This window comes from Spea bombifrons, chromosome 6 (genome assembly GCF_027358695.1).
Source record: "Spea bombifrons isolate aSpeBom1 chromosome 6, aSpeBom1.2.pri, whole genome shotgun sequence".
In the NCBI taxonomy this organism is placed as follows: Eukaryota; Metazoa; Chordata; class Amphibia; order Anura; family Pelobatidae; genus Spea; species Spea bombifrons.
Window position 1 is genome coordinate 386,158 of NC_071092.1, and position 144,179 is coordinate 530,336.

The 144,179-nt window shown below is 46.5% G+C and overlaps 6 protein-coding genes across 7 annotated transcripts; 3 read left to right on the forward strand and 3 right to left on the reverse strand.

The window, feature by feature from the left end:
* Positions 1–6,222: 6,222 nt before the first annotated feature.
* Positions 6,223–40,834, reverse strand: SYN2 (synapsin II). Its single transcript, XM_053468612.1, has 11 exons — positions 40,502–40,834; positions 27,166–27,223; positions 26,799–26,890; positions 26,423–26,579; positions 25,943–26,032; positions 15,556–15,618; positions 14,847–14,989; positions 14,339–14,413; positions 9,993–10,095; positions 8,376–8,525; positions 6,223–6,598 (listed from the first exon to the last, which is right to left on the reverse strand). Exons 1-11 carry the CDS (start codon positions 40,744–40,746, stop codon positions 6,470–6,472), a joined length of 1,305 nt encoding a protein of 434 aa, XP_053324587.1. The 5' UTR covers positions 40,747–40,834; the 3' UTR covers positions 6,223–6,469.
* Positions 16,334–24,121, forward strand: TIMP4 (TIMP metallopeptidase inhibitor 4). The gene is made up of 5 exons (XM_053468619.1): positions 16,334–16,602; positions 20,812–20,912; positions 21,792–21,906; positions 22,100–22,221; positions 23,602–24,121. The coding sequence occupies exons 1-5, from the start codon at positions 16,473–16,475 to the stop codon at positions 23,797–23,799; spliced, it is 666 nt and encodes a 221-aa protein (XP_053324594.1). The 5' UTR covers positions 16,334–16,472; the 3' UTR covers positions 23,800–24,121.
* A 10,143-nt stretch (positions 40,835–50,977) lies between the features above and the next one.
* Positions 50,978–55,618, forward strand: TAMM41 (TAM41 mitochondrial translocator assembly and maintenance homolog). The gene is made up of 9 exons (XM_053468614.1): positions 50,978–51,016; positions 51,764–51,914; positions 52,038–52,220; positions 52,627–52,719; positions 54,205–54,355; positions 54,485–54,630; positions 54,723–54,888; positions 55,004–55,066; positions 55,455–55,618. Exons 2-9 carry the CDS (start codon positions 51,777–51,779, stop codon positions 55,529–55,531), a joined length of 1,017 nt encoding a protein of 338 aa, XP_053324589.1. The 5' UTR covers positions 50,978–51,016; positions 51,764–51,776; the 3' UTR covers positions 55,532–55,618.
* Positions 55,619–59,666: 4,048 nt separating this feature from the next.
* VGLL4 (vestigial like family member 4) lies at positions 59,667–74,162 on the forward strand. 2 transcript variants are annotated; one of them, XM_053468616.1, is made up of 5 exons: positions 59,667–59,887; positions 69,903–70,092; positions 73,253–73,475; positions 73,618–73,741; positions 73,894–74,162. In XM_053468616.1, the coding sequence occupies exons 1-5, from the start codon at positions 59,824–59,826 to the stop codon at positions 74,160–74,162; spliced, it is 870 nt and encodes a 289-aa protein (XP_053324591.1). In that variant the 5' UTR covers positions 59,667–59,823. The 2 variants fall into 2 exon arrangements, with proteins under 2 accessions (XP_053324591.1, XP_053324590.1); XM_053468615.1 differs by lacking the exon at positions 59,667–59,887 and adding an exon at positions 66,752–67,233.
* Positions 74,163–77,635: 3,473 nt separating this feature from the next.
* On the reverse strand, positions 77,636–102,108 carry ATG7 (autophagy related 7). Its single transcript, XM_053468602.1, has 19 exons — positions 102,037–102,108; positions 100,474–100,669; positions 99,673–99,727; positions 99,181–99,298; positions 98,763–98,840; positions 97,371–97,487; positions 96,488–96,634; positions 96,090–96,178; positions 94,932–95,053; positions 94,569–94,659; positions 94,328–94,472; positions 94,078–94,236; positions 93,423–93,617; positions 92,248–92,442; positions 91,955–92,070; positions 91,191–91,266; positions 90,694–90,774; positions 87,009–87,131; positions 77,636–77,982 (listed from the first exon to the last, which is right to left on the reverse strand). Exons 2-19 carry the CDS (start codon positions 100,649–100,651, stop codon positions 77,950–77,952), a joined length of 2,118 nt encoding a protein of 705 aa, XP_053324577.1. The 5' UTR covers positions 100,652–100,669; positions 102,037–102,108; the 3' UTR covers positions 77,636–77,949.
* Positions 102,109–113,650: 11,542 nt separating this feature from the next.
* HRH1 (histamine receptor H1) lies at positions 113,651–115,247 on the reverse strand. Its single transcript, XM_053469580.1, has one exon. It carries the CDS (start codon positions 115,148–115,150, stop codon positions 113,651–113,653), a length of 1,500 nt encoding a protein of 499 aa, XP_053325555.1. The 5' UTR covers positions 115,151–115,247.
* Positions 115,248–144,179: the final 28,932 nt, after the last annotated feature.

Here is a 144,179-nt window from a genome sequence, read left to right on the forward strand (position 1 = left end):
CTCGCCCCTCCCCCTTATCAGCGAGAAGCTTACACTTTGCACCGGCCCGTGAGCCGAAATCTGACAGAGAAAGTGCTTCACACGGAGTGTCCCCCCCCAAACACGGACTTTACACGGAACACAAATCATCTCTTCATACAGTGATTCTGGATTATTACATTACACACCATTACACGCGTGTTACAACACATTACACACATGTTACAATACATTACACCACATTACATGTGTGTTACAATAAATTACACCCCATTACACGCATGTTACAATACTTTACACAACATCTCATGCGTGTTACACTAAATTGTGAATTGTGGAAGAAGCTGTATATAGCCCCGGGGTGGCTGTCATGGCGTTGTGGCGTGGCTGTCATGGCGTGGCCGGGGTGGCGTGGCTGTCATGGCGTGGCCGGGGCGGTACCGTTGCAATGTTCGTTATGTGATTAACTTTCAGGATCTAACGCCGCCCAGCCGAGATGGTAAGTGCTCATAACAAGGAAACCGGAATAAAATCTACGGAAGCCAATGAGTGATCGGCAGCACGAAGCACGTCTCCTGCGCGTCACGCCGGAGCTCCGTGGCCCTCGTGGCCGCTTTGCTTTGTCTTCCGCGGCTGAAAGTCGATATTTTTTTGTAATAAATAACAGTTTTGTCTTTTCTTCTGCCGCGGATTTAACCCCCGCGGTTCCGGGGGATGAGGCGGCCCTTTGCCCTGGGGCTGGTTTTGGCGCTCGCGGGGTTAAGTGCGGCGCGCTCTGATGTGACGCCCAATCGCATTGTTTGTTAAATAATAAGCGCTATCGGGGTGACCTTCCACGCCAAGGACACGGATCGGAACCCAAAACACGCAGCGGGAATCAAGGCCAGGATGCGAAATGTCAACGCGATTACCACGGTTACTGCAATTACCACGGTTACTGCGATGGCCACGGTTACTGTGATTACCACGGTTACTGCGATGGTCACGATTATCGCGATTGCCGTGGTTACTGCGATTACCATGGATACCACGGTTACCGCGATGGCGCCCTTTACCGGTTTCTTCCTGTTGGAGGAATCGCGACGCTTATTTCATGAATTGGCTCGTCCAGTAATAAAGGGGCCTCCGTTACAGGAATCACCGGTCAGTCCCTCATACGGAGCCCCTGCTATCCACGGATCAGTCAGACCCCCATTCACAGTAAAACAAGAACTTTATTTACAAACACACAGAACTTTATATATAACCTCAATTCAATGAGCGCCGAACCCAACTCCCATCACCCCCATCCCACCACAAATCCCATCAGTATACAGGGGATGCATCAGGTGAGGGGATTAAGGGATACGATGGGTTCCCCACCTGTGTTATCCCCCCTGTAGTGCGGGGGCCGGCGGGGCCGACAGGGCTGTGCTGGCTGATTAAGAGCCCCAGCCGGGTTACCTGGTCGTCTCTCTGAAGGCCGGAGCTGCAGCCACATTCAGTCTCTGGGCCGGTTACACAATAAACACACAATATAATATATTACCGGGTCACGGGATACGGAACCGGACACAGACGCTGCGTGACCCGGCTAAACGTCACACGGACATATGAGCCGGCTAGTCTGGTCCTGTCACAGCCCCGTGGCGGGGGTTCAGTGTGACGGCGTTCACGCTACACGCCGTCACTACACGCTGTGACATCACGCTACACGCTGTGACATCACGCTACACGATGTCACATCACACTACACGCCGTCACTACACGCAGTCACATCACGCTACACGCTGTCACATCACGCTACACGGCGTCACATCACGCTACACGCTGTCACATCACACTACATGCCATCACATCTACACACCGTCACATCACGCTGCATACCGTCACATCATACTACACGGCATCACATCTTCACGCTGTCACATCACGCTACACGGCATCACATATGTGGAATTTGGAGACTGCTGGTTTCCGATCAGTTGATTCTGTTCTGTCTTTAAATGGTTAATACGAGGCATTATCCGCTCTATCCGCGGCGCTCGTCTCTCATCTCCTTCCCCCGGGGGTCTCTGCGCAGTCACCCCGGGGGGCTCTCATCTCTTTTTCCCCAGAGGTCTCTGCACAGTCACCCCGGGGGGCTCTCATCTCTTTTGCCCCGGAGGTCTAGGCACCTCTCTGTGGCTGAGATTTATGAGAGGGGTGGTTGGGGGCAATAACCCCTTCAATTGATTGAAATGATATAACCCCAAAACGGTGGCCGTTTAAACATATTGACCAAATGTCCACAAACCAGCAGAGATGGTATTTGTTGTAAATATTATGAATCAGCAGAGTGTGAGCTCCACGGCGAGCGGCAGAACCGGTTCCTTCTCATTATTCTCTCTTATCACTTTTCCTTGCTGTTAACCCTTTCATGGCGAGCAGGGCCATAAAGCACGTGGCCCGGGGCAGCCCTGCGACCGTGGAAGGGGTTAAAGGGGCGGCTGGCGGCAGCACGTGAAGGCTGCGCAGGTTTCGTTACTCATTAGCGAGCACTCGGGAGCCGGAGCATTCCTGGGGAATCGCTGAATCACGCTGACGGCGGCAAACGGGCTCAGGCGTCGGAGCGAGCGGCTAACAAGGAGTTAAACTCCCTTTAAATTCCCGCGTGTCCCCGTTCCACATCCGATGCCACGAGACGCATTCGCTGCCAGAGCAGGACCTTCTCTCCAGGCCGTTGCCATACACTAATACTCACACTAACACCATACACTCACGCTAACACCACACACTAACACCATACACTCACGCTAACACCATACACTCACGCTAACCCCACACCCTAACACCATACACTCACACTAACACCATACACTCACACTAACACCACACACTAACACCATACACTCACACTAACACCATACACTCACACTAACACCACACCCTAACACCATACACTCACACTAACACCATACACTCACACTAACACCATACACTGACACACACTCACACTAACACCATACACTCACACTAACACCATACACTCACGCTAACACCATACACTCACGCTAACCCCACACCCTAACACCATACACTCACACTAACACCATACACTCACACTAACACCATACACTCACGCTAACACCATACACTCACGCTAACACCACACCCTAACACCATACACTCACACTAACACCATACACTCACACTAACACCATACACTAACACCATACACTCACGCTAACACCATACACTCACACTAACACCATACACTCACGCTAACACCATACACTAACACTAATACCATACACTGACACACACTCACACTAACACCATACACTGACACGCACTCACACTAACACCATACACTAACACCATACACTAACTAACGTGGCGGATGGAGCGTGGCACGCGGCTCGTGGCGTGTTTTTCCTTTTGGATCCATGTTTTGTGCTGCGACTTCCTGGATCAGGCGGAAGGGAATCTCGTTTCGGGGGATTTCTGCTCCTTCTCACACCTGCATTTTTCACGCTCCCTCTTTTGGCCGAATTCCCGTTTATTTTGCTTTTTTTTTTAATTAAATTGAATTGAAGTTTTTTCCTCCCCAGTCTCGTGTTTTCTGGATGGCGTTTCCTGTTTGATCCGCGTCTGAGACGAGCGGCCGAAGGAAATCAAGGGCTTTTGCCAGTTTCCTCCCTTTTGCTTAAAATGAAACTATCAGTTTTTATTCCCCGCAGTTTCCTTCGCATTATTTTTCTGTTAATGAATAAATTAAATGTCCCACGGATCCCATCTGTGGCGGGGTGAGGGGTGCCGCGCACGCTCGCGGGGTATTTACACCAAGTCCGGGAAGCCTCAGCGGCGTGGCGGGGGTTAATCACTAGTGACACTCGGGCACAGATATTTGGGGACAATTTGGTCTTTTTGATGAATTTTGGGTAGACATTCCCCAGAAACGTGAAAACAGCACTTTTAGCACCAAAACGGCCGCAAAAAACCATCCTTTCCAGGACGTGGATCCGAGGAGTCCGGTCGGGGGCCGCCGTGTCTGTCGGGGGCCGCGATTTGCTGTCCTTCAGAAGCATGAACGCAGGCTGCGGACCCCCAACACACAAAACCAGTAAAACGTCCCCAACCCCACTGCGTCTAAACACCGATCATCATGCGTGTATCATACGTGTGCCTCGGGGGGGGGTCGGTGCAGCCCCTTATATCTAAGGATCTTCAGTATAATACAGGGGGCACGTGGGGCGGCTTTTTGTGTGAGTAATAAGTACTTCCTTGTTTCGGGGTCACGAGTCCTGTCTCCATAGTAACGAGCGCTGGAACCGCCAGCTCAGGAACCGCCGCCGTCAGCAGTACGTCGGGAACGGCTTGTTCTCTGGGCGATGCTGACGGGATGCTTTGCCTGCTGGGGGGGGGGGATGTTCTGAGATACCCGCGGGGGGGACTATGATATCCGCGGGGGGGGGAGTGCGGATGGAGGATCCCGTGGAACCGCATGCGCCGGTGGGTCTTGCGGATCAGTCTGCAGCAGCGGATCCTGCGGATCTTTTCTCATTGGAGGATCTTTTTGCGCCCCCCGAGATATTTTCCTTTGTCTTCCTAGCAGCTCCGGGTCCCAAAGTGGCCCCTAAAAGAAACTTCATAACGGCACAGGACCCCCGAAATGCAGCATGCGCTTGATTTACCGCCATATTGTAACCAACATTTATATCACACAGGTAAATGGCCAGGAGGGGGGTCAGAGACGGGGGTCGGGGGTAAGGGCCGAGAGGGGGGTCAGAGACAGGGGGTAAGGGCCGAAAGGGGGGTCAGAGACGGGGGGGGCGGGGGTAAGTGCAGAGAGGGGGATAAGGGCTGAGAGGGGGGGTCAGAGCCGGGGGTAAGGACTGAGAGGGGGGTCAGAGACGGGGGCTGGGGGTCAGGCGAGAGAGGGGGGGGTCAGGGCCGGGGGTCAGTTAATTTATTCAGGAAAGACTCGGATAAGTCGCAGGCTGCAGGAGTGCGGATTTTGAACCGATCGTCACGGCGACGTCTCGTTAAAGGAAACGCGATGAGATTTCCCTGACTTAGCCGGTTCCTCTATAATTAGCAGATGATTGCGAAACGCGGCGTGACGCCTGGGGGCGGACAGTCGCCACGACGTCAAAAACCGACAAAACCCCCGCTGCGACCGCCATCAGGTGCCTGAATTGGGGGTTTTGAGTGTAAATTTTTGATGTAAATCCACTCTGTGTTTCGTGTAACTCATCAAATCGCTCGAAATTCAACAATTGTGTTAAAAGTTTGTGAAGCCGACCCCCCCGGATCTTCAGGCTCCGCAGCCCCCCGGACCCCCAGTAAGAGCACACCACAGGCCGAGCGCAGGCTTTTATTACACATTTAGCTTCACATAAAGGAAAGCGGCTCGATATCCATCGGATTTTCTTTGTTTCTCTGTTTATAGAAAATAAAAACCAACAAAGAAGCCGAAAGGTTACAAAAAATACAGGAAATCTACACCCCGAGCCCACGAGACGCACGTGAACATGCGCGCATGCCACAAACACGGAACATACATAGAAGCTTCTCCTCCTCTCTCGGACACACATCGTCACGCCTTTGGCTTAAATCTCACCGTTACACGTTACACGCATGAAACACGTCACGTGGCGCGTCCACGAGACTGCATGCAGAAATGCCGGCTTCCCGGTACCATCTGTGGCTTTCTGGTGCGTTTCGGTGTCGCCCGCAGCGCCACGAAGCGTAAAGAACACGGGAGGCACCGCAATCACCCCCGACAGTGAAAATGGCCCCCTGACCGCCGTATTCCTGGGACCCCGCGGAGCCCGTTACGCGTGACACGCGTGGGGCGTAAGTCCGATCAGGTTTGGGTTTAACTCCAGCGAGCAGCGGGATCTCACGGAGGGTGCCGGGGGCCGCCGGCCGGACGAACATCACAGGTTATGGCTATCGAGAAATACAGTAACTGCGACCGCTGAGACCCGCTAACTATTTACATTCACGCGGCGGGTACACAGACTGCGCCCCGCGGACTCCCCGCCGTGGAAGGCATGGGGGGGTTTGGGGGTCACAACGATATCTCACTTATAAATCCCGCACGGGACACGCGTGGAGCTGGACACGCCTTTCACAGACAGTATGACATCACACGACACGCGGCGTACAGACTCCATGCGCACAGAAACCGTAACAGAACCAGGAAAGGAAAAAACAAACCCGACGAGTGAGAGGAACGCACTGAGCGCCACGCGTGTACGCTAAACATGCGCAGGAGGCCCAATCACGCGTTTCTGCGCGCTGGAGAGAAGCCATCGTGTCGCGGGGACGGTTCTGTGTGCCGGCAGCGAGGGGGGGGTCACGTGTTAAACGGGGGACATTGGAAGCGTTACACACACGGACGAGGGACACCCGGACACGGAGGGGCAGACGCTGCATAGATACACAGAGTTCCACGAGGTGAAAACTGCACAAAACCACCAGGTTTCCCTTCATTTCTGGTCTTCGCTTCTTCGGCCCCCATTCAAACGGCCTGGACCGGCTTCGGCCCCACAGCGACCCCGTTACAGTCGAGGATGTACTGCAGGCAGCCCTGTGGCGGGGGCCGCTGCGCCGGGGTCTTGCTGGGGTCCGATTCCTGCAGCGTTCCGCTCTGCAAAAGAGAGAGAGAGCTCAGCGCGAGACACCAGTGACATCATCGTGGATTTACCCGACGCGCTCTATCAGGTGATATCTGGGGCAGAACAATCTGCGGGCTCCACCCGTGGGGGCAACGGGGTGAAACAACTAGTGTCACATCCCTTAATATGAATCTAAATGCCCCAGGGGGAGGGGGTTCCCAATCTGAGTTATGGGGGCCGCTCTAAGGGGAGGTACTGATCGCTAATAATTTGAAAGAAATTTGGAAAGTCGTTATGTTTTTGTCAGCTGACGGGGCGGAACGCGTCGCCGTCAATCAGTGATTTCAAAAGATATATTAATTGGTAACCGCACCAAAAACGCTTGAAGCCTGTGAGGAGCCCGCATCGCGCACGCTGACCTTCGCTCCCTGATGCAACACATTGCGACAGTAAATACTCAGAACGCGCGGGGCACAGGAGGCAGGGGGGCAAATATTTGGGAATAAAACAGCAAAAACATATTAAATAACCTCATCAGAACACGATTCAGGGGCAGAAAGCCAAATGCGGCTAGTGGGGGGGGGCTGGCGGGGTTATTTAAATCAATTAATGCAATTATACCCCTGTTTGCCTCATCATTCAGTTTGCTGGGTGCTTCTTCCTGCCCCTAACCAGCCCCCCCCCCCGGTGGATGCAGCACGCTGGACAGGAACGGGTTAATACGCACAGTTCATTAAACAGGTATGGGGCGCCACCTGCTGGGCACAGCCTGCGCTCCGGCCCGTCCGCACGCTCTCGTGCAGTCATGTAATATGTGTTACACCCCAATGTATTGTACAGTCATGTAATATGCGTTATACACCAATGTATTGTACAGTCATGTAATATGTGTTACACGCCAATGTATTGTACAGTCATGTAATATGTGTTACACGCCAATGTATTGTACAGTCATGTAATATGCGTTATACACCAATGTATTGTACAGTCATGTAATATGTGTTACACGCCAATGTATTGTACAGTCACGTAATATGTGTTACACGCCAATGTATTGTACAGTCATGTAATATGTGTTACACGCCAATGTATTGTACAGTCATGTAATATGCGTTACACGCCAATGTATTGTACAGTCATGTAATATGCGTTACACACCAATGTATTGTACAGTCATGTAATATGTGTTACACGCCAATGTATTGTACAGTCATGTAATATGTGTTACACGCCAATGTATTGTACAGTCGTGTAATAAGTGTCCACATGGCTCAGCAACTCAACTCACAGTAAAGTGCATCACCTTATCTATAACATTTATATTTTTGCTGCTGAAAGTTAAGGGAGGTGGGGGTTAATTTTGGGGCAGTTACGGTTAATGGGGTCTTTAGGGTTAATTTAATAGTGAGGACTGAGGAATTAAATTAATTAAGGGGGCAAACTAAGGGGATTCTAAATCCTGGGGGGGTGGGCAGTGAAGATTAATCCTGTATTTAGTTATAAAAGTATCATTGTGTCAGTGAGCTGCTCAGAACGGTTCTTTGAGTGAGTGAACTGGTGACTCAGAGCAGCTCAGAACGGTTCTTTGAGTCAGTGAACTGATGAGTCTGTGTGCTGTGCAGATGACTCACTCTAGGATCGTATTACCAACGCAGTTAATGATTCACAAACTGAACTGTTACAAATGAGTCGTTTAGTCTACTGAACTGATTCATCTGGTTCATTGAAAAGAATCGGTTCAGAAGAATGATTCGTTCATGACCTGGACATCACCAACCACGCGCGTTCTGCGGTGAAACCAACACCTGCCTGGGGCTGCTGGGTCTCCGTTGGTCTGACGGGCGATGGTCCCGGAGTCTTACTCAGAATCTGGTTCATCTTCTCCACCACCAAGTCGGCGATCAGCTGCCGGTCCTCAAACTGATGGTCCCCAATTAGGGGCATCGTGCAGTCCATGACCTGCCGGAAGAGGAACATTGTTACCGTCTCCACAACATCAGACAATGTATCTACTACTAAACGTGACAAGCATGGTGACCGGGAGCAGCCGCTGTGGAATCTCTCTATATCTATGGAATTATATATTGCGGGACTAACGTTAATGGGCTCGACCGACTAATCGGCTTCTTGGTGAACGGAACCAGATGTCAGACTCAATGCAACAAAGTGTCGCAGGCTGAGGAACGCGCAGAACCCACTCCCACGGGAGACCTCAGCCCACTGGTGGGGCCGCCTGGTGCAGGGTAACCATTCCTGGATTCAATTTGCACAAACAAACCCCAAAATAGCAGCCCAGCCCCCGAATTAACAGCCCCCTCACCCCCGCTTTGTTGGAGGGATATTACTAGCCGTCTGCGGTGGGCATCAGGTACGGCGGGGGGCAGACAGGCTGCTTCTATGTAACTTTAGAACCAGATGCTAAAAATAATATTTATGGCATCAAATGAGAAACAAGTCAAATAACGCCGTTTCTAACAGAAACAATCCGCCTCCGAGCCAAAAATACCCCCCGAGGGCCACAAAGTCTCTCTATCAGTCGGGGGAAAGGAGCCGGTGGCCTGACACGCTACACAGAACTGGGAAAGGAGCCGGCGGCCTGACACGCTACACAGAACTGGGAAAGGAGCCGGCGGCCTGACACGCTACACAGAACTGGGAAAGGAGCCGGTGGCCTGACACGCTACACAGAACTGGGAAAGGAGCCGGTGGCCTGACACGCTACACAGAACTGGGGCTCATGTCGGCTGCGTGATTCTGTGACGGCAGATGATTGAGGTTCGTCTGAAGGACTCGCGGGGCCGGAGAATGCGGTTATCATGTTTCGTTACATGCGATGCGTGTTATTTCATCTCAGACGTCTTCATCAAGAGATGGCGGAAATGAGAATGAGGGGATGAAGCTGCACGTTGGGAGCGTACCCGCTAAATGGCACGTCCCAGCTCAGCCTAAACAATAAAATGGAGTCAGAAGGCGCACCGCGGCCGCGCAGTCATTGGCACCGCGTGAGCGCCGGCCCTCAACTAATCAATGACGCAATATGATAATTATGCTAATGGCGGCTTCATTCCCTGATGGACGGTTTGTAATCTCTGGTGAGAACATCACGTTGCAGAGAGGTCACCGAGCCAGCTTCCGTCTGCCGTGTTTATTACACGTTAATTCCGTGAGACTATCTGCATGTGGACATTCACGGCTGTGCAGGAGGAACGTCTGATAGGTTGATGGACAGCGCCGCGCAGGAGGAAGGTCTGATTGGGTGATGGACAGCGCCGCGCAGGAGGAAGGTCTGATTGGGTGATGGACAGCGCCGCGCAGGAGGATGGTCTGATTGGGTGATGGACAGCGCCGCGCAGGAGGAAGGTCAGATTGGGTGATGGACAGCGCCGCGCAGGAGGTTCAGACGGGATCTCGTCGCTCACATCTCACCTCGATAATATAATCCTTTCCATCTTTCCCGTGAACAACTTTTACGCCACAAATATCCAGCCCGCCGAAGACTTCTGAACACGTATCAGCCCAGAATTTATACCTGCAGAGAAACAGAGGAAACACGTAACATGCAAGCCTCATACAGAGATACATGCCAACATATGTGTTAACATTGTACAGAATATTATTTATAACATTAGAACATAGATAATCCTATAGCGATTTCCCCCGATATACTGATATCTATAATGAAATACCTCGATATACTGATATCTATAATGAAATACCTCGATATACTGATATCTATAATTAAATACCCCGATATACTGATATCTATTATTATATACCCCGATATACTGATATCTATAATTACATACCCCGATATACTGATATCTATAATTATATACCCCGATATACTGATATCTATAATTATATATACCCCGATATACTGATATCTATAATTATATACCCACGATATACTGATATCTATTATTATATAACCCGATATACTGATATCTATTATTATATACCCCAATATACTGATATCTATAATTAAATACCCCGATATACTGATATCTATTATTAAAAACCTCGATATACTGATATCTATTATTATATACCCCGATATACTGATATCTATTATTATATACCCCGATATACTGATATGTATGAAGGCCGATTTATTGGCCTGTATTTGTGGGAGGGGCCTCAGCAGCACTTATATACCAGGCAGTGGCCTCCTTTGGGTGTGACGACGGTGCTGTGTACCTGGAATATCCCGAGTCAGCTGACACGTCACGAGAGTTCCGGGACAGCAGGTTCCCTTTCGAGTTGGCGGTTAGGAACTGACACTAAGGTCGTTCCGGTCCCGGGTCAGTGTACGCAGCACGCTCGAGCAGCACCGTCTATTTTGCTGCCCGGTCGGCGGTGTGTCAGTTTCCTTAGGTGAGGGGAAGCTGGGCACCGCACCGGAACGTTCTGCCTGGCAGCCCACATCGTGGCTCCCGCGTGGCATTACGGCTAGGGCGCAGGAGTCAGCGAGACTCTGTCTCGGTTTGTCACGCAGGTTTTCCCCCTTGCACGGGCAGTCGTGCTTTACGGGGGGGGGGTAGGTAGCGCACTGGCCACGTCACTGTTTTCACTTCACGCAAACAGATTTCTCAGCCTGTCATTACAGCCAATGCCGGCTGCTTCACGTTTGCACCAATTGTTTCAGAGCTCATCCTAAATTAGCGTGTCCATTAAAATGAGATGTCTCTCGCATTTGAGATATTGGTCATGTAAGTGTTGTTTGTAATAACTGTTATGTATCATTTAGCTGTGTTGTTTTGCCCTCTTTAGGCATTCCTCCTACGCAGCGGTTATGGCAGAATGCAAGCCGCTTAGTTTAGTTAGTTAGGCAGGTAGATGGTAGTATGTCATGTAGTTATACACGTCACAGGTAAGCCCTGACCACAACTATAATTATATACCCCGATATACTGATATCTATAATTATATACCCCGATATACTGATATCTTTAATTATATACCCCGATATACTGATATCTATAATTATATACCCCGATATACTGATATCTATTATTATATACCCCGATATACTGATATCTATTATTATATACCCCGATATACTGATATCTATAATGAAATACCTCGATATACTGATATCTATAATTATATACCCCGATATACTGATATCTATTATTATATACCCCGATATACTGATATCTATTATAATATACCCCGATATACTGATATCTATTATTATATACCCCGATATACTGATATCTATTATTATATACCCCGATATACTGATATCTATAATGAAATACCTCGATATACTGATATCTATAATTATATACCCCGATATACTGATATCTATAATTATATACCCCGATATACTGATATCTATTATTATATACCCTGATATACTGATATCTATTATAATATACCCCGATATACTGATATCTATTATTATATACCCCGATATACTGATATCTATTATTATATACCCCGATATACTGATATCTATAATTATATACCCCGATATACTGATATCTATTATTATATACCCCGATATACTGATATCTATAATTAAATACCCCGATATACTGATATCTGTTATTAAAAACCTCGATATACTGATATCTATTATTATATACCCCGATATACTGATATCTATTATAATTTTCCCCCGATATACTGATATCTATAATTAAATACCTCTATATACTGATATCTGTAAATATATACCCCGATATACCGATATCTATAATTATATATACCCCGATATACTGATATCTGTAAATATATACCCCGATATACCGATATCTATAATTATATATACCCCGATATACTGATATCTTTAATTATATACCCCGATATACTGATATCTATTATTATATACCCCGATATATTGATATCTATAATTAAATACCCCAATATACTGATATCTATAATTAAATACTCCGATATACTGATATCTATAATTAAATACCCCAATATACTGATATCTATAATTAAATACCCTGATATACTGATATCTATAATTATATACCCCGATATACTGATATCTATTATTATATACCCCGATATACTGATATCTATAATTATATACCCCGATATACTGATATCTATAATTAAATACCCCGATATACTGATATCTATAATTAAATACCCCAATATACTGATATCTATAATTAAATACCCCAATATACTGATATCTATAATTAAATACCCTGATATACTGATATCTATAATTATATACCCCGATATACTGATATCTATTATTATATACCCCGATATACTGATATCTATAATTATATACCCCGATATACTGATATCTATAATTATATACCCCGATATACTGATATCTATTATTAAATACCCCGATATACTGATGGAGGCCGATGAATGCTGATGGGTGGATGGAGGCCGATGGGTCGGTGGGTTGATGGGCGGATAGGCGCTGGCACAGTGGGTGTAAAAGGAATGCGCCGCCCGGTGCTCGGATTCATTCACTCGCATTGTAATGATTTCCTTATCGCCAGATAGAGCGCCGGCTGCGGCCGAGTTACGGTTTTATAGATAAGGGATCGTAACTCAAACAAAACATAAGGAGCGGCCGCTGTTTTATGGCCATAAAGGTTACATTTTAATCCGCGGTCTCCCTATAAGGAAAATGGCCAAATAACCCCAAACTGCGGGGGCAGGAAGCTGAGCCTGAGGGTCCGGCTGGGGCTGTTATTGTTGGACCATTTCGGCACGCAGGAGGAATTATCTACGAGGAAGATCTGCAGACAGATGGACAGACGCATTTCACGCGACTGCAAACCTGCGACAATCGGGCAGCAGCATGGCGACCACGTCGGATACCCAACACCCCCGAGTCACGCGGTGAGACCGCACCGGATCGCTCATTCTACCAAAACCCAGCAAAAGACAGCTGACCGGTGACTCCCGATACCGGCCCTGAATGAATGTTCCCTTTGTACAGCGCTGCCGCGGGGCATCACAGGTCCTGCCAGCGGGTCCTACGCGGCACAAGGATGTTTATCCGGGCGAAACCACTTATTCCGATCGTAAACAGCGACGTTTCCGGGACATGCCGGCCTCGTGTGAAGTGCGCACGTTGTCTATTTGTACAAGGAGATAGCACTCGCCGGGTGTCAGATGGCGTCTGAACCTCACGGAATGGTTCTTTTACTGTTCGTCGTGCGGGTAATTCCCACGCGTGTTACACGGCACTGACACTACAGGGTGCAGTCACTAAATGTGTAAAAGCCGCCGCGGTTCGCCGGTTACATGGCCTCCGCGCAGTGATATTCCCCGTGTAATATCTGTAGCGATGGACGCCGGGCACCTGCTCTCTGTACCCGACCTGTAAAAACAGCCTCCAAGCGGAAAAGGTTATTTTTAAAGCTCATTTTTTGGGACAGAAATGAGGTTTCTCGGCGGCTCCTTTGGTCAAACATTTTGTGGTTACAATAAACCAGGGAGGCGAGCGGAACGACGCGTGAATTACCTTCTGAAAGGTTTCATTCTTTTATTATCCGAGTAACGCTAGGCGAGGCCTCCTTCATTCTCTTTCTTTTTGGGGCTTGTTCTCTTTTATTCTCTATTTATTTTTAGAAATATTCTGGAAGAACCCATCTAACTCTAAAACAGACACGGAAGTTACGGGACGTGACGGACTGAGCATGTAGCGGGAGGACTCGACAAGCTGCTACCACGTATCATGCCGACCCTGCGGGGCGAGGTCATTCTTACACCGCTGATACACATAATACAGCGCTACGGAATATGATGGCGCTATATAGAACAATAAATAATAATAATAATACCTTTCAGACATGGCCACCTCCTCCAGCATCGCAGAACCCGCGTTCGTCTTCCAGTTCCCGGATATCGAGGTTTTCCTGGACAGTAAGGAGGGATAGTAGCTATTAACCCATTCAGGGGTAAACGTTAAAGGTGGCCGTGAGGGCCAAGTCACCCTTAACCCCAAAGTAATAGTGCGCTGTATGACTACCTGATGAAACACCTTCAGAACGGGGACACTGGGAGATTTACCCCCAATCACAAAACCCATAGATGGTGCAGGAAGCGGGGAAACGCCCCCCCAATCCGCAGCTTATTGCACCGGACGGGAATGGAGCGTCTCAGCCCTGCAGCTTCCTTCTCCGGACTCTCATGATTGCCCCGTCTCTGACCCCAGGCGTGTCAGGGACCCCAAATACCAGATTAGGGCCCCTCAGCCCATACTGCCTCGGGGTCTCTGTAATGACCATGTTCCACCACAACCTCCTCCCACAATGATGTCATAACGATGTCATATCAGGGATTCCTTACATATACGCCTTGTAGCTGCTTCCGATCTTCTGCACCCGGATGTCGTATTTGGAGTCTATGAAGGGCTCGGTGGTCGCGTAGGTCTGTGTCAAGGCGACGACGCTGGCGATGTCCTGGAAATCGTAATGGTTTTCTACTTTAACCTGCAGATGAATCAAGACATCCGACTGTTACTGTTTATTGTTCTATGTAGCGCCACCATATTCCGCAGCGCTGTACAACGGGTGGGGCATCTCGTAGCAGCAACGGGCGGTCAGGTAAGCGGTTCAGATGGGAATGCGGAGACATCGCTGAGCGACCGGCCAGGAGACCCTCAGGAGCTTCCCACCGGCCCACTGGGGCCAAACTTAGGCAATGTCATCAGGGCGATTCCCGTGGAACCTGTCTGTGGGAATTCGGGTAACGAGGTTATCTTATTGTTAATTAGGGCGGTTTAATTACTGCCCTTCAGGCTTCAACTCAACTTCCTCGTTCCTCACAAATTGCCTCCTAATTGCCCTCAGCCGCGAGGCGCTCGCCCTATGCTTTTTATTAAGGACAGGTTTGGAGAGCTGAGAAGGGCAAATAATACTGGTGTAGGGGGGCATTATGCTGGGGGGGAGTTGGGTATCAGCTGCCTATTAAACCCAATTCATACATCCCTGGCAGTGCCGCCCTGCAGGGATGGTGCAGAAACGTGTTTATTAAGTCAATCTGTTACTGGAGGTACCTTTCCCACTCCGGAGTGCGCATGTCCGATCTTCACCACCACAGGGAACGTCGGCATCGCCAGCTGGAACAGAGCAAAGAACGCGGTGTCAATACATGGAGCGACCGACATACCCCCGGCAACCAGACAGCAACGGGCAGAGACACCTATCACACGTCACCGATGGCAACCAACAGAGACACCTATCACACGTCACCGCATCGCCATCTATGGCAACCGACAGAGACACCTATCACACGTCACCGCATCATCACCGATGGCAACCGACAGAGACACCTATAATATGTCACCGCATCGCCATCTATGGCAACCGACAGAGACACCTATCACACGTCACCGCATCATCACCGATGGCAACCGTCAGAGACACCTATCATACGTCACCGCATCGCCACCTATGGCAACCGACAGAGACACCTATCACACGTCACCGCATCATCACCGATGGCAACCGTCAGAGACACCTATCATACGTCACCGCATCGCCACCTATGGCAACCGACAGAGACACCTATCACACGTCACCGCATCGCCATTTTATCTGTTTCTCTTATTATCGGTTGTTGTAAGAAAGTGGAATAAATGCAGAAATAAGTTTCCTAAAAATATTAAAAATCACTGAAAATCATGTAAAACTTTATCGTCAGAAAGCGGTGTTTGTGCCGTAAAGGCAGCTCCGTGGGTCTCCAGCCTGTCCCGAAACACACCAATAAATCTCACGCACGGAGCTGCGAGAGATCCTGTTGGACCGCAGCCAGCGATTGGTGCGGCTTCTCAGAGGGTGGGGCCCCCGGGGTCCGGGGCAATAAATAAGAGGGTTTTTATGCCGCTGGAATTAGGAGTCCGATGGCATAAGGCGCAGTCCAGGCTCCGGGTTCCAGACGTTACAGAGGAAAGCCGCAGGTTCCGACTCCAGGATGACTCCGGCTCCCCGCATTCTGTGCTTTGCACTCCTTTTGGTTTTAACCCTTTACGTGACGGCCCCGGCTGAGGCTTGCAGCTGCCTTTTCACTCACCCTCAGCAGCAGATCTGCGACGCTCAGATCGGTGAGTCGCGAACTTCACTTATTGTTTGGGAAGGACGGGGTGGGGGGCCGAAGACGTGCGCGGTGATGGCAGGCGGTAATCAGGTTGTTGGAGGTGAGCGCAGGGGTGGAAGCCGACGGCTCATCTGGTATTAAAGATGTTAAAGATGCTGCGGAGGAGTCAGCAGGAACTGTCTAATGGTTGCTATGGTGATTGCACCACATCCTGCATCTCATCTGCTTTTAATATAATCCGCTTTGTAGGCTTAAATACAACCCCACGGGGGGTCTGTACAAAAACACAAGCAAGTCGTAAGTATAACATAACATAAGCCCCGTATAAAGTATATAATATAATGTAAACCCCGTTTAAAGTATATAATATAATGTAAACCCTGTATAATAACGTAACATAAAGCACATATCAGGTATAGTATAAAGTAATATAAACCCCGTATAAAGTATAATGTGATGTAAAGCTTGTAAAGTATAATATGATGTAAAGTCTGTACGAAGGAAAGTATATCATGTAATATATGTAATATAATGTATAAGACCGTATGAAGTATAATATGATATAATGTAATATAATGTAAAGCCTGTATGAAGTATAATACGATATAATGTAATATAATGTAAAGCAAGTATAAAGTATAATATAATATGATATAATGTAATATAATGTAAAGCAAGTATGAAGTATAATATAATATGATATAATGTAATATAATGTAAAGCAAGTATGAAGTATAATACGATATAATGTAATATAATGTAAAGCCTGTATGAAATATAATATAATGTACTATAATGTAATATAATACGATATATTATGATATAATGTAAAGCCTGTATAAAGTCTAATACAATATGATATAATGTAATATGACATAAAGCCTGTATGAAGTATAATATATGATATAATGTAAAGCCTGTATAAAGTCTAATACAATATGATATAATGTAATATGATATAATATGATATAATGTAAAGCTGTATGAAGTATAATATAATATGATATAATGTAATATAATGTAAAACAAGTATGAAATATAATATAATGTACTATAATGTAATATAATATGATATAATGTAAAGCTTGTATAAAGTATAATATAATATGATATAATTAATAAAATGTAAAGCCTGTATGAAGTATAATATATGATATAATGTAAAGCTTGTATAAAGTATAATATAATATGATATAATGTAACGTAAAGCCGAATGAAGTATAATATAATATGATATAATGTAATATGATATAATATAATGTAAAGCCGTATGAAGTATAATATAATGTACTATAATATAATATGATATAATATGATATAATGTAACGTAAAGCCGAATGAAGTATAATATAATATGATATAATGTAATATGATATAATATAATGTAAAGCCGTATGAAGTATAATATAATGTACTATAATATAATATGATATAATATGATATAAAGCTTGTATGAAGTATAATAAATGATATAATGTAAAGCTTGTATAAAGTATAATATAATATGATATAATTAATAAAATGTAAAGCCTGTATGAAGTATAATATAATATGATATAATGTAATATGATATAATATAATGTAAAGCCGTATGAAGTATAATATAATGTACTATAATATAATATGATATAATATGATATAAAGCTTGTATGAAGTATAATAAATGATATAATGTAAAGCTTGTATAAAGTATAATATAATATGATATAATTAATAAAATGTAAAGCCTGTATGAAGTATAATATAATATGATATAATGTAATATGATATAATAAAATGTAAAGCCTGTATGAAGTATAGTTTGCTATAAAGCCTGTTTTCAGAGCCACCCGACCAGCAAACAGAACGTGTTCCGTGCGTCTCGGAGCCTCACGCTGCTGGACACACAACCAGAAAAATGTAAAAAGCGTATAATTTGGCGTCCATTGCCGGGGTACTTAGCTCTCACCCGGTGTGCTCAGTAAATGTAGAACATGACTCTCCGGATTAGCATGTGAATGGAGCGGAGAGCTCCTCGCGCATACTGATTCACCGCTTTAATCGCCCTGACACAATCGCTTTGTGGTCTGGCCTCCTAACAAGTCGAGTTTTGTCAAAATTGTGAGCGCGGAACATTCCAATTTCCGTCTCTGAGCTCTCGGGGAACCGTTCAGGGGCCGACCCTGTGAGGCGCTTTCATAGGCTTTGGCTTCTTTGAAAAGTTTGTTTTTGTAAGTTTTGTGAGTCTAGAACCCCGTGAGTCTGTCCTCTCGATGACGGGGTTCCCCCGGATTCTAGCCGATCGATCAGCGAGTTCTGGTCGCTGCTGTAAAGAATCATTTGAATACTCGAGCAGTCGGTGCTTCGCCGAGAAGGTCTCGCTTGGAATGTTTTCTCAGATGTTGCTTGGCCGATGAGCACGGGGTCGGTCGGGTCGCGCATGCTGAGTCCAGAATGTCACCCTTGTGTGCGGCTGAGGCGAGGTACAGCAAACCACGGGTGCCAAGTGCCACGAGAAATGAAAATGCATAAACGTGATTACCCCTCAGGTCTCCACCGAGCGCCGGGGACACGTAAACACAAAGCGCATTGTGTTTAACCCTTTATTTAAAGGTCAACTCGCTCCAATCACGAGGAGATCAACTAAACGTGTAAAAGAGGTCTAAAAAGCCTCCAAATTCATGGAGGAACTGAATGAAGTCTGCGCCAAGCAGCCTTCAGGGTGACTTTTGTCTCTGTGATTAGTGATGAGACACTTTGTCTTTTTGTGTCAGGGGGTTTTGTCTTTTCTGGCTCATTCTCTCACAACAAACAGTGCAACAAAACACAGAGACCAGTCAGTAAACCCTGAGCAGACGAGGGGGCCGCGGTGGGGAGGCGCAGGCAGAAGGATGGAGCAGGACACAGAAATTCCATATACCTTATTGCTTTAAAAAATAAAGCTAAACGATGATAGTCTGGGGACTGCAGATCCGCAAGTCTGACCTCACCAGAAAGAGATCAGAAGAGACCAGAAAGAGATCAGAAGAGACCAGAAAGAGATCAGAAGAGAATCAGCGCAAAATCGCTTGCCTTCTAAGAAAAGGTTAAAAGAACATCAGCGCTGCGGAATCTGCGGGCGCTTTATAAATAAATGTTATGTAACATGAAACGGTGTAAAAACTTGTTGATATTTTTGTATCATGAGATGGAAAAGGTCACTGGGCTCCGAGAAAACATCGCCAGCGGGACACGTGAGCGGCTCAGATACAGAAGAGACATAACACCAGGCAATACGTCTCTATAATGTATAGCGTGGGGTCACGTGATCATCCTCAACATACAGAATACTCTACACCCAAAACATGTTCCTTAACAGACACGCAGCCACGGGATCTCCTGAAATTCTCTGCCCATCTGCGTTTAACGCGTAATTACACCCACGGAGTTAATTAGCCAAACGGGACGGGCATCTCCCCTGTTTACTGTCCCTGAAGGACACGCGTGTGACGTGTAACAAAGAGGGGGACATTAAACAGCACACAACTAAACGGTGTAACAACCCAGGAGATTGATTCCTGCCTGTCTGTCCGTCCCTCTCTCCGTCTATCTGTCCCTCTGTCTGTCTATCTATCCCTCTGTCTGTCCCTCGGCCCGTCTGTCTATCAGGACCAAGTCAGAAGCCTCTCCCTCCGATCCCCTGAGCAGCTCAGGATGGGCAGACACCGTTAAGCACACATATGTAACGCTACCATGTGACGAGCCTCACATCACCAAACACCTTCTTAATGATTCTTAAACCATGAGGGGCCGGCATCAAAGCAGCCAAAACCTCAGCCCAGGATCTATTCCGGGAACATTGAGGGTTCATTCACCCTTATTCCTCCCCAAAAACATCTAAATTATCTTAAAATAGACATTGACGTATTTCTCATCTGAGAGGCCGGAGCTGTGAAAGCTGTCGGTATCGGACGCCGGCGCGGCATGAAAGTTCAGACACGGCCCCCTATGAAACGGAGTGGGCAGTAAATGTATCCCAAACAGCTAAACGTATGGAAAAGAGGCGCAAATCCACGTTTTATCACCCAGATTAGACAGCAGACCGTGCCCTGCCCTGGTGGGGTATATTCGGTGTATCATGCCCCATACGACGGCACGGCTGTCGGAGCCGGTGGTCTGGGTGAGTGGTGCGTGCGCAGCGCTCCCGTCTCTGTTGGCGCTTCTGTTCCTTCAGATGCTTTTCTTTCTCTTTTTTCAGTGATTTCTGCAAAAATTATTTGCAAGAAAGTGATTTCCATGCGGGAGAAAGGGCCCGACCCCTTCAACAAATATATCCAGTACGAGATCAAGATGATTAAGGTACAAACCAGATCCCGGCCTCAGGGGGAACTCACACCCACCCAGGCACTCACACTAACACACACACACCCAGACACTCACACTAACACCTGGGCACTCACACTAACACACACCCAGACACACACTCACACTAACACCTGGGCACTCACACTAACGCCCAGGCACTAACACCCACCCACCCAGACACTCACTGTTACAGGGTCACCGTACCCAAGGCTGGGACCCCTGTTTGAGGGCTGAGGAATCACCGGTCAGTCCCTCATACGGAGGTCCTGCTATCCACGGATCAGTCAGACCCCCATTCACAGTAAAACAAGAACTTTATTTACAGACACACAGAACTTTATATATAATCTCAATTCAATGAGCGCCGAACCCAACCCCCAATCCCATCACCCCCAATCCCATCAGTATACAGGGGATGTATCGGGTGAGGGGATTAAGGGATACGATGGGTTCCCCCACCTGTGTTATCATGGTGGGGGTCATGTGATCAGAACCAGGACACAGATCTGCCCACCAGACAAACACTTTTTCTTCCTTATTTTAAAGGCAGCCTCCCCTTTTTTCTAATACATTTACTTATTGATATAGTGGCAGCATAATCCGTGGTGCTGCATTAAATCCACGCCTTAAATACACAGAATCTGCCCCGTGGCCTAAGAGACAAACAATCTGTTACTTCAGGTCGGTCAGATTAAAGATTGACGTGGCTTGGGTGAAAAACCCCATGGTGTGGCAGTTACCGGTGACTCTTTGCCGTATCACCCGCTCGGGGTGTAATAAGCACACATTATTACGCAGTACAGCAGAGCATGGAGATTAGTGGCAGACGGTGGACATTCCCTCGCTTTCTCACTCTCACTTCTAATGTTACAGATGTTCAAAGGATTTGGGCAAATAAAAGATATCCAGTACGCGTACACGCCGGCCGAGTCCTCTCTCTGTGGGGTCTCGTTAGATACCACCAACAAGCGCCAGTACCTCCTCACAGGTAGGAACCTGAATATTAGAAAGTGCGTGGGGAGTAACGAGTTTCGCAAGGTTTCCCCGTGGCGCATGGGCCGGGTCGGCCGCACTGTATGCCTCGCGTGTGATTCGTGGCGGGTGGGTTTAGGCTGCGTGGCGAGGGGTTCGACGCGCGTCGGGTTCTACTCTGTGACGCTGAACTTTCTTCTATTTCTAAGGTCATATTTCTGAAGGTAAACTTTACATCATGCTTTGCAATCTGATTAAGCCGTGGGAGGACGTGTCCTTCTCTCTGATGAAGATCTTGAATCAGAAGTTCCAGATGGGCTGTGACTGCAAAGTAAGTAACTGACCGTCCCGTGTCTCCTTCCCCACAATACCAATAACACGTGGCCCCCCATGTCTCCTTCCCAACAATACCAATAATACGAGGTCCCCCCGTGTCTCCTTCCCAACAATACCAATAATACGAGGTCTCCCCGTGTCTCCTTCACCACAATACCAATAATACGAGGTCCCCCCGTGTCTCCTTCCCAACAATACCAATAATACGAGGTCCCCCCGTGTCTCCTTCCCCACAATACCAATAATACGAGGTCCCCCCGTGTCTCCTTCCCAACAATACCAATAATACGAGGTCCTCCCGTGTCTCCTTCCCAACAATACCAATAATACGAGGTCCCCCCGTGTCTCCTTCCCAACAATACCAATAATGCGAGGTCCCCCCCGTGTCTCCTTCCCAACAATACCAATAATACGAGGTCCCCCCGTGTCTCCTTCCCAACAATACCAATAATACGAGGTCCCCCCGTGTCTCCTTCCCAACAATACCAATAATACGAGGTCCTCCCGTGTCTCCTTCCCAACAATACCAATAATACGAGGTCCCCCCGTGTCTCCTTCCCAACAATACCAATAATACAAGGTCCCCCCCGTGTTTCCTTCCCAACAATACCAATAATACGAGGTCCCCCCGTGTCTCCTTCCCAACAATACCAATAATACGAGGTCCCCCCGTGTCTCCTTCCCAACAATACCAATAATACGAGGTCCCCCCGTGTCTCCTTCCCAACAATACCAATAATACGAGGTCCCCGCCGTGTCTCCTTCCCAACAATACCAATAATACGAGGTCCCCCCGTGTCTCCTTCCCCACAATACCAATAATACGAGGTCCCCCCGTGTCTCCTTCCCAACAATACCAATAATACGAGGTCCCCGCCGTGTCTCCTTCCCAACAATACCAATAATACGAGGTCCCCGCCGTGTCTCCTTCCCAACAATACCAATAATACGAGGTCCCCCCGTGTCTCCTTCCCCACAATACCAATAATACGAGGTCCCCCCGTGTCTCCTTCCCAACAATACCAATAATACGAGGTCCCCCCGTGTCTCCTTCCCAACAATACCAATAATACGAGGCCCCCCCGTGTCTCCTTCCCAACAATACCAATAATACGAGGTCCCCCCGTGTCTCCTTCCCAACAATACCAATAATACGAGGTCCCCCCGTGTCTCCTTCCCAACAATACCAATAATACGAGGTCCCCGCCGTGTCTCCTTCCCAACAATACCAATAATACGAGGTCCCCCCCGTGTCTCCTTCCCAAGAGAGAGACAAGAAAATGAGGCGGCCACAAGGCCACGAGACTGTCTCAAATCCGGAGCTGTTTAATGTACTTTCAATGCGCTAACGAGCTCCTTAACTCTTTGCACACAGATTGTCACGTGTTACACGTCGGAGTGCGCACTCGAGGCGCCCAACCAGTGTCTCTGGACGGACTGGCTGATGGAGAGGCAGCTGCAGGGCCCACAGGCCAACAATTACGCCTGCATCAAGAGGAGTAACGGCTCCTGCAGCTGGTACCGCATCGCCCCCTACACCATCAAGGACTACTTTCTCAGCAGTGAACCCTAAGGGCCATGTGCTGCGTTCCACCAATCACCGCCAGCTTACAGGCCACATGTTATATGAATCTGTTAGATGAATTCTGCACGCACTTTCTTGATTTGAAGGAATCGGTGGCTGGGTAGAGCCTATGGGTGATTTCCACGACACAGGAGCCGGCGTGTCGCTGACGTTCTCCTGGTGGCCTCTGTGGGCCATTTCACAAAAGTAGAAGCCCTCATTTCTTTGTCTTCCAATAATTTTACTAATACCCTTGTTGTTCCTCGTACATTGTGTCACGCTTCCTACAAGAAGCCGGGAAAGGGTCTGCGGTTGTGGTCAGCGTGTATCAGAATCATGACACCGGTGTAACCGTCTGATTAGTGAAGCCCGCGCCGCACGGTTTGGGAAACGTTCCGCCAGAACCTTCCGTTATTTCAGATTTTGGTGAAAGGTTCTGCGGTGTTTTTAACAATGAAACGATGCGCGCGGCGGGGGAGGCGGCTTTCCTCAGATCCGCTTTTCCAATTGGCCGACATCATGTCACAAAAGTGCGTTCGCTGCCAGCAAATGTTTAATTCACAGACATTCTGTACACGGGCCACTCGCCCCCCAAACTCTGTCAACGTGACAAAGGAAAAGGGTCCCCCAAACCTCCTGCTACCCGAGATCTGTATTTATTATTCCAGCAGAGATCCTGCCCATCGAGCAATAAACCCTGACTCATTAGAACCCCGACATATTATTCTGGAGACACGGTGCTATAACGGTCCCCGTGCCCCGGAATGACCCCCCCGGCCCAGGGAGTCACGGCTGCTGCTTGAGAAACGTGGCGTTGCCCAGCGGCTCATTCTGATTTCTCCTTTCTATAATGACTCAAACGACAAGCGCTTTCTGTAAATCATTTTGTTACTAAAACAGATGAATAATAAGTCAAATAAACGCTATCCTTAAGTTATTTAGGACAAAAACTGTGTTCACTGCTGTGTGGGTCCTCAGCAAATATCCAGGCCGTGGGTTATATACCGATCCCCCGAGCCGTGGGTAATACACCGATCCCCCGAGCCGTGGGTAATACACCGATCCCCCGAGCCGTGGGTTATACACCGATCCCCCGAGCCGTAGGTTATATACCGATCCCCCGAGCCGTGGGTTATACACCGATCCCCCGAGCCGTGGGTTATATACCGATCCCCCGAGCCGTGGGTAATACACCGATCCCCCGAGCCGTGGGTTATATACCGATCCCCCGAGCCGTGGGTTATATACCGATCCCCCGAGCCGTGGGTAATACACCGATCCCCCGAGCCGTGGGTAATACACCGATCCCCCGAGCCGTGGGTTATACACCGATCCCCCGAGCCGTAGGTTATATACCGATCCCCCGAGCCGTGGGTTATACACCGATCCCCCGAGCCGTGGGTTATATACCGATCCCCCGAGCCGTGGGTAATACACCGATCCCCCGAGCCGTGGGTTATATACCGATCCCCCGAGCCGTGGGTTATATACCGATCCCCCGAGCCGTGGGTAATACACCGATCCCCCGAGCCGTGGGTAATACACCGATCCCCCGAGCCGTGGGTAATACACCGATCCCCCGAGCCGTGGGTAATACACCGATCCCCCGAGCCGTGGGTAATACACCGATCCCCCGAGCCGTGGGTTATATACCGATCCCCCGAGCCGTGGGTAATACACCGATCCCCCGAGCCGTGGGTAATACACCGATCCCCCGAGCCGTGGGTTATATACCGATCCCCCGAGCCGTGGGTTATACACCGATCCCCCGAGCCGTGGGTTATACACCGATCCTCCGAGCCGTGGGTTATACACCGATCCCCCGAGCCGTGGGTGATATACCGATCCCCCGAGCCGTGGGTGATATACCGATTCCCCGAGCCGTGGGTGATATACCGATCCCCCGAGCCGTGGGTAATACACCGATCCCCCAAGCCGTGGGTAATACACCGATCCCCCGAGCCGTGGGTGATATACCGATCCCCCGAGCCGTGGGTAATACACCGATCCCCCGAGCCGTGGGTAATACACCGATCCCCCGAGCCGTGGGTTATATACCGATCCCCCGAGCCGTGGGTTATATACCGATCCCCTGAGGCAGAGAACATGGCGGCCGGTGGCGGCCGGTGATATAACAGAAATGCCTCCTTACCATCTCCTTGTGGTTCGGGTAAAACGTCTGCTCGATTAATGGAAATCTTTCTGGTCCCAGCATCTTATAGGCTGATATAAGTTGGGCAAACTGGAAAATATAAAAATAATAACAAAAGGAAATTTACTGCATTTTCCACAATAAATTATCAAAAGTCTTACCATAGAGAGGCACTCGACTGGCTACCGTCAGGCATGATAGATCTCTATGGTACCACGTCTCTAGCTCCACCCACAGCCCAGCCCAGATGCCTCGTGGGTCTGTGCACTGAGGTAAGAGACGCCGCCGAGGAGATCCACCGAGCGGTTCCATATCACACGAGGTATAGAGGCCTTAGAAGAGGGCAGGGGAGATCTGGCCTTCGCATTAATGATGAATAAACCTCTCCGAATGATTAGAATCCGGTTTATTCAGTGAGTTCATGAAGTTATTGCTACGTGTCCGGGAGGGGAAGGTTATGACGCGTGGACAATCACTTACCACCCATGGCTTGTCACTAAAGTTATAAATGGACTCCAAGGAGTTTATGCTGGGGATTCCGGCGTACTGCAGGCCGATGATCAGGTTCCGGAAATCTTCATTCTCTGTCATGCTGAAGGAATGTTGTCGAATGAGGACAAAATCTGGTCGGAACGACCTAAAAGTAGAACAATTACAGTTTCTCAGAGAAGGAGGGAAGCATAAAAAACCACAGCTTACATAAATCACTTCCTTCCTTTCTCTCTCCCAGCTGCCAGTGACCCTTCTCTCTCCCAGCAACCCTTCTCTCTCCCAGCGACCCTTCTCTCTCCCAACCGCTGACTACCCTTCTCTCTCCCAGCTGTATTAACAATAACAAATTTTTTACTTTGCTTACCTGACAATTTTATTCCCATTCCGAACCATCTGCAAGTCTACGGTGTAAGCGCCATCAGAATGCGCGGAGAGACTGATTTCTGAAAACTCAGCCTTAAAAGAAAAAGCAAAAGTGACGTTTTGTAAATGAAGAACATGTCAGAGGGTAGAAACACGTGTGGTAACCCTCAGCCGGATATAATCCCCTGGGATGACCTGGGCTGTGGTGGCACAAACTGCTAACCCCTGGGGCGGCTAATGGAGAAAACAGACCCCCCCAAAATACCACGCGAAGCATCTGAACCCTGCGCAGGTCCCCGGGATTATTACCCTTAGCTTGTCTGTAAGCGTCAGTAGCGCAGTAATGTTAATAAAGCCCAACGTCTCACCTGCTCCACTCTTATCTCGTAGTTGCCGTGGACCCTCTTTCCTCGGAAACATTTCGTCCTACAATTAAAAAATATAAACCGTGAGCGAATCCAGTAGAAACCGGGGTGTCCATAAAGCTCACAATCTACAGGAATGACTCCCCCAGATCCCCTTTTTATTCCCCACGTGAAATGAGATTACCGCTAACACGATATATCGCCAGAAACCAGATAACGAGCCGAAGGAAGGCAGCCGCCGTAATTAGGCGCTAATGAAATCAGCCCCATCAGAGACAGCATTACCGCGCTGGAGGCGGCCACGTCACCCGCCGAGCGATGCGCTCACCGGAACCAATATGATCAGATTATTGGTTTCTCAGCCGCCTCCAGCGCATCACCAGGAAATTCAATCAGACGCAATAATGGCCGGCGCGGCTCATATCACGCGGAGGCGGCCCGCGGCTGATACCGGATTACGGTGCTGCGGGGTTAGAAGGATCGTAACGGCAGAATTTAATACACGCATTTATATCGAGAAAAACGAGAACTAAACGAAGGGACGAGGAACGCGTTTCACAAACACGTGAAGCACCAGCTGCCCCTCCCCCCAGAATGTTAATTTAATCAATGAAAACATCACATCATCGTACAACGTCCCATAAATGAAACCCCCGACACTCGGGATGTACCCGCCGCGGCACACCAACAAATAAACTACCACTTCATCCACAGATCTGATCCCTACGACACTACGGAACATGGTGGCGCTATATAAATCAATAAATGATAAAGATAAATAATATCCAGCTCCACACCCCACGGAACCGGCAGCCTCTCCTGGCCCCTCGCTGCCGTCTCCAGAGACCCCCACTCTGTATAACTGCATGTCATGGAGCCCCTAGTTTTATGACCCTGTATGGGTTGAACCGCAGGCTATTGCCCTGTAACCTGCTGGGGAAAAGCTCTGCGTCTAAATGATTGATGACATCATAAGCTCCAGATCACTTATCTATCACTCTCTGCGACCAGCAATCACATCGTGACCTTTCTGTGACCAGAAAAAAATCGATAAAATCTACACAGTTTATCTGGTGAAACCATTTAGTGAGATTAACCAGGTGAGCGGCAGCGGCAGGAGAGCAATTAAATATATTATCTCAGAGTTTGGGTATAAGAATAATTCATTCTAATTCATTATCCTGGAATAAAATATATCATCGCCGGTCCGGGTATCAGAATAATATCATTATAATTCATTATCCTGGAATAAAATATATCATCGCCCGGTCCGGGTATAAGAATAATATCATTATAATTCATTATCCTGGAATAAAATATATTATCGCCGGTCCGGGTATAAGAATAATATCATTCTAATTCATTATCCTGGAATAAAATATATCATCGCCGGTCCGGGTATAAGAATAATATCATTATAATTCATTATCCTGGAATAAAATATATCATCGCCCGGTCCGGGTATAAGAATAATATCATTATAATTCATTATCCTGGAATAAAATATATCATCGCCCGGTCCGGGTATAAGAATAATATCATTCTAATTCATTATCCTGGAATAAAATATATTATCGCCGGTCCGGGTATAACAATAATCTAATTATAATTCATTATCCTGGAATAAAATATATCATCGCCGGTCCGGGTATAAGAATAATATCATTATAATTCATTATCCTGGAATAAAATATATTATCGCCGGTCCGGGTATAAGAATAATATCATTATAATTCATTATCCTGGAATAAAATATATTATCGCCGGTCCGGGTATAACAATAATCTAATTATAATTCATTATCCCGGAATAAAATATATTATCGCCCGGTTCGGGTATAAGAATAATTCATTTTAATTCATTATCCTGGAATAAAATATATTATCGCCGGTCCGGGTATAAGAATAATTCATTTTAATTAATTACCCCAAACCTTGGCGTGTGCTGCCCTCTACTGTCTGCTTGGGGTATAAACACCGGGAAGGAGAAATATATAGTCATAAAAGAAGAGAGCCGCACATTTGTTCATTTTAGAGAGAGCTAAGAGAATGTTAATTAACTAGACATTAGATATGGGAACCGGAGATTTCGGCTGAGAGTAATAGTATTTGTTTTCTGTTGTTATAATGAAGCTGAGCCATTTCCGCAGTGATGTCATCTCTTCTGGGCTCTTAATTCACTCCGATGTAAATCTCACGGCTATTGGCAGGAATGCAATCCATACATTAGTGTCAGGCTCTGAAATCGGCCATCGCCACAGGGAGCCGTCCACAAGAGCTCAGAACATGGGGAACCGTCCACAAAAACCCAGAACATGAGGAGCCGTCCACAACAACCCAAAACATGTGGCACCGTCCACAACAGGCCAAAACATGTGGCACCATCCACAAGAACCCAGAACATGAGGAACCATCCACAACAACCCAAAACATGAGGAACCGTCCACAAGAGCTCAGAACATGGGGAACCGTCCACAACAACCCAAAACATGTGGAACCGTCCACAACAACCCAAAACATGTGGAACCGTCCACAAGAGCTCAGAACATGAGGAGCCGTCCACAAGAATCCAGAACATGGGGAACCGTCCACAACAACTCAAAACATGAGGAACCGTCCACAAGAGCTCAGAACATGGGGAACCGTCCACAACAACCCAAAACATGTGGCACCGTCCACAAGAACCCAGAACATGAGGAGCCGTCCACAAGAATCCAGAACATGGGAAACCGTCCACAACAACCCAGAACATGAGGAGCTGACCACAAGAATCTAGAACATGAGGAGCTGACCACAAGAATCCAGAACATGAGGAGCCGTCCACAAGAATCCAGAACATGAGGAACCGTCCACAACAACCCAAAACATGAGGAACCGTCCACAAGAGCTCAGAACATGGGGAACCGTCCACAACAACCCAAAACATGTGGCACCGTTCACAAGAACCCAGAACATGAGGAGCCGTCCACAAGAATCCAGAACATGAGGAGCTGTCCACAAGAATCCAGAACATGGGGAACCGTCCACAAAAACCCAGAACATGGGGAACTGTCCACAAGAATCCAGAACATGGGGAACCCTCCAGAAAAACCTAGAACATGGGGAACCCTCCAGAAGAACCTAGAACATGGGGAACCGTCCACAAAAACCCGGAACATGGGGAACCGTCCACAAGAATTCAGCACATTCGGAACCGTCCACAAGAGCCTGGAACGCAGGACCTGTCCACAGTGCTGACAAAACGTATCTCCTAGTACATGAACAATAAATGCCCCTTCTCATCAGCAAAAACCCGGCTGGAATTACAGACAATCTATGGATATACGTCATTCTTAAGCTCTGCTGACAGGGATCCAGCCCACGGACGGGTTCCGGGTTTGTTCTGGATGACAGCGGCATTATTGTCTGTGCTGATGGCAGATCGCCTGCTGCGTCCATCTTATTTCTGGGCGTCCGTCCAAAGACCAAGCAGCAGCAGAGCGGGGAACGAGCAGCAGGTCCTGAGTCCAAACACCAGAATCTGTACCGATCAGCACCGGCGGTCCCTCTCTACACACAGAGCGTAAATCCCAAAACAGAGCCCGTCCGGTCTGTGAGTTTATAGGAGGCGGTGGTTCCACTGCTAACCGACGCACACGTAGCGCGCCCAGGGGCCTCGGCAGACACAGAAGCTGCCGACTCTCGAGCTCCGTCTTTAGGTCAGTGAATGCTGTGGATACGTTGTGTGGGAACGCTCGCGGTATCTTTGTATGTTATTTTTGTGTTGCACGTTTCGTTTATTCACTTATTATTTGGGATCGCGGACACACGTTTGGCTTTGATCCGGTTAAGTCACCGCCACTGATGGATTGAGAGACGGATTTCAGAAAAATTGAGCCATTTTTGTTAGCAATGAATGAGGTCACAAAGTTATTAGAAGTAGGACACGTATGTACCCCAAGCCCCCAATACCCCGTTCCTGTGTATCACGGCGGTCCGGGATCTGCTCTTCTAGCAATCGATGGACCGTTTGACACAACGATGCTGCTTCTGAATAGGAGAACACACGCGTGTGAGGCTGAGATATGCGACGTGTTGCTGAGATGTGTGATGTATGGCGTGTGTGTTGCTGAGTGTTATGTGTGTGGCTGACATGTGTGATGTATGGCGTGTGTAAGGCTAAGATATGTGACGTGTGGCTGACGTGTCATGGATGGCGCGTGTTGCTGAGATGTGTGATGTATAGCGTGTGTGTTGCTGACATGTGTGATGTATGGCGTGTGTGTTGCTGAGTGTGATGTGTGTTGCTGAGATGTGTGATGTATAGTGTGTGTGTTGCTGAGTGTGATGTGTGTTGCTGACATGTGTGATGTATGGCGTGTGTGTTGCTGAGATGTGTGATGTATGGCCTGTGTGTTGCTGAGTGTGATGTGTGTTGCTGAGGTGTGTGATGTATAGCGTGTGTGTTGCTGAGGTGTGTGATGTATAGCGTGTGTGTTGCTGAGTGTGATGTGTGTTGCTGAGGTGTGTGATGTATAGCGTGTGTGTTGCTGAGTGTGATGTGTGTTGCTGAGGTGTGTGATGTATAGTGTGTGTGTTGCTGAGATGTGTGATGTATGGCCTGTGTGTTGCTGAGTGTGATGTGTGTTGCTGAGTGTGATGTGTGTTGCTGAGATGTGTGATGTATGGCGTGTGTGTTGCTGAGTGTGATGTGTGTTGCTGAGATGTATGATGTATGGCGTGTGTGTTGCTGAGTGTGATGTGTGTTGCTGAGGTGTGTGATGTATAGCGTGTGTGTTGCTGAGTGTGATGTGTGTTGCTGAGATGTGTGATGTATGGCGTGTGTGTTGCTGAGTGTGATGTGTGTTGCTGAGGTGTGTGATGTATAGCGTGTGTGTTGCTGAGATGTGTGATGTATGGCGTGTGTGTTGCTGAGTGTGATGTGTGTTGCTGAGATGTGTGATGTATGGCGTGTGTGTTGCTGAGATGTGTGATGTATGGCGTGTGTGTTGCTGAGTGTGATGTGTGTTGCTGAGTGTGATGTGTGTTGCTGAGATGTGTGATGTATAGCATGTGTGTTGCTGAGGTGTGTGATGTATAGCGTGTGTGTTGCTGAGATGTGTGATGTATGGCGTGTGTGTTGCTGAGTGTGATGTGTGTTGCTGAGGTGTGTGATGTATAGCGTGTGTGTTGCTGAGATGTGTGATGTATGGCGTGTGTGTTGCTGAGTGTGATGTGTGTTGCTGAGGTGTGTGATGTATAGCGTGTGTGTTGCTGAGGTGTGTGATGTATGGCGTGTGTGTTGCTGAGATGTGTGATGTATGGCGTGTGTGTTGCTGAGGTGTGTGATGTATAGCGTGTGTGTTGCTGAGATGTGTGATGTATGGCGTGTGTGTTGCTGAGGTGTGTGATGTATAGCGTGTGTGTTGCTGAGATGTGTGATGTATGGCGTGTGTGTTGCTGAGTGTGATGTGTGTTGCTGAGATGTGTGATGTATGGCGTGTGTGTTGCTGAGTGTGATGTGTGTTGCTGAGATGTGTGATGTATGGCGTGTGTGTTGCTGAGTGTGATGTGTGTTGCTGAGGTGTGTGATGTATAGCGTGTGTGTTGCTGAGATGTGTGATGTATGGCGTGTGTGTTGCTGAGTGTGATGTGTGTTGCTGAGGTGTGTGATGTATGGCGTGTGTGTTGCTGAGATGTGTGATGTATGGCGTGTGTGTTGCTGAGGTGTGTGATGTATGGCGTATGTGTGGCTGAGGTGTGTGATGTATAGCGTGTGTGTTGCTGAGTGTGATGTGTGTTGCTGAGATGTGTGATGTATGGCGTGTGTGTGGCTGAGTGTGATGTGTGTTGCTGAGATGTGTGATGTATGGCGTGTGTGTTGCTGAGTGTGATGTGTGTTGCTGAGATGTGTGATGTATGGCGTGTGTGTTGCTGAGGTGTGTGATGTATGGCGTGTGTGTTGCTGAGTGTGATGTGTGTTGCTGAGGTGTGTGATGTATAGCGTGTGTGTTGCTGAGGTGTGTGATGTATGGCGTGTGTGTTGCTGAGATGTGTGATGTATGGCGTGTGTGTTGCTGAGATGTGTGATGTATGGCGTGTGTGTTGCTGAGGTGTGTGATGTATAGCGTGTGTGTTGCTGAGATGTGTGATGTATGGCGTGTGTGTTGCTGAGTGTGATGTGTGTTGCTGAGATGTGTGATGTATGGCGTGTGTGTTGCTGAGATGTGTGATGTATGGCGTGTGTGTTGCTGAGTGTGATGTGTGTTGCTGAGATGTGTGATGTATGGCGTGTGTGTTGCTGAGTGTGATGTGTGTTGCTGAGATGTGTGATGTATGGCGTGTGTGTTGCTGAGTGTGATGTGTGTTGCTGAGATGTGTGATGTATAGCGTGTGTGTTGCTGAGATGTGTGATGTATGGCGTGTGTGTTGCTGAGTGTGATGTGTGTTGCTGAGATGTGTGATGTATGGCGTGTGTGTTGCTGAGTGTGATGTGTGTTGCTGAGATGTGTGATGTATAGCGTGTGTGTTGCTGAGATGTGTGATGTATAGCGTGTGTGTTGCTGAGTGTGATGTGTGTTGCTGAGATGTGTGATGTATGGCGTGTGTGTTGCTGAGTGTGATGTGTGTTGCTGAGATGTGTGATGTATAGCGTGTGTGTTGCTGAGATGTGTGATGTATGGCGTGTGTGTTGCTGAGTGTGATGTGTGTTGCTGAGATGTGTGATGTATGGCGTGTGTGTTGCTGAGATGTGTGATGTATGGCGTGTGTGTTGCTGAGATGTGTGATGTATGGCGTGTGTGTTGCTGAGTGTGATGTGTGTGGCTGAGGTGTGTGATGTATGGCGTGTGTGTTGCTGAGTGTGATGTGTGTTGCTGAGGTGTGTGATGTATGGCGTGTGTGTTGCTGAGATGTGTGATGTATGGCGTGTGTGTTGCTGAGATGTGTGATGTATGGCGTGTGTGTGGCTGAGAGATCTTGTAAGCGAACCCCCCGTAATTTTATCACATTACAGCGTTATCATATATATATATGATATAGTATAGCGCTGACAGATTCCGTGGCGATGTTTCACCGGGGGAGAGCAAGAAATTACAATAACATTAAACCTGACAATTAGAGTAAGACAGACTGGTAACGGAAGAGAAATGGGCCCTGATCCTAGGAGCTTACACTCTATGACACTGCTTACATTCAGTATTTTAATAAGGAAAATCACCTTAAACAGGCGGATCTGGAAGCAGCTGCTGTTTATTTTTTGCAGAACAAGCTGTCCTGTTTCTCTGTCCAGGATCGCTCTGCGCGGGGGGGGGGGCCCACGAAGCATTAATGCCCACGCAGCGCATTCTCCGGAGACACGGCAGTCTCCCAATAAGCAAAGCGCAATGCCTCAGACATCGGCCTCCTCCAGCAACAGGTGAAGGACATAACGGCCTTTCGCCCAACCTCAGTGACATCACTCACAGCCTTATCCCCAACCTCAGTGACATCACACACACAGTCTGTGCATGAGGCATCAGTGACATCACACACACCCTGCGCACAGGACATGTGACATCACACACCCTGCGCCTAAGACATGAGTGACATCACACACACACCCTAGGCATAGGACATCAGTGGCATCACACACAGTCTGTGCAAGAGGCACCAGTGACATCATACACTCTGTGCATGAGGCACCAGTGACATCATACACCCTGTGCATGAGGCACCAGTGACATCACACACATCATACACTGCATCAGCGTGATGCCCCAGCAGTCAGATGCACTCTCCTGTTTGGCCCGTGGATGTGCTTTATAAAAGATGATAAATGTCCGTTGTGCCGGGTGATTAATGCATATTTTGGTGGGTTAAAAGGGGTGACTGTTACCGGGGGCCGGATACCGGTGGGTATCAGCAGCGCCACGAGAGACAGACTTCCAGATGGCAAAAGGTGACCCTGAAAAGGGAAACAATCAGGTAAAAAGGAAGACAAAAACAGGAGCATCTGTTCCACGAAAACACCAGATCTCAGATGGTTCTAATTACTGCTTCTCGGAGCTCGTAAACACCGAACGCGCAAACAATTACAGGGGCCAAGGACCGGCCCCCGGGGGAAAAGACAAGAGGAGGAGGAAGCCCGAGGACAATCACTGCGGCCCCCCGCAAGAGTTACTCGGGGGGTATAACAGGGGTGCAGCGGCGTTTACAGCGTCCCGGTACATCCAGTATATCGATCTATACACACGCTTTATATCACCTTCTAGCCCCCCCAATAAAGCCCCTGTGCCTCGGTGACAGGCTTGGTCCGTGGCCGGTTGGTGTGTCTTTGGTTGCCCCGATTGTTGGTGGCCGCCCTGCAGTGCCTTTCCTTGGCTTTGTGGCTGCCATCTGAGCTGGAGTCTGCCGAGTCCTCTCTGTCACTTTGCCTTCAGACTTTGGTGTTGATTCGATCTCCTCCTAAACCCTCCGCCAGGACCCTCCTGCCCCTGAGCAGTTACTTCTCACTCAGTTTCACCATCTTCCCCAATGGAAGCCACTGGGTCGCCCATAAAACCCGGGTCACGGGGGACTAAACGCGCCGGGTCACGGGGACTAAACGCGCCAGGTCACGGGGGACTAAACGCGCCGGGTCACGGGGGACTAAACGTGCCGGGTCACGGGGGACTAAACGGGCCGGATCACGGGGGGACTAAACGGGCCGGGTCACGGGGGACTAAACGCGCCGGGTCACGGGGGACTAAACGCGCCGGGTCACGGGGGACTAAACGCGCCGGGTCACGGGGGACTAAACGGGCCGGGTCACGGGGGACTAAAGCGCCGGGTCACGGGGGACTAAACGGGCCGGGTCACGGGGGACTAAACGCGCCGGGTCACGGGGGACTAAACGGGCCGGGTCACGGGGGACTAAACGGGCCGGGTCACAACGTATCTGCCGTCAGAAACAAAAGTCTGATCTGGAGGGGAAAATATTAGGAAGATTTACTTTAAACCAATGGATTATAAATAAAATAACGTCTTAAGCTTCGCTCCACGTGAGGGCGCGGCGTTTAACTGCGTTTCAGTCAGCATTCAGTGAGCGATACGGGGCCGACGCGAAGGAGACAACCTACATTTTACCAAATAAAAGCAGATTTTCTTGAAAAGCCAGTAAGTCCTCATTAGTTTATTACCGCGCCGTTCCCACCTGACCACATACAGGGTTAAATTATTACATATTAACGACAGCCGCTGCGCCAACGGATCGGCCGCCAGTCACGTCTCTGACTCATTTCCAGCGTTTCTGGGATTTCCAAAGCCGTTAACGAAAGAAATAATTCCCAGGAAGAGGAAAATGCAGAAAATGTACAGAATAAGAAGTATTTCGGCCCGGAGTGCCCCCTATGGGTGCAAATCATTCATCATCTTCCGATACATCGTGTCCACGATCTTATTTCAGATCGATAATTATTTACATTGGGTTTTTTATATATAACTACAACAAAAACGGGGGAAGGGAAGGAAACGGAGGCTGTATGTAAAATATTATTCATGTGGACGTAGGATCGAGGGCAGCCTGTCCAAGGGGCTAAACCGGGGAGCTGCTTGGGGGCCGCGTTACAGGGGGCATGATCCCTGGCCTAGTCATATCAAATAATGGAATGGGGGTCTGGAGCTCCATGGGACCTCCACAAGAGCGCAGGCTTTAATGCAGTGATGGAGGTCAGACCCCCTCTTCCTCCAGAAGACCACCTCAGAGTGCTGCGACGAGGCAGTTCCAGCCCCGATGACCCCATTTCTAGAAAGTGTCTGATGGGCAGTTACACGAAGATTATTTTAGATAAAGGATCCTTTTCACTTATTCTGTAGAAACGTTGGCGGCGGCGCGAGAAATCGCAGGACGCTCCCGGCGCTCGGAGCTGAGACCCTCGGAAACGACTCCTTTAATCCGCTTCCTCTGGAAGAAACGGAGGGATGATGCGCTTCCTAACCGGGTTCCTCGGGTTCTATTCATCCATCTGATGAGGGAATAAAGAATACTTTGTATCTCGCCGGAACGTTCCGCCTGTGAGGATTACATTTACCGGCCGCGGCTCCTGCGTCTTATTCCTGATCCTCGTTGTAAGAAGGGGGCATCCCAAGACATTTTGGACGATGCCCATCTTCCAGCTTTGTGGGGACAGTTTGGGGGGAAACTCTTTTCTATCCCAGCGTGACGGGGCCCGCGCACAAAGTGAGCTCCATAAAGACACGGCTGGAAGAGTCTGGGATGGAAGAACCTGGCCGGCTTCACGGAGCCCCAACCTCAACTCCATCGAGATGAACTGGAATGGAGATTGCGAGACGGACGTCTCTTCCAACATCAGCGCCTGACCTGACAAACAAACCTTCCCAGAAGAGCGGAAGCCATTATGACTTCATATTAATGTCTCTGTATTTAGAATGTGATGTCATCAAAGTCCTTGTTGTTGGAATGGTCAGGCGTCCCAATACTTTTGGCCATATAGTGTATCTCTGATCATAAAGCTAAAGGAAGCCTGTTAACCCTTCACGTGGCGCTCGCTGTATCCGGACTCGGTAATCGTTAATAAGCGGGGGAAACACTCGGATAATAGAGGACAATCTGCGGCGTCCTCCTCCTAATACCACGGGTTAAATTATTCAGCGCGGAGATGCCCCACGGAGCCGAAACCTGGATGCAGACAGACATCTTGAAAGCTGCGTATAAATATTTGACGGCATCTCCCTGAAACCCGCTGATCCACGCGCCGGAGACACGCGCCAAACCAGAACCCCCGGCACCTCTCACACGGCAAATATTACCAACGGGGCGACGAGCTCCAGAACCCCGGATATATTTACCCCCGCGGGCATAATAATAATAATAATAATAATAATATATAATAATAATAATAATATATAATAATAATAATAATGTATAATAATATATATAATAATAATAATATATAATAATAATAATATATAATAATAATAATAATAATAAACAATACCAGAAACAAAGAAACAGACTGGGAGAATAACCCCCGAGAGCAACCAGCGGGTCCCATATACCCCAAATAACAAAGGAGATCATCCGATCACCACGCTGCCATAAAGCACGGCACACGACTCGTACACGTGACACGACTCGTACACGTGACACGACTCGTACATGTGACACGGTACCAGAACCTCACATGAGGAATTCTCTGCCGTATCTGCAAGGAACTTACTGAGGTTCACTGAGACTTTTCTAGAGGTTCTAGACCTTTGATTTCTAGATTCCCGGGAATTCCGATACATTTAGATCCCGATTGGTTGGTAAATCACAGGGGAGACAAAAACTCTTCGGCCCCCGGGGGGGTTAATTAGCATCGATTGGTGGAACGCCAGGCGTGGCAGATTCTGTGGCCGATGCCCCATCACCACCGGGGCTCTGTATATAGAGTATACAGGTTAACGTGACACGTGGCGCTCTGTATATAGAGTATACAGGTTAACGTGACACACCGCACTCTGTATATAGAGTGTACAGGTTAATGTGACACGCCGCGCTCTGTATATAGAGTGTACAGGTTAACGTGACACGTGGCGCTCTGTATATAGAGTATACAGGTTAACGTGACACGCCGCGCTCTGTATATAGAGTGTACAGGTTAATGTGACACGCCGCGCTCTGTATATAGAGTGTACAGGTTAACGTGACACACCGCACTCTGTATATAGAGTGTACAGGTTAACGTGACACACCGCACTCTGTATATAGAGTGTACAGGTTAACGTGACACGCTGCGCTCTGTATATAGAGTATACAGGTTAACGTGACACGCTGCGCTCTGTATATAGAATGTACAGGTTAACGTGACACGCGGCGCTCTGTATATAGAGTGTACAGGTTAACGTGACACGCGGCGCTCTGTACATAGAGTGTACAGGTTAACGTGACACGCGGCGCTCTGTACATAGAGTGTACAGGTTAACGTGACACGCCGCGCTCTGTATATAGAGTGTACAGGTTAACGACACACACTGCGCTCTGTATATAGAGTGTACAGGTTAACGTGACACGCCACGCTCTGTATATAGAGTGTACAGGTTAACGTGACACGCCGTGCTCTGTATATAGAGTGTACAGGTTAACGTGACACGCCGCGCTCTGTATATAGAGTGTACAGGTTAACGACACACACTGCGCTCTGTATATAGAGTGTACAGGTTAACGTGACACGCCGCGCTCTGTATATAGAGTGTACAGGTGACATGCCGTGCTCTGTATATAGAGTGTACAGGTTAACGACACACACTGCGCTCTGTATATAGAGTGTAAAGGTTAACGTGACACGCGGGGCTCTGTATATAGAGTGTACAGGTTAACGTGACACGCCGTGCTCTGTATATAGAGTGTACAGGTTAACGTGACACGCCGCACTCTGTATATAGAGTGTACAGGTTAACGTGACACGCCGCGCTCTGTATATAGAGTGTACAGGTGACACGTGACACGCCGCGCTCTGTATATAGAGTGTACAGGTTAACGTGACACGCCGCACTCTGTATATAGAGTGTACAGGTTAACGTGACACGCGGCGCTCTGTATATAGAGTGTACAGGTTAACGTGACACGCGGCGCTCTGTATATAGAGTGTACAGGTGACACGCGGCGCTCTGTATATAGAGTGTACAGGTTAACGTGACACGCGGCGCTCTGTATATAGAGTGTACAGGTTAACGTGACACGCGGCGCTCTGTATATAGAGTGTACAGGTGACACGCGGCGCTCTGTATATAGAGTGTACAGGTTAACGTGACACGTGGCGCTCTGTATATAGAGTGTACAGGTTAACGTGACACGCCGCGCTCTGTATATAGAGTGTACAGGTTAACGTGACACGCCGCGCTCTGTATATAGAGTGTACAGGTTAACGTGACACGCCGCGCTCTGTATATAGAGTGTACAGGTTAACGTGACACGCGGGGCTCTGTATATAGAGTGTACAGGTTAACGTGACACGCGGCGCTCTGTATATAGAGTGTACAGGTTAACGTGACACGCCGCGCTCTGTATATAGAGTGTACAGGTTAACGTGACACGCAGGGCTCTGTATATAGAGTGTACAGGTTAACGTGACACGCAGGGCTCTGTATATAGAGTGTACAGGTTAACGTGACACGTGGCGCTCTGTATATAGAGTGTACAGGTTAACGTGACACGCGGCGCTCTGTATATAGAGTGTACAGGTTAACGTGACACGCGGCGCTCTGTATATAGAGTGTACAGGTGACACGCGGCGCCCTGTATATCCCACCCAACATCCCCAGAACCCCCTGCAGCATTCCCAGTACATCCCGACCAGTAATGGATCCCACCCAGTAGACCTGCAGTTGCCCCCCCTTACCAGTCGTTGTGGGGCAGATCTATGACCAGCAGGCGGCGCTCTCCGCTCTCCCCAGCCGGTGCGGTCGGTGCCGTTAGCCCCGCGGATGCTGCCGTCTGTTTCACCGCGTTACTGAAGGAGCTGAAGAACCCCCCGGGGCCGGAGCTCTGCGGGGTCGGGTCGGGTCTCTGTAGGTCGCTCATGTACCCCGGGGGCAGATTGGAGATAAAACTGCTGTCCGACAGGCGGCGCCGAAGGTAATTCATCCTGGGGCAGATGCGGGCGCTGCAGCACGGGGGGTGCGGGGGTTACGGCGGATGAGATGGATGCAGAAGATGGGGCAGATGCTCGGGGCGGGGGGGGGGCAGATACTGGATGGGGGGGGTACCGGGGATGGGGAAGAAGCAGGCGATGATGCAGAAGATGAGGACGGGGCAGATACTGGGGATGAGGCGGATGCTGAGGACGGGGCGGATACTGGGGATGAGGTGGATGCTGGGGCGGGGGATACGGGGTGTGGGGCAGATTGTGAGGGTCAGAGGGCTCCTGGGTGCAGGTTCTCGGGGCCCCGCCGCTCGATCCCGGTTCCTGCTCTCCCTGTCACAGACTGAGGGGACCCTGCGGCTGCTCGGGGGGCGGGGCCGGGGAGGAGGAGCTGCTGCCGCAATCGGGACACGCCCTTTCCCCGCCTCGGCCCTAGAATCTACCCGGGGGACGTATGGAAAGGATTGCTGTACCTGTATAGGGGTACTCGCTCTGTATATGGGTGCATAAGGGGTGTTCTGTATGTATAGGGGGTGTCCTGTGTATATATAGGGGTGATCTGTGTGTATAGGGGTGATCTGTGTGTATAGGGGTGTTCTGTGTGTATAGGGGTGTTCTGTGTGTATAGGGGTGCCCTGTATATATAGGGGTGATCTGTGTGTATAGGGGGTGTTCTGTGTGTATAGGGAGTGTTCTGTGTGTATAGGGGTGTTCTGTGTGTATAGGGGTGTTCTGTATGTATAGGGGGTGTTCTGTGTGTATAGGGGGTGTTCTTTGTGTATAGGGGTGTTCTGTGTGTATAGGGGTGCCCTGTATATATATAGGGGTGATCTGTGTGTATAGGGGGTGTTCTGTGTGTATAGGGGTGTTCTGTATGTATATGGGTGTCCTGTGTATATATAGGGGTGTTCTGTGTGTATAGGGGGTGTTCTGTGTGTATAGGGGGTGTTCTGTGTATATATAGGGGTGTTCTGTATGTATAGGGGGTGTCCTGTGTATATAGGGGTGCCCTGTATATATAGGGGTGATCTGTGTGTATAGGGGGTGTTCTGTGTGTATAGGGGGTGTTCTGTGTGTATAGGGGTGTTCTGTGTGTATAGGGGTGTTCTGTGTGTATAGGGGGTGTTCTGTGTGTATAGGGGGTGTTCTGTGTGTATAGGGGTGTTCTGTATGTATAGGGGGTGTCCTGTGTATATATAGGGGTGTTCTGTGTGTATAGGGGTTGCTCTGTGTGTATAGGGGTGTTCTGTATGTATAGGGGGTGTCCTGTGTATATATAGGGGTGTTCTGTGTGTATAGGGGTTGCTCTGTGTGTATAGGGGGTGTTCTGTATATATAGGGGATATTGTTTCTGTATAATTCTATAATCTGTGATTGTGAATGCTGCTAATTTCCCTCCTATCTGCCTCTTTAAATAATCCGTGTGACGCCGGCCGCGGCGTGTAATATTTACATATAGCGTATACGTGGCGGCAGAGGTTTTTTGTGCGTGGGTGAGGTGTTCGGAGGGTTATATTTACCCCGTGACTTTTCTGTACATTACTGCTAATCGGCTGATGCTCCTGTGGCGCTCATTATCTACATAAAAGCTAAAAAGAACGGCGGGATTTGGGGTCCGGTGATAAATCCGCCGATCCCCCCGCGGGCCGTGCCGCCAAAACTTTACGTTTCATGCAGGTTTCCGGTTTGGCCACAAATTACTCGTCCGGAGTCTCGCATGAATTAACCGCCAGCAGTCAGCGCTGACCTTGCGAGGGCAGAGACTTCATTAATTAAAACGGATGTTTACCAACACGTGGTGGCTTCAGTGGCTTCTGTGTGACAGACGGGGCAGGATGTGCCGGGCCCCGTGAGAGCCGCTAATGGGCCCCACGCAGATACCGTGGGAATGGGGGGGTAACGAGTAACAGCGTTACTTCCAAAAGCCATCTCGCCAACAACAACTCTCACTTCGCCCAGCCAGACAAACATCGCCCTCCTTTCATACCTGAATATCTGATTGGTGGTACCGGATGTTTTCCGTGGTACCAGATGTTTTCCGTGGTACCGAGGGCTCTGATTAGGGATACCGGATGTTTTCCGTGGTACCGGCGGCTCTGATTAGGGATACCGGATGTTTTCCGTGGTACCGGGGGCTCTGATTAGCGGTACCGGATGTTTTCCGTGGTACCGGGGGTCTCTGATTAGTGGTATGGGATGTTTTCCGTGGTACCGGGGGCTCTGATTAACGGTACGGGATGTTTTCCATGGTACCGGGGGTCTCTGATTAGTGGTACGGGATGTTTTCCGTGGTACCGGGGTCTCTGATTAGTGGTACGGGATGTTTTCCGTGGTACCGGGGTCTCTGATTAGTGGTACGGGATGTTTTCCGTGGTACCGGGGTCTCTGATTAACGGTACGGGATGTTTTCCATGGTACCGGGGGTCTCTGATTAGTGGTACGGGATGTTTTCCGTGGTACCGGGGTCTCTGATTAGTGGTACGGGATGTTTTCCGTGGTACCGGGGGGCTCTGATTAGTGGTACCCCTCCCGTAGATCTTATTAACGCTCCTTGCAGGGATCTGGAGTGTGTCTCCTCCCCGTCATCAGATCCCACGGTGGCCCCGGACTCTGCCATTGACCCTTCTGGCTTTTGAAGGGTTAAATATGTGAATGAATGTGAATGAATGAAGGATCTACCGGTCGGCGATCTCTGACACTTCGCACCGAGTGGCTCTGCGATCAACCATTGGCTGGCACGGACTGGGCTCTGACCATAGGAGCTTGCAATCCATCGATGATAAAGGATCTGATATAAAGGTGTCTGAAAGTGGTCTCATCACCATAGCAACCAACAGGATTCTGCAATCAGCAGTAAGATTCCATTGGCTGCTATGGCAACAAGACTTAAATATTCAGAGAGCAGATTGAGAGCCCCAACAGTGACGGGGGTGCAGGGAGCTGGGGGCCGCGCAGGAGAGGATACCCCACAATCTCTGATTTATATGCAGGCTCCGGGGCTTCCCACTGGCCCCAGGTACCTCCATTCATACAGATTACTCTCTTTGGTCATTTCACCTGTGTGCAAGCAGGTTATGAGTATTCCAGATAATATGGAATAAGTTATCATTCCCATTAGTGGAACGGCAGAAAACGGTTAGGATCCGGAGCGCCATCAAAGTCATTATTATTATTTATTAATTATTATTATTTATTATTATTATTATTTATTTATTATTATTAATTATTATTATTATTTATTAATTATTATTATTTATTATTATTATTTATTTATTATTATTAATTATTATTATTATTTATTTATTATTATTATGTGAGAGGGCAGCGTGCGCCAGGAACCGGGGTAATCACAGCAGGACCGAGCTAATGATCTGACATCCACGGGAACCGAAGAGACTGCACGGAGCTGAACCAAGAGCGTCCGGGGTGATGGGGAGCAGGGTACCCCAATACGATGGGAAGCGGGTACCCCAATACGAGAGGAGCCAGCGGGTACCCCAATACGAGAGGATCCAGCAAGTACCCCAATACGAGAGGAGCCAGCAGGTACCCCAATACGATGGGAAGCGGGTACCCCAATACGAGAGGAGCCAGCAGGTACCCCAATACGAGAGGAGCCAGCAGGTACCCCAATACGAGAGGAGCCAGCAGGTACCCCAATACGAGAGGATCCAGCAAGTACCCCAATACGAGAGGAGCCAGCAGGTACCCCAATACGATGGGAAGCGGATACCCCAATACGAGAGGAGCCAGCAGGTACCCCAATACGAGAGGATCCAGCAAGTACCCCAATACGAGAGGAGCCAGCAGGTACCCCAATACGATGGGAAGCGGATACCCCAATACGAGAGGAGCCAGCAGGTACCCCAATACGAGAGGAGCCAGCAGGTACCCCAATACGAGAGGAGCCAGCGGTTACCACATTAATAATTGAAGATGAGTGAAGCGCTTGATGCGGCCTAATAAACAGAGCGTCCGCGTGGCAGTTTGGTTTGGTTTGGTGGTTTTGATATTTTTAATAAAATATGTAATTAAATTCCCGCGGCTCCGATCTCCGGCGGGACCAGAACATTCTCATTCGGAGCAGCTACCAGGATTCCAATTCAATGATCTCTCTGCTAATAGCCCCGATACCCGCGTCTGGTTCACTCTAATGAGATTTTGTGCCTGTGATGTTCGGCTGCTTCTGTCCGCCGCCCGTCGCGTCTCGCGGGTGCAGGATGTTCAGCTGAAGCTTCTGTGTAGTTTCTGTGAAAACCTGAAAGTGGGGTCGCTGGGGCGAGAGGGATCATTCAGCGAGACGGACGGCGGCCAAACGACGCCAAACTTCAAAAACGCCAGCCGGAGAAAGGAAAATTCTAGAACCTGAGCCTGTGATCTCCGTAGAGCATGAAAGCCGCTGGAAATCTGGGTAACGCAACAGGCGAGGTGCTGTAAACCTATATATATATATCTCACATCTCATATATATATATATATATCTCACGTCTCATATATATATATCACATCTTATATATATATATCTCACATCTCATATATATATCACATCTCATATATATATATATATCTCACATCTCATATATATATCACATCTCATATATATATATATATCTCACATCTCATATATATCTCACATCTCATATATATATATATCTCACATCTCATATATATATCACATCTCATATATATATATATATATCTCACATCTCATATATATATCACATCTCATATATATATATCTCACATCTCATATATATATCACATCTCATATATATATATATATATCTCACATCTCATATATATATCACATCTCATATATATATATATATATCTCACATCTCATATATATATCACATCTCATATATATATCTCACATCATCTCATATATATATATCTCACATCTCATATATATATATATCTCACATCTCATATATATATCACATCTCATATATATATCTCACATCATCTCATATATATATATATCACATCTCATATATATATATATATTTCACATCTCATATATATATATCTCATATACCGTATATATATATATATATATATATATATATATATATATATATATACATTTCAAATCTCATGACGGGGGGGCAGTTTGGTTCTGAATTAGTAGTAGGAGCAGTGCGGATCGCCCCGATGAGTCAGACGTAATGGAGTGGGGGGTTTCAGATATTGGGCAAGTTGGACAGGCTGGTGAATGCCCAGGGCCGACTACTGCACTATATGCCCCCAAATAACTTTATCCCTGAATAGCTGGAGGTGTTTCACCTTCCTTCATGCACCGGCTGCCTCTGACGCGTTTCGCTGAATCCCGCAATATGTACAAATGTATTAGTAATAAGAATTATCAGCGCCATCTGCCCCGGGGACAGCGGGGCAAAACAAACATTGGCAGATGAGTGCTTACATACGGCGTCTGTGCCAGCTCTGCCCGGCACGGCTCTGATACAGGCCAAGCTGCAAATTAGCTAACTGCCCCCAGGAGAGTCCTCCGTGCATGCGCTGCGGAGCCGGCTGAAAGAATTTCTGTAATAAATGGCTTTCACCCCCAGAGTTCCTGCACCGAGTCCTGAGGTGATTGAAGGCTGGGGAGGAAGAGGAGTCCATCGTCAGTACGCTACTATTTACGTACGGAGATGGGTGACGCCGCTGCGATTGTTATTACTGTTTGCGTCCTTTCAATGTCTGTACTACTCCTTTAACCCAGTGCGGTCTCTGGCGGACGGCTGCTGGAGGCTCGCTCCCTGGGCTGGCAGCCGCTTAGCAGGTATTGATCGGTAAACGGCCGCAGTGTATTTCTCTAACACCAGCTGCATACACTCAAGCACATGCGCTAACACCATATACTAACACACGCACACTCTAATGTCATACAGTAACACACGCTAATTCTAACACCGTATGCTCACACGCTCTCTCTACTGCCAGACACTCACTCACTCTCTCTACTGCCAGACACTCACTCACTCTCTCTACTGCCAGACACTCACTCTCTCTCTCTACTGCCAGACACTCACTCACTCTCTCTACTGCCAGACACTCACTCTCTCTCTCTACTGCCAGACACTCACTCACTCTCTCTACTGCCAGACACTCACTCTCTCTCTCTACTGCCAGACACTCACTCACTCTCTCTACTGCCAGACACTCACTCACTCTCTCTACTGCCAGACACTCACTCACTCTCTCTACTGCCAGACACTCACTCTCTCTCTCTACTGCCAGACACTCACTCTCTCTACTGCCAGACACTCACTCACTCTCTCGCAGATTTCTGTCATAATGTCTGTCCCGGCTCAGCGAATCCCACGAATTTCATAAATAAAAGTGCGATTCTCGGAAACAGACTAAACCTTTATCATTATCGCCTTCATTACTCCACGGATGGATCCTCAGTCCTGCTATAAGACAGCACAATAGGAAAAACAGGCTCATGATTTACCCACCAGGGACGTTGACTGTCAGATTTGTAAGTTTCCATGGTAACCGCACTACCCACCCTCGTACTCGGAAGCCGCTGGTTACATAATATCCCCGGTCGGCTTCATTACACAGCCTCTGCCGCTAAACGCCAACAGCCTCCGGTTGGGGTATTCCCGTTCCCATTTAATTTAAGTTAATGAGCCAAGAGGCGTTAATGGCGTCAAGAAGCTGCCGGCGGGCGATGCCTCCCTGTCCATGGAAAACCCGCAAAAAGGGCACAACTTCCACGCCAGCGCGGAGTGCGGCCGCCAATCCCTTTACTGCTCTGCCGAGACGACACATAAAGTGACCCAACGGCCCGTAAACGCTGCCGGGCGGGTAACGGAGGCGGCAGCAGCCCAGGGGGCTTTTAGAGGCTTTACCCCGCAATACATCATCGTCTGCCTTCGATACAAAGCCGCCGGGGCAGATAACTCAAACAACTGGGGCAGATAACTCAGAGTTCAAATTGTTTTCTGTAGAACAGGGGTGTGCGTAGGGCTACTGGCACCTGGGTGCAAAGTTTCTTTGGAACACACTAATACAATACACTGACACACACTCACACTAACACAATATACTGACACACACTCACACTAACACAATACACTGACACACACACTAACACCATACACTGACACACACTCACACTATACTCACACTATACACTGACACACACACTAACACAATACACTGACACACACTCACACTAACACAATACACTGACACACACTCACACTAACACAATATACTGACACACACTCACACTAACACAATACACTGACACACACACTAACACCATACACTGACACACACTCACACTATACTCACACTATACACTGACACACACACTAACACAATACACTGACACACACTCACACTAACACAATATACTGACACACACTCACACTAACACAATACACTGACACACACACTAACACCATACACTGACACACACTCACACTATACTCACACTATACACTGACACACACACTAACACAATACACTGACACACACTCACACTAACACAATACACTGACACACACTCACACTAACACCATACACTGACACACACACTAACACCATACACTGACACACACTCACACTATACTCACACTATACACTGACACACACACTAACACAATACACTGACACACACTAACACAATACACTGACACACACTCACACTAACACCATACACTGACACACACACTAACACCATACACTGACACACACTCACACTATACTCACACTATACACTGACACACACACTAACACAATACACTGACACACACTCACACTAACACAATACACTGACACACACTCACACTAACACAATATACTGACACACACTCACACTAACACAATACACTGACACACACACTAACACCATACACTGACACACACTCACACTATACTCACACTATACACTGACACACACTAACACAATACACTGACACACACTCACACTAACACAATACACTGACACACACTCACACTAACACCATACACTGACACACACACTAACACCATACACTGACACACACTCACACTATACACTGACACACACACTAACACAATACACTGACACACACTCACACTATACTCACACTATACACTGACACACACACTAACACAATACACTGACACACACTCACACTAACACAATACACTGACACACACTCACACTAACACAATACACTGACACACACTAACACAATACACTGACACACACTCACACTAACACAATACACTGACACACACACTAACACCATACACTGACACACACTCACACTATACTCACACTATACACTGACACACACACTAACACCATACACTGCCACAGACTTTTACTAACATGCACACAGGAACACGCACACAACATATTGAAATGTCCTTCAGCCGGGTCTAGTGTTGCCCTGTGTAGTTAAGCCAGCCGGCCCCTTCCACCTCCGCCGCTGGCCGCGGTTATCTATAAAACCTGTCTGTCTGTACAGTCTGTCTGTCTGTGCAATGTGTCTATCTGCACTGTATGTACATTGTGTCAGTGTGTCTGTCTATCTGTGCAGTATGTCTGTGTGTGCAGTATGTCTGTCTGTCTGCGCAGTCTGTCTATCTGCGCTATATGTGCATTGTGTCTGTGCAGTATGTCTGTGTGTGCAGTATGTCTGTCTGTCTGTCTATCTGCGCTATATGTGCATTGTGTCTGTGCAGTATGTCTGTGTGTGCAGTATGTCTGTCTGTCTGTCTATCTGCGCTGTATGTGCATTGTGTCTGTGCAGTATGTCTGTCTGTCTGTGTGTGCAGTATGTCTGTCTATCTATCTGCGCTGTATGTACATTGTGTCTGTGCAGTATGTCTGTCTGTCTGTCTGCGCAGTCTGTCTATCTGCGCTGTATGTACATTGTGTCTGTGCAGTATGTCTGTGTGTGCAGTATGTCTGTCTGTCTGTCTATCTGCGCTGTATGTGCATTGTGTCTGTGCAGTATGTCTGTCTGTCTGTGTGTGCAGTATGTCTGTCTATCTATCTGCGCTGTATGTACATTGTGTCTGTGCAGTATGTCTGTCTGTATGTACATTGTGTCAGTGTGTCTATCTATCTGTGCAGTATGTCTGTGTGTGCAGTATGTCTGTCTGTCTATCTGCGCTGTATGTGCATTGTGTCTGTGCAGTATGTCTGTGTGTGCAGTATGTCTGTCTGTCTGTCTATCTGCGCTGTATGTGCATTGTGTCTGTGCAGTATGTCTGTGTGTGCAGTATGTCTGTCTGTCTATCTGCGCTGTATGTGCATTGTGTCTGTGCAGTATGTCTGTCTGTGTGTGCAGTATGTCTGTCTATCTATCTGCGCTGTATGTACATTGTGTCTGTGCAGTATGTCTGTCTGTATGTACATTGTGTCAGTGTGTCTATCTATCTGTGCAGTATGTCTGTGTGTGCAGTATGTCTGTCTGTCTATCTGCGCTGTATGTACATTGTGTCTGTGCAGTATGTCTGTCTGTATGTACATTGTGTCAGTGTGTCTGTCGATCTGTGCAGTCTGTCTATCTGCGCTGTATGTGCATTGTGTCTGTGCAGTATGTCTGTCTGTGTGTCTGTGCAGTATGTCTGTGTGTCTGTCTATCTGCGCTGTATGTACATTGTGTCTGTGCAGTATGTCTGTCTGTATGTACATTGTGTCAGTGTGTCTGTCTATCTGCGCTGTATGTACATTGTGTCTGTGCAGTATGTCTGTCTGTCTGTGTGTGCAGTATGTCTGTCTGTGTGTGTGTGCAGTATGTCTGTCTGTCTGTGTGTGCAGTATGTCTGTGTGTCTGTCTATCTGCGCTGTATGTATGTCTGTGTGTCTGTGTGTGCAGTATGTCTGTGTGTCTGTCTATCTGCGCTGTATGTATGTCTGTCTGTCCCGTGGCTGCGCTGTATCTCCCCCTGCTGGCAGGTCTCGGCATCATCTCTTTTAATGGAATCGCCACAATATTCTGCAACGCAGCCTTAATAACCGGAGCGAGTGTCTCAGGAGGAGCAGCTGGCCTGTTAATTATTTGGCACAGAATGGTGGGAGTTGCAGTGGTTGTAATATATTTAACCGATCAATCATCACCCAGCAATAATAACAGGGCGGGCTGGTCAATAACACAACACCCCGCCCTGTAACTGCGAGCCCATCAAACAGGGGCTACTGACAGCCAATCAGAAGAGTCCTTAGAACTCGCCAATTACAGATCCCAGAGCAATCCGGATTCCGGAAGTGATGTGCACGTGTGCAGCAGCGAATTGGCTGTCACAGGGAATACTGTGCGTATATCCTGTGCTGTGTGTAAAACCCTATAGAATACTGTGCGTATATCCTGTGCTGTGTGTATAACCCTATAGAATACTGTGTGTATGACCCTATAGAATACTGTGTGTATATCCTGGGCTGTGTGTCACCCTATAGAATACTGTGTGTGTATGACCCTATAGAATACTGTGCGTATATCCTGTGCTGTGTGTATAACCCTATAGAATACTGTGTGTGTATAACCCTATAGAATACTGTGCGTATATCCTGGGCTGTGTGTATAACCCTATAGAATACTGTGTGTATATCCTGGGCTGTGTGTCACCCTATAGAATACTGTGTGTGTATGACCCTATAGAATACTGTGTGTGTATGACCCTATAGAATACTGTGTGTATATCCTGGGCTGTGTGTATAACCCTATAGAATACTGTGCGTATATCCTGGGCTGTGTGTCACCCTATAGAATACTGTGTGTATATCCTGGGCTGTGTGTATAACCCTATAGAATACTGTGCGTATATCCTGGGCTGTGTGTCACCCTATAGAATACTGTGTGTGTATAACCCTATAGAATACTGTGTGTATATCCTGGGCTGTGTGTCGTATATATACATTACACACGCATTACAGTACATTGAGAGGATGACTTGTGTTTTGTAGCAGTTACTGTGGGTCTGTGTGTAGCTCTTGTCCGGAAATGCCCGTGCCGCGCATGTTGTAGGGCTAGTATTGTGCATGCCGTTCTTGCCCCTTCGCAGGGTATGAGCAGCCATGGCTATACAGGCAATCCAGAGCACCGGCTACCAGTTCAGGAGAATCCTCACCTACTTCCCCCAGGACATCAGCCTGGCCTTCGCCTACGGGTCGGGGGTGTTCAGGCAGTCGGGCACGGCTCACGGCAGCGTTGGGGTAAGACGGGTTAATGGCGGTTGGGCTCAAGCTCCGCGGGTCAGGGGGGGTGGCTTCATTTCAGGTGAGGGGTGGCCGGCTCCTGCTCCACGCATCCATCATCCGGGTTTTATTCCTCTCTAGAACAATATGCTGGACTTTGTGTTTGCCGTCGATGACCCCGTTATGTGGCACTCGATGAACGTAAAGCAGAACCCGGCACATTACTCGTTCCTGAGGTTTCTGGGACCCAAAAACATCACGAGTGTACAGAACGACTATGGAGCCGGGGTGTATTATAACACCATGGTGCCGTGCGACGGGAAGGTGAGCGCCTGGCTGAAGGAATGGTTTGCTCAACCTGCCTGGTCAGTGTCTTATGTTCAGAACAGTCATATCTCCAAACAGTCCCGATTTTCAGACGCTGTCCCAGGTAGAGGCCCCGCTGACCCCACCCACTCTTGGACTGACAACACTCCTTGCCACACCCCCACACAGGACATGTGAAATGTTGGGGTAGAGGGAATGCCTGATGCCCATCTATTCAGACAAATGCCATTCTCTGCTGCATCAATACCCACGTCCACCAGGCCAAGCCGTGCCCTCTCCTCCGTGTTATCGCTCCACACCTTCCAGTGTTACTCTGGGTATCCCTGTTGCCGCGTTCCCCGGATACTTAGTGCCCTGCGGTCGTTTCTCTGAGGACTTTTGCCTTATGATTTTATCTTTCCAGGTGATAAAGTACGGCGTCGTCAGCACAGATACGTTGGTTGAAGATTTGCTCCATTGGAAGACATTGTACATCGCGGGGCGTTTACATAAACCGGTAAATATAAAAGATGAATCTGACTTCCCGTACGGGGAGCCTGTCCCGTTTAATAATCTTTCATAAACCTCCGGGCTCTGCCCCGCGCTGACCTCGTAGGAAGGTTTTCCAGCCGTAGGAACCTATTACCCGTAGTTCCCGTCCATAGAAATGCTGTGATGTCATGAAGACATTGTCCATAATCTGCCACGGACCGGTGACACGACTGCCTCGTATAAAAGATCGGGGCGGCGGCGCAGGCGCAGCCGGTCTTTCATCTCTCTGACAGCGTCCATCGCAGCTGCCGATGCTTTCTCGAGTCCCCTCTCTGACCGGTACCGTGATAGAGATTTTTGTCTCTGACGCCTCTGTTGATCCCGTTAGATTTTTGGTATAATGTCAGGTTTAAAGGTGCCGTTCCACTTAGACAAATCTTTACTCGCACTCTCTATTCTGGCAAATCTCAGCCGACATGTCATTCCCATTCTCTGCCACTAGAGAGCATCAACCCCCTAAATAACCATTCCGGATTTATTACACGGAGCTTATTCAATAATTATCACCGATTTGCCCTGCGTGGTGTACAAGAGCCCTAAAAAAAACTGCAACTTAACTCCCCTCCATGGATGCAGCATGAGGAGCGGCGCAGCATGCGCTCCGGCCGCCATGTTTGCCAGTGTGGCTGGTTTATTGAGAGTCTGCCCACCACCTCCTGAGGAGTAAGGTTGATTGAATTGGGGGCTTTTTTCGTAGAAGTTGCTCTGTTTATGTCGGGTCCCCCGGAGCGATTCACTCGGCTGCCTGGTTCAGAGAAGCGTGCGTTGTTTTGGTGCGGAGGGCAGGTCTCCCTCAGGGTGTCTCTGACCTAAATCTTTTCTACCATTATCTTACGCAAACTGTATAGAAATCCTTCTTCTCGGTAAACAGGGTGGGGACGGTCCACGGGGGCCGTGACACATGTTGCTTCCTGTGTACACGGATAGACGTGACGATAACATTAGATCGTACTGGATCCTGTACAACCAGATTAACCGCGGGATGGCCGGGTAACGCGCAGATCTGACCCGTCTCTCTATGTCTATATATACTATATATATATATATATATATATAGTGATGGCCCCCCGGGCCGTGGTGGTTTATGTCTGCACTGTGCAATCGATAATACCAGCTTGACTGATCCGCCGCTCCCATCATAGACTGTTCTGGGTCCCGCTCGTGAAGTGGAACTCCGACTCAAGCCGTCCTCCTGCCGAAGCCTTTGCCGCGTTCTGAATCCCGAGCTCTGGCGGCTGCTTCTAAATCTAACTTTAAACAAGAAGCTTCCGAACGTTCTTCCTCCCGGCCGCTTCCCGTCGCCGCTTTGGGTGGATCTGGGTATGAGGGTAAAATTCCCGTCCGTTTCCATGGCATCTGTAGGAATGTCTGGGTGCCGATCGCCAACCCGCGGGGCCTTCCTTTTCCTGCCGCTTTTCTTATTTTTTTTTTTGTATTTTGTTTGTCTCAGGTAAAAATCCTGATGCAGAAGGAGAACGGGCCGCTGCGCGCGGCGCTCAACGCCAACCTGAAGAGCGCGCTAACCGCTGCCTTCCTGATGCTGCCGGAGAGCTTCACCGAGGAGGAGCTGTACCTGCAGATAGCTGGCCTCTCGTACTCCGGTCCGTGCGCGTCGCACGCATGTCGCACCTCCCATGCTCGCACACTTCCCATTTTTAATAGTAAGCAGAACCCCCCGATTGATGTCACAAGCAGCCCCTGATGTCATCGCCCTTCGCGTTTCTCTTTAGGTGATTTCCGGATGATAATCGGTGAAGATAAAGCGAAGGTGATGAACATCGTCGGGCCGAACGTCCCCCATTTCCAGAAGCTGTACGGTAACATGCTGACGGAGTGTCCGCAGGCCGTGTACAAAGCACCGCAGGGCCGCGTGGAGGTGAGTGCTCGCTCACGTGGCCTCTCCAGCGCAGCGCTGGGTACCGTGCGGTGATTCCTTCACCCCGGCGGCGGTTCTTGTCTTTGCGTCAGGTGGATAAGAGTCCGGAGGGCCAGTTCCTGCAGTTGATGGCTTTGCCGAAGACTTTACAGCAGAGGATAACGAATCTTGTGGACATTCCCGGGAAAAACCGCGACGTGGAGGAGATGCTGCTGCAGGTTGCGCATGATCCGGACTGCGGGAGTGTCGTGCAGCTGGGTGAGCGGGGGGGGGGGGTCCCTATGGCGCTGGGTGAGCGGGGGGGCCCATGCGGCTGTCTTTGATTATACCGCGTGGTCTCGCCGGTTACATCTTGCTTTCTGCTTCTTCGCAGGCGTTCAGAGCATTGTAAAGACATCCAGCCTGTCTCAGAGCGCTAAAGGGATTCTGACTGCCGGTAAGCTGCTAGTGGGAGGGGCTGAGCTGGCGCTGTGGGCGTGTCTGTGCGTTGCAGTCACATATATAAGTAGAGAGTACAGATACTCTCCCGCCGCATGACGTGTGATCCACGCTCTGTCCTGCCAGAATCACCGGCAGCACCAGTCCTCTGGCTCCATATTATTACGATAAGAATCCCCGCAGCGCTTCCTGCAGTCCCCACGTAGAAAGGGTCTGACAGACAGACACATTAGGTAAACTGGCCTCGGCTCCACAGCTTACAGTCCTTATGCAAATAAGCAATATGGGATATTTAATTTAGAATAAAGTTAAATGCCCCGGCGTCTGTTCTCTTGTTACCTGCGCAGGGCGTCCGCTCACCCTCTGGCCTATATTTTATCTTTTAGGCTTTAAGAAAACCATTTCCTACACCTCTAAGAAAATGTACAAGATGGCGAGGAGTCTGCGCAGGAAGAAGCCGTAGAATCCCCGCGGATCGCAGCTCGTTTTTTATTCTATTTATGGAAAACTTTTTTCCTTTTATGATGTGAATTATAAATGAATGAAATGTGGCGTTTCCCCCGAGCCTTTCTTTTAACCGGCCGGACCCCCGGACCACGAATCTCCCCCCAGCCTTTCCGCTAACCGGCCGGATGCCCCCTCCCCCGAATCTCCCTCCAGCCTTTCCTCTAACCGTCCAGACCCCCGGACCATGAATGAGAGATGAGGTTGCGTTCTCTTTACGGTTTACGGCGGGCGCGGGGTTGCTCGGGTGAAGCGCGTTGGGGTACTTCGTATTCGCTGCTCGTACTCCTGCGGAGTTTAGAGGAAGGGAACCGGACTGCGTGAGGAGCTTCGGACAGTCTGGGGTTAATCTGCAGGAATTTCTTACAGGCTGCGAGGATTTTTAATTGCCCCGCTAGCTGCCCGGTCCGTACCCATCGCGGGGTGCGCTGTATGCGGGGTGCGCTGTATGCGGGGTGCGCTGTATGCGGGGTGCGCTGTATGCGGAGCGCGTTGGGGCTCGGATCTTGCAGGGACACATTCTCCTCGGCGCTCTGCGCAAACTTGCCTGCTTAGCGAGTAATTGGGGCAATTTCATAGAAAAATGTAATTACTGCGTACAGAATCCAGAGAGAAATCACCCAAAAAGATCAAAAGAATTTCCCTTCCACGGGAGATTTGCAGTCGTGATGGCGACGGTGCGAGGCTGGGGGTCGGGGGTCTGCGGTGCTGGGGGGGTTGAGTGAGGCTGGGGGGATCAGGCCGGGTTTCGGGGTTAGAAGGCGAGATCGATGGCGTTTGATGCCGATAGGTGGAGAGAGGCGGCGAGATCTCGAGGCGTTTTCAAATTAGACCGTAATATTTTATCGCCGAGACGCTTATTGAAGTTCAAATATGGGCGAGCAAGCGGCGGAGTGTCCTGAGTTACGGGGGGCAGTCCCGCTGTGAGCAGATTGTGGCCCCGATCTGAATAATTAACTCCCCCTCCACCGTCCCAGCATGCTCTGCTCTGGCGCCCACAGGGTTAAGTAAATCCTTTGTAAGTGGAGGCTGATTATCCCGTTTGCAGATAATCCCCCGTAAAGCTGGCGCTGCGCCCCCGACGTGGGGGTCCCGGGCGTTATACCCCCAGCCCCCCTCTGAGTAACGGCCGCTGGTCCTGTTATTAGGTGTTTGTCTCCTTGGTGCCGCGGATCAGATTATTTATAGAGAGCCCAACCTTCTCCCCTGGGGCGCCGGGCCCTGCGTTTGTTCCTCTGGGATGATTGTGACGTGACTCACAGACCACGCGCTGCACAGATTCTCCCGCGTGGAGCGCTTCCCGGGGGGGGTCGCAGGGAAGTTGGGGTAACAGCCGGTCGGAGGGGGTATTTGGTGACATTGTGACCGGCTGCGTGTCCTTTCCTCGCGTGGCCCGGGTTTATCGTTTCTGGGGTTTTTAAGGTTAATTTGCAGGCGGAGCAGAGAGACGCGTTTAGTGTTTTTGGAATAATTTCTGTAGTTTTTTTTTTTAAATATTTTTATTCCGCCCCCACCTCCCACGAATGGTTAATATCCGTCACTGTCCAAAGCCCGCCGTCTTCTAACGTTCCTTCATTCGCCGCGAATAACCGTCTCGGACCCGGATCGCCCCGAACGCGACTCGCCGGTAACTTAGAACCCTAACCGGTGCCCATGTGGCTGGCAGAGGCCATCAGGGGGTAACCGGGGCAGGTGTGTCTGGGGGTCCGTGTTCTGGACCAGAGCTCCGTAGGGGGCGCGTTCCACGTCTCATCCGTCCCCCAAACCTGACTTAATATTCGGAAAGAATTTTTTTTGGAAAAACAAGTAATTCTTGATGATGTCATAATAATATCGTTACCATTTTTGTAATTTTTACTAAACTTTCTTAATAAATGAATTTTCCGAAGGATTTCTTTCTGGCGGATGACGTCGCTCACAGGTTTTGTCGTTTTGGCCGCCGGATGTTTCTGGTTTGGTGCAAAATAATTTCTTGCGGTTTATGACGTTTTATAACTGAAAATAAGCAATACTGACCCCTCTCACCCCCACTACCCCCTCTCACCCCCAATACCCTCTCCTCCTACCCCCTCTCACCCCCAATGCCCTCTACTTCTACCCCTCCCAGTGCCCCTCGGCCGTCCAGCCATTCCTCTCTAATACACCTTTGCCCCTTTACCCCCCCCTCTCTGCCCCTTTACACCCCCCTCTCTCTGCCCCTTTACACCCCCCCCCCGTACCTGCAGCTCATGCTCTGACATCATCCCACTATTATACTCGCTGACCCCGCCCTCTTATCGGCCTCCACCAATAGGAGGATAGGGATCTCCCCACCTGCCAGGAAGAGAATCGTATCATTCCGAGCATTCCTGCAGTTAGAGTGAACTGCCCCGGCCACCGGAACTGCCCCGCCGCTCGCAGTGTCTATTGCCCCGGCCGCCGGAACTGCCCCGCCGGTCACCGGCTGCTCCCCCATCTTCCACCTGCTTCTCCTGGTCTGGATTTTGATAGAAAGTTACTGCACCGGAGACCGAGGGGTAAAGTGCCCTGACCGGGGGTAAGTGTATCTAGTTGGGTCGCTTTCCTGTGGGGTACTTCTGCTAAGGCGTCTGCACGGGGGGGGGGGGCTGGGGGGGTATTTGAGGCACATTGTAATGAAGTTAAAAAGACAGGGGTTACAGGGGCAGGTAAGGTGACCCCACACGGCAGCCTTAGGGGTGCCCCGTGTGCCCCCGCATACCCCAGGATACCCCACTGCCCCCGCGCCAATCGGCTCCCAAAGGCACTGTCAATTTATTTTCACTGAATAGATTGTGAGCTCCTGGGGGCCCCCGTCTCACGCGTGTTCATGGTGCCCGCTGCAGCAGCACTACGGTCTGTGCTGGCGCTATAATAAATAATAGATTTGCGTGTTCCGTGTCCTGGGTGTTCCGTGTCCTCCCCGTGTGTTGTTTGCCCCCGTTATTCTCCTGACGGTTTTCGGTCGCAGATTGTTTCTTGCGCTGCTGTCCCCGCACGGTGCGCACGGAACCTGCCGGCAGATCGGCCGTCGAGTCGGTTAACCTTAATCAGTCGTTGGTCTCGTCTTAGATACAGGAGCCGTATGTCTATCCCGTACATGTTTAATACCCTCACTGTATTACTCTCTACCACCTCTGCTGGGAGGCTGTTCCACTTATCTACCACCCTCTCCGGTGTGAGGTTCTGGCCTCTGGCTGTAACGTTTCTCCTGCGTGTTGAGACGCAGATAGATCATGCGTGGAGCGCTGTCGGAGGGCAATAACCCCCCCCTTCGGAGTGCTGTCGGAGGGCAATAACCCCCCCCTTCGGAGTGCTGTCGGAGGGCAATAACCCCCCCCTTTTGGAGCGCTGTCGGAGGGCAATAACCCCCCCTGCGGAGCGCTGTCGGAGGGCAATAACCCCCCCCTGCGGAGCGCTGTCGGAGGGCAATAACCCCCCTGCGGAGCGCTGTCGGAGGGCAATAACCCCCCCTGTGGAGCGCTGTCGGAGGGCAATAACCCCCCCTGCGGAGCGCTGTCGGAGGGCAATAACCCCCCCTGCGGAGCGCTGTCGGAGGGCAATACCCCCTCCCCCCGCGCGGAGCGCTGTCGGAGGGCAATACCCCCTCCCCCCGCGCGGAGCGCTGTCGAAGGGCAATACCCCCTCCCCCCGCGCGGAGCGCTGTCGGAGGGCAATACCCCCCCCCCCGCGCGGAGCGCTGTCGGAGGGCAATACCCCCTCCCCCCGCACGGAGCGCTGTCAGAGGGCAATACCCCCCCCCGCGCGGAGCGCTGTCGGAGGGCAATACCCCCTTTGGTGACGTGGTCATGCGCGGTATCGCTCTGCAGGCGACTCTATGCACTGGGGTGATCTCTTCGCGTGGCCCCGTGGCTGTTTGTGTCTCCTGGATATGGGCACGGAAGGGTTAATGAGCGTTTGCGTTGGTTAATCCTGTAAAAATACCTGTTCTGGAGGATCTGCCCTCCGACAATTACCCCCCCCCCCGCTCCTCACCGCCTCATCCGGTTCATGCAGCCTCGCAGGTGCCTTCCATGCGGCAAACGCAGAGCCCCCCATGCGCAGGTGCGGCGGGACGTGCGGGGGCTGTAGGAGGATTTTGTCCTTTTTTGTTATATTTTGCCCCAGCGTGGTGCAGACTCGCCGCTTGTACCCTCCCTATCTCCAGACGTGGTACCTTGGCCTGGGTCTTTACGATGTCACGTCTGCCCCCCCGCTGACACGTTACTCGCTCGTATTTTTCAGGGTCCGGACATGGAGACCCCGCTGGACGTCCTGTCGAGGGCCGCGTCGCTGGTCCACGCAGACGACGAGAAACGTGAGTCGCTGGGAGTTTTGTGGTTGAATCATAACAGGGGGGGGGGATACCCCAGTTACCCCCACCTACCCCACACCAGTTACCCCCACCCCAGGGGACCCCAGTTACCCCCTGGCAGTAAGTGGAAAGCCGCATGGCTGATTTACCGCTCAGGTTCTGGCTTTATAGTCACACATGTTGGGCAGGAAAGGGTGTTTCCCGGGGCAGTTCCTCGCGTTGGTAAATAAACCCCCGGGGCAGTTCCTCGCGTTGGTAAATAAACCCCCGGGGCAGTTCCTCGCGTTGGTAAATAAACCCCCCGGGGCAGTTCCTCGCTGGCCGTTGCGCTTTTGTCAATAACACCTGAGACGTCTGGTGAGCTCCATTGTTTGCAGATCTTTGGCAAATGACATCATTCCTCCCGCAGACGAGACGCCCCTCCCCCACCTGCTGATGTCAGAGGGGTAAAAGGGGCATTAAACGTCTCCATGCTTTAGGAATAAAAGTCTCCCTGGCCGGCGGGGGGCCCATGGCCGGCGGGGGGTCCGTGGCCGGCGTCCGCTGCGGGTCCCTGGAGACCCCCTCACGTTACTGGCCGGCCCGCGCGGTGGAAAGGATGCGGCCTGCGCATGCGCGGGGCAGCTGCAGACCGCTGTTCAGGGCGCAGTTCTTCGTGGCATTGTATGTTCGCCCGTTTCAGGGCACTTTGGCCCCCGGGGCCGGTCGCTCGCGCAGGAGCTCTGTTTGATGAGGTGTGTTTGTTAGCGTAGCTGCGGCTGAACCGGCTCTGCGTGTTACCGGCTCCCGTGCAGCTCTATTTACCCGTCTGTCGCCAGTAACTGCCCCAGCGTCGGGCTCCTCGCAGCTCTCTGGGGGTCTGCATGCGCAGAGCTCATTCACCACGCGTAAAGTCCACGTGCCCCAGGGTGGGGTATTCCTGCGCGGACACACACGGCGCTGGTGAGTGATGCGTCTGAATTACCCCCGACGTTCTCCCCGGGGCCGGAGCTGGGGGGGGGTGAGAAGTGGGACGTGTGGCTCCTGGGTTTTCGGATCGCTTTACGTTGATCTCTGGGGGTGTCGGATCTCTGGGGGTCTCGTCCGTCTCCTGCCGCCCCCCCCCCCGCTGTTTGTCTCTCGTGGGCCGGTCCGTGTAACGTTACTGATTGCAGGGGGTCCCGGGGCATTTCCCTTGCAGGCTGATGTCTCGTTATGATGTAGAGAGACCGGATCTTCCCTACGGGGGGCCGGGGGCATTAGAGGCAGAATCTGCCGGCAGATGAGAATCGTTGGGTTCTTGTCTGCCCCTTTCCTGCCCCCGGGGCCGGCTTAATGCCTCCGGTATGAGGAACGTAATTACCAGTATTACCCTCGCCCCGGGGGGGGGGGTATGGGGGGTTGAGCTGTGTTATTATTATTTATATATCGCCGTCATACTCCGCAGCGCTGTACAATGTGTGTTATTATTATTTATATATCGCCATCATACTCCGCAGCGCTGTACAATGTGTGTTATTATTATTTATATATCGCCGTCATACTCCGCAGCGCTGTACAATGTGTGTTATTATTATTTATATATCGCCATCATACTCCGCAGCGCTGTACAATGTGTGTTATTATTATTTATATATCGCCGTCATACTCCGCAGCGCTGTACAATGTGTTATTATTATTTATATATCGCCATCATACTCCGCAGCGCTGTACAATGTGTTATTATTATTATTTATATATGGCCGTCATACTCCACAGCGCTGTACAATGTGTTATTATTATTTATATATCGCCGTCATACTCCGCAGCGCTGTACAATGTGTGTTATTATTATTTATATATCGCCGTCATACTCCGCAGCGCTGTACAATGTGTTATTATTATTTATATATCACCGTCATACTCCGCAGCGCTGTACAATGTGTGTTATTATTATTTATATATCGCCGTCATACTCCGCAGCGCTGTACAATGTGTGTTATTATTATTTATATATCGCCGTCATACTCCGCAGCGCTGTACAATGTGTTATTATTATTATTTATATATCGCCGTCATACTCCGCAGCGCTGTACAATGTGTGTTATTATTATTATTTATATATCGCCGTCATACTCCGCAGCGCTGTACAATGTGTGTTATTATTATTATTTATATATCGCCGTCATACTCCGCAGCGCTGTACAATGTGTTATTAATATTATTTATATATCGCCGCCATACTCCGCAGCACTGTACAATGTGTTATTATTATTATTTATATATCGCCGTCATACTCCGCAGCGCTGTACAATGTGTGTTATTATTATTATTTATATATCGCCGTCATACTCCGCAGCGCTGTACAATGTGTGTTATTATTTATATATCGCCGTCATACTCCGCAGCGCTGTACAATGTGTGCTATTATCATTATTTATATATCGCCGTCATACTCCGCAGCGCTGTACAATGTGTTATTATTATTTATATATCACCGTCATACTCCGCAGCGCTGTACAATGTGTTATTATTATTTATATAGCGCCGTCATACTCCGCAGCGCTGTACAATGTGTGTTATTATTATTTATATATCGCCGCCATACTCCGCAGCGCTGTACAATGTGTGTTATTATTATTTATATATCGCCGTCATACTCCGCAGCGCTGTACAATGTGTGTTATTATTATTTATATATCGCCGTCATACTCCGCAGCGCTGTACAATGTGTTATTATTATTTATATATCGCCGTCATACTCCGCAGCGCTGTACAATGTGTTGTTATTATTTATATATCGCCGTCATACTCCGCAGCACTGTACAATGTGTGTTATTATTTATATATCGCCGTCATACTCCGCAGCGCTGTACAATGTGTGTTATTATTATTTATATATCGCTGTCATACTCCGCAGCGCTGTACAATGTGTGTTATTATTATTATTTATATATCGCCGTCATACTCCGCAGCGCTGTACAATGTGTGTTATTATTATTATTTATATATCGCCGTCATACTCCGCAGCGCTGTACAATGTGTGTTATTATTTATATATCGCCGTCATACTCCGCAGCGCTGTACAATGTGTGTTATTATTATTTATATATCGCCGTCATACTCCGCAGCGCTGTACAATGTGTGTTATTATTATTATTTATATATCGCCGTCATACTCCGCAGCGCTGTACAATGTGTGTTATTATTTATATATCGCCGTCATACTCCGCAGCGCTGTACAATGTGTGTTATTATTATTATTTATATATCGCCGTCATACTCCGCAGCGCTGTACAATGTGTATTATTATTATTTATATATCGCCGTCATACTCCGCAGCGCTGTACAATGTGTGTTATTATTATTATTTATATATCGCCGTCATACTCCGCAGCGCTGTACAATGTGTATTATTATTATTTATATATCGCCGTCATACTCCGCAGCGCTGTACAATGTGTGTTATTATTATTTATATATCGCCATCATACTCCGCAGCGCTGTACAATGTGTTATTATTATTATTTATATATCGCCGTCATACTCCGCAGCGCTGTACAATGTGTTATTATTATTATTTATATATCGCCGTCATACTCCGCAGCGCTGTACAATGTGTTATTATTATTATTTATATATCGCCGTCATACTCCGCAGCGCTGTACAATGTGTGTTATTATTATTTATATATCGCCGTCATACTCCGCAGCGCTGTACAATGTGTGTTATTATTATTATTTATATATCGCCGTCATACTCCGCAGCGCTGTACAATGTGTTATTATTATTTATATATCGCCGTCATACTCCGCAGCGCTGTACAATGTGTGTTATTATTATTTATATATCGCGGTCATACTCCGCAGCGCTGTACAATGTGTTATTATTATTTATATATCGCCGTCATACTCCGCAGCGCTGTACAATGTGTGTTATTATTTATATATCGCCGTCATACTCCGCAGCGCTGTACAATGTGTTATTATTTATATATCGCCGTCATACTCCGCAGCGCTGTACAATGTGTGTTATTATTATTATTTATATATCGCCGTCATACTCCGCAGCGCTGTACAATGTGTTATTATTATTTATATATCGCCGTCATACTCCGCAGCGCTGTACAATGTGTGTTATTATTATTATTTATATATCGCCGTCATACTCCGCAGCACTGTACAATGTGTGTTATTATTATTATTTATATATCGCCGTCATACTCCGCAGCGCTGTACAATGTGTTATTATTATTTATATATCGCCGCCATACTCCGCAGCGTTGTACAATGTGTTATTATTTATATATCGCCGTTATACTCTGTAGCGCTGTACAATGTGTGTTATTATTTATATATCGCTGTCATACTCCGCAGCGCTGTACAATGTGTGTTATTATTATTATTTATATATCGCCGTCATACTCCACAGCGCTGTACAATGTGTGTTATTATTATTTATATATCACCGTCATACTCCGCAGCGCTGTACAATGTGTGTTATTATTATTTATATATCACCGTCATACTCCGCAGCGCTGTACAATGTGTGTTATTATTATTTATATATCGCCGTCATACTCCGCAGCGCTGTACAATGTGTGTTATTATTATTTATATATCGCCGTCATACTCCGCAGCGCTGTACAATGTGTTATTATTATTATTTATATATCGCCGTCATACTCCGCAGCACTGTACAATGTGTTATTATTTATATACCGGTTCAGGCGGTTAATATGGCGTTGCCTGAATTGGATACAATGTTGTTCTCTGGGCTACACGCTCTGGTACATGTTACACGTCAGCGTGACCCATGTTCTGGGACCCGACCAATAGAATTATCGTTTGAAGGGGTTTCCGTGGCATAGGGACGTGACCCGGCGTCTGGCACGTACGGGGGGGGGTGTTTAGTCTGCGGGGGCAGGAAGTGCACGTTGTGGACAGGATGTTGTGGGTTACCTCCTGTGTCGTCTCTCGGGAATCGTGTCCTCCCTGCCCCAGGGGTAACTTAGTAGCCACATCCCTGCTGAGTGTTCCTGGTGCTTTATCCACCCCCTCCCCCACTGTCTGCTTCACGCCCCGGGGGTACTTTGTCATGTTCGGGGTCCTCGGACCTGTTTAACTCTTTGCGTCTGACCCCATCACACTCCGCGTCCGCCGGCGGGGAGAAGCCCAACCATTCTTTCCTCTTTATTGTTTTTTTTATTTATATGGCGCCGTCATATTCCGTAGCGCTGTTTGAATTCCAGCAGGTATCAGCAATGAGCTGCTGCCGTGGCAGACGTGACTGTTTACTGCTTCCCGTCGCGCGATCCTTACTTTGTACATCGGGGTAAATGTGGCGGAAGGAACGCCGTCTGCAGTCTGTCCCGGGTTCTCTCTGTAAGGGATGTTGCCCTGGGGGGGGTAACTTTGAGGCTCCAGGCTGTGTGGGGGGGGTGCCCGCCCTGCCCCCGCCCTGCCCCCGCCACCTTTAATCCAATAATTGCCATTAAAGGCTGTATCGCTTCTCGCTCCGACGCGTCTGGCTGCACCGCAACACGGCTACATCAGTACTAAGCACCCGGCGATCGCAGATCATTGTGAAATCTGCCCCGTTCTCCCCGTTAACCCTCTGAGAGCCACGAGCCATTTCCCGGTATCATCAGGTTTGTCCTTGGCAGACTTCCTCCTGCCCCGGGGTGGGCATTCCATGTCACGCATGCGCCCTCATTACCGTTAGTTACTACTAAATCATGCCACAAAATATATTAACACCTTTGTGGCCGTATACCCCTAATATTAACCCTGTAGGTTCTGTCTACAGAGGCTTAGAATGGAAAATGCTTTGATACAAACTCTTCTGAGCTGTAGATGTTGGATCCACTACCCCTGCGGAAGAGCCCGTCTGCCAACACCGAGGGCCGGGAGTTCTGCCGGTCCCCGGACCTCATGGTGTTTGGAGAGTTAATGTTAGGATGTGCCGTTAGGTAATAAGCCCCTCGCTGTAATGCGCGCGTTTTCTGCGTGGAATCTGAACACGTGCATTTACTGCGGCGCATTCCAGCATCCCGGAAATATTCCAGGAATTCCTGCCTTACCAATAGCAGCCACTAGATGGCACAGTGACGGCGTGCGGTGACAGCCTCTGCCGGCCGGCGGATCCTCATTGAAATTCCTAAAAACCGAATGTTGCAGAATCTTGTAATACCTTTTTTATTAGACGGGCTTTCGGGGGTCCGCCCTTTATCAAATCAAACGCATTTCCGACCAAGCAAGTGAAAAACCGTTTAATTCATTGAAATTCCTTTACGTTTTCAGGGTCTCCTGGGGGTCTGTTCACTAAAAAGGCCAAACCTCACTGCGTGTTATATGGGGGGCTTCTCCCGCAGGAAGGGCTGAGCCGGCCCGGTACTTCATTATTAATTTATATAGCACCATCATATTCCGCGGCGCCGTACAGCAGGTACAGGACTTAAAAGAAGCGCATCGCGTAACAATTTGACTTACGGAACAAAAGAGGTAAGGAAGGCCCTGGTCAGAACGCGTCGAGTGGCGGGGTTGGGGTTATGGGGAGCGCTGTGGTGGCAGCAGGGGCGGGGTTAGGGGGAAGCACGCTCGGTGGGGGTGGGGTTAGGGGGAGCACGCTCGGTGGGGGTGGGGTTAGGGGGAGCACGCTCGGTGGGGGTGGGGGGGGGATAAAGCAAAGTTTCTATTTAATGTGTGTAATGGGAACGCCGGGATTCGCCAGCAGAGGGCGCTGTGTGTGACCCGGGGGGGGGCGGCGGGTGCTCTTTGTGATCAGATAGGAAGCGGACAGAGTCCGGTATGTTTCATATCGTTCATGTAAATATATCCCGCCAGGCTCGCTCCCGTTGCTCTGATATTTTATATTTGGGGGATAGCGCGCTCCCGTCGCTCTAATATTTGGGGCGTGCTCGCTCCCTGCACTGGGCGGTAGCACTCTACCCCCCGCCCCCCGTGACGTGAGGCGCGTGCACGGCGCCCCGCCTCCGCCAGTCGGGCTCAGCCTGCGTGTCGTTCGCTTGCAGCGGGGCTGCGAGGGGTTTTTGTCTGGAGCGGCGCGTGTTTTTCCCGTTCATTTTTTTTTCTTGGTTCCGAGCCCCGGAGACCCCGCAGGACGTGGCCTCGCAGGTAGTCTCTCTGTGGAGCCACCGCCCCGCCGAGGACTTTTCTTTTTTTTTTTTTTATACTTTTAACGTGTTTCGTCTGCCGGGCCTTTTCCGTGTGAAGTTCGGGGACCCGGAGTGTTCGACGTCGCTCTCCCGGTAAGGCCCGGAAGCCGGAGTTTCCTGTTAACCCGATAAATGCTGTTTATGAGGATGGATCTGCTGAACTATCAGTATCTGGACAAGATGAACAACAACATCGGGATCCTGCGCTACGACGGTAAATACCCGGGGCCCGATGATCTGTCTGTGCCCCCCCCCGATGATCTGTCTGTGCCCCCCCCGATGATCTGTCTGTGCCCCCCCCGATGATCTGTCTGTGCCCCCCCCGATGATCTGTCTGTGGGCCCCCCCGATGATCTGTCTGTGGGCCCCCCCGATGATCTGTCTGTGGGCCCCCCCGATGATCTGTCTGTGGGCCCCCCCGATGATCTGTCTGTGGCTCCCCCCGGTGATCTGTCTGTGGCCCCCCTCTCCCCCCCGATGATCTGTCTGTGGCTCCCCCCCGTGATCTGTCTGTGGGGCCCCCTCCCCCTCCGCAGTGTCTCGCGTGGATTTGTTATTCCGGGACGGGAGGATTTCTTGTGTTTTTGTAAACATTAAATACACAAAAAAAAAAACGGCCGGAAGTTTACAGAAAAATCCCAATATTTACAAACATTTCTAGATTTGTTTAATTTATAAAATTCTTATTTCTGATTCGCCGAATTACTGGAAAAGACACTTTTATTTAAAATATAACCGTAATCCGCCGCCCCCCCCGGTACCCCCCCCGGTACCCCCCCCCCCTCTTCCCGTCGGCTCCAGCGAGAAAATGTTTGCTTTTTACTTTGTGAAAGGCTGTTAACCCTCGCTGTGCCGTCTCCTCACTTTTTGTGCCTCTGCCGGGCGTCCGCTCGAGACTTCGCACAAAGGGTGAGAACGGATCCGCTGCGTCTGTGCTGTACAGTGCCGCGGCATGTGGTGGTGCCGTATAAATAATTGCTTTAAGTGCAGACCCGCCGCCCGGAGGGGGTGTTTAGTTCCAGCGGTCCGAGTCTGGCCCCCCTACCCCACCGTACGTTATTCTGCATATGAGGGGGATTCGGGCAGCATTCAGGTTTTAACCATTTGGCTGACAGTTCGTCGTGTGTTAACCGCTCGGCAGAGTCCTGCTGGCCCCCGGGGGCCCCCACTTTCCTCCCTTCTGGAAGATTCTGCGTTCCCTGCGAATGTAAACACTGAGAGGAATCGTGCCGAGTCGGCGCATTCCACCCGCTCCGTTTCCTGACGTTTGGGATCCGCAGCGTGGGGTACCTGAGCCCTCTGAGGCCCCCGGCGGCCCCCGTCTCGCTGTGTCCCGCTATTGTTTACATGCGTTTAACCCCGCGTTATAACCCACATTGGTTTCTGGATGCGACTGTGGAGGTAACCGGTCACACGAAATGTTTTATGTGGTTTGGCTTCCGTGTATTAAACGCCCCAGGAGTGGTTTTCCTGATTTTTCTGATCCGCCGCCCTGCCGGTTCCACGTCGCGGCCCCTGGATGTATCCCTGGCTGAACTAAGCGCGGGGAGACTCTTGTGTACCGTAGCGATCTAACCTGCAGCTGCCGGGTAATTACATCACGCCGAATGCCTCGGTCTTAATACCCCAAGAGTCTGTGAGAGTCTGTTTCAGGCTGGGGGGGGCGCCGTTACGTCTTGCGGTAAAGCAATCTGGGCGGGGCGGAGCCTAAATATCACATGATCACCAAAAACAGGGTAAAGAAGCTTTAATGAAACGGGAAGCAAAGCGCCTTCATTTCTCCGGCCCCCCTGGACGCCGCGGCAGAAGGAGAAAAGCCAAATCATTTACCTGTCAACGGGAGCCGAACACCTCTCACCCCGACGCGGAATGTGGAGGAAAAGTCTGTGGCCCCAAACTGCATTAAAACTGATTAACGTTATGGGGGGGGGGCGTGCTGGACCCTATTCCTTTTAAAAATCTGCCACTGAGAAATAGCCCCCCCTCCCCTCCTGGGGGGTGAAATGGAGGGTGACGTCGCGGTGCTCGTCGGGGCCCCCCGGGGGGTTTGAGCTCGGCTCGTATGTTTGAAGTCGCTGTTAACGGCCGCCGGGGCTTTGATCTCCGGCTTTGGCTTCCTTTTCATTTCCAGGTAATCGGCTCTCTTTAGATTGTAAGCTCTTTCACCGTAAAGGTCCTTTTATGTTGAGCTTTCCTTTGGCCGCCTCCTGTCGCGGAGCCGGCGCGGGGGGGAGGTTGGGGGCTATGCGGAGCCGGCGCGGGGGGGGTGCGGAGCCGGCGTGGGGGCTCCGGAATCTCTGCTTTGTGAGGCGCGTGGATTCCTGGCGTGTCGGGACTCATCGCTGCTCTTCTTCTGACCGCGTGATTCATGCGCGAATGATGCGGATTCACCGGATTCTTCACCAACAAAAAAGAGTGAAAATACCTGAGTCTGAGGCCTGGAGGCGCGTAGTGCGACCCCCCCCCGGGGGGGTATTTGGGGGAAGTTCCTTGCCGGTTTCAGAAACCAGAACGTTGAGATTGCGAGACCCCCGTCTGAATGAATTAGAGCGCTCCGCGTGCGTCAGCGGCTGGGGTGCCGGCTTCTCTCTTGCGCTGCGGTCTCGCCTGCGACGGAAAGTTGCGGCGGTCTCTGTGCTGTTTAAATAAGAGGCGTTCTGGGTCTCATCCCACCCGCTGTCTCCCGTTTCATTAACTCTTTCAGCCCCTCGTCAGGCGCGCGCTCCGGCTGCCCTCACTCATCGTCCATTGTTCAAAGGAGAGATTGTGTTTAACTCCCATTAGTCATAGCCGGGCCGCCTAGTGCAGGGAAGTTAGCCATCATGCAGCGTGTTCATTTGTTGTGTTGTATGTTAGAAGCTCACACGTGTGTCTGTCTCGCAGGGGAAGCAGCGTTACGCAGTGAGCCCCGAATGCAGTCCCTGCCGATGTCCGCAGCTCTGACCAATCACCGGACGGGCCCTCCGCCGATCAGCCCGAGCAAGAGGAAGTTCAGCATGGAGCACGGAGACGACGACCTCGACTGTGAACCCGACCACGTCTCCAAAATGAGCCGGATGTTCCCACCGCACCTGTGAGTGTCTGACGCGGGGGGTTCGTCGCTGCGCGCGGGGGAGGGGCAGTAGCTGAGCTCCTTTCAAAATCAATAGGAAAAGTGGCAGCCAATCGCGTGTCTGCTTGCTTATCCCTGCTGAACTCGCTACTCACTACTACAGCAGAATTGAATGGAAGCGATACTGAGCATGTGCAGGAAGTGGACTTAAGTATACTTCCTGCTTGCTGACTTCCTGGTTTCTGTAAGGGGAGATGAGACAGAGGCCTTCTTTTCTCACTCTTATCATCGTCAGATTGCCGTTAGCTGTCCGGTGCTTCTCGTCCGCCGCATTCTAACATCCCCTGTCTGCCCGTGAGTGCCGGGGCCGGCCGTGAGTGCCGGGGCCGGCCGTGAGTGCCGGGGCCGGCCGTGAGTGCCGGGGCCGGCCGTGAGTGCCGGGGCCGGCCGAAGCCAAATGCCTCTCATTCTTTAGTGAAGGAAGTGATCTAAGGGCGTCCTTTGATAAGTGAGACGGCTCTCGGCTGTCTGAGATCCCGGCAGCACATTCCCGACATTCCGGGGGGGGGTGTCAGGGGGGGGTTAAGTCACAGGCTGTGTCTGAGAAGCCGGGGCAACAAACAATAAAAAGACTGTGGAGGGCTTTACCGGCAAGTGTTTGCGAAGTGAAGGACAAGCTGCCTTTTGTGACTGCGGGGGAGGGGCAATGGGGTTAATCTGATGCTTTATTGCCCCATTAGCTCCAAGGATATAAATAGGTTTATAAATTGGTAGAATTTGGGGGTAACTTTATTGATTTTATTTGGTTGGCTGTAAACAAATGTCTTTTTTTTGGGGGGGGGTATTCTTGCTTTTGATCGCGGCTCACGTGACGGCAGATGCCTCCATCGCAGCTCAGGGCCCCGCCGAGTAACACGGAAAATCTGCCTTTTGTGTTTCTTACTCCCATTATTACGTCCCACTTATCGCCCGTTTCTCCTGCTGTAAAGACTCAAACCTTAATCAGTTGTTGGTCTCAGGAGCCGGATGTCTATCCCATGCGTGTTTAATACCCTCACTGTATTACCCTCTGTGCTGGGAGGCTGTTCTACCACCCTGCAATTGAAGGGTATGTGATGTGCCACATGCTGTCTTATTTCCAATTGTTCAGTAATTAACACCCGGTTTACACAGAGATTTCCGGAGGTGTCTTGGGTCCTGCTTGGTTGAAATCATGGTTAATGGGGAGGAATAACGCTCTGTGAATGTGAGCGTTCGGGTTGGCTCTTACTATCTTAAAGCAGCGCGGTTTGGCAGCGATTTCTGTAGGAAAACAAACCGTTCCTGTTTGGATTCGCTCCGTCGCTCCGTGCCAATTATTTTTTCCCAGCGAAATGAAAATCACCCCAAAAACGGCGGCTGTTTCTAGAAACGTTTGATTGGCGTCGGGGGGGGGGCTAGGGGGGTCTCGGAGCTTCACAGTCTTATTATTTGGCGTATTGCGCGGGAGTCACCTGGCCAGTAATCCCAGTACCCGGTGTCCGTGTTGGCGGCCGGGTGTCACGTATGATGAGCGTGCGGGTCACACGCCTGGATTTGGTCCCCCGGCGCTGATCTCCCTTCTGACGGCGGCCTCTGTCGCTTTAATTGGCAGCTGAGGAAACAAAGAGCTTCTTATTCTTCAGCCCCTCCCCCCGGAGCTCAGCCCCTCCCCCCGGGGCTGTCTCTTAATAATAAGAGTCCTCTCTGGGCCGGGATCACCTGATCGCTCTCTGATCACCGGGTGCTGGGATCCCGTCCAATCAACATGCCTGTAATAAGACGTGTTTGTGTGTTAGAGGGGCAGATGGACAGGCAGGGGTTAAAACGTTGCTGTGTTCTTTAGGGAGTTCAGATAAAGGGGGTCGTTGTGCCGGCGTCTCTGGGGGTCTCGCTGCTGTCTCTGGGTAACATGCCGGGTGCCTCGTTCCTGCCAGGGGGTCCCGCGGCGTTATTGGCTTCGTCGGGGTGGGGAATGTCAGCGAGGGGCCCGAGTCCCGCGGCTCCCCAGATGTTTCCTGAGCCTCGTCAGATGTTTCATTTACTCGATGGTTTTGCCCCTGGGACGGGGTTGTTTTGGACACGGTTGCTACGGACACGGATTCCGGGGAAGGTTTTGGAACAAGTCCCTGAGACGCCAAACAACAGGCCCCCCCCCCCCCCGTTGTAGACGGCGTATGGAGGGGTTAGTGCGTCTCTGTACGAGCTCTTCGGGGGGGCCACATGCGCCCTCTTTGAGGTTTTGGGCCCCTCGCCAAGACCCCCCCTATTTTCACTGTCTGGCGTGGTAGCTGCCTCGGTTGCTAATACCCCGTTACTGTGCCACGTCACGCGCAGAGCTATACCTCTGTTACCCTCCGCCCCCTGACAGAGACGCTCGCGGATGCCCCGTGTAGGCAGGAAGCCCCCGCGCATGGTGTAGGAGAGGGGAGTCATCCTGGTTGCGCTGCTTAATGGCGTCCCCGCACTGTGCGTCTGATATCCCCCTCCCTCCGCACGCAGCATCCAAGGGGACTCTTAGTTTGACGGCTGCCGACAGCTTGCCAGATCCGTGGGGGGCGGGGGGGCTTAATGCATTAAAAACAAAAACAACTTTATTCACCAGATGCGAACTTTGAGAGAGTGTTTTCAGCCTCAGTTAATTTAACCCCCGATGAGCCAAATCCGAAGAGCCGGTTAGACTGCCAGGCGAGGGGGGGTTTGGGTTGCCATCGCGTTGGCCGCTCCCAGGCCTCGTGGACCCCGTTATTAACGCATCCGCCTGGTCGTGAATACCTGTCGTCCTGTGTTACCCCGGATTTACCCCACGGGGCAGTTTTATGTATATTCACGGGGGCCGCCGCTTCATGTAAACGAGATATCGGGGGAGGTGCAGGACGTTGTGCTGCGGCCGGACGGCCGTTTTTGGCGCGCCGAGGGGTCCTTACACGGCGGGTCGGCGGTCCGTCTCATGCTCTGTATGGTTCCATGTTGTGGCTCATTTGTGGTATTTTAATACACTATTGCTGTTCTTGTTACCTGCGCAGCTGTATGAGGGTAACGTGTATCCCAGCATGCAGCGCTCCACACGCGTGGCCATGTATGCGCGCATTACTCCTGAATCCCGCCGTGTGGCGTGACGAGGGGTCTCCCCGGCTTCATTTCTGTGTCTTTTTGTTTTTAGCTCCAAGAGTCTTAATGGGGATTTCCGTAAAGAGGGGAGAGAGCGAAGCCGGAGCCCCGTAGAGCGCGCCGTGGCGCCCACCATGACGTTACACGGCAGCCATTTGTACGCCTCGATCCCCGGCCTCGGCATGGATCAACCCCTCGCTCTGACCAAAAACAGCTCGGACGCATCGAGAGGCGCCATGATACCGCCATCCCTGTCCCCGGTGGAGCGACAGCAGGTAACGCCGCGCACGCTTGGCCCCTCATCTGAGTCCGCCGGTGATCTATTACGCGGACTCGATCCCCCGCAGATCCCCGTCTGATGCAGGCGGCACGGAATAGAAACAAAGTATCCGGGATAACCGTTTTCTCCATTTCTAGAATCGGCCGTCGGTGATCACCTGCGCGCCTCCGAGCAACCGCAACTGTAACCTCTCTCACTGCCCCGTGGCCCACAACGGCTGCGTCTCCGCCGCGCCCACCAGCTTCCGGCGGCTCTCAAACGGTAAGTCGGCGTCATTTAACTCGTGCCGCGCGCATGCCAGGGTCCTGACTGGAGGGCCGCGCAGACGCCAGGGCCACGCTCTTTCGTTCGTTGTTCTGTAGGATTTGGGGAAACGCAGACGGACGTCTCACTCGCTTCTCTCTGTGTTTCAGCTACTACTGCCTGTGACCCCGTGGTGGAGGAACACTTCCGCAGAAGCCTCGGGAAGAATTACAAGGAGCCCGAGCCCGTGGCAAACTCCGTGTCCATCACCGGCTCCGTGGATGATCACTTCGCCAAGGCCCTGGGAGATACTTGGCTCCAGATCAAGGCTGCCAAGGACAGCGTGTCCGGCAGCCCCGAGTCGGCGTCACGGAGGGGCCAGTCCTCGCCGTCTTCTCACATGGTCAACCACAACCAGTCCCCCTCCGTGCTGTCGTAGAGCCGGAGATCCTGTGCTAGAGATGGGATCCGCAGGATCGGGGGGGGTCTCTGATCCCTGGGGCTAAAGAGTCGAGGGGGGGGAGGCCATGTTTTTTTTGTACGTTTTTCTTGTTTTAACATGCTTGGCATTTAATGGGTGCCTTTAAAACCTTCTAGCAGGAACTCTTATCGTAACGTAGCATCCTAACTTCCTGCCTCTGTTACCAAAGAAACCTCTAATGCAACCCGAGACAAACCCGCTCATCATGCGCAGAAAAAAAACAGACATTTAGTTGGTTGACCCAAACGCTATTAGCTTCTGATTGGCTGGAGAGCAGGCGACGCGCGGTTCGTTTCCGACGCTTTTTCTGTTGAGTGACGTCGTGCGTTTACTTGAAAGAACGGTCATGTCTGATTTGCACTATTGGGGGAGGACTGATTTTCGTAAGGATGCGAAGCCGCGAGTTCCGGGGCCCGAACGAGACGTTTCCGGCCGCCGGTCGATGATCCTCCTGTTGCTGTGGGGGGCTCGGTACCGGCCGTGGATGGCGGCGGGCAGCGTAATAGTGCATTGTTTGAACGTTTTGTGATGTAATAGCTGGAATCTATTCACGTAGAAAAGAACCAAATACTTCTCAGCTTCTGCAGAACCTCTTTGTTCTCCGGGTCCTTCGCTCGCTGCTGGTCCAGTTGTATCGAGATAATATTGTATTTGCCGTCGGCCGCGTCGGTAACCGGCTGCAGCCTCTGGAAAGGCGCCTGAAATGTTTTTCTTCTGAATTTTACCGGATGCTGCGCGTTTCGCTCGGCGCCGCGCATGCCGCGTGGCTCTCGTTAGTAAAAGTCGTGGTGTCGGCTACCGCCGTCCTCGCACTTCTCTGCCACACACATTCCTCCTGCTGGAAACCCACAGGTGCAACGGAATTTCATTGTTCTGCGTGGCCCCCGTGGCCCGTGCATGCGCAGCGTCTGACACGCAGTCCTTTTGTTACATGTAACACCGCTACATTCCCAGTGACAGGACTAGGACTCCGCACTGTTCATATGAGTGGCCCACGTCGCCCCCGCGCAGGAACGCGTCCCCCCGGAGACGGCTTATTCCGTGGCATCTCCCCGTGGACGCCGCTCGCTCTTAAACTTGCTTCCCCTTCTAGACTCGCAGGGATTGTGGCCGCTGACTCCCGTTTGGTTGGCTCCGTAGCCCTCCTCTGCAGGCAGCGCATGTTCAATGAACCCTTTTTATAGCGGTGACTCGCAGACCGTCGTTACGCTGGCGTAAAGTGTACAGAGACATTTCTAGGTATTTTTTTTGAAGATCAGTTAATTTGTTAATGATTTGTAGCTATTTAATTTCCCATTTTTTCATTTATTGTAATCATTCAGTTTGTTTTTCCTCTTTTTGGTTTGGAGAAAAAAAAGTTGATCTTTTTTGTTGTAGAAACGTATACAGTAACGTGCAGGACCACATTTATTCTGTAGACACTGCATTAACCCTTTCTAAAGCCACTGTGTGATAGCGGGGAGTGTACGCCCCCCCCCCCGACGTCTCACTCGGCCTGTCGGCCTATCTGAGATAGGTGGTTAAAGGCAGCTGAGCGCACGTGGAGTAACAAGTCCGCTTCCGTAACACAAGCACTCGTGTGAAAACCTGTGTGTTTAACCCCCGATGCGCTGGATAACATTACGTGGAACGCGACTTAAACGCCATTCGATCCAAACCCCAAATATTTAGGGAAAAAAGCTGGCGGACAGATTGAAACGTTTGGATTTGTGGGAGGGATGGAGAGGGTTAAGTTTATTTGTTTAGTAAAGAACAAGTAATTGGGGGTAAAACAGACTTTTTTGGTATCGTTAAGGTTCTGCTTCCTCTCCCAGTAACTCCCAGTTCAGTCGCACTGGTTTTGCTGAAGAACAAATAAATATTTCCTTTTCAGCCTCGAAGATCAATAAATAAAATGACCGAAAGTCTGTTTTCCCCAGAAACGAAGAACCTGCAGTCGGCGTGCGGCACTTCCACGTTTGTAAATCTGTATTATAGCTTCTCTTTGGTGGCCCCTGTTTTGCTGGAAACGGGGAAAGAAAAAAAAAGGTTTGGCAGGCCAGCTCTTTTTTTTTTCTTTTTGTACTTAAAAGTAGCCTTAAAGAACAATAAAGTGCTCTTAAACCACAACCGCTGCCTACGTTTTCTGTTTCTGAGTGTGAGCTCTTCTGCAGACAGCCACGTTATATATTTCTCAACCTCTGTGGCCGGACGGGAGAACCTGCGCGACTCCAAGAAAGTGGAACCTACCAACCATTAACTCCTGCCTTCCCGTCAGCCTCTTCCTCGCACGCCGCGCCTGAATACGACGGCGATATTTATATATATATATCTCGGATATAAAGCCCCGGTACAGGGAATTCAATTAAAAAAGCCTATTTTTAGACAAACTCAGCATTTTGGTTATTTATAGGAAACAGAACCCTCTTTCATCGGTCGGGCGTCGAAGATCTTTGGGGTTTTCCTGACATCGGCTAAAATCTAGGATTAGAACAAAGCTTTATTGAGTGGCCCTCAGCCCCCCCCCCCCCCGATTTACCAGAAGAAATGACTGTTTTGGGTATAAAGTGTCCGGCGAGGAAACCGACCAAACTCATTAAATATTCACAAATTGTCGGTTTGGGTTCTAAAACATGATTTAACCCGTTTTTAATATCACCCAGCAACACTCCATGAAACGTGCGTTCTGCATCATTCAATCGCGTCTCGGCCCCTGCGGCCCAAACTAAAACTTATCGTCCTAAACGTAAAAGCGGTAAATTGTAATAAAGGGTTAATTAACTTACGCAACCAATCTCACTACTCTCAGCCGCTTCCTTGTTGTGTCCAGATGTTTCAGTGACAAATTAGTAGAAACTTCATTGAAGCTTTTTCTCTGGGAGCTGAATGTGTTTCTTGCCTGTGGGCAGCCTTTAACTGGAGGGCCGGACGGGGGCCGGAGATGCTGCCGACTCTAGGTCGTCTCCATGACTCGGCTAATAATTATTTCTGATACCGTAAACCGAGACGCACAAATATCCAAACCCAGCAAACCCCGATCTCTCGACGCCGCAGATGACCATAAGCAGGTGATTATTGGTGAGGTTCTGAAAGCTGATCTAAAGGGGGTAAATACTGAACAGCCATATCATAACATGGAGTACATAATACTACTACTCTAACAATGATTAGACAAGCAAAAGTCTCTTGTGAGTTGTAAACTGCACAACCATTTGTACTGTTGAAGACCGAAAGGTGACCTTCGTCCATTTTTATTATTTATGCTATGCAGAGTAAACGTCGGGAGATGGCGGGGCATCCGGGGGGGGGGGGATTGTTATTATATTGGAGTCGGCGATCTGACCCCGGCGCCCCCCCGTCGGCCGCGGTTAGCGATGGGAATCCAGACTTCGTTACCTGGAAGTGAATTGAGACCCGGAGAAGTCTTTTGTAAAAATGACCTCTAGAATGAATGGCTTTTATCAGTTTTAATTAAATTTAAATGAACTGATACCGTTTTTGCTGACATTTTGCCCAGATGCCCCCCCCATTACCCCACCGAGCGCCCTCTACCCCAACCCAAAGATTTCCGTTACTAACCGGATATTTCAAGCGAGACGGCGTTTATTTCCCAAACAGATGAATACGGAACGTGACAGACGGACGCGCGGGAAGGCGGAGCGAGGCGGCCGGGGAACGTGGAGCGAGGCGGTTGTGTCGGGGGGGGGGGGATTTATCTGGAGACGGACGCGGAGATGCCCGGTTTTCCGCCCCGTTCTTTATGTTTTCAGATGATCTCATCGTCGCTCATATCCCAGATCTAAAGGGAGAGAGAGCAGAGGGGTAAATAACAACATGGGGCAAATAACAGAGGGGTAAACAACGACATGGGGGCAATCACATTGTTTCTCCATCGCCTGTTAACAGTCTGCTGATTTATAAATCATCCAGATTTCGGGGGATTGTTTGAGATTATAAAGCGAAGGAAGCGACAGACAACCCGCCAAAAACAATAAACCCAAACGTGGCGGCATCCGGAGCCCCAGGCCGGACCCTCGAACCCACGGCTACGATCAGATTTCCTGCGTGTCGGCGATATCTCTGCTCATTACGTACAAAGATAAATCCGCAGAGCCTCTCGCGTTGGGAGGGGGGCCCAAGGGGGCAACAGCGAGTAAAATGGCCGCCCCCTGTAGCGTTTGCCAATATAGTTCAGATTCACATGGGAAGCCGGACCTGAATCTACTACTATTTCAGACCGGCCCCGGCTGGAAGCCTAACAGGAACTCTCCGAGTGAAGCGCCGCTCCTCCGGGTCACTAAAGGGGAAACCCTGGTCGCGGGAGCCGCGTCAAGGCCCGCTACCCGCCTCAAGGCCCGCCCCGCTACCCGCCCCAAGGCCCGCCCCGCTACCCGCCCCCTTCCTATAAAAAATATCAGGTGTCCGTGATGGTGGGATCGCCCACTGACACCAACCGGCCCAGCCACTAACAGCAGGACCGCCTACTGACATCAATGAGACCGCCCACTAACAGTAGGACCGCCCACTGACATCAACGGGTCCTCCTACCCACATCCCGAAAGGGGTCCCCGAAGCCAGAAGGTTCCCGCGGAAGCAAATACGCCGAAAAGAGAAAAGGTATCAGAATTCTGCAAACTGGAGAGACGGCGAAAATTCACAGAAAACACTACTCTGCCCAATCCCAGTAATATTACCATCTCAGCTGTAAGGACAGAAAAAGCATTGACTAATCCTTCAGCAGAAATTTCCAAATCCTGACACAAAATCTGAATGAAGTCCCCAAACACAAAAGAGTGAAATGGAGAAAGAGGTGGAGGGAACCTGTGAGGCTGCGGCGCAAGAGTTATTCCATTTCTCGCCTCCGTGACGGTGCTCCATGATGGCGCTCCGTGATTGGTGCCCCATGACGTTGCTCTGTGATCGGCGCTCCATGATTGGCGCTCTACTTTCTACATTTTTACTCTAGTGGTTCTGCTGCAAAGTGGATTTATCACCATGGCGACTAATGGAATAGTCCAATCGGCGGGGTTTACCAATCAGGGGCGGCCGTCACTTTAAGCGCAGTCTGAATACAATGAGCTTTATTAGCAGCAGCAGAACACCCCCCCCTCGGTAAAGCTTTATTTAAACGCGGCGCTCGCTGACGCTCAGTATTTTTCCGTCGTTGACGAGGAACACACAGGATCCCTTCAGCTGGACGTCTGCGGAGCGTCCCGGGATTTTCCACGGCGGATATTCTAAGATTTACACAAAACTGCAAACTTGGCTATTTTTCCTGGTGGCCGACGCAGGCTTTTTATGTTCGGAGTCACCAGTTTGTTCATTTCCCCGTCTCATTCCATCTGAGTAAGAGACCTCTGAGGTCTCACACGCTTACCTAACACTTTCTTCTACATTCTTCCAATAAATCAACTTCCGCTAAAGAGTGCCACTCGATAGAGTGTCGGCGTGGAGACACAGCGGGGAATTGCATGGGTCTTGCGAATAAACATCGGCGCGGGTGGTAACCCAAACCGGAGGGCCAAACTCGTGGCCCCTATAGGACTGAACTAGCTCTATATGAACATGAGAGATATTTCCTATCAGGATGAGATCGGGGAGGAAACAGATAATCGCGTGGCTCGGTGTCCCTGTCTCCGCCCCGTGATTGTGGGGGTGTAGAGGACCCCAGACCCTGGGTGATTTTAGGGGGGCGGGGGGGTCAGAGGGGGGCACAGACTGAATTCCCCGGCAGAAGTCGGGATCTCAGAACTCACATAATCCCCACTCTGAGTCCACGAGCCAATCAAAAGCCACGTGCATTAACCCTTACATGCCAAGCGGTGAGAAATTCTCCCTCAATCTAGAAAGGTGCACACGTCCCCAATATATCTGCCCCGGTGCGAGGGTCCCCGATATATCTGCCCCAGTGCGAGGGTCCCCGATATAGCTTCCCAGGTGCAAGATGTAGAGGATGAAGCGGAGGATGGAGACGCCGGTATCTCACGCAGGAGGCGGCCATCTTATCCAGCCACGGATTCCATTCACCGGAGCGCGAGCCGCTCACCCCGGTCCGGTACAGAACCCCACACACCGAGAGCATAAAGTTATAACACGGAGCCCCACTAAACCATGGTGCATTTTGGGTCCCTGCGGTGCTCTACCCCCCCACAGTGCTCTGCCCCCCCCCCCGAAATTATAAAATGGAAGAATCAGAGCGATAAAGCCATGACAGGGGGCTTTGTTTCCCGTCGCGCGGTGCCGCTGCCGACGCGCTGCAGAGACCTTTTTCTGGGACTCGTTTATTTGTGAAGCCGCGAGATGAAAAGACACAAGAGGGGGGTAATCGACTCGAACTCGTTTAGTAACCTGTAACCACGGAAACGCGAATTTGCAGCCTGTCCGCGACTCTGCGTGATACAAAAAGCTGCTTCGTGTGTCGGATGAAAAATGACTGGAAAAACGGGCATTTCAGCAAAAAAAAATTACAAACTTAATTAATTTAAACGTTCGCCAAATTCCTTCCTTCGTCCTAATTTTGTAAACGTGGGGATTCAGATCTCATGCTTTTTGGCCTCTTTTTAGATCTTCTGGAGTCGTACAACGAGCGCGCCCCGAAACGACCAGCCCCGTCTAGCAGGATAACTGCCCCTTCATGCCCCACATCTGCTCCGCGCCGACCGGGAAGTAAAAGTAACGGCGATCATACGCCCGTGATAATACCCAACGTGGTATAAGTGGGGGTAACGGGGTGAGAGCCAAGGGCAAGATCTGCTCTAACCAACACAGCTTTGGCAATCGCTCCTTCGCACCATACGGTGGGGGGGGGAAACAACAGAGTAAAAGGACCCCTGAGCCCCCCATACACTTTGCCATAGGGACAGATCGATGCCGATCGCGCATCCCCGCCCTGAATGAACAAACCCTAACCTACAAAACGCGCCTGGAACCGGTCCCGTAGGGAGCGTCAAATAGGTCAGCGGTCTACGCCCTGCATGAGAGGGTAATAATTACACGGGGCCCGGGGCGGAATTAGGGCACGGGAAGAGAATCTCCATCCGGGGGAATTCATAATAATTTCTATAAATAACGTTTGGAAAGCGTCGTTAGGAATCCATGTTGGGTTTTGCCCTAAAATAAACATTATTATGGTTTTCTACGTGGACTCTTTACATCATTTAGCTAATTCTGCCCCTTTGGGTTCGGGCTCTGCCCCGGATGAGAGCCCCTCCGTCACGGACTAGGTTTTTGTTCTAAAGAGGGTAGATATATAATGAATTAAGTGCTGGCGGGGTGTATTGGGGGCGCAATCGGGCGGTATGGGCCTCTGTCACATCGGGGGGGGCTACAAGTCTCTGTCACATCGGGGGGGTACGAGTCTCTGTCACATCAGGGGGGTACGAGTCTGTCACATCGGGGGGAGCGAGCCTCTGTCACATCGGGGGGGTACGAGTCTGTCACATCGGGGGGGATATGAGCCTCTGTCACATCGGGGGTACGAGTCTCTTTCACATCGGGGGGTACGAGTCTCTGTCACATCGGGGGTACGAGTCTCTGTCACATCGGGGGTACGAGTCTCTTTCACATCGGGGGGTACGAGTCTCTGTCACATCGGGGGGGTACGAGTCTCTGTCACATCGGGGGGTATGAGTCTCTTTCACATCGGGGGTACGAGTCTCTGTCACATCGGGGGTACGAGTCTCTTTCACATCGGGGGGTACGAGTCTCTGTCACATCGGGGGGGTACGAGTCTCTGTCACATCGGGGGGGGGTACGAGTCTCTGTCACATCGGGGGGTACGAGTCTCTGTCACATCGGGGGGTATGAGTCTCTGTCACATCGGGGAGTATGAGTCTGTCACATCGGGGGGGTACGAGTCTCTGTCACATCGGGGGAGTACGAGTCTCTGTCACATCGGGGGGTATGAGTCTCTGTCACATCGGGGGGGGGTATGAGTCTCTGTCACATCGGGGGGGGGTATGAGTCTCTGTCACATCGGGGGGTACGAGCCGGGCACCCGCTTCCTGGGGGCACAGGCGGTTCCACGTTAATACCCAGACCTTGCACTCTTTTTAAGCTCCGGTGCCGTCGTCCTCGCTGGTAAACGATATCCGCGGTAACCGTTAGCCGGTTGAAATTGATCTGGAACGTTATCACTTTAATCCTACACGGAAATAAAAGTCGTCGGGGAGGAATGTCGGCTGTAACCAGACCCAGGAGGAGAGCGGCCAGCTCCCTGCCCGCGGCAGCTGCTGTAACCCGAGGAGCCCCTCTGCACGGACCTGGCACCTTCCGCTGGTCGAGGGGCTCGCAAGAACCCTTAATGCCGGGGGTCCTTTCCGCGGTCTGCGGGGCTGGTCGGGGGGAGGAAAAAGGATCAGAGGCAGAGAAACCGGCGGTTCCACGTCCTGATCCAGCAGAACTTCCAATAAAGTGATAGACAAGGAAGCACAGAGGGCAATTGTTACCGACTGTAGCTGGCAGGGTATTAATGGGGGCATTTATCACATATGCTACACTGTAGGTGGTCTGTAGGTGGTCTGTGAGAAAGCCGCGCAACTCCAAAGTAAGTGTGACCACAACTGTGAAATGGCGGGACGGCGCGGGCGGAGGGACGGCGCGGGAGGTGGGACGGCGGGGGCGGCGCGGGAGGTGGGACGGCGCGGGCGGAGGGACGGCGCGGGAGGTGGGGCGGCGCGGGCAGAGGGATGGCGCGGGAGGTGGGGCGGCGCGGGCGGAGGGACGGCGCGGGCGGAGGGACGGCGCGGGAGGTGGGGCGGCGCGGGCGGAGGGATGGCGGGACAGCGTTGCTACTCTCTGACCTTGCAAAGGGATCCTTCTCAAAAATCTCGTTATTTCTGGGCCAGAAAGTGCCACGTTTTAAATACACGCAGATATTTCCAAGGGCGAGTGTGAAGCTGAAAGCGTAATTCTTTGAGCCAGGCGGGCTTCAGACGCGGGGTGACCCCAGTATTCGTGACGCTCGCCCGGCGCCGCCTTCTGCTCTTTCCGGACGTTTTGATTCCGGAAGGTTTTCGTTTAAATCCCAGTTAGTGAAAAATGTCTTTATTGCCCCAACCTACGGCTGTTTCTTTTGTTAAATAATCATAATTTAGCGTACACTGAAAAACCTTTTTGGGTCAGCTTTGGGGCGGAATCATCAGAGAAGCTGCTTTGAAATCCGGGTTTTAATCGCGGTGATGAAAGCTTCGCAGCCCAAAATCTGAGCAAAGTTTAGTGGGTGCGGGGCTGAGCTGGAAGCCACTCGATGGGCCACGGCGGAGCGTTTACACAAATCTACATCTGGAAATCATTTGCTCCGAAGCCGATTTTATTTCTCCCTCCAGCCGAGGGGCCGATTGGGGCCCAAATACCCTGCTATTGGCTGTAACAGAACCCACCGTCACTTTCTTCCGCAGGAAGACCGGAGTTACGACTCGGGTGCCTTTTTTTTTACATCTAGAATGAGCAGTGAAAGCACTTCTTTATAAGCAATGTTTTACGAATGAAACGGACGTTGGGCGAGAAGCGTGATGGGAGTTGTAGATGAAACGTGTCGTGTCTCTCTCAGGAGGATTCCGGAGCTCCGCGCCGCCTGGACTTTGGGGAACCTGCGGGGTATATCGGACTGATGCCCCCGGTTACTGATACCGAAACGCGCGGACACTTTGTGTTCTTTACCCACAATCAATGCGCAGATCTTCGGCGTCCGTGATGCAATTGTCGAGGGATTAACCCTTTAATAAAAAGTCTCTATATAGAAATCCCTAAATCCCTCCATACTCCAGGCCCCCCATCTACTCCCCAATCTGTGAGCCAACAGACTGTTACAACAGATCACATGGTATAAAATCCGAACGTTAAACAGAAAATCCCTTTGCAGCGGAAGGGCTGCCTGTCTATCCCTCGACTCTCTCGCTCCCATTTACCTTCCTGGTTCAGGCTCGGCGACCTCCCGCGGAGAGCCACCAGGACGCGGCAAACAATCAGTGTGTAAGCAGCGCGTTGACTGACACAGCATGGAGCAAGCAGAGCCCGACCGCCTGCAGAGACGAGCTGAAGCCATCTCTCCTGCAGCTGGCAGCATCAGGGGCCACAGGAGCCCATCTGAGGCGGTGGAAACCGTAATAGTGACGATTAAAGCCGAGGAAGGAAGCGACTGTTACATAAATGACAATTCTGGGAGCCGTGCGGAGGAGCGACTCCAACCAATTTACCGTCATGTTACAAGCGCCGTGCGGAGGAGCGACTCCAACCAATTTACCGTCACGTTACAAGCGCCGTGCGGAGGAGCGACTCCAACCAATTTACCGTCACGTTACAAGCGCCGTGCGGAGGAGCGACTCCAACCAATTTACCGTCACGTTACAAGCGCAGTGCGGAGGAGCGACTCCAACCAATTTACCGCCACGTTACAAGCGCCATGCGGAGGAGCCACTCCAACCAATTTACCGTCACGTTACAAGCGCCGTGCGGAGGAGCCACTCCAACCAATTTACCGTCACGTTACAAGCGCCGTGCGGAGGAGCCACTCCAACCAATTTACCGTCACGTTACAAGCGCAGTGCGGAGGAGCGACTCCAACCAATTTACCGTCACGTTACAAGCGCCGTGCGGAGGAGCGACTCCAACCAATTTACCGCCACGTTACAAGCGCCATGCGGAGGAGCCACTCCAACCAATTTACCGTCACGTTACAAGCGCCGTGCGGAGGAGCCACTCCAACCAATTTACCGTCACGTTACAAGCGCCGTGCGGAGGAGCGACTCCAACCAATTTACCGTCACGTTACAAGCGCCGTGCGGAGGAGCCACTCCAACCAATTTACCGTCACGTTCAATCATACAAATACCCAGAACCTTAGGGCTGAATGAACCCCGGGCCCATCGGCCCCTGACTCCTGGCCTTCCTGCTGGGCTGTGACACAGCAGAGTGAAACCGCCATAAAACTTCCCAGGAAAATGTTTTTTATATGTTTGTTAGATTTTTCCATTTAAAGTAAATAAGTTTGGGTTGGCCGACAATAAAACACGCGAAGGAAGTCAGATTTTCCGCCGCTAACCTTCACGATCTGTATCTAAAACATACATTTCAGTAAAAGTGAGATTACAGCCGCATTCTTGAAGAGAAACCCATTAGCCGCGTCTTGACACGAGATCATTTCACGTGGATTTTCCAGCCCGTTTTGTCCTCGTCCCGCCACCCACCTCGGAGGGAAGGCTGCGCACGCGCTTATTGTTGGAGCCCGAGGAGGGACTTGCGTTACACGAAGCCTGCGATATCACTCCGGCTCGGAAATAGAAAGAGATCTTGGAGCTTTTCCAAGCAAATGGAAACAAGATTCAAATGTTAGCTCGAGTAATTCCCAAAGCGCCGCGTCTCCGGTGGAAAAGAGACTTCAGCGCAGATGGAGGAGCTTCCCACAGCTTGGAACTCGCAGCTAGGGCTGCATTTGCCGTGGAAAGCCCTCGGTGGAACCAAAACACACACAAACATTTCACTGCTTACAAAAAAAAAAAAGAAAGAATATTATTTTCAGGCTTCAAATGAAAACCAGATGCCGACGACGGCCGCCAGATCCACCCCGCAAAAGCTCCAGGAGAAACGCGCGGCGGATGTTATTTACTCGCCCGACGGTTCATTTCATGGAAACCAAAGTCACAAGATGATGTTTTTTGCTAACGAGGCTTTTGCGCCATCGTTACTGTAAATTTACAATCACTAAACGGCAAAGAAAAAAGTTTTTGATGAGAAACGCGAGGGAAATGGAAAATTTTTACTAAAACGAGAGGAAAAAAAAGTCAGAGGCTTCCAGACTCAACAAAGTAACAGAACCGATAGAAATGAATAAAATCAACTGAGAAATAGTATGAAATTTGGCAAAATAATGTACGTGTCGAGACCCCGTTATAACGAGAGAGGGGCAGCACCTTCACGGCAGATGCTCCAGCGAGGGCCACACGTATCACGACTGTTAGAGCGCCGCGGGAGGACACGTGGAGAGCAGCACATGCGCGTCACACGTATGAAATGACTTGGTATGATAAACATACTACGAGGACAAGCAGTAACTGAACAGTTTATGCCGATAGCGCCAACATATTCCGCAGCGCTGATAATCATATAAATGAGGCTTTTTCACACATGGAGAGAGCCGCGCGAACAGTTACCGCGAGGTTTATCGCGTGGAAATCTTTAACCGGCTCAGAAGCTGCTGAATGAATTCCCCAGAACGCTTTCCATGTTCACAGAATCCCCGCATTTAAAGAGACAGACTCTGCGGTTCCCGCGCCGCGCAGGCACAGGACTTCTCGAGCCGTGAACGTGTTTCTTTAAGAAGCGTCTGCGTGTCTGGGAGCCGAGCACGCGATGAATGACTGCTGTTTGCTCCGCTCTATGCATTACACCCCGGCAGGAGCAGACTCGCCCGCACAGGGGCTCCCGGCGGCGGAGATTTAAAGAACCAAGAACTGAACTCATCCCCCGATCCGTGAATTCCACGGCCCTGTCTGCGGCTCTTGTGACGTTCGTGCCGGTGCCAGAAACGTGTGTAGTTTGCATTATTGTGTTTAAAGTGATGTCATTCGATACAAAACAACAGGAAACAACCCAGGAAAACCCAAACCCTTTCAGTCTGGACCTCAAACACTAAGCCGACCCGCTTTCCTCTCCTATCCGGATAAAACCTATCATTCCCTTTCATGCATTTATCTACACATTTACTATTCTATCGTCTCAAGGTTGCAAACTTTATGTGGTGCATTCCACAGCTCCATTCTACTGGTTGCTATAGCGATTGCTCCGCTCTTTACACAGTGTTTTCTGACTCGTGTGTGCAGCCCTTACCTCGGCGGCCTGCGTCTCCTGGTGGAGCAGCGTGAGACCCGTCAGATCTTCCAGGAACGCGTGCGAGGAATCGAAAACTTCTCTCAAAAACTGGAACCCGTCCATCTCGTACTGCTCGATAACCTGCGATAACAACACCAAGGCAGCGTTAGAAAACGGCCGCTCGCTGGAAATCACATCGAACGACGAATTCCCCGGCAGCCACTGAATAAACACACAGAGCCACGCAAAATACCCCAAAATCCCAGGGCTTTGCTGAGGGGCAAGAGGGTTCACCTCGTACCTGGCATCTCATCTGATGAGCACGGGGGGGGGGGTATCTGTAAGACCAACAGACTGACCCTACAGGAATCCTCACCGCTGGGGGTCCTGAGGTCCCCAACGCACGGATACTCTGCCCAGTGACCCTCAGACCGCGGAGCACAGAGAGGTTACTCTGTGAATTAAATAACGAGTGCATAAAAAAAACAAAAACAAGAGCGACATAGAGGGCGATTTATTTAACCAATATCGTGGTATTTCATACAGTTTTTATGTACGTTCACGCAGACTGTCCCTGGCACCGTACGGACAAGGAGCGACCTTCCTGTCCGCTGACGTATATATCGGCGCTTCCCATGGAGCTGACAGCCGACGCAAACAGGAAAGGGAGGGAGAGGAAGGAAGCGGCTCGGCTCTCCCGTGAACACGACGGGCTTCATTCCGAGTGTGAGGGGAGCCGAAACCTCATTATCCGAGCCAACTTATCGGCACAAACAAAGGCCTTATATGGTGAGAGGCGCATGAAAGTAACAAAACGTGCAACATCACCACCACTCACATGGTGCGAGAGTAACGGCGCAGTCTAGAGTTTCCCTCGCAAACGGCAGAACCATCGGGTTTTGACCCGGAAGAGCGAGATCCGACGGCCTCCGGACCCCAGAGGGAATTGCTTTGTGCTCGGAGCTGCTATTTCTGTAGCATCAGACGAGATATAGTTCAGAATCAACAAATATTTGGGAAAGTGAACTTTTTGCCATTTTGGGCCTCTCTGTAGCTTAGCTGTTTATTGCACCAAAATAACCAAATCTCCCGATTCTACAAACTTTTCAATAAGAAGAGAAACCCAGTCCTACGCGGCTTAACCCCTTAAGGACAACGGGCGGTCTCAAAACCCATTGAAAACAATGCATTTGTCATTAAGGGGTTAAAGTTCCCTCGCTGTATGTAATCGGTGTGCAGTACTCCGCGCAAGCTCGGACCCGTGATCCGTAAAGCGGCAACCTCTTCCCGCTACCAACGCCTCTCCACACGACCTAAAGCATTCATTTTAAACAAAACGCCAGCCTTTTACAAACAGGAAGGCGGAAAACTTTACATTTCGGGGGAGAAGAGGCTTTGAAATAAAGACCCCATCAGCGGAAACGGACTTTCACTGGAAATGACAGAAAATCCTTTGGGAGTCTGGAATCACACTTCGGGGTAACAATGGCGGGAGCGAGCGGTGTCATTTCAACTGAATAAACAATGTCCCCAACTGTTCCCCGGCACAGACGGCTCTTTGTGTCTTCCAGTTATACTCAACCCAAGCGAAGAACTTTATCGGGAAACCTCGAAGGAACAATAGGGGGCATTGTGCCGGCTGCGCTCTGTGCAGGAAGAGCCGACGGATTTCACAACCCGCCGGCATACCGTACGAGGCTTCAAAACCTCTTCTCCTCAGCGACTGCTGTGACATCATACGGCGTGGAAATAAGGGCTGAAGTGAAGTCACGGCGTGAAACGTTATATCTAGAAGCGCTGGCAGGAGTGGGTGGGATGTGCGGCCGCGTGCTCCCGATCGTCCAATCAGTTTTCCAGCTCCGCATACCGTTACCTGCGCGGCCTTATCACATATATGATAATAACGAGTAGGGGGGATTGGTCCCGCGTGTTACACAGCGAAGCTGCGTATATGAACCGTATGTCTCTATCGCTCACTTGGCATTGTATCCAGCGGGGGGATTTTGTCTCGTTATGTCTCCGTATGTATTATGTTTATAACGAGGGATATTTTAACCCCCGAAGCACTGATATGCTGCCCTGAGAAGCGCGCGCTCGCTCCATGGCAGGCTGCGTGGCTCCACACAACTCGCCCATTTCCGCAGAATTCCCCTTTCTGAGCTCAGACCTCAATTTCCTTAAAGTACGCAAACGGTTCCAGCAGGCAGAAAGAGCTCGCGGGGAACTTGGCAGCGAACGCCAGAGATAAAAGACACATCTGGCTTAAAGGAGACGCGTGCAAAAAAAACCAAAATGCAAATACAGAGGAATAAGTCCTCCCCGCTTCCAGATCCCTTGGCAGGTTTACACGAAGCTATTAAACTCACGAAAAGTCGAGTATTTGCTGTGATGTTGGCCGGGCTCCAGCCAAACAACTGCGATCGGCTCCATCTCGCTACAGACGTAAAACATTCAAACGCGGCACTAAATCTCACGCACCCTTACCAGCCTCGCCAAGAAAAACGCTCTATACACACACTAATATATATATATATATATATATATATATATATACACACACACCCACTAATATATATATTATATATATACACACACTAATATATGTTATATATATACACACACTAATATATATTATATATATACACACACTAATATATATTATATATATACACACTAATATATACACACACACCCACTAATATATATATTATATATATACACACACTAATATATATATATATACACACACTAATATATATTATATATATATATATATATATATATACACACACACCCACTAATATATATATTATATATATACACACACTAATATATATTATATATATACGCACACTAATATATATTATATATATACACACACTAATATATATTATATATATACACACACTAATATATATTATATATATACACACACTAATATATATTATACATATATATATACACACACACCCACTAATATATATATTATATATATACACACACTAATATATATTATATATATACGCACACTAATATATATTATATATATACACACACTAATATATATTATATATATACACACACTAATATATATTATATATATATATATATATATATATATACACACACACACCCACTAATATATATATTATATATATACACACACTAATATATATTATATATATACGCACACTAATATATATTATATATATACGCACACTAATATATATTATATATATACACACACTAATATATATTATATATATACACACACTAATATATATTATATATATACACACACTAATATATATTATATATATATATACACACACTAATATATATTATATATATATATACACACACTAATATATATTATATATATACGCACACTAATATATATTATATATATATACAAACACTAATATATATTATATATATACACACACTAATATATATTATATATATGTACACACACACACACACTAATATATATTATATATATATATACACACACGTAATAAATAAAGTATTACGAACAATATTCTGGAATAATGCTAAAATCGGTCACCGACTCACCAAACATCCGCCGGTACATATTATAAAACTTAATAAACAAAATCTTAGTGGGAATTGAGCTTTTCTTAATACTAAAGTAGAAAATAAGAAGTTATCGCTGCAGTAGGCGAGTGATGGGATAACATACCTTCACGGAGCAGGCGGTGCACTTGTCAAACGCTAGGCTCACCGGCAGCACGTTGTCGAATCGGGATAGAAATCCTCGGATCTGTAAAAGAATTCAGCGCGATTAGGCATCTACGGCACTATGGCATACCAGGGGTTAATCGCTCCCCGGCATGAAGGTCCCTAACATTCAATGGCTGGAAAGCAGAGCGAAGCAACACTGCCCCCTTCTGCCCAAACAGCGGAAGCGCTACGCAGACCCAGTCCCTGTGCATCGTCATGGAATTTAAAGCATTTAAACATTATGTGCGCAGAACGGAGAAAAACGGGCCAAAAACACTAAACTACAGGCTAAAAAATGGGAAGTGGGAAATAAAATTAAGAAATTACGTTTCCAGTCTGTAGACTAAAAAAAGGCACAAAATTACTAAATATATATAATCCAAAACATGAAACATTCAGACGCTTCCAAAGAGAGGCCAATGAAAACAAATGAACGGTCATTAACCCCTGAATCACCTGATGTGGTACGAGCCCAAGCGAGGTGGGAGGTTCGTTCATACGGTCGTCACTGCTGCTCGCAACAGCATATCCCCTAAAACACAAAAAAATGCAGGCGATTTGGGCCATAAAGTGCAGAGCAAGGACCCCGCACAACGCAAGAACGTTTTTCTGCTGATATGGTAAATAAGCCTCTCAGCCTATCAGCAGCTTCTGCCTGTGTCACAAAGCTATAAAGCACCAGAAGACAAGGGTTAGTTAACCTAAGGTTTTGATGCCCCTGGCCGTGTGAGCTTACAATCTAGGAGGAGGTAGACGGGATACAGCGAGGGGCTGTCTGCTGATTATGTCATCACATGAATGCCTTTTTTGCATCACCGAATATAACTTCTCAAAGTATATAACAGATCTGCCCTTTAGACCCCTAATGGTTAACGGCTTCACCTCCCAGCTAAACCCAAACTGGGAACCATTTCAGAACATTAATGATCTCCTTCCTAACTCAGGGGCTGCCAAAGCATCTGGGACTTTACATCAAAGGGAAGCGATGCTGAAGTCAGGTTACTGTGACTACTACATGTGAATCAGCTCGTAAAGAAGACATGATTCATGCGTGACGCATATTGGAAATTTAGTTTCTTTTAGGGGAATTCTCACTGAAAAGGTGATTATGGCGACAAAGTGAAGCCGTTTGCCACAGAGAGAGTGTCGCTGCCACGTTACATGACGGGAAGAACTTGAGGTCACTGGATCCCCTCTCTCATCCCTTCGTTACCACGTACCCCTCGGGATGCTGGATTACAGATACCATCAGCTCCACGGCTAACGCCCCGGCGATCATGGATAACCCAGGCCGGCTGACGGTGCACTGCTGGTCCAGCGTACGGTCTCTGGTGGACTGATGGGAAAAGTTACCATAAGTGTCTGTAAGCACATACTAGGTGACTGCATTCCCATCTGTTATCAGAAGTTGTGGACGTGGTCGCGTCCCTTTAACGACGTGTCCTGCTGAGCCACATGCTTTACTGACAAGTAGTTGAAAGAGAATAACATGTTGGACGGATTTTTCACTCACGTCTCCTGGTGCCACGACATCGTTGCAGAAATAACAGCCGAGCTTGTAGCCGGGGATATTGGAGAAGAGAGAGGAGCCCTGGAGATCACAGGAGATCTCGGCGCAAGAGTCGCCCGCATCCTCAATCCGTGGCTTCTTCAAACCGTGTCTCATCACCACGAACGTGTCAAACCCCAGGGCAGCGTTGATGACCAACTGAAATCAGAACGGGGACAGAAAGGGTGAGAAATACTTGACAGACATCGCCAGAAATCCGGACGCAACGTTTCCGTTTCCCATGATGCACCAGGACATACGGAGCGGAACCGATTTGAAACCTCATTATAGCGAAAGCGGACTAGAGGAATACAGCACTCAGCCTGTATGCTAATTATTGTATTTCTGGTGGCCATAAACCGTTATTGCATTTGTGTCCCAAAGAGCTTGCAATCTACTCATTATTATGCTATCTATAATTACCCTGTGGCAGGAAGGGGGCAGGGAGTGGTTTGTTTGTTTGCGAATGTATGAAAATGCAATTTATGTTCACGATAAGTGTCTACTGAGTGTGGACTGTGCGGAAAGTGGGAGTCAGGAATAGGACCATGAAGTATCACTCACTGAAACAGTCACTCTGTAAATGGAGTAAATGTTGGTTTTGAATCACCGGCCGGCCTCTGCTTTTTACAGCCTTTCCCGGTCTGCGCAGCGGCGTCTTTTTTTGGTCCCTGATGGACCAGACTGGACAGAACAGATCTAACCACACGAGCCGGTGATCAGAAACTCTGCCATTTCCTTAGAAAATGAGTGTGTCGAGCGTCAGCAAAATACATAAATCATTTTAACTATAAAGCTGAGGCCGAGCTGGGGGTGGACGGATTCATTTATGTTTTTGGGAAAAACCGAAACTAACAATCTTTTCAACTGTATGCATGGCAGTAAATGGCGCGAGCTCCTGGAGCCGCCGAGAGGCCCCACAACACTTTTACAGTTTAAACCGAAGCGTAACATCTCGATCCGCCACATTCCTGGAAAAACAATGAAAATAGAAGAGGCTGAGCTCTTTCTTTCTGCACATTTATATAATGACAAAACGGGTCAATTGCACTTTAATGGAACACTGAGTGATGGGAAGCTCCATGATGGGCAGTAACTGCAGCCTCGTTACTAAAGTCAGAGTCGCCAGCATGCATTACCTTCCTCTGGCTGGCAGCGATGACTGTGGGGAGCCAGCGACTTTCCCTGGTGTCCATTAGAAGGAATATCACGTCATGTTCTGCTATGAGCTGCTCCAGCTTCTCCACTTCGTCCTGCGCTTGGATCAGGGTCTCCTGGGAGAAGTTCACGGGATGCCCCGGCATCGGGATACTCATATTAAAGCCGTTAGATGTCTGCAAATAAACAGGGATTGGGTCAGATTCCATCTTCATGAGGACGACTCTGAAGGAAAAGATTAATTGAGTGTCACCTTAATTGGACATTTCTCGTACGGCTGCGCTCCGTTAACATTTACGCCAGACATTTGTGTCATTTGATATTAAAAGTTCCGCTATTTGGAGAGAACAGCTCGACCGACTAATTGTTTTGGAGTGACTGAAAACACTGTAATTAAACTAAAATGGTTTCAAGCACTGGGTGAATTTAACCCTTTAGGCATCGGACGGGGCAGACCGAAGCCAGATTTTTTATTTATGAATCCAAACTGCTGTCTGCACGACGGACGTACTGAGGCTCCGGAAAGCAAAACCAAAACGAGCGAGTTATTTAGATATTTTTACGATAGTCCCCTCTTCTATGTATATTCCTTATTCTAGAACGCCAATCTATTGATCCCGCCGAAGGTTTCCGTACCACACCAGGAAAGATCTTCTGCAGTTTTGCGGCGGCCGCGAGGGCCTTTGAGGTCCCCCCTCCGAGACAGTCTTCAAATTCATACAGAGGCTGCCGGACGGGGTTAGAATAGGAGATTTTGGCATTGTCCACAAACGTTATATGTCGGACTCCCCAGCCCTGCACAAAGATAAAGGAATAATACGTGTATCCTTTCCAAAGCGTGAGCGCAAAACATCGTATAACATCACCATCAGACGGCACCACTCACCATCAGCGTCCGAGCCACGTTACAGCCCAGGGTCCCGGCTCCCAACAACAGGCACTTGGCCGAAATCACCTTCTCCAAGTCCAGAGAAGGAACCAACCGCCAGCGCATGAGTTTCAGGTTGAGGTCTACGGATGACTCCGCTAATCTGAGAGAGAAATTGGCACAAAATTAAAACTAGGCCAGAATCCAGGAGTTTCAGTTTTATCTAAAGATTAAAACAAAAGCTGTTGATAAGATTTACCTTTTTGGATCCATACATTCGCTGAGGTTAACCATTCTTGGGCCCATTACCCCTTTTTGGTTTTTCTCCCATCCAACGGCTTTTGGGCAGGCTGAGAAAAGACACAGAGGGACTTCATTTAAATGGTGACTGGAACCAATAAGTCAGGATAATTATCACATATTGATATGTGAAGCCGGGAATTTCCAATGGGTTCACGCCATGAGCCCTTTAATGTCTTGTATGTTATCTCGGGTAGTCTACATGCTAATTACAGGTACTTTTCATGAGATGTATTCCAGCAGCAGAAATACTGTCACTCTTAGTTTTGGGGATCTTTTCTCTGATTAAACGGTTTGATAATTATGCTGATTATCCGGTTACCTTGGCTAAGCGTGGTCTGAGGGAGAGTAATTTGGAAGGCCAGGCTGTGTGTTACGTCCCTCGCCCCCTGCATGGTCCGGTCTCTAACACTGATAACTTCCACCGACGGAAATCGACTGCCCCTGAAAATCAAAGTTTAGAAATGAGGGCGACGACCCCCAATCCCCACCGGGCGCCATCAGAAATGAACTCGCGGCTTCACCTTAATCACTTCTGAAATTCATAAATAGCTTCAGGTTTTTTTTTTTGCGGAATTAATTGATCATTTATTTTCGTTTAATTACGTTCAGTGAAATGCTAACAGCGTCGGGACAGGTGCTTAATCAGTTCCATTAATCTAAAGATTTGCGGGAAATGACTGAAATCCCGAAACAGGAATCAGACGGAGACGCTTGACAGAGGTCAGAAAAAGCCACCGGAAACCAGCTGACCTTCTAGGGGCCGGTAAGACACCGGCCGCCCCCAATGGTTTCCCGTTCAGACTTCCTGACAAATGACATCATCCGGGAAGTCACGGGCTACCTTTGTTCGCAGCGTACGGGATTCACAAGGAACAGTTAATTTTCACGTCAACTTTTAGCTTAATGGGCAAATATAAAAGGTTCAGATTTTCCACTCGAAGGTACATCAAAAAGGGGGCTTTTAAGGTTCTGTGGTGTAAATGTTTAAGGAAGGGCAGTTTATACTCAAATGCATTAAGTAAGATGGTGGGGATTACATTCTTTTGGTTATTTCATTCATGTCAAGTTTTAAAAAGGATTGTAGTTTCCCAATCGCTTCATGGCGCCTGCATGGAGCTCCTTAAGCATTAAAAGGGGTTAATTCACGCCTGCAGACTAAAAAAAATAGCTATTGTCATGCCAGCAAGAACAGGTAAAATCACATAAAAAGCTTTCATTATTAAAACATAAGTAGAGATTGGGGGAGAAATGGGGGAGCAGGAAAATCAAAAAAGGCATTAAATTGTCTCTAATTAGCGCTATTAAATTAACAACTCATTTCTAGAGCCGCTCAGGTTACATAATCCCAACGAGTCTCAGCGCAGACCAGATTGATGTCGGGTTTCATTCAGTTATTTTATGTGCAGAGTCTGCAGAGAATCGCAGCGACGTTTAACCTGCCCCGGTACGGACTGATTTAATACTCGTGCTTCAGTACCATTGGTACGCCACCATCGCCAGCATGTTCCGCAAGGGCCAGCCCGGGTGACTTGGTAAGGTGCTTGGGTCGTAAAATCCCAGCGTTAGCTGAAGAAAGACAACAAGTGGTTAAAACAGCAAATACTGACATCCCAATTAGCGGATTTACTTCAAGGCAGAGACGTGTTACCACTGCTCGCCAACCTCGTCTCGTCACTCATGCCGATTAACTACTTAAAGACCGGGGCGTTTTAACAATTTAATGGACCTATCAAAATGATAGTTTACTTAAGAAGGAGTTGGGCTTCCCTTCCATATCGGTCCCTGAAAGCTGCCTAGGGTCCTAAGGAGACGCGTTTAGAAACCCGTTCCACTTTCTCTCCCACTAGAGATTCCTGTATTTGGGGAAACACTCACCTTTTCTGTGTCTTTATAAAATTCATCAAATTTGCTCAGCGGAGCCATGGAAAACGAATCATTTGTGTAACGGATTAGAAAGAACGGCGGGGCCAAGGAGCCTTCTGCTTGTAACAAATCGTCGTATGCCTTCTGAAAAGCTTGTACCTGGAGCCAGAGACGCAAGCAGGATATTTTACAGACCGTCATCCAGCCATTACCCCCATTTCATAGATCAGCCGCCCTCTCCGACTCGATGCCGCGCAGAACCTTTCGCGCATGCAAACCCTTTGATTCCTTCTAGTCCCGGGTGCACGTTACATGTGAAACCAGCTGAAACTTTGCAATCAATTAACACTAAAAACCTTTGCAACCAATTAATTACATCTCCCGTGATTTAATTGAAGGGGGACAGGGTAACACAATTTGAGATGGAAAAGCGTTTCCTAAAATTCCTCAAACGCGAAGCTGGCAGCTAAGATGCAATTCTCTGTTTCATAGCAAATCCTTTCGGTACATCATCCAAACTCATTTTGGAAAGCAGTAACCGCACTCTATAAGCATGCTGCGTTCCATAACAGACGTTTACCACTAAAAGGAGTGATTCAGGAAGGAATGAAGTATTTATTACAGTAAATATCAGCGAAAGAATTCACAACCTGCAGATTATCACAAATCGCGTGAAATCTATTTAAAAGATAAATAACGCAAACTAAGTCGTTAAATCAACCATTTGGCTTTAAAAACAAAATGGTATCATAGCCAATCTTTTTCATAGCTTGACGATGATTTTAAAATGATAATAATGAACCCAAAGCCTTGCTGGCCTCTTCTACAAACCATCTTCCATGTCACCCCAGGCACACTCATATCAGCGCCGTGGAAGCCTTCGTCGGGCCGTTACCTGAACCTCCGAAAACCTTTCTCCCAGCGGCACCGGCGCCGTCTCCAGCTGGACTCCGTCTGGGAGGCACAGGGCAGGGAAACAAAACCAGTAGTAAAAACGGTACTTTTTCAAATCCTGCCGAATAAACACATACATTAAGGAGCACAGATTGCCAGCGGCAACTAAACAAAAAAATTCCCCAGTGTCGCCCGGTTATCTTTTCTTTATAAAGCCCCTGAGGCTAATATTCTGATCTCGGGGCATTCATGAAACACGCAATTAAATCCCTGTCATTAAAGAATCCCAGAGCATGTTACAGAATATTACCAGCTGCTTCTATATTCCATTTTTATCTCGATGCTGTCAGTGACATTTACAGAAGCTTTTCAGACCACAGAGGCTCCTTCTTCAATAATCACTATATGCTAATTACAGAGACCCGGGGGCTCATTTTATGTAATATGTGGTTTTAAATGAAACATGGGGGGCTTATTATCTGTAAACTTATACGGCACATCCTAGAAGGGTTTAATACCCGTAACACGTGATCGTATCTATGCCCGTTTCTCTGCCTCGTCTGGTAATGGAGAGGGCTTTATTTTAAAGAAATGAAAAGAGGAGAAAAGGAGCGATAGGTCACCGGTTCCAGATCAATGCGTTATCGGAGCGGGGATGTCCTAAATGGGGGCTTCTGTAGCGGATGCAGCAGGAGAGAGCGAGGACATCCAGACAAATAACAACGTGTATTTATATGTATTAATAGACACATGGCGGTTACAGATAAAATGTAAAAATAATTAACTGAAGCCCCTCATGCAGCCTTTTCTGTATGCAAAATCAGACAAAGCCATCCATCACGGGCTTTGGAAATCCATTAGAGTTATTTACGTTGCGCACACGGTGTTTGAATAGCTAATCAATGTCTTTTGTTGACCCATATTTTCATGCAGGAAACAGACAAAAGCTTTGAGAAGCAAAAGAAAAAAGGTATAAAAAAAGCCGCCTGCTTGAAGATCGATATCTGCGTATTGTTATAAATTGAATTGTCAGAATCTAACCTTTCAAGCGTACGGAGGCTCGGGCCCCAGAAGACTGAACATATTAAAAATGTCACAATTTAATCTGGAAAATAATAGCTGGAATACATTAGGAGATGCAAATCCTCCAAGATAAGCGTTAAATTAATAAGACGTGATCTTTATTTCCATGGTTTACAATTAACACTCGGCAAGAGCTGCTTTAAAGCACCCGGGAAACTGGATGATATAACCCCAAGAGTTAGGATTATGAGGGTAACCTTTCTGCTCTATGGGGCTAAACCAAGTAGCAGGTTTAAAGAGTGCCTGTGAGGTCCAACCTCGTTCAGATTTCTTTTCTGCATTTACTGTGGTTAAGAAAAAGTATACTTACCGAGAATGTTAACAGGATGAATTTATTTAGGAGAATGGGATCCTCAATGGCTTTCCCCGACATAATTGCATCAAAGATCTGCAAAATACGTGTTTTGTTAGACAAATACAAATCAATGAGTTTCACTAAAGAAGCACAGAGATACCAAACATGTTTGGTTTATGCATTTCATAGAGCTGTGACTGGCGCGATCTATGCATCAAACAATATGTTTATTAAAACACAGTCACATTTTTAAGGGGCTACCTCTTTCAATGTGAAAGAAGACATGTATTATAGACAGATTTAAAAATCCCAAATATAAAAAAGCAGTTTTTTAATCCTAAAGCCACTCATGATAGGACGTTAATAGTATTCCAGCGATATCGGGCCGGAATGATAGCTTCACATTAATGATAAAGAGCTTCACGACTTTCACCTCATTAGCTGCATGTTCCAGCAGAGCTTTCTTATCACACGATTTAAATGACTCCAAGGTGTTGGTATTATACAGGGACCCCCGCACAGGGCAGCATCGGGTTGGCGTCGGGGCGTTCCTGCGCAGGGAAAACAGACACGTTAACAAGTTAATTATTCCAGGGTGATAATGCATACTGTGTGACATTTTAATAAAAAAAAAAAAAAAAAAAAAGAGAACCGGAATCCCTAAACCGCACATGGTTGGGCGCTGCGAGGGAAGAATAAAGCTGTCCATGAAAAAGAAATTTAAATAATAAGTTTGACCACAAGATCGAGACCCGCGTGACAGCCGGTTTATGTTTAGTGAGGGATATATCTTTCATTACATTTTTCCAGGTAATACACATTATTTTTCTTTATTATGTCTTAACACCCCCACCTCACAAACTCTATAAAGGGGGAAATGGGTCTCAATCTTTTTAGGTTTAATTTGAAAAAAGTACTAACTCACATATCAAAGGCACTAAACTCCAAGGTAAGGCGAGTCGGTAACCGAACTGGATCACCTGAAACATGAAGAGTGACAATTATGTGGAACAGGAGCGACAATTTAAATTTGTCTTCAGCGCTAGAGTACACTTCATCCAAACTAACTCTTTAAAACACATAAAAGAGAAATAACTTCAAATACTAAATGAAAGGACTCATTAAATTGTCAGGGCACGCTACAGTTCATAATACCTGTTGACTCTCCTGCTAGTAAATGTATGTTTTGGTTTAGAAACATGTAAATATGAAATATGATCTTTAAAGCCCATCAGACTTGCTTTAACAGAGATATCGGAAGTTTCCTGATCTGCTCTTTAAAAATCATGCCCCAAAGTACTTGGAACGAGTTTGTCTTTTCACACAAGCGCCGTGTAATCAGACCCATGCCACGCAGATTACATATGATTATAATTACACATAATGGGGAATTAACATGCATTAGTATGATAAATGCATATACAGTTTGTACACATGCCCCGTTACAGACCCTCTTCCCAGTTCCCTTCTGATTACATCTTGGCATGCTGCGGTTTTTAAATAATCGTTCAGGTTTCTCTGCAGCTCGCGTGAAAGCTCATCTGGCATTCTTGGCATCCCATTATCCCAGAGTCCGTCTGGGCTGACACAGGATAATTACCTGTCCCTTTCCGCAGTAAAGTGTTAATTCTCACTGTGAACACTCACACTAGGTTTGTCTGTTACCATAAGACAGGTTAATGATCTGTAGGATTACACATCTCCTTTTACACTCCATGTCACTTACCATTATAGTAATAACCCTTTATTTCCCTGGGGGATTCATCCAGCTGATACTCATTGAGCTTTTTTTGGGTTAATTTGTGCCAAAAGCCTGCGTCCAACGCACTTGTGAATGGAACAAACTGAAGCTTTGGAATGTCGTGCTCGGGCACATGTTCCGTTATGCTGATGTCGGATGTCATTGCTTCTTTTAGATTTTACTGAAAAGAAAAATTGATTATTTATATTTTTTTAAATATTACGATAAAAGCTGCCTCAAAACTAACACCCCCATCTCCTGTGAACCCTGGCCATATAACATGGAAATGAGACATTGTGAGCACAACGCTGTCATTATCATAATCTTCATTTCTATTCAGCATCGAAGAATACAAACTGTCATCTGAAAAAGAAATGTGAATTAATGTGCATTTTAATTAGCTTCATATCGACACAAAGGCTGCCTGGGTTATGGCCTTATTTGTAAAGTCTGTGCGTTTCCGTTTGCTAATAACCCTTTCCCGAGCACTGTGAAAATGGAATTCTCGGACAGCGGCGCACTCGATTTATCGAGAGAGGCGCCAGGTTACCCATCTCTTAGCCTCAAACTAATTGCACAAAGTCTGCCGCTGCCACAGACCTCCTGCCACGAAGGTTAAACTGAGAAATATATTGAGAGCCGGCCACGGAATGGAATTTTAATTAAGTGTATTAGTTTAAATAAAGATGCTTATTAGGTAAACAGAAAATACACATCTCTGGCTTTAAGAAATTCCAAATTTCAATATTTTGTGCGACCTCTGTCATCTGTTTTTTTTTTTTAAAGAGCAATAAACATATTTTAGCGACAAGTGGAAATATCGCCCGTACCCTGTCTGTGATCTATCTAAAGTTGATTCAGTTTAGGATTATAAATGCTAATGGGGTCCAATATTATGAGTGGGAAATATCTTTTACATAAAGGGGAACATTTTTTTTTATTGTGACTTTAGGTGTTACCAGAAAACACTAATCACAAGGAGGCAGGGTTCCTCATTGTCAGGTAGGTCTCGTGCCCCCCCATGGAGGGGTGAGCCTCTTCACTGGGAGGTAACATCACCCTGAGACAGCAGTCCCATGAGTAATGATACCCAGAAATGTGTATATTTTTTGCCCTGTGTGGGGTAAGTAGTGCTGTTAATAATGATTCCCTCTGTGGGGTAAGTCTCCTGCATTTGCAGTAACATTACTCCTGGTTGTGTTGTCCTGGGAGGGGTAGGTCTCATGTCCGTGGGGTAGCAATGCTCTTTGTAGTGTTGTTTTAGGAGGGTATTTGTTCTGCTCCTAGGGTAGCAGTGCTCTTGGTAGTGTTGCCCTGAGAGGGGTAGGTCTCCTGCCCCGGGGTAGCAGTGCTCTTAGTAGTGTTGCACTGAGAGGGGTAGGTATCCTGCCCCTGAGGTAGAAGTTTTCTTGGTAGTGCTGTTTTAGGAGGGTTGGTGTCCTGCCCCTGGGGTAGCAGTGCTGTTAGTTATGATGCCCTGGGAGGGGTAGGTATTCTGCCCCTGGGGTAGTAGGGCAGTGGGCTGTCTGTAGGGGGAGGCTCACTCACAGTCTCTGTGTCATGACAGGTGAGGGCTCTCTCAGTCCTCTCTGCCGCTCTGGACTTCCTGGTTTGCTGGCTGTTGCAGTCACATGACCTCAGTGCTATCACCTGACTACAGTAGGCTGGCTGGGACAGACTACCTCAGGCAGCGACTCAGTCTCAGTGACGCGCAGATTTAGCGGGAAACTTCAGGGCCTGTGAGGCGAGGCGGCAAAATGCAGCTCCCACCACCCCCAGCCAGACAGAAAGTACCACAGTCCTACCAAAACTATGTGATGTAAACCCATTTAACCCATATTAACCTGTTAGTGGCAGCAGTGACAGTGAGTGCTGTAATGTAATAATTATAATAATAGAGAGTTCTCTGTCTGTCTGTGAAGCTGCGTGGAGTGAAACACACCGAGTCACGTTCTCCCGCCGTCCATTTCTTCCTTTGTGAAGATTTATATATAAAGCAGCGTCTTCTGTTCAGCCCCCGTGTGAAGGTACCGCACGGCATGAGGTCGCTTGGGGCCTTTTGTGTCCGTGGCGCCATTAGACAGCCCAGGACACCAAGCCCTGTGATGGGGCAAATGCCAATGACTGTCACTCATCTCCTTGGTATCCGGTATTAACTCCGCGAGGAGGGTCTCACAGAACCAGAACCGTGATGACGTGTCTCTTGCGTGTGAGAGCCGGTCAGGTAGGGCCCTGTTCACTTATTTGTCATATGCCACGTGGAATAGTTATTGTGCCACGTAATGTATCTGACAGGCGATGTAGGTCGGTGCATAAGATTGGCCCCTGAGGCATTGTGGTGCAGATATAGTCCGGTGAAGCTGCACCAACGCCACCTGCTGCCCGTGTGATTTATCGCCAGGCGCGTCAGGGAGTTAAATTTCTGACCAATTTTATTAAAATTTGGCACATTTGCTTTATTTGTGCCATAATATAACGATGCAAAAGTGCTGATTTCAGACATGCGCCATTAACATCTAAAATAAGATACGGGGGCCCCTAATCGCCCCGGGCAGGCCAGACATTATGTTCTGACAGATACAATACCGGGCCAAGACGCTAGATACTTTCAATAGCAGGGGAGGGCTGGCACCTTCTGGCCCAGGTAAAGCCAAGCGGCCCCTTCGTCCCCTTGCCACCCCCCTCCAGTAACCCATTTACACACACATGCTTACACACACACTCATTATTACACACACTCACGCTTACACACACTCATGATTACACACACACTCATGATTACAAACTCACGCTTACACACACACACACTCATGCTCACACATATAAGTACACTCTTACTCTGACATAAATTAATACTGACTCCCTCTCTCACCTCCTTACCTTGCTGCCAGCTTGCTTTATGGCAATAGTGTACAAGCAGCTTTTACCCAGGGTCACAGTAACCGTTATGTGACCCCGCTGCATTCCTGTCTCCATGGGTCCATCCAAAATTCTTTGCAAAGGACAAAGGGCCAGCCCGCCCCTGTTGAATAGTCATATCGCAAAATGTCTTGGCGGTAAAGTCTTTGTGCTGATGATACAAAGGTCTGCTACAGGGTATGCCGTCCGGGTTTGGGAGCAAGCTAATTGTGCGTGATTTGTGTAAAGTAGAAGAGCGAGCAACCACACAGAAGCTGCAGTTTCATGTTGATAAATGTAAAATGATGCACTTGGGAAATTAAAATTCAAAGTCAAAATATATAATATTAATGGCACCGAACCGGCAGCAACAATAGAGGAAGAAGACCCTTAGAGTAACATGGTGTGCAAATTAATTGGGATAGAAAATGTTGATTTGTACTTTTTTGATTCCTCTAAGATCTGGGCATCCTCAACAAACTGTAAAATGTGAAATCACTAAAAATGTGGGGATTTTGTACGCAAACGAAGCGAGAGATCAGCGCACACCCAGCAAATACTATTTAAAAGCACCTGTCTGATGCATAAATATTGGGGATTCCGTCACTCTATATGGCTGTATGTTGCTTATCCTGCTTATCCTGCCTCTATGTCAAAGTTCTCCAAGTTCTAATTTTTCATGGCTATATTGCTTACCAAGGAGCTGAATTGCTGGGGCTGCATTGCCTTTTAGCCCATTTTGTACTTCCACTGAACCTGGGGTCTTAACCCTGTAAAGATGTGATGATATAACATGCCAAGAGGCAACATTGTTATCCCTTCTCTTCCCTTTTCTGCTCGTCTCCTTCTCCTCTCCTCCTCTTTCAGTTTTGTTTCTCCTTTTCCTCTTCTCATCCTTCACCTCTCCTCCTCCTCCTTCTCTCCTATCTTTCGTGCTTCTCCTTGCAGCAAATATGTTTGGCCCAGCGTGGCAGACAATTCCCACAATCCCAAGCCGTTCATATATGTACAGATTCTGAGATGCAGAATTGTTTTGTGATAACAGATGGAATAGCGAGATGCGTCACCAAACATTAAGAACTTCATCCAAGACAAAAAGGTAAACGTGTTTCAGTGGGCTTAGATCTCGCCTCATTTAATCCCCATCTGCAGTCATCGATTCCATGATAAGGAAGTAACCATGTTTCTGTCAACATCTTGTGAACGCAATGTCAAGCCGTGTAAAACATGTCTGTAACGGGTTCACCAAGAGAGCTGTAGTAACTCCCAGAGATCACCCACTTGTATCCTCCTGTTGTCCACGGAATCACTTCCAGCACCAGCCAGCATGCGCACCTTGGAACCCTGCTATGTGTACCCAATAAGTAGACACAACTACCTTGAACTGAGTACAGCAGGAATGAACAGTTTATTGTAGTAAAACATAGACTCATATAACCACAGAACTTCATTAACATAAATTAACAGATACATGCATTCCACCCAACCTTTAATCCCCAATCAGCAATCCTATTGATGGGATTAATTAAACAATGGAGTTCCTGCCTGTTTGGCAGCCAGGCTGGAGCCATCTCTGACTACCTTGGGGCCTTGTATGACAGCTCATTCTGTCACAATGTCATTTACCCTAAAGGAAGGGACAATTTTTACATGTTTGTGTGAGGGTCCCAATTAATTTGCACACTACTCTAATTACTTCTGCTCATCCAAAGGTAGGTTTTAAGACGTTTTAAGTCTCCGTATTCTGCAGGATCTTAAAAGTAGACTAGAACTAAAATGTAAAATGTTTACTTGTTTGATGTGATTCGCCTACTTAAAAGATCGGACGAGCAGCTCCAACCCGGCGTGGGACTGTGCGTTTCATTACGGTAAGTGCCTCTAAGACATGGAAGAAATATTATGGTATTTACGAAAAATGGCTTCCTGCGGAGAGATTATCCGTAATGTCATTGTGCAGCAATGTAAATGGATTAAGTCGGAAAGCTTATAGCTCTTTGAGTGACCTAGAAAATGAAGTGCGTCGTGTAACGTGCCGTACACATGTACTAACCTGATTGCGCTGTGACCATGCACCGGTGTTTAGCGCAAGTTACCGGTGATTTATAGAAACATTATCTGCATTGACATTGAAGTTCGTAGAAAAACTAGTGCAGAGTACGCTTTAAAAGCATTACATAAATTACCCAAACATTTTCAAAGCATTATATACGTCGTACAAACAACACGCTTACCTGTACTCAAAATATTCTTCCGGAAAACATAAATACTATACAGTTTCAGGTTCAGCTTTACTTAGCCTGCTGATTTGAAAGGGTTAAGGATTGGGTTAATGACAGGACTGGTCTGATTTTGAGACATTTAACCAAGTTAATTTAAAAAATGGGAGAATATTTAGATTGGCTGTTATTATGAGTCGGATTCACGAGCAATCTATGGCCCCAGAGATGCGCATGCGCAGCCACTGGGCACATACACAGGGGGCCAAACCCCAAAACACATGCACGCCCTTGAGCTCATTTTGGGCTTTATCTCGGCTTCCTGCACAGGAAAGTAGGAGTGCATAGAGTTTAACATTTTGCTCAAACACAGGACACTAATTGCTGATGCACGGATATATGATGTATATTTAAAACCAGTTCTGCATTTTTTTCTTTTTAGAATGAAACATGCATAATTTCAGTGTAATAAAGAGAATTTCCTTGTGGCTTTCTCTCCGTTGTGCCATTTCTGGGAACAGCTCAGACAGTCTAAAATTTTCACTGATTTTACACAGAAAAAGAAACGTGTGGATTTCAGCCTTTTATTTCACCCCCCCTGACTTTAAAAGAAAGAAAAGTAATTGTGTTAAATGGCATCCTTTATTATACAAAATGCTACGGATGACAGTTACAGCAATTAAAATAACACTGCTACAAAGACAAAGCTCTAGACAATATCATATATTTTTCTACGCGCTTTCATAGCTCATTACGTATAAACGGGCAGAATGGAGAAAGCCTGACAGCAGCAATTTCCAGGAATTGCACCTATTTAGAGAATGGGGAGTGTGAAGGTTGTTCTCAAATTATATTCTGTTAAATGTTATATCTATCTATCTATCTATCTATCTATCTATCTATCTATATATATATATATATATATATATATATATATATATATATATATATACACATATACATACATAGTGCCCTCCACTAATATTGGAACCCGTGGTAAATAGGAGCAAAGAAAACTGTGAAAGATTATTTTTATTGTTTTTTATTCTTACTGTAGATCTTTTTCTTAAAAAAATACTCCGCTCCCATGGATATCAAACAATTGCAAACACAACACAGGTTTATCCAATATATATATATATTTGTATGTATATATATATATATATATATATATATATGAAGTGTGTGTTGCAGGGGAGGGACACATTAACAGTGTATTCTTGCATATTGTGGTTGTAACAATAAATCTGTTTAATGTAATTAGTTTGGGATGAGCAGGACTAAACGTGTGTTTTTTTTAAATGTATTTATTAAAATGTGAAGTCTGGACGCCTAGAGGATAGGGGTATGTTTGCAGTGCTGCGCTTACCAGAAAGCCTGGACGAAAATGCCTTCATTGGCTACTGTGAGCTGGAGGCTTTTGGCTTTGGAATCAACATACATGTTCACTCGCAGTTTCATACGTGTCCACCTGGGGGCGTTTAATAGTCAGTGGTTACTGGATTCTTTTTTGGCTCCCTTTATCAGTTGTGCTACTAAGGAATGGCCATGCCCAGCACACTGTGCCTTGTTCAGTCATTCTTATGAATCTGTACTTGTGAACGTTCTCAGTAAGCTGCATTATAAGAAAGGGTTAAAGGCAGACTGTATTTTTTCTCCTTTATAAAGTGTGAACATGCGTCTCCTTTTTTGACCCGGCTTTGGACACAGACTGCCCTCGCACTCCCACGCTGTGTCTCAATAAATGACACTGACTCACCAGCTCAAGTGCTTGACGTTTATGGATTTTAAGAGGAATATTTTTACAATTCTGACTGTAACGTTATAAAGTTAGCGCTCTCTTTCAGTAAACTGCGCTGTACATTTCCTAAACACCGGGAAGCGGAATGTCGTGTTTTTCTGGTGTAATTAAACCAGGAGGGTTTTCCTGATTGCGACGGAGACATCTCTGGGAAATGTTAACTGCGGCATCTGCTCCAGTGTCCGGATAACGGGACATTTGAGGGAGACTAGGTTGATATTTTTTTTACTTCTGGTTAAGGGCTGAGTGTACATTATAAGTAGCCCACTCCGGTTTGTTGTAGGAGTTAAGACTTAATCTCTTGCAAATCACTATTTAATGAATAAAACCAGATCCTCAGAATATTTTCTCTCTTGGAGAGAATTCTTTCTCCCCCTCCATATAAAATCCTGTCAACATTCTACAGTTCTTCATGTATCAGCCCAGTGTTTATTGTCCATGGAATTGCTGTGTAATATAATCTCACTGAATACCGGCAGAGAGGTGGATGACGCACTTCTTAATGCGCTATGGTTGGTTCTCTGAATCTGTGTAAGAACGTGGTATGTGCTGCCCACTCGTGGTCAGGGTGTTATCCTTCGAATCCTCTCATTTACCCCTGGGAGGGTTAGCTCATTTTGTTACCCTGTGCCGTGATTATTCCGTGTGATTTTCTGTATAGTGTTCTTTTAACTATCATCTCGGAATTTGATGTTCATCTGACCAAGTGATACTCTCTGACCGGAGTCCATTCCAAGCTGCCACCTGTCCGGAGTCCGGTCCCAGCTGCCACCTGTCCAGAGTTGAAGCTTTATTACAGGCTGCATGTCAGCTGGAAATGCTCGTTATCCCCAGGGAATAACATGGAGCATCCAAAATAAGCTAACCACATCCACATCATCTAACACCAACAATGACAGGCACTACTACGTACTATTTCAGTTGCCGTTTTGCATGACTAGTAAAATAAAATGTCTCTCACCAGCTGACAACCCTCCGTCCCGCTGCACGACCCCAGAGAGTGCCAACAATAATCAAAGGCGCCAGCATCCTGCGGCTGATGTAAGTGATGCTGGCGTAATAATTCTGAAATGCGTCAGAGGCTTCCCAGCAGACACACCATATAGTAGTTCCATCATTTTTGTAGCGTGTGGATCTAATGTATGGAAACAGGATATATGAAAACCAATCACCTTTTCATAACTGCTGCAAATGATCTCACAGTAAATCCAGGTTAAATTTTTGTATGTACAAAAGAAAATAGGAAGGGACGGCTTGTGGTGTTTAGATATTTCGCAGCGTGTCATGGTTTGCATAGGCTGGCTTTGGCTTTTCTCTGTGTATTTGCCATTATTCTGAACGTTTTGAGATACGCGCACGGTGTTCAGTCAGATTAAAGCCATAATATCCACGGCCGTTTGGTCATCATACTGGGCACTGGACTCTCTTCACTCTTCTGATGTATTAATGGAAATTCTGCTCGGAAAGTGTGTGGGTGACATCAAGAATCAGAGAATATAAAGCTTTTCAGGGCTATCGGCTGATCAGGAATACCCCGTGGACAATGTATCAAGAGAAATTGGGAAATTGCATTTCCGCTCGACAGATCATGGAAGAAGGTGGTTTTCCTTCTTATTGGATTATGATAAATTTACTCTAAATCCTCTGTAGCAGTCAGAGATTCCACAGCTTGGTGCACAATATTTAACACAAAGATGAAATAGAGGACACATGTCTTACTCTGACTGGCTCTTAAAGGAAAACAGCATAAAATCTGAAAACTTGGTATTAAGATGTATTAGAAACATCGAAAATTTGGTCTCGTTCATAATCTTTAATGGAAACGCTAGACAAAAGCAGACATTGATGGATTGTTACCATAGAAACTAAAAAAAGCCTTCATAAAAGTTTCTATTTTGTTTTCATGTGATTAAACTTTCAGAAATAGAATAAGGTGACAGCTCTGCTAAAGTTTATTTTCTTGACATGTTGTTGAGAGAAATTACCGTATTAAACATGTGGAACAACTCCTATAAATGGTATCCGTTCAGATAACTACTGAGCTGCTAAAGAAATTTTGACTTCCAAGTTAGGAGTCACAACATCACAATCTTTCATGAGATCAACGCAAACTCTGCCCCAGCTCTCTCGGAACGGGAATTAGAGCCGGCGGATCGGTCTGCAGGTCACATCAAGCTGAGCTCAATGATAACTCCACAAGGTTTTCTCTACAGAGATTAGTGTTTTACCCATCGAGTCTGTGACCAGGCGACTCTGTGCATTAAAAAGAGCTTGGTGGTCTTTGATGCAGAAGGCTCTCTCTATGCTGGTTTAACTAAATGAGGGGTTGGTTCTTCTTCTACGGTTTCCAGACTCTTTAAAATAACCAGCCTTTTTTTTTTACATCTTCACCCCAAAAAGCCATGCATTGTTTGCTATCCAGATCCGATTACTGCGCTACCAATGACGTTTGAAGATGAATCAAGTGTATGAAGCATGAAGTATTAGTAATAGTATTATTTTCTGCCCTCTCTTAGGAGGTTGATTTATACACGGATGTTAGTCATTTCTCTTTCATTGTCACACTTTGGATTGTATTCTCAGAGATCCCTGAAAGCTCAATAGCAAAACTGCATTAACCCACCTGAAGTACTGTGTGATGTCAGTATGTTAGATTATGAAACCTTATCCACATCATAACGATCAATATTATCCATTCCGACAATAGCAGACCTTAATACAATAGTACCTGAGGCTGAGACCTCTTTCATGACTGAAGGTTTCGGGGAGATTGGATACCAGCCTCCTGCCTTGTCTATTAATGATTTAGCCGTGTGGGAGCAATTGAAAAACTGCAGGAAATGTCCCAGCAAACAGCCGTGCTGACATTTTACATTTCTTTAAAACTTTGTGATTGAATTCACGTCTGTGCCTCGGATGTTCACTGGGGGGCTGTGGACCCCTGAGGCTCCGGCTGATAAACAGAGCTGAGTGGACAGGAATCACTATCTTCCGTAATGAAGCGTAGACACTCGCTGTTAGACAAAACCCAAGTGCCCTCCATGTTACACAAAATCTGAAACCACCGACTGAACCTAAAGACCATTAATTATAAACCTCATAGTTTATCCATCTGGGAGACTCCAGTATTATCCAGAGAACGCTCAATAACACCGGTAATTGGATAAAACGACTTACCGACACATGAGTTGGGTTTCTCAAAATGCGACAGTAGCTTTTAGTACATGGCTTTGCTTTCATGATCAATTTTCAACTCTTTAGGTGACTACAATAGGTGTTTTTTTCCTTGTGGTTACACATACCAAAAAAATGGATTTACTGCCATGTTTAATTAAAGCGTCTAACCTACAATCCGATGCTCGGAATAACAGGAAAGTTCTACACAGAGCACTACTATGTTTCAAATTAATTCATTGGTGACTTTTCATTGAACAGCTTTTATTTAAATTGTTTTAGTCCTGTCCTCACCTCGCTGTACCCAACTGACAATGTGTAATAGCTCTTCCCAAAGACTCTTCCATCATAGACTATTGAAGTCCAGATAGGAGTCACAAAATACTCTGCCTGAATTTCCTGGTTACCCTCCCAGTTTGGCCCTGAGCCCCAGTAGCAGGATTTTTAGGACATATACCCCCTTTCAGCGTGATTGTTTTCTGCTGGGGGAGGGCTGTTTTGAAGGTTGTTTTTTTTCCATGAATCCATTAGATTTTATATTTTACATATGCTTTGTCATGAAAGAAATGAAACTGAAATATTAATAGTCTTTTCTTGGTCAATTTTGTTGCTTAGTAGGGTTACCGTATTTTGTTGACAGGGGCAGAGTTTACACATCAGTTTACAGTTTACACATCAGGACCTTTAAAAAAGGTTAATTCAATTTGGCCCCTAATTTGCCCACCTAGAGCATCAGATTACAATTATTAAATGTCCTCATTACATTAATTGGACTGGCTGAAAGGGCCATGAAAAACTCTGTGTTTGGTTCACTTAGGTTTATATTAATAATTCAATATCCTAAAAAACGTAAACAGACTCTGGCTACCTAGGGGAAAGCGTTGAGCCTTTTGGGAGTAATGTTCCTCCTATACTAATGCTGTAGCCGTTCCCATTACTTGTTTGCTCGAATGGCTGTCCATTCATTCCCCACAGAATAGAACTTAATTGTGAAATCACATCATACAACTACAGTACATTCTGGAACAGTTATTTATTAAAATAATGTATTCATTACATATTTTAATTGAAACCATCCCAATGGCACCCATTACTGATGTTATTTTATACAGGAAGAACAATGTGTCACCATAATAACCACGAGTACCACAAATAATTTATTCAGACGACAAGGTACAAGACTGGGATCTGTGTTTTAACACAATGTTTAGTGACCTTTACTTTTCATTTTGGCACTCAATGTATTACAAACGAGGGTCTTTTATGAGAACCAAATATAGTGGGCTTCACCACAAGCATAGAACAATTTGCTGCCCAAATACAGATAAATCCTGTTTCCAGCAAGTTAAATAAACCATTAAGAAGAATATAAACCAGAATAGAAATGTTTCATATCTAGATGACAAAGGTAAGTCTTTTTAAACCTTTGTTAGTGCAAATATTTTGTTGAGCTGTGACATCATTTTGAAAGCACAATAAAAAAATAAAATGTCTCAGAATATACCAATATGCAACAGACCGCCACCCAGAAGAGAGTTGCCAGATTCTGCTGTAGGTGCAGGGTGACAGATTCCTTGATTTTTCACAAATTACAAAGTTCGATTTACCTCACCGTCCCCTCATCTTTTATAATAAGGAGGAAAGAAGCATTCAGTTTTTGCAGCTGTAAAATAAACAAATTATAACCATCAGGTCACTATCCAGCACCCAGCGCCTTTTGACTGACATCCTATCGCTAATAACTTGCCTGTGTGATATCCTGCAGGCATCAAATTTTCCTACATTAAGTAATTTTTCGTTTTTAAGAATTTTTATTTATTTATTAAAAAGCTGTATTATAAACGAAGTTCAAATGTCAACTTCAACATAAATTACAAAATAAATAAATGATCAGCAAATAATTAAAAAAATAGGTTTCCAGCCAAACTGATTCAGTAAGTCTGTGGCGGCAGATACACCGCGTCTTAAGAATTATAAACTATAAACTATAATGTGGTGACAGATGCTGGTGCCCTCTTTGAAGTTCTTTCCATATAAAATGATGTTCATTACTTTTTATTTAGTCTATGATGTGTATTGTTCTTCTGTTGTTATTTTAATAACTAAATTGTTTTTTAATGAGTTTTTAAAACACAGTTCAAAGGTGCATCGCTTGTTATGACTTTAGCCCTTTGTGTTAGATGGTGTGGACATGATATTCAGTTTAGGGCAAAGCAAACCAAACTGTTTACTTGAATAACCACAGGCGTGGAGGCAGTCATCGCCCTAATCTCTGTCTTTCCTTTACTTGACAAGATTTAGAAATTTAGGACGTTGTACGAGTTTGTTTGGCATGGAAACACCTTTTGTTTCTTGCTGCATTACCCTAAAAAATAGTTGTAGCAAATATTACTGATATTCTCTCAATTTTTTGTCATTTACAAACTGAAGAGCAAACAAAACATATTTTCATCCCATATAGAGTAGTAAAACCGGGATAAGAATAAAGTATTATAATCACAATTTTTTGGTAAAAAACAATTCCAACCCTGTTGATTCTGTGTAGTTCGGGCAATGTCTAACGAGGACTCATTTCCTCGGTTTAATGCTTCATAGAAGATTAAAACTTAGAGAATGTTACAGTGCAAAGGTTAATCTGATGCTACATTTTTATTATTCCCCAAAGGAAATCCCATGTTTTTTCTATACAAATAATACTGCATATGCATATAATACAAACCCTACAACTCACAGAGACACTATCCCGATCCGAGCCCCTTTCAGGAAGGGATTTGTCAGTCAAATGAATGATAAATTCATATCATAGTGAGGGCATTTCTTTGCTGAAGTGGATACTTTAAAATTCTCTCTTGTTAATAGATTGAGAGGGTCAGGAGTGTCACGAGTGTCCTCTCTCTAGTCATAGTACTCCAAAAAAGCGCAAAACGCCTCTTACAACACAGGGTGTTTGTGTCATTGAGTGTCATATATCTGCAAAGGTCAAAACATCACAATGCATGGGCGAACTTCAGATCCTACTGATTCCAGATGGATATTGTTTTGTCTCTTCTGGAGTCTGGAGCCCATTCGTGGGTCATTTCAAGGTGCAGGATCCACACTTATCTTTCTTACACCGGCTGCAGTACAGGTCAATGTGAAATATCTTTTTAAATGTCTTTTTAAAGTTCTCATTACACAGAGGGTAAATCAGGGGGTTCAAGGTTGAGTTTACATACCCCAGCCATATGGTAAACATGTGGAAATTGTGATTACAGCAGTGATGACAAAATGCAATAACCATAAAGAAGACAAAGTAAGGGATCCAACAGAGCATGAAAGCTGCCATGATAAACCCCAACTGCTTGGCTGCTTTCCTCTCTCGGTTCATGTGAAGTCCCTGGATGTGCTGCTTGGAGTGAGACCGGATCCTCTGCCACGTGTGCTTCAGGTAATTTAAATTCCCCGGCATGCGAGCATCTGTAGCCTCCACTGTCTCCACATTGGATTCCCCTACTTGATTCGTCTCCATAATACATGAACCAGCCTCAGCAAAAGTATGCTCCTCTGATATATCAGTTACCTCCTGGTTTTCACAGCAGTGATGTTTATTTAACTTCCCTCTGGTGACAGTTACATAATTTTGGCACTCCTCTGGGTGAGTCTGTAGGATTGCCAGCGGAAAGCAGTGCAACTTCACGACATTACTTTCACACATGTTAAACTCGGGCTGGGTTTCAAAGTCCTCCAGCTGGAAGTGTCTTGGAGAGTTATCCTCTTGAGTGAAAACTTTGGAAACTGTATAATGACTTTGAAAGTGAGGCTTCGGAACCATGAGTGTTCCATCTGAACATTGCTGTCTGATGCAAGGATTTGGTTTATTCAACACATTGAGGTTCCTCATAAGTTTACTGTCGTAATACAGCTGAAAGGAGCCATTGATGAGCACCCTGTGCTGGTAGTGTTCCCTCACTGCCTTGTAGATCTTCACATAAAACCACAACATTAACAAGGATGGGATGTAAAAATTCAGTATGGCGGTGAGCACTTTGAACCAAGTCACTTTGTGGAATTCTGTTTCACAAGTATGTTCCGGCACTGATCTTATGCCACCATTTGCAAACACGTGCCAACCAAGAATCGGGATGATCCAAGTGCATGAAAGTAGCCAAGCCCCAGAAATCATTAAAGAAGCCCTGGTTTTTGTCCTGTATTTCAGATACTGCAGAGGCTGCTGAATGGAACGGTAGCGATCAATACACAAAATAAAGAGGCTGTAAATGGAGGCCGTGCTCGCAACATAATCCATCGATAGCCAAAAAAGACACGTTGGCCTTCCTAAAATCCACTTGTCGTTTAGAAGGTAGATAATGTTTAATGGCATGACGGCCACCCCTACAATCAGATCCGCTATGGACAAACTGACAATGTATAGATTGCCAACAGTGTGTAAGGTGCGCTCTGTCTTCACAGCATATAAAACCAAAATATTCAGGATGACGGTAAATACGGAGATGCTGCCCAGCACCAGACCCAGACTCGCAGAGTGCATGTCCGTCACGTTCCCTGTTACACTGAGGTTTGTGAACCACATCATGTCCCCAGATCCGTGGAGGGAGAGGGTGATAGTTGAGTGACGTGACACTCACTGTCACATGTGAGCACGGGTGAAAAATGCCATCAGATCTGTAGGAAACAAACAAAAATGCTCATGACCCAGGTGAACATTGCTGCACAGAAATATTAATCACAGACCCGACATCAGGACTTTGGGTTACAAATAACCCTTTTACTTCAACCATATTTAATGAAGCATTGATCCCATAATCATTGCCTATAACAGGGAAATGCCTATAAACACTATGCGCAGGTGCCCCCAATCACCCGAAGAACTTCCAAGAAAATACATAGTAAATATTTTACTGAAAGAAGTGAAAATGTGATAACAAATTGGCCTATTATTGAGATCTCTTTATACGCTTTACAAATTGATATTATTTATCTCAGGTACAGGCTAAGTACTGAGAAACTGGACAAGAAGAAAGGTTGGGATGTTAATTCCAAGCAGTCATTTTCTTTACAATTATAGTAATTGCAGAAAAACGCGATGGTAGCAGTAATTTCTACATCTGTCCTTGGTGAGGGTGGAAGAATCCTTGTGATGTTTTCTTGAGAACTTTCTATTATTGCATTTATCCCAAAGCACATTTTATGCTTTTTAATGGTGCTTGTGTTAAATTGCAACAAATGGGGAAAAATTGCTTTAATGCCATACAAATAATAATTCTTGTAATAAGCATGTTCCCTCGTGTTTTGCTGTGGCGCTTTTCTATCTATCAGCGTGGATTTCCACACTATAGTATTTTAGTTGGAATAAATACACTCACACTTTATTATTTTATCATCATTTCTCTATTAATTATGGTGCATATTTAGTGCTTTTACTTTGCGTTTTGGTTTTCTTTTCTGACACACAGGAGGGTTTTCTTTAAGTGATTGTAACACTTTAGTGTCAGTTTGATTATTCTGTTTGTTTTTTTAATGATTTCACAATTTGGTTTAAAAATTGGCAATTAAAAGTGTATCAATTGTCACCAACGTCTGCTGTTAAATTTAGCACAAATTTGAATTCTTCATTTCCTCATCTACTGTTTTCTCAACCAAAATGAAAAGTCCCATTTAGGCTAGGTTTCCACTTGGGTATTTTTCCTGCGTTATTTTCTTGATGAAAAACGCCAGGAAAACTGCCACTGCATTTTCTTGCGTTTTGGCGTTTTTTTCTGGCGTTTTAGCCTTTCTGTGGAAATTGCTTTTTTGACCTTAGGCAGTTTTGCCAGCCTTTACAAGTTAGACTTTCACCCAGCTAAAAGGGATTAGGATAAATGGCAAGTATCTGCCCTCTCCTGATGTCATTTCCTTGGCAGAGTTCTACTTAAACGCCCCGGCCGAACCCTTTTTTTCTCTTTTCTGTAGTTTGTAAGGCATGCTTTATTCCGAATGTCTGCTCCTCGAGGAAGATTGGCCCCAAATGATGCAACTTGCAAATTGCAAGGGATACTCACTAGTTGAATAAGCTTGGACACATCAAAGACAATTCTGGGTGCCATGCTGCTAATAACTTACACAGAGACAGCACACAGTGTACAAGCAGATAAACGTTTTACCACAGTACTGGGAAAATGGCGGCTCTTCCTCTTCCTGGGTCCTGCCCCTTTTTTGTAACTGTGGTGTTTTTTTTGTAACATGGTGTTTTTTTCTCTCCCATAGACTTCTATTGGAGAAAAACACCAAGATTTCCTTGCAAAAAAACGCCAGAGTGTCAACATGCTGCGATTTTGAAATCCCAAAAAAACAGTAAAACGCCAAAGAGGACTGAAAAAACGCCAAACAGAAAAACGCCAAGTGGATATGGCATTGTGCGATTTCCTATTGAAGAACAGCTAACATCTGGCTGCAGCGTTTTTTCACTAATAAAACGCCGTGTGGCTGAATTGGCGTTATTATGGGCGTTTTTGCAAAAAATACCCAAGTGGAAACCTAGCCTTAGACTTCCTACAAAAAAGCCCCGAAACACTAAGAATTTATTCCAGCTACGGATCCGTTAATGTAGGGGATGTACATGTTTGCATAATAATCTATGATGTGTAATTAATTCAGCTTGGTGTCTCTTATGCAAAGCGTATAGTTGATTGTTTATGTAATTTAACATATGAATGTAGGCATTTAAAAGGAATAAAATTAAGTAAATGAGGAAACATTCAGCTGTTAGAGTGGGAACTAATCATAATCCCCATGTGGGTGCAGATGAGTCTTCCATGTTCCAGGCCTGCATGGCGTCGGTCTTGAAAGATGCGTGATACGTGTTTACACCGTATACCCTGCTGGGTCACCGCAAGGCTGCAACTGCACCCTGGCAATAGTACGTATAATCTGGTGATTCATCTTTTGGAATATCAGCAGGTTAATTAGCGCTGCCAAGCGCCCCAACATAAACACAGGGGACTTTTTATCTACTGCCAGTCAGAAAGACCAACCTTGATTAATCCACCTGTGCTCATCTGAGGAGATCCTGAAAGCTGCGCTTTTTTTTCATACGCCAGCTCTGATGTTGAATTTCAAATGAAGAATGAAAATGAAACATAAAGTGGGGTCATAAGTCCTGTCACTTTTCGAAGACAGCTGGAGTTCACTGGTGGTGCTCGACAGGCTGCTGATCGGAGCTATCCGTCAGATCTTAATACGCTTTGGATGAAGTCACAAACAATACCGCGGGTCTCAATGACTAATGTTTCCCTACGTGCTACCAAATGCAGGTTCTTTCGTGAAGGTCTTTCTGGAGCTTTCTGGAGCTTTCTGTCTGCTTCCCTCAGTATAAAGTCTGTACTGATTCCATGAAGCTTTATCAGTGATCTAAAAACCAAGCTCCATGTTAACCCTTTATTAGCTGATCCAACTGAATGGATGTCCGGCCCACCCCATACTAAAGCAGACTTTGCACCAGCTTTCCTCAGACCTTGATCCTTGATGATTAGCCAGTAATTGATGGGCTTAGCATCATGGGAGCAGTAGTTCTGCAGTAGCTAGAGCACTGCATGTTAGCTATTCCTCCTGATACACTGAGAGCTTGCCAGTGGCTGCTGATTAATGAACTTCTAGCTTAAATTTGCAAAAAGATGTAATAAATATATATTATTATAGTAACATTTCCCTGCCCCCTTCATGGACAGTGTTAGAAGCTACCAGACAATCCCTCAGGGTAACATTAACATTAAAAAATATGCATTTATATCAGAAAATAACTAGCTTTCCTCAAATCTGAGAGCCACAAAGAACCCCAAATAACTGCTCTATGTTATTTGGTGCATTCCATTTCTTACTGCTTGTATATTCTTTATGGTCAGGGTGGCGGGTTACGCCCTGACACAGAGGGGAGCTGGGGATACTGACCTTGTAGATGTTGGAGTTAGTCAGTCTTATGAGTTTTGGATACTGTAACTCACCTTCCAGTCGGATGAGCGATTGGCCGAGTCCTAGACACGTCGCTTTTCCAGAGGCTCAAACAAGTCTATTCAAGAACAGTAAATCCTTACAGTGGCACCATGTAAGGTTGCTTGCTGTTAAGTGAAATTGGTTCATAAAACTAGCTGTCGCACATTGTATGTTTGAGAGCAAAAATATTGATGAGCAATTACCAGTTCTTTGTTTGGGCAACAATTTCAGCCGAAGAACTTTGTTGCTTTGTTCCAGACAGGACCTTCGGGCACATTATGCGTCTGTGATCTAAAGTGCCCAGATATGTCTTATTCCTGTACAATTTCTTAGTAATGTGCAGGAGAAGACTGTGGGATTTGCCATTAATGGTCTCAAATGGAAACGATTAAAGGAAGGAGATCTAAAATAAATTGTATTTACTGATATGTGATACAGGGAACACCAGTCACTGAATACATCCAGTGATTCCAGTGAGTTGTACACCTTCCATCAACCAGTCCCACATTATGAAGGCACCTGTATTGCACGTCAGTTTCCTTGGAGTGATTTTTCCCTGTATTGATACATGAGAAAATTAAATAACCCCTGAAAGTGCTTTTCCACCAGAGAGCGTTCTGGTCCCCGACTTCATTCAGTTCCCTGATTTGGCTTTTTAATTATCCCTTTGCATTTTTTTCCTGACTCCTTGAATAATTGGTTAAATATATTCTGGTCCCTGATTAACAGACCACTTAGTTTGAAGGTCCGCACATTCTGCTGCCATTTGAGATATTTATTTAATGATGTAGCTAAATGGGCATGTTTCTGGCACTATGGAATCTCCGGGGACAAAGCAGCATTCTTGGAATTATCTGAAGTTATCTGTAGATACGGCCTTCCACCAATCCTCAGTGAGCCCCACTCTTGCAAGCATTCTTAAATTCTGGTGGAATAATTTTTAATGCATCACAAAAAGGTAGCCTGCAAAGCGCACACCAGGACCTCAAGAGATGGCATGTGCCCCTGGCTGAGAATGACGGATCTTTTAATTGCACCGCGCATCAGATGGAGAGCAGCCTGCCGTTCAATTAGTTTGCTCCTTCCAGCCATGTGACGCTTACAGCAGAGGCTGGATACAATGTGTCTAACACAGAACAATAAACTTGGACTTTTCGGCTTTGAACTGCAGAGGATTGATATGAAAACCATTGACAAATTAATCTGTAACTGTTTCAGAAACAAGGCATCGAGTCTTTGAGTCCCCCACGCATTTCAGTGCTTTAAGGAAGCTTCCATACAATCTCTTGTGCTGATCTATGTAATGGGAACCTGGGGGTCTACCGGGACGTCCCCGGCCGTTATTGCCACTTCTTTGTAGCGAAAGCCGAGATGAGAAGCCACTCCAGCTCTCAGTAAAGTAAAGACGCTCTTCTACGGATAAAGGGTCTCCAAAGAACAGTCCCACCAGTCACCACATGGCCCACCAGTCATAGTTTATATAACCACTTTGCCAGGGGAGGATAAATTGACAAACATAGGAAAGGATTAACATAATTTAAATTTAACTAATCCCATCACTCAGACAACAACGGCGAATACGCAGCAGAGAAAAAGAGATTAGGGAAGTAACACTTAAACATTGACTAGATGATGAGACATCACATAGGAATGGAAACAAGAGGGTAAAAATACAAAATATTACAATTTCACCCCTGTAAGTCAATGTCAATCTATTTAATACAGATACCATTTCCCTTCGTATTTAGGGACAGTCCATTCTCCCAGCTCCAGGTTCAAGCAATCCCTAAAATGTGAATTTACACGCCTTAAAGTAACATTTTTATGATATTTTGATAAATAACCTGGCGTATGAACGTTACAGGGATGTTGGAAAGAAACAAGAAACATGGTATGCGTTTTATTCATGTCAGTGCTGATTGTTGGTTTTATTTTCATCGTAATTTTTTCTTTGGCACATGCGGAGCTATCCCTCGGCATTATTCAGGCTTCCCTTCTATAAATAACCATGTAGACTTTATGAAGCCTACGCTGTCTGAATAGTTACTGTGACTGAGGATCGCTTCCAGCCTGACCCCATCTAATGATGAAAATAACCGGCAAATTTAATTTCATTCTTTATCAAGCAATGTTATGGTTGTTATATTGTGACATCCGTCTGGTTATACAGTCCTGTCTACAGAAAAAGTCAGAAGGACACATGAATGACTTTATAAAGAATTGTGTGTCTGTAATTAGCAGAGCCAGCTTCATATTAATAGGCTTTATTTAGTGTGGATCCCACACCTTCTCTGCAGACGATTAGTATTTATGTATCAATAGCTATTTTTTTTAAATAATATCCTCTGGTGTTTTAACATTTTACGTGGTCATAATGAAAAATGTGTAACATTCATGACTTTGTGGGGCAATAGGATGAATGCAAGGCTCTTGGGAGCTGCAAAAAAATAGCAGAATAATAATATTCATATGATAATAAAAGGCCTCCTTTTATTGTGTACCTTACTGAATAAAACTAAAAGCATTAAGCTGATTAAACTGAAAGAACCAGATTTAAAACAGATAAAAAATGCTCAGAGGGACAGACATCTAAAAGCTCTCGCAGACCCCCATCCCCTAGCATGCGAAGAGGGTCCGGAGGGGGTCTTGGATTCACCCGTTGATGTTTCAGGGACTTTATTTTGAAGATCACTGATTAATTCTCTGTCCCCGGTGCGGCCAGACAGCTCTCTGTCTGCATCTAGTCTTTCAATAAGAGACTTCACAATCTTCTTTGTTGTTGCTTTTCTTTTTAATCTTCAGTAGGGTGACCGGGCTTTCAGGACGACCCCGAACACGTCCTTGTGGGTTTGAGGCAGATGGGGGGCTTGCGGAGATTCAAGGACTAATTGCTATAGGTTTTAACTTCCAAGGGGATCAGCCACCAAGCAGCGCATCTCTTCTGCCTGTAGCCCTGGTGTCTTCCACACCAACAAATATTTTAGGGACCTCTGTTTGAGTAAACAGGGCTATATAGCGGTTCTATATCCCCATCTATAGATCCCGTTTTATGGGAAATAAATTCACAACAGATGATACAAAAATTTCTCATGGAATTATTTATTTAGCCTTCTACAATCATAAATAGCCTGGTACCCATTAACCCAGATTGATTTTGTCTTATAACAACGTGGCACAATTCAGCTTCTAACTCTGTTTCCTAAAACATCGCTTCGCTAATGCTGGTGTCTTGTGCCCAGCTGAGGAGACGGATAATTAGCTAATAAGCTTTTTCATGAGCCCGCAGTTGCCATGGAAAGTCTCCTCATTGTCACCAGAAACATAAATATCTCGATTCCCACTATTTTAAGATGATTTTGAGCAATCTAGGGTCTGTGGTGTTTACTGCTGCATATCTTGGGCAGGTGACAGCTCTTGGTATTGTGCTTTAATATTTTTGTCTGATTAGAATATTTAAGGTAGGATTTTAGTTAAAATCTGACACGTGATGATCTTAAATGCTTCCTTTGGGGTAGTGTTTGTATATTTGATAAATGGTTCATTTAGTCCATTTAAAAAAAAAAAATATAGAAAAAATCCATACAAGCTGTATGTCTGTCATTATGTCGGTCTTGTTGTAACCTGGTGGCCAGCGTCGTGATTTTACGTATCCTCCCGGTACCAGCTTTTACCATAATTGACGCTCTCTCCATTGCCACCACGCCGCTGTTTCTTTAGATAAAAGTTTATTTACTTTCTGCCACCCATATAATTAGTTGTCTCAGGTTTTCTTATCCACATTCCTGTGACATTTGAGAAATGCACATCTGAGATTTGCTCAGCAGGAGATCCGAAAACGTAGACAGCTCCGATCTTTATTGTGTTGTATTTTAATGACTTGGGATCATTAATTTGAAACCAAGCGGGAAAGAAATTCCTGATTGATTAGAATTGAAGTAAAACACCTTTGTAGGTAATACGTCTGCATCCAAGAAATCAGGTTATTTATCACCGATGCAGAACCATGTATGTTTGATCTCCATGCGCCGCAGGAGAAATGATAAACGGAGACTGCCGATCATCTGTGGGACATACGGAGCAGAAGACTTACAACTTATAGCCCCACTCCGGCCAAATCATTCACTGGAGTGGAGTCAGGGTCTTTACGTTGAATGTTATGTTAGGTATTATTTTACATTTATTATTTATTCACTAGGATAACGCCTTCATATTCTGCAGGGATGTACAACGGGTAAACATGATGTAACAAGTAGGTCATCACAATTTCGACAGAAACAAAATGAGATGAGAACACTGCTCAAAGAAGCTTACTATCTACAGGGAAGTGGGCAAAATCTCCATCTTCCTTCAAACCAGACCTAATGTGGGGATCTTACGTAAGGAAAGCCTTGCAGAAATTCCTTATAGCAAGCTTTTAACTGATTCTATACCAAAGCAGCCATTTATTTTTCTTTTTTTTTTCTGTTGCCCCTTTTGTTCTTTTAGTGTGATCAGAGATTTTTAGGGAAACAATAGTCAAAATGCCGCGACTGGGTATCCGTTTAACTGATAACTTAATTAAATTAAAATATGTGAGTTTTTGAAGGGTTACTGTAGCTAATGTGATCAAATTAGGAGCTCTGAGGGTTAAGCTGACATCCTAAAAATATGAATATATGGAAAATGTTAAAAACTGTCCAAATCCATCAGAGAAATATTGTAGACTCTAAAACAGCACCCCTTGCGTTTTCCAAAAACTTTAAATTGAAAAGTTAGATGGTTTTTTGACAGGGATTTTGAGATGCAAGATTGCTTGTGACTTTGAGATAGAGAACCGGGCCTTGCTGTAGCAGAATCCTATTTCTGGAGGTCAAACAGACACATTCGGTGTCGGTCAGCACTATAGCAACTCAAATTGTCATGTGTGCAAATCGGGCTCCTGGTAGCAAAATTGCTGTTAGCAGGAAGAAACCCGCGCTTCTGTACTCTACGACTGCCACGGCCATTTGTCGCTTTGCAAACTTTTTGACACTTTTTTATAATTGTTATTTGAGATTCTTTCTCGGTATTCGAATGGATCTGAAATACAGATTGAAACCAGGTCATAAATTGCATTTGGACCCAGAGCGAGAAATGTAAGACGCATTTATTAAATTGTTGGGCATATATTAAATCTGATATGATCAGGTTTGAAATTTAGAATTATTCTAATGTTCTCTGGGATGAATCATCATAGGATTTTACCGGAGAAATGATACAATTTGTACCTTTCATCCCTGATTAATTACTCAGTCTGAATATGATTCCCAATGGAGATCTAAAAATGCCAGCTCATTTTGGTGTAAAATTCAGCCACATAGCTCCCATAGCCCAGCAGCAACAAAAATTTATTTTTGTTCTAGATCGAAGTGTTCATGAAACATCCTGTTCATTTTGGGGGACATGCAAAAAGCCAGGGAGGCATTCAATGGCCTCTGTCTTTGGGAAGGCTGCTGATAAAATGATTTAGAATCCAGTAAAAGCAGGAGTATCTGAATGACAATTACAAGTTAATTGTTAATTGTTAGAGGACTCATAACGCAGGGTGCTACAGCCCTGGTTTGGTGGTTATTGCCTCTTTAATGCATTCATTGCCATTTCTCTTTGTAGAGAAATTTATCCGTAGAGATGGACTCACCGGCATTCTCTTTGTTACTATATTGTAGTTTGTTATGCAATCCCTGAGCAGAATGCAAGACTTTCATCCAGAAAAATCTAAAAGTATTTGGGGATTTTGGAATTAAGGACCAATTTCCCCTCATTAAAGACAAAATGCAATGGATCAGCCAAAAAGTCAAGTCAGCTCAGAAAGATGCCACTGCTGCCGAACCTCATAATATATATATTTATATCATCTACAAGAAATAAAAAGAGTCAACTGCCCTCATATCACATATCCTGAGACAATATATACTGATTCTGGTTTTACAGAAAACATACACGATAAACAGATCTTTTATCCGAAGTAAACAGAAGCTAATGCAATAAAAAAAATTCTGCATTCAAAAAAACCATGAATGTCTTAGTTGGGATGAGTTCCTTGGTTTCTATATAGCATTTGTGGATTTGAATTTAATGTCTATGGTTCCTTTCGGTAATTCTTCCAAAATGACATTTTACTGGTGCGGAAAAGCAGTCAGCTGTCGACATGGGGACGTGCAAGTCTAGTGTTCCAGTCTGGGCCAAGAAGCGGATATGTCTGAACTCAGTCCAGAAGAGGTGAGAACATATGACAATTTGGACAGCAAAGCATGATTTTGATTGGCCCTGTTTACTCAGGGAAAGACAATACGTCACACAACCAAGTTAGGTAGTACAAGGTACCTTCCCGAAAATCCCAACATCGTATAGGAGCTCCACTTTGTTTGCCAAAACAACAAACACATATTTGGAATTCTGTCTTGGAATATCATCTTTGTATGGAAACATCGGAATCACTTCTTTTATGTATACCAGTCCAATTCATGTATTTACAGCTCTGTTAAAGCAGAGGTTTGCCAGCAAAGCCCGTCTGAGGCTTATGGGAGGATACTCAATTCACATGAATGACGAGGGGTCCTTTCCCCATCAACCGTGACATCTGAGATCTTCTTGAAAACATCTGCTATGTTCCCATTCAGGTTGGAAAAAAATACCTTTCCTCTGCTCTATGGAACACTCCAAGGTGAAATTGAAATAAAATCTCATTTTCTCTTGCCCAGGCTCAGTGATACCTCTGCAAATTTCCATTTATCTCATGAATTTTTATGAGGTAAAAGCTATGTCTTAAAACAAAGGGTGTACTTCTCCAGTGTCTGTTCAGATAGTCGAAGCTTCCTTGGCAAATAAGTCAGTTTATATAATTGTTTTGTCAGTCGACCCATTGTAGCCCTTTAACAGTGGTTGCCAGTCATTCATTGGCATTACCCAGGGCATTTAAAGCCACAAGTCACAGACAGCGATGCAGAATAAAATTCAGTGCGAAGGATTCCTTGTCTCCGTGTGTAGGTACCAGCAAGCAGACTGTCGATGGGGTCAGTAACGATGTTTCACCTCTGTGTGAATGTGATAGGCTTTAGAAAACAAATAATATTCTTATAGCTTTGCATGACCCCAAATGCCTGCTCATTCCCACGCTTGAAAAATAAACCATTCAAGGAAAAACATTATCAGCTTTTCACAGAAACCATTTCACACAAAAAAACAATTCTTTCTTGTCCAATGAAACATGTCCCATCTGGGTGGCGGGTCTACGCAGACGTGTCATGGGTTCACGTATGACACCTCCTGTCTGTCAGAAATGTCCTTTAGATTCTTGATATTTGGCTGTCAGGGATCTAAAATGACACTGGGAATATCTTTTTTTTTATCATGTTTTTCTCTTAATTTGCATTTGAATTCAATTAAGTTTGATTCAGCTGATTTACCCCCCAATTCAGATATGTTTTAAATCCAAGATTGAAAGTAAAACTAAATACAGACTGTATGTATTGAGCAATTCAAAAGAATGCTCAGTTGGGAACCTACATACTGATTTCCCCATACCCGTGGCATGGAGATGTTGGACTAGGATTTCTATCTGCTCTCATGTTCTTTGAACAGGAAAACATGCTTTCCATCTCGGCCTGACTAACTGGTCGTCCAATACATTCCATTAGCACCTGAAACGAAAGGAAGACGTTCTAGAGAAGCCATTGGTGTTTGTTGGATTCTGATGTAAGGATGACAAGTAACAGTCATATACTGACACCAGCAACAGTGTGCTTATGGTTTCATTAGTGGAGAGACCGGTTGGGAGGGGTAGTTAAAGATGGGTGAGGAGATTTCATGGAGCGTAGCAAACAGAAGGGTATTTCCAATGTTTTTAAATATATTGAACCTGTAGGATAAACTCCATCAATGCTCGGAATTAACATCTCCTCACCCATCACTTTACTGCTGCTGTAAAACTTTTCTGCAGCCTCCTTTATGGCAGCGTGTCTCCGGGACCTCTTACAGAGCAGTGCGTGTTGGGAGAGGGTATTTCATGGACGTCCGTTAACATGTGTAAACAAAGCTCCTACTTACTAACAGCTGTCAGAATATCTCCGATTCCACCATCACCAAACACGGTCGATGTGGATTATCCTCCTCCTCTGCTAGCTACATGCAATTGGCTAGAAATCCTTTCTCCAGTTTCCTTTGGTAAATAAGTACCGTATTTGCTCGATTATAAGACGAGGTTTTTTTCAGAGCAAATGCTCTGAAAAAAAAAAAATACCCCTCGTCTTCTAATCGGGGTCGTCTTCTAATCATACCTCAAATAGAGGTCTGATTAGGAGACTAAGATCCAGATCCCCCGCACCGCTGCAGGGGACCTGGATCCTCCTGTCTCACCGCCCCCCCCATCATACACACACTTACCGGTGCTTCCTGCTGTATTGCCGGGGCAGCGGGTTGACGTCGACGCGATCCGCGTAGACAACGTCCGCTGCAGCCGGAAGGAGGTGTGGCTAGCAGCGGGGGTTGTCTGCGTCCTTCGCGTAGACCTTCCCCGACTGTCAGAGACCAGAGTTCCCCGCACCGGTCGTCTTATAATCAGGGTCGTCTTATAATCGAGCAAATACGGTAATTATGGGGTTTAAATATTGTATTTGCCTTTCAAACATTTAACCAAATAAAACCTGTCAATCTAAGCACAGCTGTCTGTGTATCCTCCATATAATGATCCGACTGCCTCTGTTCTTGAGCCGTTCTACGTCACATAACGCTTCTCTTTAGTTATGGCTCCAAAATAGTAAAGGTCACCTAGTTATTCTCTACTAATCTTTGTAAAAGTGGCCTGGTTTACTGCAGGAACAGTGAATGACTTGGATCGTGGTATTAAAGCAGGCAGTTCCAACCACCGGGAAAGCAGCTCGTAAGTTTTAAAGTACAAGCTGCTTTCTCAAAAAGTTGGAAAAACAGCCGTGGCTTCTTCAGGCAGTAAAGGCGCTTTAGTTCTTCTTAGTTTCATAAACCAATAACAGTACATCTTTTTTATGAGTGGAAGATTTCAGACTGAAATAATGCTGTAATTCTGTTTACAAAGAGACAGCATAGAGTAAAGGATGAAACGTGCATTAAAAGAAAACACGTTTCTCTATGGGAAAAAACTTGGAAATGCAAGAATTACCAGTTCTATGCATTATTTGGTGACTACACATCGAGGAACACATAAGAAAAATATGGTAGATCTGTTACCTCTCCAGTCATTTCCACGGCTATGTAACTGAGAGCCCAACCTTCTGTGGACAAAAAAACTAAACTAACATGGAAATCTGCCCAGGTTGTGCCTCCTACAGAAGAATATTTTTGAAGTGGCACCAATTCTGTCCCGGCTGAAATCAGTTACCTGTTATAACATTTCATGTTTTCTTCACATTCAAAAATGATAAGATGCTACAAAGTCTTTTTTGCCAATTTTTACCAAGAATATGGGAGGGAGTATTGTGTGAAGAATTGTTATTAATAAAGTAGATAGCATATGGTATTTTTATGAAAATGTGTTTTTACCTTCAGAATTTATTAGCTTTATTCATGTACAATGACGTTTATAACCCTGTGTGGATGGAATAGACGTATTCAGGATAATCCCACAGTATCCCATCACATCCTAGAATAACCCGGAATATCTTGATGTTTCAATGCGTGACGCTCCCCATCTGGCACGTAAATGCTTTATTCCGTATTCAGTCCTTTGAAATCAGTGAAATGGGGGGAATGTGTTCATGGGGGTCTCATATTTTACTCATATTAGGAAAAGAGTGAACATTTAGTGCTCTAAACACCCCACAAATATTGAGTCCTTTGGTTATGTCTCTGTGGAGCCACATCCAGCGACTGGAGATTTTGGCAAAAACTGATTTTTGGAAATCATGGGTGCGTTTTGAGGGTTAAAACTGTAACATTCACTGAGATTTTAAAGAAAAAAACCTCTCAGCACTTATATTATTTGGCTTCTGCAAATAAAGTACACAAATTTAACATCCACCAGCATTCTGCTGCATTTGCTTATGTTTAATTCCCATCTTTAAATGACCCATCTGGTTTGCTATGATATACAGTTTGGGGGAGTGTGGCATTACCCCATATCCCCATGCTGCTGGAATCAAGAGACTTACTATTCAAAGTTTCATTCACTTACCCTGTTATCGTGGCTCAGGTTGCCTGAGATCTCTTACACTTTCCCCCTCGCAGGGATTCAGTATCTCTCTCCATGAAAAGTCCCTTAGTGGGTTTTCTATTCACACAGGAGCTTGCAATCTGCTACCAGGACGGAGAGGTTAATCCCAGGGATCAGAGAGATCTTTGTCAGTCTTGGAGAAGTCTTTGCAGGGTGACTGACACTGAGCAGAGTATCGGTCCTCTCCCTCCCGCTGCCTTCAGTGACTGAGAAACCTTCCCTGACAGAAGAATCAGCCCCTCTGATGATGATCTGCCACCCAGTGAAACACACGTCCTACTGCTTCCGAGACAAGCCCCCAACTCGTTCAATTCCCCCCTCTGTTTATTTACTGCCCATATCATATTAAACGACATCTTCCAGTTTTCTCTTATTAGGATAAAAGAACTGAGGAGTCCAGGCTTTCTGTGAATAGTTTCATTCTCACTTGTTGCACCGACATCTAGATTAATTAAGTGTCCGTAGCATCAATCAGCTCTATATGGGAGATTCCTTCTTTTCATTGCATTCTAGTGCCAGTAATCCTTCGGAAAGCCTAATGAAGCATATGGACTTTAGCATAGAATTATATTCATTTTTATTATTTACACACTAAGACACTGCCAGGGCAGTAACATTATTGCTTAATACCTGAGATGCGTAGCATAAGGGGTGAGCAAAGTGAGATGCTACGCATCTCAGGTATTATCAACTGCCCCTGAGCGCCCCCAGACCTTTAAATATGTTCCTACTGCGGTGAAGTAAATTATGAAGGAGCTGGAGGTATTAGGGTATATATTTTTAATAACATGTATTGAGCACGTTTATCCTACTTACAGGTGTCTTACTATAGACATAATTATTGTGATAGAATCTTGTATATCCCATTAACAACAAAAACACGCGAATCCATATTTACGTAAAGTCACACTCCAGCTATCATGATAACTGAGTGGCTGTTTTAGATTTCCGTTGTGTCCCCTTGGCAAGTGCATGGAGGGATTCAGCAGAATCTCCCCCTATACATTTATACATTTGCCCATTTCCCCACTAGTTACTATGCAAGAGATGTGTTCAACCTCCTGACGTGGCACGCCACCAGTCAGCGCCTGGTCGGCAGATGTTATGGGGGAAATAGTCTAATGAGACCCTAGTGCTCATGCACGGAAAACGCTCCTATAGATCCAAATGGGAGCACTTTCCTGCCAAATCTTTGGACCACAGAGGAGGAGGGGAACTACAGCTCTGGAGCTGCAGCTTCTTCTTAAGTGTTTTGCTTAAGGCTTAGTGGCATGAAATATAGGAATGTGGCATCGTACGGTTGTGGACACTATATGATTAATGGTCAGGCTTCTTACCCTCGATGTTATGGGAGATATCAGGGTCCATTTGGTTTCCAAGCAAAGTGAAAACATCTTTTAAATATTTGATACTCTTCTAAAATATTTAAATTTAGGGTGATATGCAGTAACTATTAAATGACAGAACCAATTAACCCATGCAACTTGTTTTGCTTCTTCTAGCCAACGGATACTACGTATTTAATTACCTTCATACTTCATCTCCGAACTGTTATAAATATCGCCTTTCAAACAGCAACAGTATCTAATCATTTGATGAATACACTTTCCTATTAAGCATTGATTGCTCTGATCACAGATTTTAGAAAAATAATGGAAAATCATATATTCAAAACCAATTTAATGAGCTGAATATTCAGATTTTTTAAAAAAATGTGTCTGGACCTCGGGCGGCATTGTGTGGATGGTAATGATTTATAATCTATTAAATAAAATTTACCTCACATAAAATCAAAGTGTTTCAAAGCCAAAAACTACTTAATCAGACTAAAATGAGGAACACATCTTTTTTCCAAAGGGTACATAGAAAGCATTTTCCTATTTAACTTCTCCATATGCCATGGGGGGGCCTTGTGCATAATGTTTTTGCATATGATCAGTGATTGCAATCAGATGGGAGGCTGAGAAAAGTCAGGATGGCGTTGGAAACGTCTCTTGTGAATTCTTTACAATCTGTTTTCAGATTGTGTGAATTCCTCTCTGATCTCTGCGTATGATCCAACAGACATTTGCTGCGATAAACCCCACTCCCATCATAATAATAATTCATGAGAACACCGCAAGAAATGTAGAATGTATGGAAATGCTCCAGGAAGACATACTGAAAGTTGGCAGAGAATAAACGAATGAAAAGTGGATAACCAAAAGTAAAAGTGCCGGCCAGACTTTGTCACGTTTCCTGATTCTAAAGTAAAGACTTTATTTCGTGCTGTGAAATTCTGAATGCAGAAAGAATGAAAGGGGTTAATGATAAATTCCCACGCAGACTGTGATACACTGAGTGATACACTGAGTGATACACTGCAACGATAAATAAAATACCGCTCAATATTTACTTCTGTTTGTTTAAAACTGAACAATTTGTAAAATTCAAATAATTTTTAGCACATTTTCATTCACTGTACACATCACTAACAATAGCTCACAGACACTCGCCCTTTATCTGCAAATCACAGATCCCAGTCAGACTGTTAATGATACAGTTAATTATCGCTTTCACCATGACAGTTGAAACTGATAGACCGGTAACACCTAACAGAATCAAGAGGTGAAATTTGTTGGAAAGTCCTAAAATGAACTGTGAGATATTCTGTGTTTCTAATGAGAAACTAAAGATTTCGGGGCCCTCCCTTGGAAAGTGATCACCTTTTAGAGTTGACATCAGCTCCTCCAGACTTCTGTCTCACACTTTGTCAGTACTGCCAGGCCATCTGCATCAAAGATCATGCCTGGTTCTGGGAGAGGATGATTTGGAAGACAGAGGGCAAATATTAAATATGGCATAATTCCCAGTGTGTCAGGCAGTGAGAAGCTAACATTTTGTCATTCCTGTGGATGCAGCTCATGTTCCACAAGAAGTTTCACGTTATTGCAGATCATTGCATTTAGTCTGTCTAATAGACACATCGTTGGGATATCAGAATGGCTGTTGGGTGTAACACCGTGTCTTTGTGTTACCTAGCAATAGACTAAATTAATTGGCTTGTGTTTGATAGGTCTTCTTTAGCCAATAGGCAGCGGGTTGAGCTGTGACATCCCGTACATACTTGAATCTTATTGTTGAAACGTTTTCTTCCTGTCTTATGTGAAGATTTAATTCCTCTGTCCATCTGTAGCCACAGGAGGTACCGTGAATAGAAAATGGGGCTTTAAGAATAAACAATGAATCCAAAGTGTGAGTAATTCAAGTAAAATGCCTGCAGTAACATGCACAGCGGGGACTGCAAACCAACAGGGGAAAGTGGATATGTAAATTAAGTCACTTACAGAAATCCCTGACAAGGTGTAGATTTTCTTATCTGTTGTATACATAATTCTTTCACCTATAGAAAGGTGCAGACTTTCGCTGACTGTAGTACAGGCTGACAGGCTGCATTATATCCATGTCAAACTAGATTTATTCCCCCAATATCCACCGCGGATACTTCCTGCTCATAGAAATGGGGGAAAGGACCCAAACTTCTGACATGATTGGCTGGATACCAGAAACACCTCTCCATGAGGAGCCTTCTTCTCTTTAAACCGCTCCAGAGAGGACAGGCATGCGCGAAGAATAACAAGAATAAAATAAACGACCAAAACTCATGGTGAGGTATTTCACCAAACACTTCATGGCCGTGAAAGACTGAGAAATATGTCTAAACATCGATAGCCTGTAAGTAACACACACGTCTACATAATATTTCTTGGAAATGAAACTGGAAGCTCGTCATGGAAGCAACAGACGCTGAACATGGGGATTGTTTGAAATTCTCATTCATTTTATTTTCATTTTTTTATTATTTTATTTATTATTGAATGTAATTCTCCCGTGTTGTCGCTTTTTGCCCCAGAATTTAGCAATAAATCATCATTTTATACAAAATCTAAAGCGATGCCTCATCTGTCCATGCTGCTCCTTCATTTCAAACCTTTGTGTTTCTCAGCATTCGTTGGCCACCAGTGGATTATTTTACCTTATATGAGGAACCTTCACCAAGAAGTAATTTATTTTCTATTATTAAATTATTTTAGGATTTCACAAAGATTGGAAACGAACACACAGTGTGAATTATTGCTGCTAATTGCTCTGAGTGAATCATTCTTGTCTCCAGTATCTTCTAGTAAATGTTAATGAATTTCTAGAGAATTGGTGTCACGTTTATTATATAAAAATATATATCAGGAGAGAGAGAGAGAGAGAGAAGAAGGCCTTAATAAATAAAATTCACACCGTTCACTAAATATGTATTTCATGTTAACAACTTTAGAAACTGCCTGTAGTTTTTAATGTAAAAAGTTGTTATTTAGCACTCTTGTGTTTAAACAAGACCTTATCTTATCTGTTAAGGCGTGGAATCCCTGGGATCCCCAAACCAAAGTTTTTTTAAAAACACATTTATATTTTCCAATATTACAGTTTGACCAAGCGCAGTGTGATTCATTGTTCTGGGGCATTTACACACCCTTTTCTGCCCCGTCCTTATTATTAATTGGTTTAAGGGTGACTCGTATAAGACTTATGTTGTATTTGCATTTGTTTACCTGCCTCTTTGAAAATAAGTCTTAGCCACTGACATAAAATATGAGCGAACCTTTAGCAATGAATCCCTACTAGCTACTCAAAAAAATTCAATAAACCATTAGACGCAATATGTTTACGTGCTGTTTCTGGTGATCCATTTGCAAAGGGAATTTGAAATTGTTTCTTTTTTTCCGGCTGATTTTGTTTTCAGAATAGCCAGCGTCTAAAATAAATGTCTCAATCAATGTTAAAAGCAGAAATATAAAATGCTTTGTTCAGCACACACTTGAAATTGCGACAATCCAACAGACTGTCATCAAATGGTTTCAGAGCACACTATTTAAGTAGCCCCCCATTCAAACATCTCACTTAATGCAAGGAAAATTCATGTCACTAAATGCAAGGAAAATGCATGTCACTTAATGCAAGGAAAATGCATGTCACTAAATGCAACGAAAATGCATGTCACTTAATGCAAGGAAAATGCATGTCACTTAATGCAAGGAAAATGCATGTCACTTAATGCAAGGAAAATGCATGTCACTTAATGCAAGGAAAATGCATGTCACTTAATGCAAGGAAAATGCATGTCACTTAATGTAAGGAAAATTCATGTCACTAAATGCAAGGAAAATGCATGTCACTTAATGCAACGAAAATGCATGGCACTTAATGCAAGGAACATGCATGTCACTTAATGCAAGGAAAATGCTTGTCACTTAATGCAACGAAAATGCATGTCACTAAATGCAACGAAAATGCATGTCACTTAATGCAAGGAAAATGCATGTCACTTAATGCAAGGAAAATGCATGTCACTAAATGCAAGGAAAATGCATGGCACTTAATGCAAGGAAAATGCATGTCACTTAATGCAAGGAAAATGCTTGTCACTTAATGCAACGAAAATGCATGTCACTTAATGCAAGGAAAATGCATGTCACTAAATGTAAGGAAAATTCATGTCACTAAATGCAAGGAAAATGCATGTCACTTAATGCAACAAAAATGCATGGCACTTAATGCAAGGAAAATGCATGTCACTAAATGTAAGGAAAATGCATGTCACTTAATGCAACGAAAATGCATGTCACTTAATGCAAGGAAAATGCATGTCACTAAATGCAAGGAAAATGCATGTCACTTAATGCAAGGAAAATGCATGTCACTTAATGCAACGGAAAATGCATGGCACTTAATGCAAGGAAAATGCATGTCACTTAATGCAACGAAAATGCATGTCACTTAATGCAAGGAAAATGCATGTCACTTAATGCAAGGAAAATGCATGTCACTAAATGTAAGGAAAATGCATGTCACTTAATGCAAGGAAAATGCTTGTCACTAAATGCAAGGAAAATGCATGTCACTTAATGCAAGGAAAATGCATGTCACTTAATGCAACGGAAAATGCATGGCACTTAATGCAAGGAAAATGCATGTCACTTAATGCAATGAAAATGCATGTCACTTAATGCAAGGAAAATGCATGTCACTTAATGCAAGGAAAATGCATGTCACTAAATGTAAGGAAAATGCATGTCACTTAATGGAAGGAAAATGCTTGTCACTAAATGCAAGGAAAATGCATGTCACTTAATGCAAGGAAAATGCTTGTCACTAAATGCAAGGAAAATGCATGTCACTTAATGCAAGGGTTCTGTTTTGCCAGCTTGCATTATATGCAGGAGCTAAACTGGATTTGCAGAGTAGTTTGTTGTTGCCAGAAGATCCTAATCCAGCAATTATTGGTTTTGAGGACACTCTGTCAGGTTCTGCCATCTCTCGCTTTGTTTGCCTATAATACTTGACATCAAAGCACAGATCAGCTAAGCTCTCCCTTACCCTGACCTCCGTGTTCCCTCCATCCTTTAGTCTCGAGTCACCTTACTCTCCCTTACTTTGAGCTCCTTACTATTTTCCATCCTGACCGCCTCACCTTCCCTCACCCTCAACTAACTTGCTGCTGCTCAAATTGTCCTCCTCACCTTGCCTCCTTAATGTCCTTTTGCCCTTCTCCCAAGCTTTCTGCTTTGTCCTTTCACCAACCTACGATCACTGTGCAGATTCACCAAGTACCAGGTTGGCTGAGATACCCAAATCTTGGGATCTTTTAGGATTGTGCATGAGCGGCTCAGTCCTTTCTGGGAAGATTTACCTGCGTCCCTCACATAGAAACATAGGGTCTCCTGGCAGATCGGCCCCATTCGGCCCTCATCTGGTCACCTGTTTCTCCTGCTGTAATCAGGCTCAAACTTTAATCAGTCTCGTCTTAGGTTCAGGAGCCGTATTTAAATCCCTCAATGCATTAACCTCTACCACTTATTATAAGAGACTGAGATATATTTTACCCTGACTGAAAACCCTGTTTCTACAAAGAGATCTTCAAACGTATTCAGCCCGTTTACATCCACGCTGTAGCCTACAGACTGTACGAATTACACATTAATAATAATACACCCTGATAATAACATGAAAAGTCAAAGTCGTGTAATAATTCCACATAATGAAGAAAGTCAGTCCACCCCAGGCGGTGTCACGCTGTTATTGGACGGTGCTGAAAGTTTTACATCTTTTTAAAACATTCTACTAATGCCACTCGCTGCCTCGCAGCATCCCCTGCTTGGTGCCCACAGCATATAATCAACGCATTTTATCAGGACCTTTGTTTGACAAACAATGACTTCTATATATTTATTTTAGGTTTTCATGCATATTTAATTGTAAAAGCCAGACTTCCCAGGGAAGCTTTTATATACAGTAGCAGCTGTTTGCGCGTCTTTGTGTACTTCTGATTAGTTTAAAATAAGAAAGTCTCTGAGTTTCCACGCCTCGCTCTACAGGGCAAAGATTTCGCTGCTTTGGCAATTTAGCCAATAACTTTGTCAATCAGATATCTATATAACTCCTGCTGTATCTGTTTACCAAACTGAGCTGTTTGAAATCAGTTGCGTTGGCGGTGACTACGTGTGCACATCATTAATAATGATGTATTTCCTTTTCTAAAGGAAAGACAAACTTTGTACTCGTTGCCATCTACTATGCATATTCGGCAGCATAAACATATTAAGATTATTTATTTGTATCCATCGCCGTCACCTGATGAGAAGGATCAATAGCGGAGGTGGTAGAGGGTAATAGAGTGAGGATATTAAACATGCATAGACATACGGCTCCTGAATCTAAGACAAGACCAACGACTGATTAAGGTTTGAGTCTTTACAAAATAGGCGACGGGGCAAATGGGGCCGATCTGCTGGGAGATTTCTATGTTTCTATGACCTTCTCCTCTGTTATTTTGATCATATGCTAAAGCTTTTTTGTTTTGTAAAAAAACTCATTTTTCGAGAAAATAAAAACGCGAATGCTCGCTGGAATATGATAATATGATAATGTTCCATAACGCTCCTACTAGACTACTGAGAATCCGCCTAATGCCATTCTGGACGTGAACACACCATGGTCAGATGGATGAACTCTGGCCCCCAAGGACATTATCTGCAATATATCTATGAGTGCACGCTGCCACAGTCTAGTAAACATTATAATGAATATATATACGTAACATAGTTTAGGAACTGAACATATATACTGTGATGAATCAACATCAAGTTCTCCTGTGAAATATTCAGTCAAATACTCCTTGACACCACGTTAAAGCTTTATTCACTATGTTAGCCAAGTTTTGTTGTTTTTCCTATCAAATGCACTATTTACTCATACTACGAGGTAAACCACGGATTCATTTGTAACTGAACTGCTCAGCGTCACATCAAACAAAATAACCTGGACATTCTTGGTCTGCTGTCCCAGGTCTTACAGCACCATCTGCTGCTGATCCCGGTATTAACACTGAGCCATACGCTATCTCCCAATACTAGCAGCTCATGATTATTAGGAATCATATAATATAAGACCTTCCTAATGTCCAGATAACGAGAAAACACTGAACGTTCTACACATTATTTTCAGGAGGAGACGTGAGACGCCATAGTGGTTCCAACGAGACTAAACAATCCACTTTCGGAGAGACACCCGTCAGCTGAAACGTCTTTACCGCAGCTGCTGACTTAATATTAAAACAAACCAATGAAACCTTATAAAAACACAATAGCATTATTAACTTGTGTTGAAAAATGCTTAAAAGCCTGGTACTGTAATTAAGATATAATTAAAATATGTGAAAACAGTGACGCTGTCAAGAATCGTGGGAGTAGTTTAGCATATATGCACAGCCTCTGGTGAATGGCGTGCTTTTTATTATTATAAAAATGTCCATATTACATGATGGACGTCTGTTTTCCTGATGTCATTATTACATCATATGTCTACTTTTTTAAAATCCTCTGCGACTCAGAAAGTGTGGATTCCAGGTAATATTCGTCCCTCTGTCTCAGCGTCTGTAACGAGCAGACATTCCCATTCCTTATTAATTTAATATGAAGCAGAGATTTCAATGAATATTTCTTTCTAACCTGTTATTCGCAGGCCGGTGGAGGGGTGATGTCCATGGGGTCGTGCAGGGTAGCACATCAATATGGTCAAGGAGACAAGGTATCTGTGATGGTTCATTTATCCTCCTCTCCTTACCTAGAACCAGTTTTGTGTTTAGGAATGTATAGAATAACTGTATTATTTACAGTTTTTGCTAGGAAACTTGAAAGAACTGCGATCCGGAATCCCCTCGGATATTTCAGGGCAGATATCTTGGGGGGGGGTGTTCTGTATTTACATTTCAACAGATATTGGGAATTTACCACCTGTGCAGAGGTGAGCAAAGATTCCCCAGATATCTGCCCTGCCAGTGGCATTGGAATCACTCATGCTTTTGGCTTCACTTTCTGCGTTCTCTGTAATCACCACAAGGGGGCACTTTCTCCTTAATAAAGAAAAAAAAGCAAGTCGTTGATATTGTCAGAGTACAAAGGACTGACCTACAGGCTCTGGGGGATCCGCGCATCCACCGGCCTCGGCCTCCATGTGTTAACAGGCTTTAAATCAGTGTATAAATCAGTGACGTGGCACCGGAACAGGGTGCAAACTGAACCCAAAATTGGTATGTGTGTAATAATATATTATCTGCAAACTGTTTTATTTTAATTTTTTTAATAAAGTACTTTGGAAATGCTACATTTTGATAGCATTCCTGCTCTGAAAGTGTGCGTCATCAAATGTTTTGCTTGAATTTAAATTAATGTTAGAGTTAAGCATTATTTAATAATATAGTTAAAATGAGACTAATGTAATTATAATAGACACAGGTATTCGGTTCGCAGTCTGATCTCGGGGCATCTGTCTGCCGAGAGATTTATCGCAGTAACGAGTTTAGTGTAATTAGTCAGTTGATGGTGTATTTAATGATCTGTAACATATGCGATACCTTTTTTGGTGGAAGTTTCCTCTAGAGAGCTTTGTGCTTCTGGTTGATATTGCGTGGAGTTATAGCTTGTGAGTAAGTGGTCTTTGGAGCTCTGTTGGTGGGTGATTCTGTGCACTTGGTTGCTTTTACCGGCGAGAGGAAAAAGAAGATAATTCAACCATGTTTTAGGTTGAGCTTCAGAATGTAAGTGAAATAATCAGAAGCATGTTTTATCCCGTAATAGCGAGTAAAATGAACTGGTCCAAGATCTCCCACTCATGGATTCCGAGGGCTACTTTTAATCTGGGCATTTAATTATCAGGCTCACAAACAGATGTAACCGGCCAGTGCAATGGGGTCACAGATATTATTAATAAAAAGATGGCAGAAAGACACATTCTCCTCTCAGTGAGGTTTGTAATGCATTATATGTCAACAAAAAAGGTTAGCTTGAATTAGGCATGTTATTTCACGTGTCCAGCAACGCTAACATAAACATTGAGGACACATTGCCTGTAAAAACATCACGGCGGCTGGATTTGGAGAAGTGCGAGGTAAGCAGTGAAAGTACCCAGTGTTTGATCTCAGGGTCACATTATTTTTATACAGAGCAGCTGTTGATGTCTTTCTGTGTTTATTTGCAAGGCAAGTACAAAACATAAACCCCAGAATTTCTACCACAGGGGTTTTTTGTTTTTGCATCTGGATGGGATTTTGGATAACGTTAATATATATAGTTTGGAGGGGAGCACCCAGGCAGGGGTACCACGTGGACTGATTAGAGTGTCACTTCCACTGCAGGGTTGTTGACAGCCCATGAATCCTTTTTACTTTTATTCTTAATAACACATTCCCACGTAGTGGAATCAGTAAGACTTGATTATGTGATTGACCAACGCTGTTCTTAAATTCTATGAGTCCAAAAAGTATCTGCATGAGTTAAAGCAAATACCAAACCTGTCGGTTACCTCCTCGACAGGTAGGGTGTTGATGAACTTCTTGGTGCTGATTGCTAGCCGTGTGTTGAAAATTATCAGATCTCGCACCAGTTAATTGGGGTACGACACAACGATTCCGTAGAGATCACAGGACAAAGGCTCAGGGCAGGCAGCTGATGAACAAAATGAAGCTCAAGAGACATCAGCACCGGAGTAATTCATGGACCAAGTCTGTCCTTCTAAAACCTGTAACGGTGAATAGAATATTCTGGCTGGATCAACAGAGCTAGTCAGGCTCACGCAAAACACAAGCTTATTGGGGTAAATCCTGTATTAATCTGAAACAATGTATTTCCATAGATATCATTAAGAAAATGGGATAATTATGTACAGACTCTATAGCTTGAGGAACTTTGTAACGGTGTGACATTTGCATATTAATTTAATGAGGTTGGCACACTCGTCGTGCTTTACGTGCTGTGTCTGGATTTTCATTCCTTATAAGCGAATTCATGGAACAGAGAGGGTTAGAATCCATCTTAAAGCAGCAGCTACGTCCAAGAGGGTCCCCAGGGGCACCCAGACAGGAGCCTAATAATGAATCTGACACTACACTGTATAAGCAGGGTAATTTAACCATCAATCACTGTCAGCAGTGGAACACACAGGGGTACATTCACCTGGGAGCGTGGAAACCCGATCCATTGACTGCGGGATCACCCAACCTATTAATAAAACATCTTAATGGCTGGGTGAACAGTGCACGTTCCAGCACGAAACGCCCCCATTTTATTCTCTTTAACAATAATATCTGATTTTGCAAAATAATCCTTTTTGGCAGAATTACTTGACATTGGATGGTTTTCAGATTCATAAATATTTCTCCTTTTCCGTCTCTTGGAATACACGAGCAGATGTATCTAATTTCCCCGGCTTCCTTTGTGATACTTTCCACCAAGTATAAAAATATCTCTAGCACATAATAGTCCTAGCTCTCGGTGTCGCACGCATTGTAATCTGTTTGGCACGCGAGAGCAACAATATTCGGGATCACGTGATCATTATTCCAGTAATTGTGGGAACCAGTTCACAGTCGGTCCCCTCCAATGCAGGCGCACCTGTGACATGAAAGGGCCGTGAAATTAGTATTTTAAGGATGATTTTGTAAAAAGGAAGATCAGGAAACCATGCATTCAACATGCTCTTTTTTCTGACCTCTTCTACAAACCCGACTCAATTACTTATTTCAGAGAGAAGTGGAATGGAAATGGAAGCATTTGGAAAAAATACTTTTTTAAGCCATAGAATACAACTGTTTCAGGTCACACCACAATGACTTAAAAGGGTTAAATATAACTCCGTCCTCCAGTCCAGACAATTCACAGCATTCACAATGTTTCTGTTATTGAACCAAGCACCAATGGACTTGGTTGGATCATACCATATTCTTGTATGTTTACACTGGGCTGTCCTGCTCTAGTCCTTAATGGACACAAAGTACTAAATGCGGAGCAGCCACCATGCATTCCTTGGTTATTTCTCACGACTGCTCTACATTTAGCACTCCTGTCTGGCTTTTTGCGTTATTTTTTTGTGTGTTAATATAATGTTAATGGAAATGGCATGGCGATGAGGACCCAGGAGATGTTTTTTTTCAAGAAATGTGAGGGGAGCTTAGTCTTTGGTGGCTGTGGTCATATTCTCAGGGTGTGTGAGCCGTACACAACTGAATATGTCGAACGGAAATGCATTTATGGAAATATTACCAGTATTTTATTACCAAAATGGTCTCTAAGAAGATTAACAGAAATAATTTTAAGCACAACAGCCAGCTCTAACCAGTTCAGAAATTTGGATTAAAGGGGGTTTTCAACATCGAACATCGAAATCACTTCACTGTGAAATGTAACAGGCAAGATCCCATTTTGTATCTGCAATCAGATTTTCCCTTGATTAGCTGTGTCTCTTGATTGCCGTTGTGCGCACTGACTACACAAGCAGTTAAAACCATTGGCTTTCACCCTTTCGTACCGTCACAAGTTTCAAAGGGATATCAGAAGATTGATATTATTAATTGGAACTTGTTTGCAAAATGATATTTCCTATTATACAACAAAAAAGGAACAGTGATATGAGTGCCGGAATATTTGAGTCTTAGACTTCGATTTAGTACTCAAACAATTCTGTAACACTCCTTAAAATATCCCCGGATAAGGGCGGCATCATGTAGAGAGACGTAAAACCTGTCGGCCACTTTTTTGCTCCTTAATGTTGCTTTCAGTTAAAACTGTGTTTAAAAGTTTATGGAAATACTTCTCTTTGTATTAGATCACAGCAGTCTGACCGCCTACAGCCGCTCCTACCTGCCATTTCATGCTCAGTTACGGTGTGTGATAGGTGTGATTGAGTGAGGTGTGTGATAGGTGGGATGGGAGTGATGCATGATATCAGTGAGGGAGTGAGGTTTTTTGTGTTCTAGGTGTGATGGGAGTGATGTGTAAAGGGGTGAGGAAGTGAGGTGTTTTATGTGATATGTGTGATGGGATTTATTTGTGACAGCTGTGAGCGAGTAAAGAAGTGAAGGAGAGACGTGTTTTGTGTGATAGGTGTGATGGGAGTGATAGGTTTGATGGGAGTGATAGGTGTGAGAGAATGACGGATGCTGCGATCCCAACCACAAATTACCCCCAGTATTGCCCGTCTATATAATACATGTTTTTATTTGTTGAATTACCTTTATCTTTCTTTCAAGAAGCTGTATGTTTATGGATGAATGAAATCTTGTTCTTTTGTTTATAAACCTGGCTTCCGATCCCTGCTGAAATCCCTTACAAACCGCTACAAAATTCAATTAACATCTGTTTGCAGTGTGCGGAGGGTGCTCGGATTTGGAGTTATAAATAAAGCGCACATTATCTGGTGGCTCCCATGTAAGGTGCACAGGCCCCAGAACCTACCCCGGTGTTTCATACCCCCTGTAGCCAGGACACCGGGATGCACAGTGCAGACTCGCTGGAAGTTATACTCTGGAGGACACGGTAAAAGAGTTTTATATCCCAGTAATAAATCTTTTCATTACTTGGCTCATGAATCTTGTTACACTTACTTTATCAGACTCTCAAACCGACACATTCGCAGTCTGCCATGTAAAATTATTATGTTTTAAAGGAGGAATAACAGCAGGGAGTTACGTTGCCACAAACTCCTCAAAGCTAATGCATCCCAGTTTAATGAACTGTTTCCTCGCTGAGGCTCTGCTCTTGTCTAGACTAAGTTAACAGTAATATTTGTGAGTCTCTGACATTTTGTTGATGTAATTGGTTAGTATACTATATTGTCGCTGGAGACGTGCTTTGTGGGATCATTAGCTGCCATAGGCGAGCGACCTGGTGTTCAAAAATGTTACCCCTCAGTTACAAAAAGTATGAGAACCACTGATGCAGAAATGAGCAATTACCAAAAGTTGGCAATAATCACATATAAATTCCAATTGTCCTAGAGAGCTAGAACAATGTACTTCAGAATTTGCATTCGGGTTTATGAACCATGTTTTATGCGCATTCACTCATAATCTTAACATTTACCTTTTACTTATGGTTTGAAACATAAATATACAATAAAAGTAGATTTAGTTGGAATTGTACTTCTCGATAACACCAGAAAGCCCCACTCATGAAATCCATATCTGCAACGTTTGGCATTGAAAGATTATAACCGGGTTTTATTAATCAGCACACGTTACTGTTACAGGTGTTTTTGAGTTATTAGAGTTTTTGTCTCTGTTTCCTTTGCTTCCTAGCGTACTTGCCACACATAAAACACGAGCCCAGTAATTACTTTCACCGATAGCTCCAGAGCCATTGGCTGTTTCCTCTGGGGCTTTAGCATGGATGGGGGACACACAGGGGCTCAGGTTTTTACAGCCCTAAACTACTTACATGTACATTTACAAATACACAGTCATTATTTGTCCCAGTTGTGTCCCTTTTAACAGGAAAAGACATGAATTTGTCTGGAGAGGTTCCAGAAAGCTGCATCCGTATAAAGTGCCGACCTGTCTGTCTGCGCCAGCGCCAAATGCACCTGAGTGCTGGGCGGCAGCGATAAGCGGCTTCTCCTATCTGCTTAATCCTCCGCTGCTCCGCTGCGTTCTCTGCTTCTCCAGCTAGTTACAGGTCTGCTCCCGGCTGTGCGTTTGCCATCATGTTTAATAGAAATATCTGTACATGTTCATAGCGCGGCTAACCTATTGATTTAAACAAACCCACAGAAATTCAGTTGCCACGCATCTCCCATAACAAACATCTAGTTATTTGTAACCTAAATGAATATAATCTGTGAGCCAGGGTCATATTTTCGTGTCACTCAGGAAGCTTTGTTTGACTCTGTAGAGGACAGTGGATGCAGTTTGTGTTTACAGAAGATGATTTCTTATGTCATCAGTCCGTTCACTCGGTGATTCTTCAGGTGGGAGCCGGAGCGGGATATGGTGGGATTACGTTGCTCAGGAGGAGAAGGCTGGCATCCCGTTCAGTGTCTATGGCCGGTTACAGGTAGAACGTGTTAGTATTCTGCT

What these genes read in the sequence shown, in the direction of transcription:
- TIMP4 (XM_053468619.1), top strand. Translation starts at nt 16,473, where the DNA reads ATGACTCCGGCTCCCCGCATTCTGTGCTTTGCACTCCTTTTGGTTTTA. An exon ending in GCGCCAGTACCTCCTCACAG is followed by an intron (nt 21,907 to 22,099) that starts GTAGGAACCTGA and finishes TCTATTTCTAAG; the next exon opens with GTCATATTTCTGAAGGTAAA. An exon ending in AGATGGGCTGTGACTGCAAA is followed by an intron (nt 22,222 to 23,601) that starts GTAAGTAACTGA and finishes CTTTGCACACAG; the next exon opens with ATTGTCACGTGTTACACGTC.
- SYN2 (XM_053468612.1), bottom strand. Translation starts at nt 40,746, where the DNA reads ATGAATTACCTTCGGCGCCGCCTGTCGGACAGCAGTTTTATCTCCAAT. An exon ending in ACGAGATAAGAGTGGAGCAG is followed by an intron (nt 26,891 to 27,165) that starts GTGAGACGTTGG and finishes TTTTCTTTTAAG; the next exon opens with GCTGAGTTTTCAGAAATCAG. An exon ending in ACCCGAACCACAAGGAGATG is followed by an intron (nt 15,619 to 25,942) that starts GTAAGGAGGCAT and finishes GCTCTGTTCCAG; the next exon opens with CTGGCGATGCCGACGTTCCC.
- TAMM41 (XM_053468614.1), top strand. Translation starts at nt 51,777, where the DNA reads ATGGCTATACAGGCAATCCAGAGCACCGGCTACCAGTTCAGGAGAATC. An exon ending in TGGTGCCGTGCGACGGGAAG is followed by an intron (nt 52,221 to 52,626) that starts GTGAGCGCCTGG and finishes TTATCTTTCCAG; the next exon opens with GTGATAAAGTACGGCGTCGT. An exon ending in CGGGGCGTTTACATAAACCG is followed by an intron (nt 52,720 to 54,204) that starts GTAAATATAAAA and finishes TGTTTGTCTCAG; the next exon opens with GTAAAAATCCTGATGCAGAA.
- VGLL4 (XM_053468615.1), top strand. Translation starts at nt 67,152, where the DNA reads ATGCTGTTTATGAGGATGGATCTGCTGAACTATCAGTATCTGGACAAG. An exon ending in CGGGATCCTGCGCTACGACG is followed by an intron (nt 67,234 to 69,902) that starts GTAAATACCCGG and finishes TCTGTCTCGCAG; the next exon opens with GGGAAGCAGCGTTACGCAGT. An exon ending in CGGATGTTCCCACCGCACCT is followed by an intron (nt 70,093 to 73,252) that starts GTGAGTGTCTGA and finishes TTTTGTTTTTAG; the next exon opens with CTCCAAGAGTCTTAATGGGG.
- ATG7 (XM_053468602.1), bottom strand. Translation starts at nt 100,651, where the DNA reads ATGACATCCGACATCAGCATAACGGAACATGTGCCCGAGCACGACATT. An exon ending in TCAGACCACGCTTAGCCAAG is followed by an intron (nt 94,660 to 94,931) that starts GTAACCGGATAA and finishes GTCTTTTCTCAG; the next exon opens with CCTGCCCAAAAGCCGTTGGA. An exon ending in AGAAGATCTTTCCTGGTGTG is followed by an intron (nt 93,618 to 94,077) that starts GTACGGAAACCT and finishes GTTTATTTGCAG; the next exon opens with ACATCTAACGGCTTTAATAT.
- HRH1 (XM_053469580.1), bottom strand. Translation starts at nt 115,150, where the DNA reads ATGATGTGGTTCACAAACCTCAGTGTAACAGGGAACGTGACGGACATG.